The sequence below is a fragment of the Podarcis melisellensis genome (genome assembly GCF_964234715.1).
Source record: "Podarcis melisellensis genome assembly, chromosome: 5".
Taxonomy (NCBI): Eukaryota; Metazoa; Chordata; class Lepidosauria; order Squamata; family Lacertidae; genus Podarcis; species Podarcis melisellensis.
In genome coordinates this window covers 98,389,845-98,509,008 of record NC_138537.1, presented here as the reverse complement: position 1 = coordinate 98,509,008, position 119,164 = coordinate 98,389,845, and the positions used below count along the sequence as shown (strand labels likewise).

Sequence of the window (119,164 nt, the reverse complement as noted above, 5' to 3'; positions counted from 1 at the left end):
TCCTCAGTGCCAGGTTCCTGAGGCTCAAGGAGCAGAGCTTGAAAACTCAAGGGCAGTGCCAGACAAAACGAATGGAGCCAGTCATCTCTTGACGACTTGCTGTCTTCAGAACAGGATTCTTGCCCTCCGTCTCACAAGTTTTCAAAATATATTTATTAGACCTTATTGGCATCTGTCTCAATTTCCTCTAAGAGAAAAGGCAAGTGAGACTGGAACAATATGACGAGAAAAGGGAAGGAGGCTAACTTTTAGGATAGTCTGCAAATGAGACTTCTGAAAATAGTCCTCTGCGCATCCTGAAATTTAATGCCTTGCCCTGGAAATCCTGAGAAGCAAGCCAAACCTCTGACAAGCAAGCAAGCCAAGCCTCCAGTCCAAGTCTTGGGAGTTCGTTTGTCTGGTGCCACACTTCACAACTAAAAATAGTACAAAAGTGAGTATTTGGGGGTTTTTTAAACTAAGGAGCAAAACAAATATGCTCCTTTCCATCTCAACCCAAATCTTCACAGAGCATCTGTACTCCAGGCGGCTGCTGGCTTTATCTGAAGCCAAACTATTTGGAGGTAAAATTGAACTGTCGCAGAGCAAAACTAAAACAAACCTGCAGTCAGGATGGTGACATAATGGAAATTCGTTCCCTGTTGCCTTTACTCTGTTTGCTTCCAATACTAGCACCTTTGCTTCATGTGCAACTTAGAGTATGTGCTATATATTGCAATGTTTGCATGAAAGCTCTCTTCATAAGGAGCTTCTAATAACTTTTTGCATGTGTTGTGAAAGAAAATGTTTTGAAATGATTTTATTGATTACTACTGCATGTAGCACACAGTTTTAGAGCTTAGGCCTTCTTTTGCAGGTCTCAAAAATGAAGTGTAAAACCTTGGGGCGATGTGCCAGAATGCAAAGTCAGACAGTTCTGCTTGGTTTGGTTCTTCTGCTAAGCCACCAAGCATAGCCAGGCTCTGACCTCTGATCTGCAGGTGGCATCCTGGGCCTCTTCCAGCTTTCCCTAGGCTCCAACCCACAGCCCACCATCTGCCGGCAACCACCTCCTGTTACCCAGATGCCTTCACTTTGAGCACCAGGGTCTGAAGCTATTGAGATTTGACAACCATAAAGGGAGACTACACTTTTTCAAGCGTATGATTAAAACCATTTTTCCTTCCATCCACATTTGATTGGCTGATTTATCTCATAACTGGCAGCTTATACACTAAAGGAAATATGGAGTGCAATTGTTTGAGGTGGGAGTCAGGCGTCATTTCCAGTGAGTATCTGTGTAAGGAATTTGCAGTGAATAATTTCCCAGATAAACCTACCACCGGGGAGCTGGTAGCCTCATACTTCTGGTCACTGATCACTTTTGTTTATATTTAGTCTTATTCCATTCTGGTTCCAGGCACCTGAGTGCTAACAATAAAAATAAGATTGCTCTGGATAGAACTAAAAAATATAATAAAATCCAGTGCAGGACTTATCTACAGGGGACTGGCCTGAGACAGTACAGTGGTACCTCGGGTTACAAACGCTTCGTAACCCGAGGTACCACTGTAATCCGCAAATGATTGCAACTTCTACCCTTCTTATTTTTCAGCAAACACACTGGTTTCCCGTTTGTACAGGTCCAGTTCAGCTAATACAGGGACATACAGGCAGCCAACGGGACGCAGGTGGTGCTGTGGTCTAAACCACCGAGCCTCTCGGACTTGCAGAGTATAAGGTTGCCAGTTCAAATGTGTGTAACGTGGTGAGCTCCTGTTGCTCTGTCCCAGGTCCTGCCAACCTAGCAATTCGAAAGCACAAAGTGCAAGTAGATAAATAGGTAACACTGTGGTGGGAAGGTAGATGGCGTTTCCGTGTGCTCTGGCTTCCTTCACAGTGTCCCACTGCACCAGAAGCGGTTTAGTCCTGCTGGCCACGTGACCCAGAAAGCTGTCTGCAGACAAACCCCTGGCCTGAAAGCGAGATAAGCGCCGCACCCCATAGTCAAGTTTGACTGGACTTAACCATCCAGGGGTCCCTTACCTTTTACTTACGTATATAGGCAGCCAGGAAATAGTCTTATTAGGTTGATAAATTAGGTTGATAAATCTACTATAGTGATTAATATTTTTATAATCAATTTTTATTAAAAGTTTTAGAATACAATAAAAGTAAAACAGGTGGGGGGAAAAGGAAAAGCATAAAAAGAAAAGAAAATGAGGAATAAGATGAAGAAGAGAGAGAAAGGAAGGAAGGAAGGAAGGAAGGAAGGAATAAAAGGAGGAAATACAAAGCCCTCTCTCTATCTTTACTCTTAGTCCACACAAAGGGAAGTAAGCCATCCCAGCTCTCACCTGGGGGCTTCTCCCTCTTCCCCCAGCCTCCCACCCTGGGAGATCCTCTCTACCCTGCCTCTCATGGAGGGCCTTTCATCTTCCATCCGTCACAGAACATAAATGTAGAAAGAGCTAACGAAAAAGAACAAAGTTTGAAAACCATAGAGAAGAAAAGATATAAAGAAAATTTGATTTAAAAATTGATCAACAGAAAAGGAGCTGCTGATTAATTACTGAGTATTTATATTTTTAAAAATAAAAAATATAAATAATTTTTAGTTCAAAACAAAACATCTTGAAAGATGCATTGTCTCTCATCACACAACAGAGAATGCCTCTTCTAAGATGGTGCCTACTGTGATGTGTGCATGCATCATCCAAAATAAGTATGTATTTAAATCAGAACTAAGGCTTAATTTGTATGCACTCCAAAGAGGTAGAACTACCAAATCCAAGGCCGTGCCAAGCTGGGTAGAAGGCTGGGAAGAGCAGTAGCTCAGCCTCAGCCTCCTGTTTCTGGGTGCAAGGAAAACTGAGTGTTCATTCTGAGAGTGTGCCAGGGCAATGGGGTAGCTGCCCAATCTCCCTCTATTTAAAGGACATATGATCCTTGAAATAAGAATATTAATGTCATTTTGTATACACCCACAACTTAATAATTTGCTTTGAAAAACAGCATTTTTATAAATAGACTTGAGTTCAATCACCCTATAAATAGGCTTTTAAAATACTTCACATTGAGAAAAGATCTGCTTTTCAGCTGTTACACTATGAATTATTGACACCAGCTTAAAACCTAATATAGCAGTTGGATTTCTTCTGTTAATACATTTCCCATAAGTTTTTTGGAGGAAAAAAGACTTAATAAATGCTGCTGTAAATATATGAAAAGCAGAACAGTCTATAATTGGGAACATGTGAGGAGAGAGACTTAAAAAGAAGAAGTTTAATGTTAAAATATGTAATTTAGGATATGATAACCTACCATTTAGGGAGGCCTGGCTAGAAGGCCCCGCAGGAGCACGTTCCATCTTTGGGGAAGGGTCTGGGCCCAGAGCCCTTACTGGGACCCCCACCACTGGGCTGAAGGGAATCCTTCCAGGGTCTCCCCCCCCCCCTTGTAGCAAATAAATGCTTGGGCCTTCTTTTTCATTCTTCCCCAGCATCAGTGATGCACTGCTATGTTGGGGGCACAGTGGGGCATTAAAAAGACTTGGTGTTCCTCTCAGGGGCAGAAGGCACAGATTTAAAAAAGAATTCTTAATGGAAGTTACAAGTCCTAGTTTGCGCAGCCTGTCTATACTGAGCCAAGTGAAGCTAGTTTGGAAATCAGATTTCCTCTTTTGAAATTGTTAAATTATTTGCCAGAGCAGTTTTCTTGTAGCAAGGAGTTCTGCAGCTTTCTCCAAGTTAAATACATATATTCATTCTGGAAGCCCTGTGACTCAGCTCTCCATTTTAAGAGGAATTTGCTGCTCCGGAGCCTCAAAAGAACACAGCTTTTCATTTTATATCTCTCCCTTCCCCCACGTCTCTCCTCTTCTGCCATTTCTTCTCTCTGTCTTCTTTCACACTTAACTTCCATCCTCAAACTTTATTTCATCCCTCCTTTTAAACCCATTCCCCCTGCAAAACAACCACTAGTTTCCCTCTCTTATCCTGTTCCTTGCTCTTCCCACTTTATTATTTTAAGAGATGTGAACCATTCATCTCTCTTTCCAATTCCCTTCAGCGCTCCCTCCTTTCTGGCTCTCCTACAGGGCAGTTTCAGTTCAACCAAGAAGCAGCGCATGAACATGAGGATGCTGAGCAGGTGGTGGCGCTGAGGCGCTCAGCCAAAGGGGACTGAGGTGCTCTTTGGCCCTCCATTTCAGCCAGTCAAGTTGGCTGTGTTCGGGGAAATTGTATCACAACTTTGGCAGGAAGTCTCCTGAGAAATTGTCCTTGTGTTGTAGATCCACACATGCATCTTTCCTCCTCCTCCTCCTCCTCCTCCTCCTCCTCCTCCTTCTTCTTCTTCTTTGCTTCCCCTTAAGTCCCTCAGCTCTTCTTCCTGAAACCTGGAATTTCTGGCCCACCCATGACATCTCCCTCTGCACACACGGCACTTTCCCTCAAGCTGGAAACCATTTCCTTTCCACATAAGCATCACATCAACAAGGAAATTCTTAATAATCTCATTAAACATGTTGCATGTAAGCCTGTATCAGTCTGAAAGCTGAGGTCCAAATGTAGTAAGAAATCATCACACAAATTAGCACAGTCTCTCGGACAGGCCTTTCAGCCGTGAACATGGCTGACGCAGCCCCCTTCCCCTCAGACCAAGACACAGGGAACCAGTAATCATTCAAATCATTGTTTGGGGTTCCCTCTCCAGCACTGTCTGCAGAGATTAAAGAGGCAAGCACATGCAAGGGTTGCTACATTTTGAAACAATTTAAATTATGCCCTGTACATTTGCTTTTCAAAGGTGTGGATGGAGAACCAGGCCTCCTGATCAGGATTGTCATTTCCAGTCACTTCCACAGACAACATTTGGTTCTTATTATCAAAAGATAACCGCATAAGCGGGGGGAGGGGGGCGTGCAGAAACAAAAAAGACTATCCAAAGTGCCATAAGAATTCCTCAGACATGCACCATTCTGAAAGCATTTGTTACTGAGGCTTTCGGAGACATCTGTTATTTTTTATTTTGCATGTCCAAGTAAATTTTATGTCTTGTTTCCTTTGTATTATCAGGACTGACAAAACATTAACGTTTGATTTAGCTGAAAAGAATATATATAAAGAACACCCTGTGTATTTTAATACTTTGGATTGAGAAGTGAATTAAATACATACAAATGACATTAAGGGTTACCTAACCAAGGAAAAATATCAAAGAATACCAAATTTCTGTGCACTTTTTCTGTACTCTCTCAGAATCACAGCACACATCCAACCCTGGAAATAAGACTAGGCCAGTCTGCATGTTAGCTTGCAAGCCATTTTGGAGTACTGGACATAAGTGAGTGAATAAATAAATACCAGTATATGTAAATTAATTTTTGCCTTTTAAATTAATGCATTTACAGTGGTGCCTCGGGTTAAGATCTTAATTCGTTCTGGTGGTCCGTTCTTAACCTGAAACTGTTCTTAACCTGAGGTACCATTTTAGCTAACAGGGCCTCCCACTGCCGCCGCGTGATTTCTGTTCTCATCCTGAAGCAAAGTTCTTAACCCAAGGTACTATTTCTGGGTTAGCGGAGTCTGTAACCTGAAGCATATGTAACCTGAAGTGTCTGTAACCCGAGGTACCACTGTATAGGACTGGAGGGTATGGAAGCACTTTTACAGTCAATATCGCATTAATTCACACAACACAACTTTACCATAGATACATAAATATCAAATAGAAGGCTGCATTCTGTCAGAGGTACTTGCTTGTTACACATATACAATGATGGTTAGGTAATTTTAGACCCCGAACTTAATGGTCTTATGGTATTATACATTATCCAAGTTCAAAATGTGTGAATCCAGTGTTACTGTGCTATGGGACCTTCCTGCTCATTCTGTCTTGTCCTCCTGCTCCTTGGGCTCAGGCAGGAGAACCCCAATGGATTTATGTAATCATGACTAATGCAAATATAGGATAGAGAGACATGGGGATGACTGGGGGGTGGGGGACGGGCGACGGGGACGGCTTAACACAGTAGGTTGTCTTTATTGCAATACATATACCCACCTATAAATGAAAGACTTCTAATCCCGCTCCCTTCAGCCTTAGGACTGCATTTCCTCTCTGCATTTGGGAATGGGAACTAAGGAAGTCAGACCCTTCTTAAACTCCATGGCCTGAACAAGGAAATATGCCCAAGAGTTTTAGGAGTATTCACATGTCCCCCAGGTGCAAGGCTTATAAGTGACCAGAAGTAGACGAAGGTAGAGTACCCAGCACAATGGATCCAGGAAGGAAAGTTGCTAAATGTGCAACCATCTCTGAAAAAGATGCAAATAATGCAATCTGCTGAGAGTTTCTTTATGTCTATTAAAAACAATAAGGAGTCTTGCAACACCTTAAAAACTATTTTATTACGGCATAAGTGGACGAACTCCACTTCATCAGAGGCATGAATAATATACATTAGTTGGCAGGTCTGTTGTAAAAGAGCCAGATTTCAGGCAGCGTGGAAGTGTGGAAAACCATATGGTATCCTTCACAAAGGCTTTTGAAACACTGCTGCAAAAATGACTCCAGGCAAGGAGGGAGCAAGTTGCAATTACAGCATCCTCACCATATGTTTTGTTAGTCAGGATATGGGTTGAAAAGCATGGCAACAAGAAGCTACGATAATATGCTGGGGAGATGCATGCTGCTTTGGAGCACTAGTTTAAGATTATTCAGGGAGAACTTAAATTCCTCTTCCCTTTAAATAATATGCCAATATGATATAAATCCAGATACACATGTTATATACTAACATGTGAGATTATAGGTGAGATTATAGAAAAACAACCCTGACCTGCTTCAAGGAGGCTGGCTGCTTCTTACTGAGGAAGGCAACTCAGACGTCTGGTGGGAGCCCACAAGACTGAAGGCTTCTTTCTATAAACTGTTCTCCCCATGCAGAGAACACGATATCAGGGGAAAGGTGCTTGTCTGCTGACAGACTACTTTTCTATGTGCAGGGATTTATTTATTTTTATTTTGAAGGAACATTCAGTCATGAGAGGCCCTAGTTGGTGTCTGAAGTGGTACAGCTCAGTCACAGGTTTGCCGCCTAAACAAGGACTTGGCACAAGAAGCTGAGTTATTGGGTGACGTCCTTCCTCTCTGCCATGTGCACAGCCCTGTATGGAAAAGAAAAATGGGGGGGGGGACGCCTGCATCTGGTTCAGCCTCCACACAACCCTTCTTTTTATTTTCCAGGCAGAGCCTTAATAAGCATGTGTAATAAATCCCTGTGACTGCCATTCATTTTAACTGTTTTTAATACAGAATTTTAAATGACTGTCACCTGCCCTGGGGCCTTGGGATGAAAGGTGGATAAAAATTTAAATAAATAAATATTACCTCTTGCTGAAAGAGAAAGAACTAAGTTGTGGGGATGTAAAATTCTATATGTGCTGCATCCCTATCCCAGGTGATCATCTTCATTTTTAAACAGTGTTTTACATCTCTTAATCCATTTCTTAATCCCCTTCTACTAGAGATGCTATTCCCTTAATAAGCATTGGTTCTTGCATCTACGCTATGTTGGGTTTTTACCCCTCATTAAGTTCTAGGAAAGGGACGCAGGTGGCACTGTGGGTTAAAGCCTCAGCGCCTAGGACTTGCCGATCAAAAGGTCGGCGGTTCGAATCCCTGCGGCGGGGTGCGCTCCCGTTGCTCGGTCCCAGCAGCTGCCAACCTAGGAGTTCGAAAGCACCCTCGGGTGCAAGTAGATAAATAGGGACCGCTTACCAGCGGGAAGGTAAACGGCTTTTCCGTGTGCGGCTCTGGCTCGCCAGAGCAGCGAAGTCACGCTGGCCACGTGACCTGGAAGTGTCTCCGGACAGCGCTGGCCCCTGGCCTCTTAAGTGAGATGGGCGCACAACCCCAGAGTCTGTCAAGACTGGCCCGTACGGGCAGGGTTTTTTGTTTTTTTTTTTTTTTAAAGTTCTAGGAAGCTTAAGCATACAATAGGATAGCTTAACCATACAATAGGATAGCATTATTTTCAACACAAGGCAGCACAAGGTACAGTTCTAGAAACATAAAAACGTACTGATGGCAAATACCTCCAAACGGAGCTGGTTGCAAAGATCTCCGAAGAAAACCTTGGACATTTTGAGAAGGGTAATGGCATACTCTGCACTGGTTCCTCAGTTCCATATTTCTTAAACCTACCCCTGGTAGACCACTATCCCTGTTTTGTCTTTCAGGTGGGTTTTGACAAAATTGGTTTTTTAAAAACATGTTACTGTAAATTGCTACAGTTTTAATTCCTTCTCTTCCCCTGGTTCCCTAGAAGTTACCGTATTTTTCGCTCTATAACACGCACCCGACCATAACACGCACATAGCTTTTAGAGGAGGAAAATCCGTAGACATGCCACCCGTAGGCATTCCCTCCGTAACACGCACAGACATTTCCTCTTACTTTTTAGGAGGAAAAAAGTGAGTGTTATGGTGCAAAAAATACGGTAAATCTCGGAAAGTAGGAGAGAGGTGCATATGTAAGCTGACAGGGCAGTACATCAGAAAGCTGTCTGGAAATATTTGCCCCTGGTTATAATTTGTAGTCAATAGAATTTGACCAGTTGCATCCTAAAAGTGCAGCCATGGAATTTTCAAGGTTATGTTAATATGAGAAGAACTCAGCTGGCCAGAACATTCTTAAAGGACTGAACCGAAATGCCTTAGAGGCCCTCCCTGTGCTGAGGCTGGAAGGATTCCTATCTACATCATCAAGCAAAATATTGGCTTGTCTGCTCTTCCTAGCTTCCAGCTACTATGAACTGCATTGCAAACAGTGGTCTGAAGCAGGTTTTGGGGAACTGACTGCTTTTAATGAAAGGGCAGGTGCCGTGCTGTTTTTATTGTAATTATTTGTATGTTTTAAACTTACAGTGGTACCTCAGGTTACATACGCTTCAGGTTACATACACTTTAGGTTACAGACTCCGCTAACCCAGAAATAGTGCTTCAGGTTAAGAACTTTGCTTCAGGTTTATAACAGAAATCGTGCTTCGGCAGCGCGGCGGCAGCAAGAAGCCCCATTAGCTAAAGTGGTGCTTCAGGTTAAGAACAGTTTCAGGTTAAGAACAGACCTCTGGAACGAATTAAGTACTTAACCCGAGGTACCACTGTATTTTATATATGTATATACAGTAGTTTTAATTCTTTCAGTGTTTAATTGTTTTTTAATTGTTGTTTTTGCAATGTTTTTTATTGTCTATAAGCCACCTTGAGTCCAACCAGGGGAAAAGGTGGGGTAGAAATAAATACATTAACAACAAACAGCTGCAGCTTCGCATATATCAACATTAAAAGCACTGTTAGAAAGGGGGCAGAAATTCTCCAGTATATTTTTCTGCTGTTTTTCTCTTCACCCTCCAACTCTTCCTTACAATTTTAAACTCATATCTGAGATAAAGCGATGCTATTTACATACATCAAAATTGTATGTTGAATGGAACGAGAATTGAGAATAGCACAGTTATTTCCATTGTGTATGTTGTGTGCATTTGAACTCTGTGAGCCCGAAGTACCCACCTATGATGGAGGCTTCCTGCTACATCTCTGCATGACTCCCTGCTCCAACCTTTCTCTCCTCCACCTCAGTTAATCCCTGCTGGGAGGTAATTCTGCCCCTTTTCTGCATTGGTTGCAGAAATGTAGTAGAATTACTTGCTCTCTCCTAGGAGCCTGCTCTGGGCTCCCCCCCCCCCCCGGTATTAAGAGTATGCTTCAATTTTAATCTAGGGGGAAAATCTCTCTGTTATCAGAAGTTTGGAATGAGGAGAATAGTTGGACTGCAACATAGGTTTGGAAAATATGTGAAACTGTTGGAGTGGAAACATTTAGCTCAGCAAAACCACAGACACCCTCTTTATATACATTAACAGTTAGTTTTAGCATCAACTGCAGAAATAAAAAATGGCTGAAGTGATATATTCTGGTCCCAATCCAGCAAATTAGATCCATCCACTTAACTGATGTCATGCACTGCAATTACGGTATATCTGGTTCTCACTGAATTCTGAGGCCATTAATTGCCGCATGCAGCAAAGTTTAACTAGAATGGAGCCACTGCATTAGTTCCTTGGACTTCTCATACAAAAAAATAGCAGCATGGTTCTCCCATCAGTGGGGATAATCAGGATTTAATCTGATGGGATACCTGACAGCAGAGCATATTCAAATCATTAGAGTGGCTCCATTTCAGGGATAAATAGCACCTCCTAGACACAACATCATAATCCTGTTTTTCTAAGCCCCAATTCTTCTGAATCCAAGCAGTTTATGGAAACCAAACAGTATTTCATTAAACTTGCCAAGAATGAGAGCACCGTTTGGGATTGCAAACTATGTTACGTCAGTGCTAATGCATTAAATGATTTTACCATTTACTTAAAAAATGTGAATGCTATATGATGACTAGGTTTCACTGACTGGAAGCTGGGGGCAGACAATACAGTTGTCTACTTTTTTTTAAATTATATTTTATTAAGTTTTACAAAAGGTTAACAATCAACAGAAGTCACAAAAACAAACAAACAACAAACATCAAAAATACAGACAAAACAGAAAAAAGAAAAACAGAAAAAAGGAAAATTTAGCATGAAAAAAGAAAAACTCTTTTTAAATTTAATAACCTTCAAAACCTTATTTTCCTTACTTCCACCCGCCTTCCTTTCTTGTATTCCGCTTTAAAAATTAGTTCAGCAAGCTCATTCATTATTCATTTTCATCCTTTATCCCTCCCTTTATACTCTTATTTATCTTAATCACTAGAACCCCTTCATTTCATTTTCAATGCCTTCAGCATTCATAAATTTTACAATGTTTTTGTAGATAGGCTTTAAACTTCTTCCAGTCCTCTTCCACCTGCTCTTCTCCTTGATCTCGGATTCTGCCGGTCATTTCTGCCAGTTCCATATAGTCTATTACTTGCATCTGCCATTCTTCCAAGGTGGGTAAGTCTTGCGTCTTCCAGTACATTGCAATGAGTATTCTTGCTGCTGCTGTGGCATACATAAAAAATGTTCTGTCCTTCTTTGACACCAATTGGCCGACCATACCAAGGAGAAAGGCCTCTGGTTTCTTCAAGAAGGTATACCTAAATACCTTTTTCAGTTCATTATATAACATTTCCCAGTACGCCTTAATCCTTGGGCACGACCACCAAAGGTGAAAGAATGTTCCTTCAGTTTCTTTACATTTCCAACATTTATTATCGGGCAAGTGGTAAATTTTTGCAAGCTTGACTGGGGTCATGTACCACCTGTAAATCATTTTCATAATATTTTCTCTTAAGGCATTACATGCCGTAAATTTCATACCGGTGGTCCACAACCGTTCCCAGTCAGCAAACATAATGTTGTTTTTTTTTAAATAATATTTTATTGAGTTTCTTTTCTTACAGTCAGAGATATATAGATTAAGGAAAAAAGAAAAAGAACAAAGAGAGAAAGAAATATATTAAAAAATCCAACTTTCCATAATGTTTTTTAACAATCCAACTAGACTTCCCCACATCCTCCAAACCCTGCGTTCTTTGTAATAAAAACGTCAGCAATTTGTTACCTTGTTTCATAACTTACTGTAACTTTCAATTTATCATGTTTCTAAGTTTACATTTTGTATCCCAATTCTTGTATATTTAAAATAAACATAATAAAATTATTTCATGATTCCGCCTCTTCTTTCTTATACCTTAATTTTCAATTCACATCATCAAGTTACTGAAGCTAAAGTTTCCTAATCATGCATTTTTCTTAACATTCATACAGCTTATAATGTTTTTGCAAATAGTCCTTGAATTTTTTCCAGTCCTCTTCCATTGTTTCCTCTCCCAAGTCTCGGATTCTGCCAGTCATTTCGGCCAGTTCCATATAGTCCATCAACTGCGTCTGCCATTCCTCCAGCGTGGGTAAATCTTGTGACTTCCAGTACTTTGCAATGAGAATTCTTGCTGCTGTAGTAAGTAAAGGTAAAGGTACCCCTGCCCGTACGGGCCAGTCTTGACAGACTCTGGGGTTGTGCGCCCATCTCACTTAAGAGGCCAGGGGCCAGCGCTGTCCGGAGACACTTCCGGGTCACATGGCCAGTGTGACATCGCTGCTCTGGTGAGCCAGAGCTGCACACAGAAACGCCGTTTACCTTCCCACTAGAAAGCGGTCCCTATTTATCTACTTGCATCCGGAGGTGCTTTCGAACTGCTAGGTTGGCAGGCGCTGGGACCGAGCAGCGGGAGCGCACCCCGCAGCAGGGATTCGAACCGCCGACCTTTCGATCAGCAAGTCCTAGGCGCTGAGGCTTTAACCCACAGCGCCACCTGTGTCCCTGCTGCTGTAGTAGCATACATAAAAAGGGTTCTGTCCTTTTTTAACACTTTCTGGTCCACCATGCCCAGAAGGAGGGCCTCTGGTTTCTTGGGAAAGGTATACTTAAATACCCTTTTTAACTCATTGTAAATCACTTCCCAGAAGGCCTTCACTTTTGGGCAGGTCCACCAGAGGTGAAAAAATGTCCCTTCAGCCTCCTTACATATCCAACATTTATTGTCAGACAGGTGATATATCTTAGCAAGCTTGACTGGGGTCATGTACCACCGGTATATCATTTTCATAATGTTTTCCTTCATAATGTTATGACCAATATCTTGTGCCCATTTTATCATAGCAGATTTGACAGTTTCATCCTCAGTATTCCATTTCAACAGCAGATTATACATTCTTGACAATATCTTAGCACTGGGATCTAGCAATTCTGTTTCCAACTTTGATTTTTCCACCTGGAAGCCATTTTTCTTATCCGAATTATAGGCCTCTCTTACTTGAAAATAATGTAACCAATCCTGCACCTTATATTTAAGTTTCTCATAACTCTGCAGTTTCAATTTGTCCCCCTCCTGCTCCTAAATTTCCCAATATTTTGGCCAATTCGATCCCATATTAGATTTTTTCAAGGCCTTTGCTTCCATAGGTGAGAGCCACCTTGGGGTTTTGTTCTCCAAAAAGTCTTTATATCTGACCCAGATATTAAACAGTGCTTTCCTGACAATATGGTTCTTAAACGCCTTATGTGCTTTGTCCTTACCATACCACAAATATGCATGCCATCCGAAAACATTATCATACCCTTCCAAATCAAGAATATCTGTATTCTCAAGAAGTAGCCATTCCTTCAGCCAGCAAAAAGCTGCTGCTTCATAATATAACTTAAAGTCCGGCAGGGCAAACCCCCCTCTATCCTTTGCATCAGTAAGAATTTTGTATTTTATTCTGGGCTTTTTGCCCTGCCAGACAAATCTAGAAATTTCTTTTTGCCACTTCTTGAAACAGTCCATCTTGTCAATAATTTGTAACGTCTGAAACAAAAACAGCATTCTTGGCAATACATTCATTTTAAAAACCGCAATTCTACCCAGTAAGGAAAGCTTCAAATTTGTCCAAATTTCAAGATCTTTTTTCACTTCTGACCAGCACTTCTCATAATTATCTTTAAATAAATTAACATTCTTAGAGGTCATATTCACCCCTAGGTATTTAACTTTTTCATACAGTTGTCTACTTCTAGGCAGGCAATGAATAAAGTTTTAGTTTGCCTCTCTTTATATTATATTGTCTCTATTAATTTGCTTTTAGCCTGCTGCTGCTTTGTATTCTTTACCTAATTTGTGTCATCTGTACTGAAAGCCATTGTGAGTATTTTTGGTAAAGAAAAGAAGAAGTAGAAATTGGACTGCAGAAATAAATTAGCAAAGGACTGATGGTAGCATGTGGATTTCTTTTCCTATATTCCACCTCCATTTCTGGTCACAGAGTTGACAGGTGTTATAGTGCTATGGAAACTCTGCAGGAGCAAGACTATGATGCTCATTTTTAGCTCCTCTGGGAGCACTTTCTCCTATAAGGTGATCCTAAAATGTTACAGAGAAATGAACTCCTGATCTGCTCTCCCACAGTGAGTTAGAATTAGGCAGAAGTGACCCTCTCTCAGCTCTGCTGGTGGTGATGGAGGGGCTTCGGCACCCTGGGCTTCCCCACTGCCTCCATTGCCACTGGCAATGCTAGCCAATGATCCAATGATAAAGATAGATCACTCATGTGAGGTAATCAATCAATTACTTAATTGGCTAGATCCCTAGATCTAAAACATGGGGCTAAAGATACTCTCTAGCAAGAGAGAGACCATATCAGTTAAAAATCACAGAATCATGGGACTGTTAGACTGTTTAAATATCATTCTCTAGCCACTTACAGTGCTTCCCGTCTCTTCCCCTCTTGCAATGAACAGACCACACCATTTAGAAAGTTAAAATGCCTTACTTACAAACTCAAAAGGCCAGATTCATATGTTATTCCATGTAGAAGCAAGAAGAACACAGGTAGATATTTGGGGATTCAAAAGATAGTGAAAAGGCTACATGACAAATTATTACATTTCTGCCACATAAAGAGGTTAGCCGCACCCCCCAAAAATGAACCCAGAATGTGAAGCAGCACATGTATGTGTCCGTATGTCACTATGCTTTCTGTTATTTCAACTCCTGTGCTAGAACTCATTGGATTAGGCTTTAAATTGTATTTATGGAGAGACAGTCATCCTATATGGTCAAACTCTCAATGTATGGAAAGTACAACCAGTATTGCTTAACCTGTACTTACTTACCAGCATTCCTTTTAGTGCCCTGGGAAGGAAATCACAGAAAGGGATCTTCTTTGGGCCAGATTTAACAATGATACAGTCCCATCCCCATGCTTCCCAAGATAACTGGGAATGTGATGGTGGTGGGGAAGGTAGGGAGGCAGAAGTGCTTAGTCTCCCTTGCTTCTCTGGAAATGATGTTTTGGCTGCTTTGGGGGGGGTGAGTGCGGGAAAGGCTACAATTCACCCCCCAACCCATCTTTTCCCTGAGTCTCCACTGCAAATCTCCCTGGCTTCTGTCCCATATTAGTATTACAAGGAAAACATGATGTTGGGAAACCTATTTCCCTCAAAACTTCTCTTTTGGCCCTGTGTTCATGCATAGAGCAAGGGTGGGGAATCTCTAGCCCCCAGGCCAAATGTGGCCCTCCAGGCCTTTTTGGCCCTCAGCACCCTTCCCATGCCACACTACCTGCTCCGCAGGTCACATCCTTCACCAGACCAGACTCCAGGCTCTTCTCAAGTACCTCTTTCTGGCTGGAATGTGTTCCTGAACTCAGATAATAATGCCTCTTTCTTGCCTGGATGACTGAAAAAGGTGTGTGGAAACTTCTGGCTTTTATGTTTCTGGAATGTGGCCTACGATGGAAAAGTAAGCCACATCTGTTGCGCCTCCTGCTTTTGGCTGTAACCCTGTTCTCTCAAAGTTCCCTATTAGGAAATGTGGCCAAGCTGAAAAAGGTGTCCCCCCCCAGCTGATTAAAACATGTTTAATCCTCTTTTGCATTTCTGTATCCCAGAAGAATGGGGTAATCAAATTAGACCTTGCTTTGTTACTAAAACAGAGCTGCTTGTAAGCATTCTTTTCCTGTCCAAACACAGATAAAGCTAGGAAAAAAGGGTAGTGAATCAGCCCAGAATCTTGTGATATGCCATTTTTTAAAGGGTTACAAACTGACAATGTAAGACTGCTTATTTTCTTGTGGTTTTTTATATGGAAGGATTTTTGCGGTGCCTTTTGTGAAAAGGCTGGATTACTAATAAGGCTCAGGAAATAGATTTCTCAAGCCTATTACTCACTTGCATTATTTCACGCTACACTGTGTAGTGTTGTCTAGATCACAATGTGCAGATTCCTAGACTTAAGAGTGGTTGACTTTTCTTTTTTCTTTAACAGAGCTTTCAAGCCATGATGTTTCAAACCTCTAGATTTTGTGTGGTTACTTATTACATATATATATATGTGCCTCTGGGGTCTATGGGGTATTAAGGGAGGGGTAGTAGTCTCCCTGGAGTAGTCCTCCCTGGAAAAGACCCTGATGCTGGGAAAGATGGAGGGCACAAGGAGAAGGAGACAACAGAGGACAAGATGGACAGTGTTCTCGAAGCTACCAGCATGAGTTTGACTAAACTGCGGGAGGCAGTGGAAGACAGAAGTGCCTGGCGTGTTCTGGTACACAGGGTCACGAAGACACGACTAAATGACTAAACAACAACAACAGTAGTCCTGGTGCCAAACGTCTTGCTCTGCTTTCTTTTGGACCACTTCAGTGAGGCCATGAGGTCTTGTCGTCTGGGAAGCCCAGGACCTCCTTACACACTGCCCAGACTTGCGCACTGAAGGCACTTCAGTGATGCTAACACAACAGCTTGACTTCACCCCCACTGTCTCTCAAGACTGACAGATGCCAACAATTTGTGCCACTCCGTTAGGAAAGAATGGATTTCAGCTTCTGACATTTTTTAGTGCTCCCAAAGTTGGGGTAGACAACCTGTGGCTCTCCTGTTGTTATTGTTGTTGAATGTCCACCTCCCAGAAGTCCCAGCCAGCCCAATGGTCAGGGATGATGGGAGTTGTAGCCCAATGACAATCTGGAGAGGCGAAGGTTTCACACCCCTGTTCCAAACAACTGTATCTCCCTCTCAATGCATGGAGGAGACATCAATGACCGAAAGAAGAATGGACTTCTGTAAAAATTAACGGCAAGTAGTTCATCTTGCCTCCTTTTCAAAGTGTTAATACAAAAGGAGGATTCTGAACTGAGTCACTAATCTTATTTTCTCTTGGTAAATGAGGCTCCTAAGCATGAAAGGGATGTGAAATAGTGAGGCTTATACATCTGTCACTGATTCCAGCTTCATCTCTTTAGTTATAGAAGAAAAAGAGATGGTAGTATCTACCAGCTGCTGGCTTCAGATCTGAAATAAAATCATAGGTGATTACAGAAATTTTCCAGTGAACAGCATAAGGTAAGTCACAATGCTGAGGCATTGATAAAAAAAATCTTTTTTTTTTAAATGGCCAATTGGGCTCAGTACTGTAACACATACCTCACATGCAAAATATACCAGGTTTGATTCCAAGCATCTCCAGTTCAAAGGATTATTTTGGGTAGCAGAGCTAGGAAAGACCTTGGGAGAACTGCAGCCAAATGGCATCACCCAGTATAAGGCAGAGTCAGAAGTTCTATATTTCAGGTGATTCCACTTTTTAATTTACCACTTGTAGTTCAGGAGTAGAGAGTATTTTCTATTACTCCTGTGAAAATATACTCAAATAGGTGCTCTAGCTTTTGAAAGAAGCCAAATATGCATACAATTGTGCCACAAATTATAGAATAAGTGTATGTTTCAATTCTGGAACCAGTTTTTTTAATTGAAAGGAAACCTACGGTACTAACATACATGAAGAAATACCAACTATTTACTAAAAAGTAGAGAGTGAAACTCTTAATCTCAGGGTTGTGGGTTTGAGCCCCACATTGGGCAAGCTTCCTGCAATGCAGGGGGTTGGACTAGATGACCCTCAGGGTCCCATCCTGCTCTGCCATTCTGATTCTATGTATAACAGGAAAACTATCGTTTGTTAGGGGAGGAGAAAAAAGATGAAAATGTTTTTGCTTTTGAATAAATGAATTTGGTAGGCTTAATACCATATATTTAAATGAAAAACTTTTGTGATGTGAAGTTATTGTACATTTGTTCTGACTTCTGTTGCGAGTGAGAAGCTCAGGATCACCACACTTGCCTGTGCTTGATTTTGTTGAGAAAATCACTTATGGTATTTTGTAATCTGAATTTATTTACAAATATACAAGCTGAGTTTTGATAGAGGCACTCAGTTCAAAAACTCCCTACAGAAAGCTCTACTACCTCATATTTGATCCCCAGAGAGAGGCGGACACCCCCACAAAATTGCTGCTACCTTAGACTCCAAAACTCAACTTTCTATTTTTGTCCTCCCAATTCAAGCTTCTCTTTGTTCCTTTTCCACAACAGATTAATAAATGCATTATTATGTTTTGTTTTTGTTTTGTAGAGTGAAGACACCAGTAACATTATCTAAGTATCGTACCCTACAAAGTGTATGATGCCGCCACGGGACATTGTCATTGTAAATTGCTTATATATTCTGTTGATAACATACCTGCTCCTTTTTGCTATCTTTGTTTGCCTGTTTGTTCTTATCTATACATCCAACCTTCTCTTTGGCAGCAAGAACACTGACTGAAGACCCGCAAAATACAAATGCAAGCCAAAATTTAATGAGTCATATTTGCTGACTTTCTTCCCACAGCATTGAAATGTATCTCTGAATCTTGTACAACATCATCATATAGCTTTGAGAGACTGTGACCTGGTGTACACATAGAGCAAAATGGGGTAATAAAGATGACAATACTATTGCATACTAAAGGTAGGAAATGTCATTTTTGAATGTTTCCCCACATTAAAAGCTCCCTGCAAACAAAACTTTTCACTTTTCAAGAGACAAGTTCTAAGCAAGCCACCCCCTGCCATGTCAGTTTCCTGGTTTCAGAGAGATGTTTGGGTTCTTTGGTGGTTTTTTGTGTAGAGGAGCAGCATTCAAAACTGTGATTCCCACTCCACCTGCCGTCTGAAGTGGTGCAGGACACTCCAAGAAAAATGCCCCTCCGTTCCTCTGTATTTGTAGGCCAGGCATGTCCACTTACTGCTCTGCTGGTGCAGATGAGGGAGGCGCTCTTTACTAGCTACCCTGTCTCATTCCCCCAAATGGTATTCAAGCTGGGGGTAAGCTTATCAAGCAATTTTTGGATTTAGTAGAGGAACTGTTTATAGGAAAAAATAAAATAATAACTCTGACATGGAAGTATGTCTTTTGGATGTGTGGCCATGGGTAAATTCTTCCCAAATTTATGGGACAGAGACATGTATAAAAGATGCAAGACTAGTGAAGACTGAATTGGGATTTCTGAGTAACTGCCAAAGTTCTCCCACTGATGGTTAAAATCACAATTCTCCGTGCTCCTCAGAATTCATTCATTTATTTTTAAATTCTACAAAATAACTCAAAAGTAAAAATGGTTCAAGAAGACACAAAAAGACCTTCAACCCAACTAAGCAAGGGGGCCCAGTACTTCCCCAAGACATATATAAAATAGTATCTAAGTCAAACTCAGAGTAGATCCATTGATATCAGCGGATCTACTCTGAGCATGACAGAGTTCGATAACTTTCTAGAAAGCTTATGGATGTTTTCTCCTGGGAGAAAATTCCATGTGAAAGCCTGAAAAGAGACCATGAAGACAAATTTTGGACAAACTTTTCCTAGTTGAGATGAATATTCTGGATAACATCCAATGTCAAGTGAGCTGACGACTTCTTCTTCTTCTTCTTCTTCTTCTTCTTCTTCTTCTTCTTCTTCCTTATCTTCTTCTTCCTCTTCCTTTCCAACCCTGATGGACCCCTCTGTCCACATCTGCTCCAGAAGATCACCAAATCTCTAAAGCAGATTTTTGGGTTATTGGGGATGGGGGCAGTAGGGAGAGGGGAAATCTGTTGCACCAACTATGTGTGTCCTACTAGTGGAGTTTTCTGGTCATTCAATGAATCTTTATGCACAGGGTTGGATGTCACAAATGAGATGGGAGTGCCTTTGTTCAAGTTTTCCTCCATAACATATAATATTGCTTATCTACTCCTGCCAGTGGCAACCAATGATTTGGAATGGAGGTGGAGAAATGCACAGGGGATGGTGTTATTATATGGGGTAAGTGATACCATATGATACAGTGGAGAACGCAACATAGGAATGCTGTTTTCCATACTATCCGTCTCCTGCAACATATATTTCTGTCAGTAGTTTCATTGTAAAAACAGTCTGTTATCTAGAAACATTCTTATATGGATGTGTTTGTGCACTGAACAATTGTTAAGCAATCCATTTAATTTACTGTTTCCCAAAATTTTGCTCAATTTGTATTTGCTTTTATGAATTGGGCAGCAGTAGATTATTCTACTGAAACTGACACTGGAATCATTTGATGAATGGTGGGGCTACAAAATTCTCCTATAAATTCTTCTAGAAGCATTATAGCAGTATCAACAACTTTTACTAAGAACTGCAAATGTTCTATTATATTGTCTTCACTGTACATCTTGTATTTCTGGATTAATATTTCCTTTTGGAATCCCCCATCCTCTTGCTCATTATAAAGGCTTAGTTTCATAATATCCATATGTCAGGTAAAAAACATATTAATGTGGTTTTCTTTATTACAGTTTTGAAGTTGAAGCAAATACTTCTGCAAACCTTTTGGATATATCCAACTCGATAATATTGATCCAAACATCACCGGCTAGTGGTGTTAAATTGTGTGTAATACTGGCCAGAAGGAAAATTTGAATACACCTCTTCATCAATATATGCTTGCCTGGAAATAAATATATTCAATTAATAAAAGTTCTCATAAAAATGTAAAGTTCATTCTTCATGTGTGCTGCTTACGCTTCAGATAACTGCTATGCAAAGTAAAGTAGTCACCAAAAGCATCAATAGTATCATAGAACAACAACAGGTAATTGTTATTAAGTCTGACATTTTGTAAAAACTTAGCATGCTTATTTTTAAAGATTATGACAGATCACTGAATGTAGAAAATAGCAAGTTCTCTGTGGAATTTCAGTAGGATGAGCATTTTGGACCAAGTGCAACCAGTTTGATCAAAACAGAATAACTCTGCCAAACTCTTTAAGATGTCTTGCACAGAGTCAGATCATGGGTCCATCAATCTCAGTGGTGTCTAAAACGACTGGCAGTCCCTCTCCAGGAGACCTACCCAACCCTACCTGGAGATGTTTGGGACTGAACCTAGGACCGTCTACAGGCAGACCTTTCCCCAGAAGGGGGAGTCTCCAGATCAGGGTTTTAAACTCGAAAGACTAGAAACCTGAGCCTAAAGAACAACGAGCAGAAGACACTACTCTATTGATCAGCTAAAAGCAAAAACCAGGCTACTAGCCTTTATACCAGGCCTGACCAATGCCTACTATTTTCTGGTGAGACTGAAGATGGTCATATGTGTAGATGATAGCTTACCAGATGAGGCACATGAGGTATGTGGTATAGACACTTCTTACCTTGTCTTCTGTTCCTGGGAGAGCTGTGCATTAAGATTATCTAATGTTCTCCGAAGCTCTCGATTCTGACGCTGTTGATGCCGTTCGAAAAGCACTTCTGCCCTAGCTTCCTGAATGCGCTTTCTGTCCCACTCTGCATTTCTTTGACGTTCTTCTTCTTCCAACCTCTATGTCAAAAAGGAAATGCTTGTTATTTCTTCATAAAAGGTAAAAGTAAAGGGACCATTAGGTCCAGTCGTGGCCGACTCTGGGGTTGCGGCGCTCATCTCGCTTTCTTGGCCGAGGGAGCGTACAGCTTCCAGGTCATGTGGCCAGCATTACTAAGCCGCTTCTGGTGAACCAGAGCAGAGCACGTAAACGCCGTTTACCTTCCCACCGGAGCGGTACCTATTTATCTACTTGCACTTTTGACGTGCTTTCAAACTGCTAGGTGGGCAGGAGCAGGGACTGAGCAATGGGAGCTCACCTCGTTGCGGGGATTCGAACCGCCAACCTTCTGATTGGCAAGTCCTAGGCTCTGTGGTTTAACCCACAGCGCCACCCGCGTCCCTATTTCTTCATAGTCAGCAACAATAGCTATTTCTTTATAGCCAGCAACAATTCACAAACACCCCAATCCTAACTAGGGCAATCCTCATACAATCAATATGATGTACGTGTGCATGTATGTACGTGTGCAAATGGTGCTGTGCATGCCTTCTGTGTTTAAACAGACCAGGTGGCAGGGTTGGGATAACTAAGACAGTGGCAGAGTGGATTTCAAGCCCACAGCTCAGAACTCTGATCAAACTGCTTCCTCAGTCCTCATTGTAGGCAGGAAGTCTACTCACCCACCTAATAATGTGCTGGTCCCACAGTCTTAGTTATGCTGCATCTGATGCAGATCAGGGCCACTGCTGGTGAGTTTCCATGACTGAAATCTACATATAGTATATGCTGAGAGTTGCAAGTTGCCTGCCTCTGGCATAAAGGCACAATTATACAGAGCCCAGAATGTGGAAATACATTTAGAGAAATCCATGCAACTGACATTACCAGCTTTACATAAAATATTTGCCAAGTAGCATATGTCTCCACATAAACATATGAACCCCAATATACTTAATTATTTCTTCTGTAATTATCAAGGAGTAGACATACTGCATGTTTGGTGGGAATGTGCAATGAAATAGGAGTTTTAGTTACAGTTAAGGACAAATGTTAAAAAGTCAACTCTATTAGTTCCTGTAATTATTATCTTAGGATATTTGGAAGAGGTAGGATCAGTACAGTAACAGGAAAGAGAACTGTTATTTATAAATAGCTGTACATATTTTAATTGCACAATATAGGGGGGAAAGACACAATTATGAAACATGAAATTAAGAGTTGGTCAAATTAAATGCATTAGCTTTCTGTCCATCTGGGCACAGTTTGGGCCTCCCCTGCTGGTGGTGTTCATCTTTGGAGACCGAGGCTAAGAAGAGAATGCACTCTAATACACCAAACCTATGGAGGTACAGGGAATCTGCTTTCTGTGCCTTGCTAGATCAATGCAGCTGAGATGACAGGTGTGGGCAGCCTTTTCCCTTTTCTTCCTTGTACCAATGTACAATTTCAAGGTTCCCACCCACTGACATTAATCATCTTCTCAAGTTTCAGGGCTTACAGAGTTCTTGGTGCTTTGGGGAAACATGTCAGAGGAATAAGGGGATTCAACTCCAAGGCTGTTCGTGGCACACCCAGTCTTCACATGCAAAGACACACAGACACACAGGTGTATCAGGGGCTCGCACAGGGATGTATGGACCACTTTGCTGACAAATTACACAGGCCTTTCAGCCAGACTGGCCAGCTACAGGACTGCAGCCTGAATTGGGCTGAGCGGATGAAGCATAATTTCATTTTTAAGGTTGTTAAGAAAATAATGAAGTCATTGGCAGGGCCGTCTTAAGTATATCTGGCGCATGGTGCAAAGCTCTCTCTGGCGCCCCCCCCCTTTCCCAGAGTTTTTTAGGGAGGACGAACGCTGGCAGCGGGGCTGGAGGAGGCAGGCAGCGCCAGGGGGGCAGCTCCTCTGGCGGGAATGAGGCAGAGGCTGGATGTGGTGCCTCCCAACTCAGCTGGACACTTTGTGCTGCGGTGGCCACAGCAGACGGAGGCTCTGGGCGCGGCGCTGCTTTGGCAGAGGCGGGCAAGCTGATGCCGGGAGGCGCCACATCCAGCCTCTGCCTCTTCCCTGCTGCCCTGCACCACTAGCCTCTATGGTGTTGGTTAATGTGGATAGATTATGTAATTGTTTTGTAGTTTTAATCATTACAGAGTAGCGTTAGTAGATTTTATGAAGGAATAGTAATGATGATCAAAGTTACGGAATTATATTTTTCTTGAATTGTTACACTGCTTTTAAAAAATAAGTGTCCCTGTGCAATCCCAAAATAATTGTGTGGTCAGGGTGGCAATGATGTTAAGTGTGAATTACCAGTAGTTCTTACAATGAATTCTGGAAAACTGGTGAAAAGCAACTAAGTATTTGTGTTTTTTAAACATTCTATTTCAAAAGAGGATTCATAAGTTTTTACTGTAGCACAGTGGCAATATGAAAGTGAATACCAGCTTCTCCAGAACTTGTTGCAGCTGAACGTCACGTATTTCTTTCAGCTGATCTTGGTTCATTCCTTTCCATCGGTTAGGAATCACTCGACCGTTACCAAAGGAACTGGCAGCTTGCTGTGGATTTTCAGAGAGCAGGTCTCCTCTAAGCAGGTTTGAAATCTCAGCTATGTTATCTTCGTCGTCTTGCTGCTTTTCAAGTCGTCTTCTTGATGCAATGTCAGCAGCCTTTAAAAAGACATTGTTGTAGGAAAAACTCAGAAAAACAGCAAACCCTATTAATTATTCCAAAAGATTTACCTTGTTAAACCATGCACAGTTCTTAATGAGTACAGCATGATATTGTTATGTTATCTAATACACTTTACTACAATCCCTTCTCTTCAGCTCACAGGAGAATCAAGATAGAAAGATAAACAAGGAAGACCTAAGAATGGAAACATTAGCAACTGAATTGGACTAAATGAACTAAGGAAAAGGAAGCCAACACAGAACAGAGAAACACAAGAGGATGAGAATCAGAGGTAAGCATCCTGCTGCTGACTGTTTTTACTCAACTGGAAAAAATTAATCTTGCTGTTTTATTGATTTTAGTTATTGTATTTCTGAAGTGCACTGTCAACTGCTTTCTAAAGTTGTGAAAGTAAAGGTAAAGGGACCCCTGACCATTCGGTCCAGTCCTGACCGACTCTGGGGTTGCAGCGCTCATCTCGCTTTATTGGCTGAGGGAGCCGGCGTACAGCTTCCGGGTCGTGTGGCCAGCATGACTAAGCTGCTTCTGGTGAACCAGAGCAGCGCACGGAAACATTGTTTACCTTCCCGCCGGAGTGGTAATTTTAATCTACTTGCACTTTTATGTGCTTTCGAACTGCTAGGTTGGCAGGAGCAGGGACCGAGCAATGGGATCTCACCCCGTTGCAGGGATTCGAACCGCCAACCTTCTGATTGGCAAGTCCTAGGCTCTGTGGTTTAACCCACAGTGCCACCCGCGTCCCTAAAGTTGTGAAAAGTGGTATGCAAATACTATAAAGAAATAAAACAACAGAAGAAAGAGGAACAAGATGGGAAAGCAGCAAATCAATAAGTCGAAATAAAGGAAGAGAAATGACAAGGTAAAACTCTCAAAGATTAGAATGAGCCAAAACAGACAAGATTCACTAACTGACAAGAGTTAGTAGTACTCTTACAAGTGGAAAAACAGAAAGAGAAGAATCAAAACTCACCCACAGCTTAAAAACAAGATAGGAAAGAACCAGATGAAATAAATAAATAAACAAAATGCAGAAGGGCCAACTAAAAGTTTAACAGACTAAAATTTTAAAAAATTAAAACCTGCTCATAATTCATTAAACCCCACTTTATTTTGGAGGGAACTTCCTAAGCTGAGCCAGAATAAACCAATGATTTAAACATCAAAAGGTCAAGCAAACCAAATGTCAGATATCACTGTTGTTGGTTCTTTCTCTTACTGGAATCATTCATCATAAAATACGAGCCAATTCTTAAGTCATGCAGGATCCACTTGGAATGGGAGTTTTCCCACAGGCCTGCGGAGGACTTGTCCCCCTACCCCTTAGAAGTCCTGAGTTTTATTCCAGGAACAAAAGGTTGACCACTTCCAAGGGGGAAAAGAGGGGGGAAAGACAGTGATTTGTACATTTGAAGGAAGTCTTTTTGCAGAAACTGAATGGGGATTGTTTGGTTCCGAAAGGGCCCGGAAAACATTCCATAAGAATAGCCTGTTCCATTGAAAATGTTGGATGGCCATTTGTCTTGGGATGCTTTAGTTGAGATTCCTGCATTGCACGGGGTTGGACGATGACCTTTGGGTCCCTTCCAACTATACAATTCTATGATTCTATGAAACTGTTTTAATGTATGTTTTATTGTTAAATTGCTTTGAGATGTTTTATGGGAACAGATTCATAAATAAAATAAAGTATGTCTCTAGAGGATGTCTAAATATTCTGAAATGTTTTTTCAGTGTCTTATTTGTTACACTATACTACACTGAACTTGGAAAATAATCGTTCATCTTCTTTTCCCTTTTAATACTGATTTACCAGAGCTTTATTAAATTCTGTAGTAGTGATGCAAATGGCTCGTCTTGTTTCTTCATCTATTCTTTGAAGGTTCACAGCCTTTTGATCAAGTTCCATTCTGTGTTGGTCATGGAGATCATCTAAATTAGTGAAACAGAATGAGACACGTGTACACATGTAAATCAGTATAACTGGGGGTGGGGGTGGGGCGGACACCTATTGTCTCATTCTGTTGCTTCTGCCTGTTCCTTGGACTCAAGATTCCATGTTCACCTTACACAACCCAATTCATTTGCCCTGCTCTCCTGACAAACCAGTAACTTCTCTAAGCCCTAGATCCAGCTTTCTCCCTCCAATGAATACGCATCACATGCATATGATTCTGCAATCCAATGAATGTCTACTCTTAGGTAAATCCCACTCATTTCAATGGGACTTATTCCCAGTAAATAGGTACTGAACTGCTCCACTGGTCCAGACTGTGGATTAGGGCTGACAAAACTGAAATGTATTCCAGCCAAAAAACCCACAAAAAGGCAACAAAACTAGTATGTCAGGGAGAAGTGTTCTAAATAAAAATATGTAGGAATGCTTTTGTCTGGCATGATGATTGTTTGGCCAGCTACCTGAGATATAACTTTCAAAACAAATTCAAAAATCTAGGTTAATTTATTACCAGCATATTTTTTATCTGCCAGTGCGTTCTCCCAATCTTTTTGTTGTTGCAAAAGCCATTCCCTTGTTTGCTCCTTCTGGAATTTCCACCTATTCTCACTGTTCAAATCTTCTCCCATAAACTTCTGCAAGCCAGATATGGTACATCGAGGGTCACTGTCTGCGAGACGAGCTGGAGTATCTTTCTTTAGGGCTTGTGGGTCAGACAAATCAAATTCACGCCGTGTTTCTGGCTGCTGATAAGTTTGGCGAAATTCATTGACAGCTTTGTTTAGAATTTGAGAGTCTCTTTTCTGTCGTTCATCTAAGATGCAGAGGATTTTGTCATTTTGTTTCATCTCAGCAGCTGGATTAAAAAAAGGAAAAAAAGTCTCATTCATAACCGAGATGAAACATATACTCTTTTTAACTATTTATCAATAAAAGAATTACAAACTTGTTGACCAGCATCCAAAGACTTGTGTGTGCACATTTCTGATGTTTCCATGTAGGGTTATGCCAGCTGTTAGGAGGGTGAGGCAGCCTGCTCCAGACAGTCAATTTCAGACTGCAAATGCTCTAACATTTTTACCACCATGCAGATAAGTCAGAGATTCCTTTTGGCACCAAATGTCTTTGAGCTGTCTCCAAACTTTTTCTTTATTAAATGTATATCTCACCCTCCTCCCAAAGCAGCCAGAGTGCCCGTTGTATGCATGCAGCATGGCTTCCAGCTACCATTCTTCACACCTCTGTACCACAGGCTGCTGCTCTGAAGCACACACCACCCCCGGTTGTGGGGGGGGGGACTTCTTTTTCAGTGGCACTGCATGCACTGCACTGCAGTAGCAAAATCCTCAGTATTTTTGAGTTCCCCATGTGGTCAACTGGATCACTCCTTATTTTAAAAAATGCTAAAGAACCATTCTTTTTATTGAATCAACTTGTTTTGGTGTAGAAATATGCAAATATTTGAGCAACAGAGAAAAGTGGGAGCATGAAAAGAATAAGGATGCGATTCTAATCATGTCTACTCAGGTAAATGGAGTTATCAGGTAATCTGCCATCTTTCTACTCCAAAATGCCTTGCTGTCTGGCTGATTTTCAGCCTGTGAGGTTCAAAATGCACACACGGATATGTAAATACCTGGTCCACAAGAGGGGTGGGGGTGGGGCCAGCTAGGACTGAGGAAACAGCAGGCAGGAGAAAGGCTAAGTTTCCCTTCTGAAGCTCCTCTTCTTTCCTTTTTCTAACGGTCACTAGAATTCTATTGCACATACCGGTATTTGTAGTATTTTGAGTTGGGGGAATCTTCTAATCCCTGGATCCAGCAAATGTTAAAATATAACACTTTATAGGCACTATAACAGAAGTATAGTGTCCAGATCATGGAAAGTCATAGTACAGCTCTATTCTGCCTTGGTCAGCCCCCACCTGGAAGATTGTGTCCTATTCTGGGCAATACAATTTAAGAAGGATGTTGACAAGCTGGAACGTGTGCAGAGGAGGGCGAACAAGATGATTAAGGGTCTGGAAACCAAGTCTTATGAAGAATAGTTGAATGTATGTTTAGCCTGGAAAAGAGGAGACTGGGGGGGGAGATATGATAGCCATCCTCAAATATCTCAAGGGCTTTCGCACGGAAGAGGGAGCAACTTGTTTTCTCCTGCTCCAGACGGTAGGACTCAAACCAATGGCTTCAAGTTACAAGAAAGGAGATTGCGACTAAACATCAGAAGGTTGGTTGAAGCAGAGGTTGGATGGCCATCTGTCATAGATACTTTAGTTGAGATTTCTGCATTGCAGGGGGTTGGACTGGATGACCCTAGGGTAACTTTCAACTTTACAATTCTATTATTCTATGATAAGCAATGATTCAAATTCCTGGTGAAGTGATAGTCTAGGCAATGGGCCATTAAGTGAACAAACCAAGTGGATCTGTGCCAGATAACAAACGGGTGGGCCACCATCCCTCAACTGGCTGTTAGTTAGAAAGACTAAAGGCCAGATGGAAGTGATCTGCGCTAGAAGCTAGAAGTGGGAAGCAACAGGCTCGGAAACCAGAGAGTCAGAGTGATGTTTCTGTTTGAACCCAATGCTGCAGCTATGAGGTGTCAATGCTGTGACGCCCTCTGTCCTAGGCTCAGGTTGTATAGATGTGTAAATAAGCCATACATCATAAAGGCACCTCAGCCTCTGCTGTACCTTAGTCCAAAGGAAACACTGCCCCTGTAATCTTGCACCACTCGGATATTGCAGTGGCATGCAACAGTAAGCAGGATCTAATTTGCATTGGTGCTACATTGGGTATAGCTCTACTACAAATTTATAACGGATTTACGCCAGTGAAATTTTGATGCCTTCCCAAAGAATCATGGAATGGGAGTTTGGTGAGTATTCTCAATAAGAACTCACCCAACTACAGTTTCCATAATTCCCTGGGGAAAGAAATAACAATTAGACTTGTTTAAGTTTGTGGTGAACATATGTCTTTCTGTTGCAACTCCTACTGGCTGGAAACACACACAGAAAGACATATGTACCTCTTCCATGTACTTGGGGTTAAGTCCCACTTAATGGCACTTGCTTCCAAGTAGACATAGAACCGTAGAATTGTAGAGTTGGAAGGGACACCAAGGGTCATCTAGTCCAACCCCCTCCAATGCACGAATCCTGCCCACAGCTAGCCCTGGGTGGAGGGGTGGAGGATTGGGCTGTTACTCTCTTATATAATGCTGGCAATTCATGACTTCCATCTTCACAGCAGAAGATTCATAGAAAATGTAAGGTGTTATTTAAGAAGAAAATAGTAAGAGAACAAATTTGGATAGCTGTTTGATAAATTACTGATTTAAAACTATTAACAAATATACCAATGGTGTCGTCATATGCCCTCTGAGTTGCTTCTTGGATCTTTCTGTCTTTGATTTGAGCATCCAAAGCTTCCGTGTCAACCTGTAGTTAAAAAAAAAACCCCACCACAAAACTGGTTCAAATGTATAAATTATAAAGAAATTATTGTATTACCAAAACTATGCATGGTTAACTTCAATACAGAAACTGCTATTCAAGATAAAGCATTTAGAAATGAACTAGTGCTCCAAGATTAATCCTTTCCTAGTATAGGATGTCATTATAAGTTCTCTATATGGGAGTAAAAAGGGTATTAATATATTTTGCAAACTCAAGACACTAGCTTGAAAATAAAGACTTGTGTTCATCTGATTATGTATCCAACATATTTACTTTAAGCACACATTCTGGAAAACAAGGAAAACATGTACATTTCCAGTGAGAACCAGTGTGTTACAGAATGCTGGAATGGGATAAGGGAGACCTGTACTCAAATCCCCTACTGAGTGGCTTGGGTTCATACTGAGAGTACAACTGTGTTCACTGTGAGCACCCTACATAACAAACGAACAATATACAGTGGTACCTTGGATTAAGTACTTAATTTGTTCTGGAGCTCTGTTCTTAACCTGAAACTGTTCTTAACCTGAAGCACTACTTTAGCTAATGGGGCCTTCCGCTGCCGCCGGAGCACGATTTCTGTCCTCATCCTGAAGCAAAGTTCTTAACCCGAGGTAATATTTCTGAATTAGCGGAGTCTGTAACTTGAAGCGTATGTAACCTGAAGTGTATGTAACCCGAGGTACCACTGTATTAGTAAGAGACTTCTGTCCTTAAACACATTATTTACTTGCCTTTAGGAGCGTCTATCCAAGCATTGCTCTCAAATGTCTAAACGTGACTGACTCTACATAGATTTTTAAGAGCATGCCACAAACACTTGACATACTTGCTTTGGGAACTACAGTATTACTCTGTTATCAGAGTAATTACAGCTAGTGATAAAGCATGGCATTTTCTTTAATCATGAAGTTCACTGAGAGGACTTTTGTCTAATCGCCATTGCTCAGGTAGTGACCAAATTTTGTAAATTCAATGTCTTCATTGAATTTGTAGATATGATAAATGAGCAATAATTAACAAAAGATTACAAATGAAAATAAAGGTAAATATAAATAAAATCGGGAGAGATAAATAGCAGTCTTAGTAGCTGGTGATACGAGTTATACAATATCAGAAAGAAAATATCTAATAATTCAAGGAATGTCTGTTTTTAAATTATTTTCCACAGTGTTTTCCAAATATTTCTGTGGATTATTCATAACATTTGCAATAGGGAGTTTGCAAGAAGAGTTGCAAGTCATCCAAAAAAGTTTTATGCTGCTCATTGGGACATTGCAGTACCATTTATTTCATGATTGTATTGATCAGGCTACAAGAACCAACATTCTCAGTAAAATCAATATTGACATTCCAATTTCAGAAATTTACAGACAGGATACTTAAATCAACACTTTGGTCTAGATGTCCTAAAAGGAAGCATTGCCCCTTCCCAGGAGTCACTCTCCCCATTGCTAGAGGCACTCTGCCTACAGTACCAGAATTATTATTGTTGCTATTATTTATTCCCCCACATCCCTCTCCCGCATGCTTACCCCGATGGTCCTGACCCTGGCGTCGAACACCCGGCTTTGCCTCTGCAGCTCCCGGTAGCGCCTCCGCTGGAGCGCAGCGTCCTCGGCCAGGTCTTGGCGGTAGTCCAGTTTCTGCATGGCGACGGGAGGAAGGGAGCGCGTCTAAAAACCTGCAAATGGCAAAGCAACAATTGCCCCTTATATGTCTGCGCGCGTGATTGGGTGTGTAATATATATATATATATTTGTGTTATATATATATATATATATAAAACACCCTTCTTTCCCCCTGACAGATATAATAGCAAAAGCTAAAAACATAGGGGGTGGGAAACACTCGTTAAAAAAGCATTAAACATTAATCGAATTAAAGCTATATGCATTAATGCATAATTAATAGCATTATGCATTTTATATATATATATATATATATATATATATATGAGAGATTTGCTGGAGTTACATCCAAAGCAGCTCCCACCCCCTCTCACCTCGGCTTCTCTCCTCCTGGGGATGCTAAGGAGGATGTCAACAACGCGCGGTTGCCAAGGGAAACAGGCCGCGCCCCCCAGCCAGGTTCTCTTCCGCCCTGCCCCATAAGCCACGCCTCCCTCTTGGCTCCGCCCACCCCGTCTCACCATCGCGCTTCCTCTCGCGCCTTCACTCTGTGAAGAACACGCCGCCCTCTTCCTTACTGGTACTTCCGGTGAATCCCCCTCGGGCCAAAACACGAGGCGGGGCTTCACCATAGAGGCGCGCAGGCTAGAGCGACGCTGTGCTCCTCCCGATGTCGGAGTCGAGCGTGCTTCGAGTTTCTTACGTGACTTTTTAAGGCTTTGCAGGGTCAGTTACACGTGTCTCGGATGCAAGCAGCGCGCTCCTCCTCCTGCCCACGGGGGGGGGGGGCCTCGCCTTCTCCCCCATGGAGGGGTCAGAGGCTGGACTCGCTTCGGCCAAAGTCAACATAAACATAAAGTACTGAAATACTGTTTCAACGCATTAGATGAAGTGTTTGTTTTCTAAAACCTGCATCTCCGTACTTCATACCACAGTAGACAATGTATTTTTAAAGTAAAATTAAAGGTTCCTCTTCTAGTACAACCTAATTTTTAGTCAGGGATAGAATTCCAGGGTTCATTTAATACATTTAGTACGTGTATTACAGTGCAAAACTGATTTATGTTTATAGTGTATATTGATTTACCGCTTGTAATAACGAGAAGATTGTAGCTCGTAACTGATTTATGTGCTTTATTATTTGCGCCGCTGAATTGCATAGAGCAATTTAATCAATAAACGCTAAATTTCTTCGTGGCTGCTGCGGGGAAGTGATTCTCCCCCCCCCCCCCCGCCGAGGGGCGTCTGGTCAGCCGCTCTCCGGAGTCCAGCCCCGGGCGCAGCTTGGCGGCTCTCGCGACGGCCCTTGGGCGGCGCAACTTCAGCGCCCGCGCTACTCGGAAGCGGAAACACCGCCCCCGGCGTCTCCTGTTCGTCGGCTCTGCGCGCGCAGCCTTCAAAAAACCGGGAGCCGTTAAACTCGGGGCGGGGCTTCCGATCCGATTTCGGCGAAGCCCGTCGAACTGCCCCGCCCCTCTCTTGGGACTCTCGCGAGATTTTGTTCCCTTATGAAGCGCAGGGCGAGAGCGGGCGGGTGTGAGAAGAGACGCTCTAGGAAGAGACGATAGAGAGGGTTCTGTGAGGCGGCATCCGGGCGAGAAGGTGGTCTTCTCCCCGCCTCTCCCCTTCCAAATCCTTGGGCGAGGAGACCCTCGGGGCTCCCCTCAGCTCTGTGCTTGTTTGCTTTCTATGATTTTATCGTGATTTTTCTTTAAAAAATGAGACTTATTTTCTTTTTGAACTCCCCGCTTGAATATGTTTAGCGCCACCTGGATGTTAGATTATATTATTACACATATATTTTGAACATGAGAGTGTGGAGAAAGCGGGTTACGTTATATCCACCTGTATTAAAAATTACACACGCATCACTGTAAATATATACAATATATATATATATATATATGTGTGTGTGTGTGTGTGCGCGCGCGCGCATATCTATATTTCTATCTATATATATACACGCGCACACACACAGTCTTGAGATAACCTGCTTTGCAGTGGTTGGACTAAATGACCCTCGAGGTCCCGTCCAACTCTACAATTTTACTTAATTTTACTTATATATAGTAATGTATGGCACCTATATATAGTAATATATGGCACCTATTTTATTAACTATGCTGGTAATTTAAATATTGGGTGCTGAATACTGTATTGTCACTGACTTGTTAAAAATATTACTTAGGCTCACCTGGGTTCAAAGGATTTAACTTCTGGCTAGGCATGGTTAGGATGCTGCTGCAAGAAACGTTTTAAAGCGGGAAATAGACAAATTCATGGAGGATACATATCTATCAATGGCAACTAATGGCAGTGGAATTTGTGGAGCTCTGTGTTGAGCGCCAGTTTAGTAGGGTCAGATTGGTTGGAGAGGGCAGTTGCCTTCATTATTATTTATTAAATTCGTGCCTTTAATATGTGCTTATATTAAGGGGAATATGGAAACATGGAGAATATATATCAGTGGCAGTTTATATTATTATTATTATTATTATTATTATTATTATTATTATTATTATTATTATTATTAGTTACAGATAGGTAGCCGTGTTGGTCTGCCATAATCAAAACAAAAAAAATTCCTTCCTGTAGCACCTTAAAGACCAACTAAGTTAGTTCTTGGTATGAGCTTTCGTGTGCATGCACACTTCTTCGTATGCATTGTGGGATTTTGAAGGGATGTTCCATGAGAACCTTTGTGGGTGGTTGAGGAGGCACTGGCAGGGAGGCGCACAGACCCCAGCAGGTGTCATGTTGATGATCAGTGTATCTGAAGAAGTGTGCATGCACACGAAAGCTCATACCAAGAACTAACTTAGTTGGTCTTTAAGGTGCTAAGGGAAGGAATTTTTTTTGTTATTATTATTATTATTATCATCACCGTATTAAATTAATTCATAGCTACTGGCCTGCCTGTTGCAGCAATGTTTATATGTTACGACTATTATGTGTAATACAGTGGAAGGTCTCCATTTAATGGGATTTATGATTTGTGGTATAATTCTGACTATGTCTCTTCAGAAATATATCCTATTGAATTCAGTGGCACGTACTCCCAAGTGAGCATTTCTACTGAGCAACTCTCATATTCAAAGGGTTGCAGTGTTTGATTGTTACTTAAAGTGTTTATTAACTATTGAGGGGAAATTGTCTATATATTTTTCTTTCAAAATTAATTTTCTCTCCTCCCTGTAATCCATAGATGGGATACTTGCAGCTTTTGATGGTGGAAAATTTCAAATCATGGCAAGGGAAACAATGCATAGGACCATTCAAGAAATTCACATGTGTCATTGGTCCCAATGGTTCAGGTAACACGTGAACAATTCAGACAGGCTTCTGTCCTGTTATCTCTACATTGTTGCTAGAGTTTTTCTTTATCCCGTGTATTATTTGTTGTCTGTGATGTACCAAGCAAGATTTATTGTATGCTACTTTGAATGCTAAAAGGTGGCTCACAAATGGTTTTAATGAAATACATTTTTAAAAATTGATTGGGTGGAATGTAGTTCTACCTACCCAAATTGATTAATCTGTATTAATATAACCCATTGTAAACTAAACTTAATAAACTAGCCCTCTAAGGAAAGTTTGCAGAAGGTTTCTCAGTTTGTGAGACAATGGCTGTTACTCAAATATCAAGCTTTGAAAAGCCTTTAGCCCCCACCAATAATGCCTTTGAGGAGCTTTCCATTCTTACCCCAATATAGAATTCTTCATATACAGTATGATATACCTGCTAAGTCTGTAGGTGGCATATGCATTGCTGAGGTTGCAATGTTTAATCTTCTGAGTTCTTCCGAGGTACCCTGTGTGCTTTTTCCCCTTTTTTCACTGGAACTACTCTGTGACCCTTACTTTCCTCCCCATGTGCTATGCTTAAATTCTGTTTTAAGCATAAACAAGCTGTCTTATATACTTAAATTCATATTAAAACCAGAAAGTAAAATACAAGCTTATTCAACCGTAATTACTGAGGTAATAATTCATTTTATGTTGCAGAGGGGAAAAGTGGGGCTCAAAAAGAGGAGTTAACTTACAACTGAGTAAGCTTATAGGTGGCTTTCATTTCAAAATGTTTTAGAAGAGATAGTTCCTGTCTCTTCTAAGATGGTACCTGCTATGGCAGGTTTGTATATGTTACAGAAAAATAACGAATTATTATTAAAATTAATTTATCATTAATTTTTATAATAGTTCTGAAGGAAAAAACCTCATATATTATATAAAACTCTTATATAATATAATTACCCTATAAATTACCAAACCAAGACTTGGGGGTATGTGGTAATGATTTCAGTGTTTTCTACAGTGAAGTCTTTGCTGTTTGTGCTTACGGTTAGGGGAAAGAAAAGAGTATAATGTAATATTAAAATTTGGCAGCACCTCTTAAGTGAAGCGAGGAATCTATCAGTGTCATATCAATGAAGCAGTTTTATGGGGTTTCAGGGCTTTCCAACTTTTTTTGGTCAGTAGGCACATTTTGGAATTTTGAGGGCTCCGGTCACAAAATGGCTGCTTTGGGGTATGCAGTGTGGCATAACATAAAATGGATGCCACATCTAAAAGAGCAGAAAGAGTACAGCAAAATGGTACAAGCGTGCCCCTGCTCCCTCTGTCAGTGGGGAAAAGGTACCTCTAGCAGCCACAGCTGTGCTTGCTCACAAAAAGTCACTTTTTGCCTATCTCATCCATTCAGAACAGGAGGAAAGTGTCTCCAGCTCTGAAAATTAATGAAATGTGAGTGTGATTAAGAGAGCAAGCTCAGCACAGGAGAGGTTAGAGATGTTGAAGGAAAACAAATAGGAAAATGGACAGGGGGGCTCCATTTTTTTCTGAAAAAATGGGGGACACCACATTTTCCACTTTTTTAATGGACCTTCACATCTTTACAGTACAGGAACTGGGCAGGAAGAGTGAGCAGACTCGTATGCATTGTGGGATTTTGAAGGGATGTTCCATGAGAACCTTTGTGGGTGGTTGAGGAGGCACTGGCAGGGAGGCGCACAGACCCCAGCAGGTGTCATCTTGGTGATCTCTTGCTTGCACCAGTATGGTGCCCCACACTCTGTGGGAATTGCTGTGTGAGGCACTATTTCAGAAATCGCCTCCTTGTGTATCTAGAGGTATAAAAATGTATTATAAAGTAGAAACCTGAGTTATATAGTCTCCTGTTACCTGTGCTAGTGGTTTTTAGTCATAAAAGTACAGTGCAAAACTGTTTCAATCTGTATCTATGGCTGATAGCAAATCTTATTAAAGTTCAATATGGCTTAGTAAAATGTGCGTAGAAGTGTGTGCTAAATTGTGGAATTATACTAGCTCTGTTTATAATCTAACATAAAAATAATGTCTGTGAGTTCATTCTCACAACTAGGAGATAAAACATAGCTGTGATGATACACGACTCATGATTCTTTGCCTGGTATGAATCAAATATTAGTCAGAAGTTTTATCACACCACACAATATTTTAAGCTTTTTTTGTTGTTATGGTTCATTTAGTATTGTTAATGGTTTTGACATGCCCTCAAGGTTTCATATCATCATGTATACAGCAAGCCTTCATTGTTATTCTTGAGCTTTGGCTAGGCAAATGAAATAGAAGTCATCAAATCTGCCTTTCAGCTCTTAAAAAAGTTGGGTTACCCACTATGGAGTGTGTGATGAAAATTAACTTTCAAGCTTGGCTAACCTCATTAAATTATGCCCTTAAAAAAAGAGGATAGAAAGGAATCGGAGAATAACTTCATTTCCCCCTAAATTCGGAGGGTTGGGTAGATGATACCAAACCCATAGAACCAAGAAAATCTGTTGGACATGTTTAGATGTACATACTGTCAAGGCCGTGCCAATGGATAAAAATATCTTAGTTTAAAGGGAAGTTTTTGAAGTAAGAGTCTCTTACATCTGATCTGAAATGAAAATAAAGATGCTTGTGATTATCTAAACTATATTTGAAAAGGGTAATATTTTGATCTTTTATACAACTGAAGGGAAATCAAATGTAATGGATGCACTTAGTTTTGTAATGGGTGAGAAGACATCTAATTTGAGAGTGAGGCACATCCAAGAACTGATACATGGAGCACATATCGGGAAGCCGGTTTCATCTACTGGAAGTGTTAAAATGGTGTACATGGAGGAAAATGGAGAAGAGAAAACATTTTCAAGAATTATTAGAGGTGAGTGGAGTGAAACATTTTCAAGAATTATTCGAGGTGAGTGGGTAGGCAAACTAAGGCCCGGGGGCCAGATCCGGCCCAATCGCCTTCTCAATCCAGCCCGCGGACAGTACGGGAATCAGCGTGTTTTTACATGAGTAGAATGTGTGCTTTTATTTAAAATGCATCTCTGGGTTATTTGTGGAGTGTAGGAATTCGTTCATTCCCCTCCCCCCCCCCAAATACAGTCCGGTCCACCATAAGGTCTGAGCGACAGAGGACTGGCCCCCTGCTGAAAAAGTTTGCTGACCCTTGTTCTAAATAGTGGGCATGAGGTTTATATGGAAAATATATATAGAAACTTTTCATTATATATGTTTTTATTTTAAGAAGTAATTATAGAAAAAATAAAATACCTTAGCATAATCAGCAACATACATAGAAGCTTTTAAGCTAATTTGTATGGTTAAATATATAATTACTTTAAATTTTAAAATAGCTTGCTTTTTAACTGTTGTTGATTTTGCTTGTTCTTATTTTTAGGTTGCTTTTTGTCTTGTTTTTAGGGTGTACATTTATCTTATTTTGTACTGTGTCAGTTGTGTGTAAACCACCTTATGTACTTCTGTAGAAAGGTGGATTATAAAGGTGGATTATATCATATTAATACTATATTTCTGTCTGGTGTGCCTAACTGTGAATATCTCAGTGATTAGCTGTTAACGACTTCTGGGGCCAAAGGAATTTGACAGTAGAAAGCAGACCTATCACAGTGATTAACACCTTGCAAATTTTGATGGCTCAACTGTCTAATTCTCATTTCAACATAAGGCAGTCAGTGTTAAATCTTACCCCCTCCATTTCCCCCTACAGTATTGTGACACACAAGCGCCCCCCCCCACTCCATCCCACCAATCTCCCTTTTTATCAAAGGGAGGACAAGCAGGCAAAAAGCTTTCTCTCTCTTTCTTTCTTTCTTTCTTTCTTTCTTTCTTTCTTTCTTTCTTTCGCTTAATTTATATGAGGGAAGCTATTTAGGGCCAACAAACATCTTACTTTTACACAGGGGAAAAGGGGCTCTGTCCCAGCCTCAGATGGGCATTAAAGACACCAGGAAGGGGAGAGAAATGACACAAGGACACACGTAGAAGGGGAGAAAAGAGAAGGAGTCTAAAATAACAGGGCAACTTTCCCCCCTCTTACTCTGAAGAAAACAACCAGTTTCTTTTTTCATGGTGGGTAAGGAAGGGGCAAAGGGGAAAGGGGCTCCCAGCAAGAAGCCCCAAGCCAGCTCAGAGCAGCATCTCTAAATAGCACCTACCAGCCTGGCCCGCCAGCCCTACTTTAAGCAAGCAGAACCTCAGGTGTCTGCTAAGTTTCTGCTGCTGGCTGCTGCTTTCTAATTGTCATCTGCTCTTGTGATTAGTTGCCTCTGCAGCAGGTATTGGAGCTGAGCTGCTGCTCGCTGCAGAATGGGGGGTGGGGAGCCTCTCGTGAAGGCTGCTACACCTACTCTTGTGAGTCACTCACTGCCCCTGCAGGAGGCAGCGGAAGCACTAAGAATCACTAGCTGGCTACATGGTTTCCCCAATATTGGGATGTTTGCCAGGTGACATTTTATGAAACCATTATGATATGGATTTCAAAACCAGTTTTGGATTGATATATTGGTCCCCATCACTTGGTTAAGCCATTAATGTCATTCTTGTCTGGTCATGCACTGCAAAGCTGCAGGTTATGAGCACCTTCTCCTTACATACGGTACTTTCACTTAGTGTAGTGTCTAGCAATGTCTCCCCACTTACCTCCACCTTCTGAATTCCCTTGCCTCTAAGCCACATTTGTTGTTTCACTTTTGAGACTTTCTTGGGAAGGCACCAGACAGTATCCATCTTGGAAGGAAATATTTGTATGTTTTCAATTGCAGTAAAAGGTTTGGGAGAACTCAGTACGGTTAAAAGAAGACCCATGAGACAAGGCATTCTTGTTGGTTTTTCTGGAGTGCTAGTAGATGACCTGGATCTCACAGGAATGGTGAGACAACAGGCTTTGCCTCCCATTGCTTAGGAAGACGCCTGGTTCCTCCTGAGATCCATAACAAGCAACTTGTTTGGCTTTGATGCTGCCTACTTATTTTCAAAGGCATGCTTCTAAGCTTTTTGCCATCTCTGTGTAACATGAGCATACATGTGAACGCATGCACTAGTGCAATCGCAGATTTGGTAACAGTTCAGAACTAAAGACCACGTCAGAAAATAATGAACCATCTTCTTGGCTTGAGTAGTCATTATCTCTTTCAAAATGGATGGATTGTACAATCTGCTCTTTCTTCCAAAATTAGGCAGTGGATCTGAATTCCTTGTAAATGACAAGATTGTCAGCAGATCTGTTTATACAAAGGAACTTGAAGAAATTGGTATAATTGCTAGAGCAAGGAATTGCCTGGTTTTTCAGGTAAATATTTGTGTTGTAATCTAATGTATCAGGAAACTAGAGCATAACTGGCACAGGTCTCTGCAGCTTCAGAGGCATGGAAGAATCTGGGGAGTAGAATGTGTGACATCCTGTGTCCTGCAGCCTCACACCCATTGATAGATTGAAGCAGGTACTGTATTAGCCTTGTATTTTAGCACCAGCTTAGCAGCCGTGCAATGAATTGTGTGCAGAGGAAGGATAGAGTGCTCTGCCTTTGCAGAAACCAAGCAGGGCTACCAGAGGGCGAAAGCCTCCTCCTCCTTGTTCAGCATAGAAATGTGGCAAGCTGTTTCCAGCTCCCAGCAGACTAGTAAACATTTTTTGCAGGCTAGTAATTTAGGCTTACTTACAGAATAAGTTCAGAAGCTTTTGTTTCCTCTTAACAGTTTCTGCTTAACTACGCTAGAATTGTGGTTAACATTAACTCTGGTTAGTTGCATGGCAAGCCATAGTTTGAACCTATAATAAAATAACACATAAAATGACAATGTGAAGAAGCTCAGTGTTGGAAAAGCAGAAACAAAAGCTTCTGAATTCACCCTGGTCATAGAGGAGGAGGAAATGGGGGATGCACAAGACCAAAGCTAGTTGTGGTTTGTTTTTGCCTGTGCATGTCATGCTAAACCATAGTTTAATGTAGGAGTGAGAAACTTCCAGCTTGCTGGCCTCACCAAGTCCACCAGGCTTCACAGATTGGACAGGCTGTTTCGGACAAACTAGCCACCTTTCCTGTGCCTGATGTTAAAAACTGCAGTTCCCAAGATTCTTTGTGTGGTCAGGGAAAGTGCTTTGAATGTACTTTACATGTACGGTGTGTATGTGGCCGAAGTTTGTTCCCAATTCTTTAAATCAGATGATGGTTTCATATGACATGCAAACATGGTCTTTGTTTTTAATCCCTTTCTCATTTTTTTTTGCTGGTGACAAGGTTTTGCTTCAGTTTTAATGCTTTGTAATTCTGTAGTTTGATCCTACTTCACTGTAGGGTGAAGTTGAAACTATTGCTATGAAGAAACCCAAGGAAAGAACTCTACTTTTTGAACAAATTAGTCATTCAGGAGAACTTGCTGCTGAATACGCAGAAAAGAAGAAGAATATGCAACAGTCAGAGGAAGAGGCACAGTTTAGTTATAACAAGAAGAAAAACGTTGCAGCTGAGCGCAAACGTGCCAAGTTGGAGAAGGAGGAGGTAATTCAAAGAATAGCACAAAACATTTGGCTCTTAAAGTTTGTGTGCGAAGTTTAGCAATATTGTTTTTGGTTCTTAGGTGGTGTTTTTATTGTTTTCGGTAGAAATTCATGATTTAAATCAGTGTTTTCTAAATAATTTCCCATTATAGAGATTTAGCTCATAAGCATAAGCACCAGCATTATTGTGCCAAAATATGCTTCCTCTGAATTCACTTTAACTATTTGTGCAGAAATCTTATAAATCAGGTTTCATTTGACATTTTTCTTTGCTTCTCCTGGTTCAGAGCTGAGAATCATGTGTCTGGTTCTTCTTGTTCAACAGTAGAAATAATAATCAACTAAAATAATCAACGGCTCTGCAATATCAGCAGTGGTGTAGTTTCTAAGGCAAAAGGAAAAGAAAATGAAAGAAAAATAAACTGCTCTTTCTGTTGCCCCAGTTTCTCCTCAGCCCTCTTGCTGCCCCCCTCCCCCTTCCCCCATGGATCCAGCTTCCCCTTTTTCAGTGCTTCCCTGGGAGCTGGTTTTCCTACTTCCCAGGCCCACCTTTTCTTTGTCAGCCACCATACTTAGTCTGTCTCCACTTCTCCTTCTGTCCCTACCAACCAACCACCTGGTAATGGAATCTGTCCAGTCAGAAGGGAAGTCAGTGCAAACAGTGAAAGCTAAGTAAAGAAGAGCTGGACCTTGAGCGTGCAGCAGGACATGAGTGTGCACGGCAGGGTGTGGATTGGCCATACCCACAGCAGGCATACAGTTTCCAGAGGTTTGACCATAAGAAAACCTGGCCCTTGGACCAAAGAAGGTTAGCCATACGTGTTTTAAGAAACAGAAGAGACTTTCTGGCCCGCTTTGGTGCAGATTGAAACTGTGGCCCTTATGGCACGCATGCCAGGCTTAAAGTGTGTATCCTGCTATGGATCTGGTCCTATTCCTCCGACACCTGTAACCTGTTGTGACAAACTAAAGAATAATATAATTAAACAATTATCAAATAATATTGCTTTGGAGAAGGCAAAACCTATGAATGGAGTATGTTTCCTATCCAGCTCTGTTAACCAGTGGCTAACATTTTGTCCGTATCAAGGTGGTGAGTGTTGTAAGACAAGATAGGCTGGGAGAGAGAGTTGACAACAATGCCTAGGCCATGCCCCTGATAGATAGTCGAGGCAGAGATCAGGGTAGGAGACCTTCCTTCTCTGATTCACACAGAGGCCCAGCCTGCAGGAAACCAGCACTCAGGGCTTGGGCTGCAGCATGGCCAGATGGTGGTACCATCTGCCCTTCACCCCTCCCTCCACAAAAAACACTGAAACCCTTAGTATAGTGATGTCTATTAAGAAATTTCTAATATTTACAAATACTGTTTTAAAGATTTAAATATATAGGCTGCATCTATAAATCACAAATTATTACTAATACATATTGTATGTATATTTAATATAACTGAAATAAATGCAAGTTTTTTGTTTGGTGCTTTGCTTGCAACTTTTAACTACCAATATCCATTGCTGTTGAATATCAGTTTGCTGTTAATAATTTGGTTGTTTACAGGCAGAGCATTACCAGATGATGTTTGACAAGTTAAGGGAATGCAGAGAGAAGCTGCAAATGTTCAAGCTGTATCACAATGAACAAAAAATTAACTTTCTGAACAGCAAATTGGCTGCAAAAAACAAGGATATTGATTCTAACAAAACTGCTGTTTCCCGTGCTGAAGATGCAGTGGGAGCCAAGAAAAAAGCGCTTGGAGCATTAAATAGAAAACAGCAGCAGATCGAAAAAGAAATAAAGTAAGTGCATAAATTAACATTGTTGGGAAATGTTTGTTTCTACCCATCTCTCAGAATGCTGTGCTACGCCTAGCGGGTGAGGATTTTGTTTCCCCATTTTCAGGAGGCAGTATAATGTTGTGAAATGCTTTGAGTGGGAATGCTTCTATTTATTCTCTTTCAGCTCTCCAGAGCCAGCCTGCTGAATCTGGAGATTATGCAAAGCCTCAGTTTCTATTTACTGACCGATATTGCTAAGAAGCAAAAATCCCAGACGAGTTCAATATATATTTTTAAAATCTGGTTTCACCCCTTCCCTTGCCAATCCCAGATTCTTAGCATAACAGAAGAATGAACAGAGCCTTGAAACCCAACCTTATGCCATCACAAAACAGGACTGTCCAGGGCCACTTTCCTGACATTTCAGAATATGAATTCCCAGATTCCCCTTACTCCAGTTAAGGGCAAGGGTTCTTCTAAACCTATCAGCTCTCTATCTAGGGACCTGGGTAGAAGTGAGGCATTTCTTCCTGAGACTCAAGAGCCTCCCTCAGGAGACACCTCATGACTTAGATAAGGAGAGAGAGGCCAGGGGAATGATTTGCCCAATGAGGAGGTTAAGGGAGCCAGATTATTTAACGCCTTGGCTTACCATCAAGGCCATTTCCCATCTGGTTATGTGCTCTGCTTAACCAGTTCCAGCAAAGGCACCATCCAGGGCAGCTTCAGTCTCTGCATCTGTCAAAGTATCTCAGAAGGCAGCCTCTTTCCCTGCAGTATTAAAGGATGTAGCAGAATCAGAGCGAGCCTCCCCCTTGAGTACTTAGAAATCAGATGTGTCCCAGTATAGTAGATTAACCAGCCGTGGGCTTTTTTATATGGGCATTGGGCAGAATTTCCAGGTAGATCTCTGGGTGATTTGAATAAAGTAACCCACTAAATGGATGTCTCCTTATTAAGTCATATTCAAAGTAAGTGGACCACTGTTTATTTGGAAAAAAGGTTGATGACTTTAATGGAGCCTTTCAAAATTCTTTCTTGAATTCCTTTGAAAAGTACTTTGTTCAAAGATCAAAATATATCCCTTTTTTAGGTCTCTGGAAGTTTTGCTGAATCAGAAAAGACCTCAGTATATTAAAGCAAAAGAAAGAACCTCTTACCAAATAAAAAAAGTAGATACAGCTAAGAAAGATTTAAGAGATCATATGAAAGAACAGGCTAAGATGGAAGAAAACAAAAAAGAACTAGAGACAGAACTGATGGATATTGATAAAGCTTGGAAAGCATATGAAAAAAAGGTTGAAGAGGAAGCACTGCACCGAGGGAGAGAGGTTTTGCTGGAAGAAAGTCAGGTAAATTTTAAAACAAGCAGAAAAATTCTCAAGCAATGCTCAACTCTAGGTAGTTTTAGACATATACTTAACACATCAGGAGTTCGTTGTTTTCACCATTTCATTTTAAATTCTTTTTAATTCATTTTTGGAGTGATTATTATGTCTTAGCCACATAAATCAGGAAGTTGTTGTAGGAGATATTCATTATCTTTTGTATGTAGAATATTAAATGATGATGGGTTTTTTTGTTTCTAGTGTCCCATATAGTCCTACATGTTATTTTTAAAAGTTAATTAAAACAAGAAATAAAATAACTTTAAATACCTTAAATGGACAATGATTTGGAAAATTCAAGCTATAAAATTACTACATGGTGGATTTTCTTAAAAAAGAATAATATTTTACTGATTGCTCTTGAGCACTTTATAAACTTGGTAAATAGCTTTTATGGTAATGTATGTCCGATCTTGTGTCCAGATACGTAAATATAAGGAGCTGAAAGAACTAGTTAGGAAAAAAGTAGCTGTATTGACTCAGCAACTGAAAAAACTGCACTTGGAGCAAAAGGCAGATGAGGACAAGATGGCATTTGAGCAGCGGAAACAGAGAGAAGTTGAGGTACTTGTAAATAATAACAAACAAAAAATTATTTTGGGGCAAGAGTTGTATTCAACCTGTTGGCCCTCTTGGTTTTCATATTTCTATGTTAATACCTCACTTGCTGTGCAGTTCAAGAAACGGTGTATTTTCATGCATTCGGTTTTGCTAACAAACAGCACCAAGGCAGTTTTTTCTCTGCCCTCCCTATTGCATCTAGTTAGTCCCGTAAAGAATAGTGATCGATGAAGATCCCAGCACATAATAGTCCTCCAATGATCTTTGCATGGCAGAGTTGAGGAAATTGAGGATGGAAACCTCAATTGTTCTGGAAACAAAAGGGTGTAGTAGAAAGGCAACTGGATAGAGATGCAACCTTCAGGGGGAAAGAGCTGGAGACTGAACAACCGCAGGTGTTCCTTCATGAGACTGATTATCTAGATCCACTACAGTCTGGGTTCAGGCCCAGTTTCAGAACTGAATCAGCCTTAGTTGCCCTGATGGATGACCTTTATTGCAAGAGGGACATGGGAAGTGAGACCCTGCTACTTTTGCTTGATCTCTCAGTGGTTTTTGATGCTGTCAACCTTGATATTCTCCTGGACTGACTTAGTGGGATGGACATCAGGAAGTGTATGACAGTGGTTCTGCTTGTATCTTGTCCAGTAGTGTGTTAATAATTTTTTAATAAATAAGTGGGAGAACAGGGAGAGAAAAAAGAAGGCTTACAAGTCTTTAGACACAGCTCTGGAATGGGAAAGTTGGCAGGGAAAGGAGATTGCTTTGTGAGCTTCACAGGGGGAGAAACTTGCCTGTTGTGAAAGATGCTAACCTGAAGAGCCTTAAGGTACCAGGGACCCACCAGGCAGACTCTCGGGTAAATGAATGCTTTGGGGCTCTGAGAGCTTCCTCTAGCAAACTCACAATGTTTCCTCTAATAGACTTTTCAAAGTGAGATCCTTCATTCTAAAGCCACTAGCATTTTAGAGGTAGAAGAGGGACAGTTTGTTACTGTTCGTGGCAATGATTCTCTCAAGCCCAGAAGACCTGAGGATGTGTTTCCAGTACAAATGGGCAGTGTTACGTAGATTGTCTTCTGAATCATTGGCTCTGTTTGGGGGAAGGGTTAATATGGTCATCTGTCATGGATGCTTTAGCTGAGATTCCTGCATTGCAGGGGGTTGGAGTAGATTACCCTCGGGTCTCTTCCAACTCTAAAATTCCATGTTAATGGTTGATTGGATGCCAAATTATGCGCAAAATGGTTTATTCAGCAGCATTACATCCTGAAGTTCTTTCAGTTGGTGGGAGGGTTAAGTACAGAGTGCTTTGCTTTGCTCTGTCTCTGAAGTAAGTCATAGGAGCAATCCATCCCCTGGATAACTTCCATCCACTAGGGAGAGAATAAGGGTAAGCCTCACATTCCTTTTTGATAAAGTAGTATCTTTTGACATTCTGTTTTTGTTTAGGCAAGTATGAAGCAAGTTATGGAACAGATAGAAGATCATGAAAAGCGGATAGAGAAGTTGACAGAGTATAGCAGCACATGTGTGTATGTATTTATAAAATCTGATTAAATTTAAATTCATCACTTTTTGCACAAACATGAGCTATTAGATTAAAATATTTTCATAGTTTTTTGTTTGGTTTTCCCCATAAACCTACTGTCAAAATAGTATATTAAAGGGAGAGCATTGCATGCAAATCTACAGGTGTATGCTATATAGTTTTGAGATGTAAATTGGCTTTCTGCATATACCCAGGTAAACTCACAGAGCTCTGGAGTGGGCTGAGTTTCATAAGTTGACTGGGGATATTATTTTTAATACATATAAAATGTATATCCTACATTTTCTCCCAAATGAACCCAGGGTGACTGTCAGGACATTGTCAGAGGCTCCTGGCTGGTTGCCCTCTTTCAGCGGGTCTGGGAAGGCTCCCTCACAGAGGGAAACATCACCCCATGGAGCCCATCGCCCAGCCCTTCCCGGCTCGCTTTTATGAGCCAGAATGGGCAAGGATCAAGGAGACAGGTGGTCGGTTTCACTCATCCAAGCAGCCTGCCCACACCTATACTGTCTTCCATCTTCCTCCTCCCTTAATGTCAGGATGGGGAGGTAGTCTCCACCATTCCTACTCTGCTCAGTTCCTGACAGTGACAGACAATACAGTAGTAAGAACAATATTCTCTCCCAATAAATCAGTATGAGCAAGGTTGTTTTGGTGCTAACACCACTTGAGGTGAAAAGGATAATGAAGGAGCATCTCCACCCCCATCGTTCAGCCCAGATACTGAGGTCAAGCTCCGAGGGCATTCTGGCAGTTCCCTCACTGCAAGAAGTGGGGTTACAGGGAACCAGGCAGAGGGCCTTCTCGGTAGTGGCACCTGCCCTGTGGAACGCCCTCCCATCAGATGTCAAGGAAATAAAGAACTATCTGACTTGTAGAAGACATCTGAAGGCAGCCCTGTTTAGGGAAGTTTTTAATGTCTGATGTTTTATCGTGTTTTTAATATTCTGTTGGGAGCCACCCAGAGTGGCTGGGGCAGGGTATAAATTAATAATAATTATTGTTATTATTACTGGTCTTACATATGTACATTTTTCTAATGGATAGAAAGTGCCCTACCCAGCCAGGAAGGTTACTGTGCAAGGTGTGGGGGTGGGATGGGGAGATGCTTGTCTTAAGAATTTAGTTTAGTAAGTTTTACATTTGGGGGTTCTTTCTCTCACTCGAATGTATCTTTGGTTCATACTGTTTTTCACTGTGGACACTTTGGATGATCAGGAATTTTCTCTTATGGTAGCTTTTTCCAGAGAGTTGTACTTCTATTTGCAGATCAAGATCCTGTAACTGAGTCTCCCCACCTACGATCATTTACCTAGGGGTCAGGTAAAAACACTGTTGCGTAAGAACAACCAAGAGCCTTAAAGTGCAATCCTGATTGTTCCTTGGCAAGCAGGGTTTCTATTTGGCACTAAATGCAGCCCTGCCAGGACTGGCTTTTCTCGGCAGCTCCCCAATGGAGCCCATCCCTGCTGAAAGTGATGGCAATCTGTTGATTGGCAGGTACTTCAAGCCCTGCTTGATTTGACTGGGATCCTCCCTTGAAAGATGACCTTCAGGATTCATGGCAGTGTTGCTTAGTTGACATTAAACTAATTGGGCTGTGTTTTTTACCATTTTGCTTTGGTTTGAAGTGAATCTTTAGCAGAGAAAAAACAGGAAGAAGTAACACTCACAAATGAAATTGAAAGGTCAAAGACACGAATGACTGAGTTAAATGAAGAACTGAATAAAATTGTCAGTGACCTGCATAATGCAAAAATCGATGTCCATGAGGGGAAACGCCAGAAGACAAGGGCTGAAAACTTGGAGAGCCTCAAAAGACTTTATCCTGGTCACGTGGTAACTAGATGGACTCATTGTTACATTTTAAAGTGTTCAGTAGACTTCAGAATTTCGCCTTGTGAATAGCCAGTTGTCTTTATCATGTTTCCTACTTGATAAATGCTGAGAGGTGTTGAACATAAGTGCAACTGAGAACTAGCAAACCATTTTTGAGTATCAGTATTTTTCTAACTGGGTATATAAAGTAGCACTATGGTGGCTACATAACTTTTATGCTCACTAAAAGTGAGAAACTAGTAGCTAGCTAGCTATTTCATAAAATACATACCCCACCTGATTAAAAATAAATAAATCTCAACTTGGTTTTCAAAAAGAAACTATGGAACCACAAGAATATGTTTCTCCAACTGGCAGTGCGGGACAAGAGGAGCAGGAGGTTGGAAGCTCCCTGCTGAACCGCTCTGAGATGGGTGGACAACGCTAGGAGCCAATCCTAGTTTTTCCATTGTATCTGACTGTCCATACCGTTGGGAGGAGTATTGTGCTTTTCCTGCATCTATGTTGCATCAGCTCAGGTGAACATGATGTTGAGGCTGTGGAGAAGGTGCAGTTCACCTGAGCAATAGTTTAATTCTTGGCACTCATTCACTTTAATCTTTGCAGATTAAAAAATACGTTTTTATTTTTAACAAATGATCACTAAAACATTCCATACACCCCTCTTTTAAATAAATAAATAAATAAATAGTGTTTTAATTATTAGAATATCACTGACACACCCATTGCATACACTGTCTTTTTAGCAATGTGTTCAATGGCTGCGCTCAAAATGAATTTTCTAGACAATAAAACAATCCTTTTTATTATTATCGTTATGGCAGTGATGCCCTCCAGATGATGATGGACTACAGCTCCCATCATCCTTGACCATCGCCCTTGCTGGCTAATAGCTTGAGTCCCACAGCGTCTGGAAGCCTCACATTGGCTAGTCATATAGTATGATATTAGGACTCTCATTCAAGTGGTTTTCCACTGAGCTAAAGCTGGGAAAGTGTTTTAGCTGCAATCACAAGTTTATTTAAAAATGGTGTGATAAAACATTGCCATAGTAATACACCAACATACCCAGAGGCTTCTAAGATGCTCCACATAGTAGGTTCTCATATGTGCTCAAATAAGGTTCATTTAGGTAGAATGCATTGAATGTCTTTCCATAATGGATTTACTGCTCTTAAAAACATTCCTGTATTTGCTTCTAGAATGAGGATTGTAAGGTTTGGTTTTTCTGATGCCTCTTGAAAATGGATGCTTCCATCAAGAAAAAAAAATGCAATTTTAATTGAAAAAAATGGGAAATTAGCTAAAATGAAATGTGTGCTGTACAAACTCAAAAGACCAGTTTGCTTATTATTGCTGTTCTGTTTTTAGTTTGGAAGACTGCTTGACTTGTGTCACCCTATCCATAAAAAATATCAGCTTGCTGTCACCAAAGTTTTTGGCATGTATATGGTTGCGATTGTTGTGGCTTCAGAAAAAGTAGCTAGAGAATGTATTCGTTTCCTCAAGGAACAAAGAGCTGAGGCTGAAACTTTCCTTCCTTTAGATTACCTTAAGGTACACTTTTATTAAAAGTATATTATTAGTTTTTTATTCACAAAGCTGATTGGGGATTACTTTGACATCTAAGAAATTTTGTTAGTTTAAATTTGCTTTAAAAATATTTTGTAAGATGTGACTGTAGTCTTAGAAGATTTTGTACAACAATTAAAGTGTTTAGGTTTGTATACTTGGTCTCTGTGGCTCCTTTTGGGCCCAATTAATATTGCTTTATTAATTTATGAGTGTCTGAAAGCATGTTTCGTATGTTAGAAACAAAATCTGATAGGATACTTGTAATCTTTGTTACAGGCTCTTTCATTGTATTTAAGTAACCTTTTCTAAACATTTTTATTTAGGTAGAACCAATCAATGAGCAATTGAGAGAGATAAAAGGAACTAAAATGATGATTGATGTTATACAGACATCGTTTCCTGCACTGAAGAAAGTAATTCAGTTTGTTTGTGGGAACGGTTTAGTATGTGAAACAGTACAGGAAGCAAGACAAATAGCATTTGAAGGACCATACCGACTTAAAGTAAGCACAAAGAACCTCACTTTTAAAATAAGATTTCCTGTTGGCTTTTAAACACGCAAGGTACATGTTCAGAAGAATCATGGAGCTCATCTTTCCAGAACTATATAACTTGAAATGCTAGCCAGTGCCAGAAACATTTTATACAGCTAAAATAGGCTAGACTAAAACACTTCCCCCTGACATGATAACACTGGTGGTCCTCTGAACATTTGCTTTTGAAAATTTGTTAGTTTTATCTATTTTGATTATTTTGTTATAGCTACTGTTTTTATTGCTGTTTTAAATTAAAATAAAGTGTTATATAAAATATAATGCTAGGTTGGCAGGAGCTGGAACAGAGTTTATAATCTAATGACACATTAGCTACTGAAGTTAAACATTGTCCCACTGAATGGGTAAAATAGGAACCTTCAGAGCTTAAAAGTCACCATACACACCAGGCTCATAAGACAATTCACATCCAGGGCAGGTCTTTTAAAATTGCTGTTATATGAGACCAGCCAGAGGTTCTGGTTAGGTTTAAGCTAGCCAGAGGTTATCACATATACTACCTTTCATCCAAGATACAGGATAGTCAGATACACACTGTATTATATAATTGCCTTAATCCTGAACTATTTCACTGGTTTTATGCCCCGTTTCTTTGTGTTTTATTGGAAGGCAAAATTGATTTGAATATAGCTAGTTTGGAATATCCACCCCCCCCCCATATACTTGCCCTCACCCTCAGTCCAGGAATTGTTAGTATACTTATGCCTAATTGCCCTCTAGTAATATTGATCAATTCAGGAAAAAAGTGTTTAATTTTCAGACAGTGGCTCTGGATGGAACTTTATTTTTGAAATCTGGTGTAATCTCTGGCGGCTCAAGTGATTTGAAAAAGAAAGCTAGATACTGGGATGAAAAAGAGGTGAATGAACTTAAGGAGCAGAGAGAGAAGCTGATGAATGAACTAAAGGTAAAGCTATGGAAATTATGTCCAACAGTATCAGTGTTTGAAACTCCCATTGTTCTAGGTGCATTTTGCAACAAACTACAGAATGGAAGGAAAGGAGGACCTTTTTCTGCCTCCCCACTTCCAGCCACTCTCTGAAGACTGGAGAAGAGACCCTCTTCAGAATATTAGGGAGGGCATGGCTTTGTTTTTTGCAGATGAGGACTAGATCATTTGAAATGAACATAATATTTTAGCTGTAGTTCATTCTTTTTCAGCTTTGTATTTTTGTTTTTAAAAAGCGTGCCTAGACATTCCGTTGTTGGGCCCATAACCTAAATTTAAGGTGCCAAAGTATCCTAATATCATTACTGTAATGCTGTAAAAGGAACAATTCAACTTTTGATGAATTGATTCAATTTCCCCCCTAATGAACACGTTTTTGAAATGCAATTTCCCATAATATTAAGATTTTTTTTTTGTTATTTTCACTAATGCATGCATTTTAATGCACAGCTTCCCTTAATAAATACATTCTTGTACATATTACCCGGTTGGAGAACTGCACCGCAAATTTGTTACAGAAAGTGCGATTCAGGTAGGTTTCCCTCTAAATGCAAACTAAATCAGATTTCTCTCCTATACTTAGGACTTGATGAAAATCAAGCGCAAAGAGGCTGATTTAAAGCAGTTGCAAGCTCAATGCCAAGGAATTCAAACACGACATAAATATTCGCAAAATGAACTAGAAGTTATTAAAAAAAAACATATTGCTAATTTCTATAAGGTAATATTAAACTCTCAGGTGGCTGTTTTCCTTGTCTGGGCAAAATGACTTGCTTTTTGGTTTTAACTAGGACATCTTAAATGGTAACATAATTGAGGTTTTTCCTTTACCCGTTGAAGAAATAGAAGTAATATTTTTTTAAAAACCCATAATTTAGGAGGGAATGTTTCTATTGGGAGTCTTTCATTTTTATACTTTTATACTCTAAACATGAAGTTTGCATTTAGATGAACAGGAAACTAAACATTGGCCTTTTTGTGTTTGGGTGTTGGAGTGGGGGTGGCTTCTTCTGATCTCCAGACTAGTTTACTTTTTTATTGTGCCAAGGACTGCATTGCCCTTGATCAATCATCCAGGGGCCACAGTTTAAAAGTGAGTGCAACCATATTTTTGTCAATTTTGTTTACAAAGGACAAATCTTGGGAGGGTGGGGAGGACACAAAAAACTTCTGTCATCGCGGTAGCATAGTGAAGTTTACCTTTGGAAGGAGTCAATAAAACAATTTCTTTAAATTAAACTTTAAATTATTTTGTAAATTGAGAAATTTAGGTTGGATTTGTCTGGCCTCAAACATGTTGCTGTCACCAGCTACAGCAGGAACCAGTTACAGCAGTAGCAAATTATTTCTAAGAATTAACATCATTAAAATAATTAAATGTTTAAAAAAGAAAAAATGGAAGGCCCCACGAAAAGCCTTTTTTGGCATCATGGTCTCATAGTGGGCAACCCATAGAGCAGTTTTAGGGGAGGCCTCACCAAAAATGGTTTGGGGTGCAAAATGCAGCCAGTGGACTACAGGTTAGCTACCTATGTTCTGATAGTTACATTTGCAGTACAATTGTGTGGTTCCTTACAACATAAATAATTAAAACAGTGAGACTAGTTCTCTATTGTTTTTAAAGACTGTTCATATTTATTTGTACTTAGGAAAAATCTATGCTGGAAAGTGTACTATTAAATAGCCAGTCAGAACATGTGATGTTGAATGAAGGAGTTTTACAAAGAGCTGTTAAAATGGATGAACTCCAAAAGAAAATTAATGAGGTATAAGTTTTTCATTCATGGCAGCATATAGAATTATAGAATGGCTGTCTTATGGCAATTGGTTGTAGATGTGTGTTCCTTGTGTGGCTGCTTCTGAAACCCACTGATCTAAGGGGAAAGCTCCAGACCTGCTTTTACACTTGTAATAAACTTAGTGCATATAGCCAAAGGTCTTTGCAGACTTAATGTTCACTCAGACCACAGATTAATAATTTACAAAATAAAATGTATCCAGGGAGGGAGGGTTCAAAAGCTCAACAAAACACTTTCATATCCAAAAGCTATATAGCACATAAAGCTCAGTTAAAATAAATTTTAACATTGTTAATAACAAAAACATAGAAAAGTGTTCAAATACAGTATTTTTCGCCCTATAGGACACACTTTTTCCCCTCCAAAAACGAAGGGGAAATGTGTGTGCATCCCATGGGGCGAATGCAGGCTTTCACTGAAGCCTGGAGAGCAAGAGGGGTCGGTGCGCACCAACCCCTCTCGCTCTTCAGGCTTCAGGAAGCTATCTGCAAGCCGTGGGAGAGCTGCGCAACTTCGCGCAGCTCTCCCATGGCTTTTGGAGAGCTGCCTGCACCCCGAAGCCTGGGGGCGCGCTGAGCTCAGCGTCCCCCAGGCTTCGCGCAGCTCTCCCACAGCTTGTGAAGAGCTGCCTGTTCTGGGGTTGGGGGAAGCTCGGGCTTCCCCCGCCCCAGCCCTGCGCCTGGGGGGGAAATAATTTTTTCTCTATTCCCCCCCCAAAAAACTAGGTGCGCCCTATGGGCCGAAAAATACAGTAATTTTCTGACATCTGGAAAAAAGGGCACAATGATGGTCTAATGTCAAAGATCCATCTTTCAGAGGTTAAGATACAACTTGCCAATTTATTTGGACAATTCTTTGACAACTTACAACCCTTTATGGGAACCCTGCACAGTTTAGTAAGACCCATATCTTAGGTTTCATTTAAATTGAACCAGTATTGTAAGTAAGGCAGGTCAGCTGCCATAGATAGTGATCAAGGTTCAGCTCTCTAAGAAGAACTGATGGCGTCCCTGAAGAAGTCCTTGACTTGTTCTTGGAAATATGTTCTACTGAATTTCTAGTGCTGCCTTTACTTCTCTCTGGCATTTACCCCTGTATAATAATTATGTTAATTATTTAACAGAAAGGAAATCTTCAAAATGCACACTAGCACTTCATTTCTATTATAAAATAAAATTTGAAACAGTTTTAGCCAAACACCAATTTATGTAACAGTTCAGGCCAAACTAGATGTGATGCTGTTCATGCAATTAGCAAGTGTGTGTGTGTGTGTGTGTGTGTGTGTGTGTGTGTGTGAATAAAACCAAGTAAATAGGAGCTATGCTGAAGGGTAGACAATTTAACCTTCCACCTTTGTCGTGATCCAGATCTCTCCTCCCAACCCCCATATTTGCATTGGGAGAAGAGCTCCCACTTGCGCCAAAGGGAATTGCCAAAGGGAATTTTCTTCCCAGTGCAGATAAGAACCATGGGATGGGGACAGTTATTTAGGTTGGGAGCATAGAGGGGCTAAAGAGTTGAAGACTCCCCCCCCCCCAGCTGCCTTACAGTCCCAGTCCAAATCACACACATGCCATATGGCTACTATTTGTGTTTGTACAATTGCTACTTTCCTTAATAATGTAATGTCTAGCTTGGCCTGATCTCTACCAACCAAATATTCCTAAAAAGGTGTATCGGCAGTAAAAAAAATAGTAGTGAAATTCTTCTGGCCCTATCAAGCTTTTCAGTGTTCCTGTGTTCCAATTAACAGGTGAATAATATAATGCATTATTGAAGAAGAAAAGGTACAAGTGAGGTTTCTTTCCAGTGACTCTGTGAAAGAGGTCATTAAGAAAATTCTTGTCTTGACAATGTTCCTAAATGGCACATTCACACATTACACACAGACACAAGCATTTGTCTATACAAATTATTGTTATTGTTGATTTGCATAGCTTGACTACTTGTATACTTGTTGACAGTAATATGTGAACATCCCTACAATAACAATTGATACTTCTTACATTTCTAAAACCTTCATATACTGTGTGAAAGAACTTATTTTAAGGAATTATATTTAATTGCCTTTTTGGTGGGGGGCTGTTGCAACAGGTGGAAGACAATGCTTTCAGTGACTTCTGTGCAGAGATTGGAGTAGACAATATTCGTGTATATGAAAAAGAACATTTGCAAGAGCAGGAAGAAATTGACAAGAAGAGGTAACTATGCAGAAGTGAATAGTAGTGATGTTTCGTAACATCATTCTGTAATCAAAATTCCTCCGTTTTCTGTATACATAATACTTACTGTCTCTGTCCTAAGATATTGTTCAGCTATCATCATATGATGATTATTTTATTGTTAAATTGAGGTCAGAACTATGATTGCATAGACGCCCTCGCCAGTATGCATTTGCTACTCCTTGGGGACGCAAGTACATTGGGGGAGAGATTGTCATTAGCTTTATTCTTTTCCAAAGCTGTTTTTCCTATCCTATCCCTACCAGTAGGGATGTTTGTGTGTAATGTTTTTATATGTTGCTTCCTTATTTACCCTGATTCCAATACCTTTTGCTTCCTTGGTTGTTTCCCTTGGATTGAAGATTAGATTGTAAGTTTTGACGGATCTACACTGCAAATAATAACTTGTTTTTTACCTTGCATTTAGAGAAGGGCGGGCAGCATGGATGCCCACCCCTCTGCAACTGATCAGTTCAGCCCTTTAGCAAGTGTGACCTGTCCTTCCCCTGGCAGTCTGCTGGGTAGAGAGGAAGAGGGGGCAAGAGAAAAATAGGTGTGCCAGAAATAGAGAGAGAAAGCGGGTGCCCCCAACACTTCTGACTCTGTCCCTTCCCACTGTTGACTTTGGCCCTCCCACAGTCGACACAGATCCCTTTACATTATTTCTGAGTGATGTAATGGCCCCTGACAGGAAACCATTGCTGTCTCCATTTTAACATATTACTGTATTCTGTCTGTTCAGGTTCCAGTTTGAAAACCAGAAAACACGACTGAGTGCTCAGGTTGAGTATATTTGCAGCCTGGTAGACAAGGCGGTGAAGAAGAATAACATGTTAAAGGAGAATATTTGCAAAGATGAAGCTTATATTATTAGCCTGAAAAAGGTAACCAATGGTTTGTTACAATAATTTATATTCAGCTTTTCAAGTTTTCACTACAATCAAGCAGTGTATAAAATTTCTTATTTCTTTTTTAAATAACTTTTAATAAATTTTCCATTTTAACAATCCAATCAAATCACATTAAGTATTCCAAATTATACAAATACATATCTGCCAAATTATAAATTTTTGTTGGGGCTTCCCATGCTTCAAGTTCAGTGGGGTTCCAATCATCTTATGTTTCTACTGCCTTGAGTTTCCAATAGTTCCTTCTTTAAATCTTCCTGTTGTTATCCTTCCTTCTTTCATGCCCTCTGAGCTGTCTCCACAGGCGAGTTGAAATAAACAATAATGTGCTTTGTGTGAAATTTGTATGACTCTCCCTTTTTTTTTGCAGCTGGTAAGTCTGTTGTTTGCAGAATGTCCTCACACGCTGGTGTTTATGCCGAATCAATCCAAAAGTCCTTCTCTGGTGGCAGATGCCATCTTCACTCAGTTCCGATGAAATAAAATCTGGGCGCTTGCTCATTAATTTTCTCAGACAGGTTGCATCAAACATTAGTCTTTCTAGGGGAGATTTGCCAAATCGGACTTGAAGGACAGATATAATAACAAATTAAGAGCTCACCTTCCCAAAGACTATTTATCTCTGCAACACATCCTTCTCCCATAATGGCGGATCCCAGTTAAAAAATGCGTCTCATCACCCTTCTCAGAATCCATTCAAAGTTTTTTGGTGTCTCTCCAGCGGCTAACGAGGTCCTGCTTCTTTCTAATATCAATATTTGGAGAGTCTTTTATCTTCTTCCAAACGTTTCAAAAAACAAAAGCTTTAGTTATATAGTATTATTATTTCCACACAGTTTATATTTTCCCATCTCACTTCCTATAAATAATGTAAACGGTTCTTCTGGGCGGGGGGGTTGTTAGAGATTATCGTAGTAGAAAAAGAAGAAGTTTTATTCCCCCCCTCCTTTCCATTCCGTTCCAACATACCGGCTTAGATGTTATTCTTAGATGTTATCTTTCTTCCTCTCCGTCACTCTCGGCACCTCAGTGGCTGGCTTAATTGGCAGATTAATTACCCCTTCTTCGCTTGAAGTATGTCCAAGAACTTAAATCCAATTTTTTATCTTAAGTAATGGAACTTGGTGCGCTCGCGGAGACAGCGTCCAGGAGATCCGAACTCCCTTGGGGGCTTTCCATCCAGTGCCCCCCTCCTTCTTTATGAACTCGGGGGTGGTTTGTTGGGCACCGCGGATGAGACTGCATCTTCCCTTCCACTAGGAAGAATTTGGGAGGCTGATTACTCCCATCTCAGCCTCTAAATTACCTCATGGGAGCTGGAAATCTTCCGCGGCACCCCTAGCGGAAGCCCCGTGTATAAAATTTCTTAAAGTAATAAAATAATCAGATTTGGTTACAGTCATTTACTTCACAAAGAAATTGGTTTACCGGTACTTATTTTAGAGGACCTCCTTTTCTAGGCATTTTGCACTATGCGCACATTGCATGTTGTGATGGGACGATGAGCTGCTTGTGCGTAAAATGCAAGTCCCTCAGAGTTTGATCAGGTTTTCAAACCTCTGCCTGTGACGGAGCCCCTCCAGCATGGCTGCGTCAATCACTAGTAGAATCCGAAAGTGGCTGCTTTCGGAATCGTTTCCAACATAAAAGCTCTTTAACGGAAACACGTCGTCTGGCCTCTCGGCGTGACAGTTTCCGGCGAGGTGTGGGTGTCCCTATAGGAGGTCCTGAGACCTCCCCACTGTTTTCGCTGGAAGCGTCTCTGAGCCATCCCTCCGACTCACTTTCCCTTGGAGTTCTTGCTCGCCCTCTACTGGTTCCCTCTTCCGCTGCTACTCCTCTCTCAACCTCAGTGAGCCTTTGCGCCCCCGGCGCTTTAGATGGCAGTTCCCTGACATCCACCTCCCCTCCAGGGCCCCCTTCACCCCCTCCCGTCTCCTCCCCTACTGGCGGTGAGGAGGTAAAACCCCTGAAAGAACCTCCTTCGTCTTCCGACGTCGCGAACACTTCCCTCCACTTGTTGCTGTTCCTACTCTCTCGGTAATCTTCGTCATCGGAGTCCACTCCCTCTTCCAACTCCGACTCCGCGAACCCTTCCATTTCCTCTTCCTCATCGGTGGTGCCGAAATACTCCCTCCTAAACCTTGCTATCGGCTGAGGTTTCCTCGGGAACCTTTGGTGGAACGTTTCTGTTAAAACCTCGTCATTGACTTCCTCTGCATTCACCCAGGTGTTTTCTGACTCCGGTTCCCCTTCCCACGCCACCAAATACTCCACCTGATTTCCCTTCCACCTGGAATCGAGGATTTCCGCTACATGGTTGCGGCGTTCCCTCTCTTCCAAGGCTGGTCCCCTGACGTACTCCCCTTCACGTCCCCCCCTGTATGGTGACAGTAACGACCTGTGGAACACTGGGTGCAATTTCATGTGGTTGGGTAATCGGAGTTTGAAAGCTACCGGGTTGACCTGCTGAATGACCTCAAAGGGTCCCAATCTTCTGGGCCTCAATTTCTTACAACCCCCTTTGAACGGCAACCCTTGGGTTGACAACCACACTTGATCCCCCACCCTTATGGTTTCACCTTCCCTTCTGTTCTTGTCTGCCTGCTTCTTATATTGTGCCTTAGCCCTTTCTAAGTTGAGCTGGAGCTGATGATGGATCGCTTCCATCTCTTCTACAAAATGTTCAGCCGCTGGGACGCTCCATCTCTCCCCTCCTTCCCCTGGAAATGCCCTGGGGTGACACCCGTAATTTGCCAAAAAGGGACTCATCCCTGTGGACACATTCTCCGCATTATTGTAGGCAAATTCTGCCAACGCCAACTTTTCGACCCAATCGTTCTCTCTGTCATTGACATAACACCTCAGATATTGTTGAAGAATGCCATTTGCTCTTTCCGCCTGCCCGTTGGTTTCAGGGTGCCGGGCAGTTGAAAAATTGACTTCCACGTGCAGCAAGCTCATGAGCTTCCTCCAGAACCTGGAAGTAAATTGTTTGCCGCGATCTGATATCACCCTCAAGGGAGCCCCGTGCAACCTAAAGATGTGTTCTACAAACAACTTCGCTGTTTCTTCCGCTGTGACTGCATGTGAGCATGCTACAAAGTGGCACATCTTAGTTAACAGGTCTACTACTACCATGATGGCTGTTTTCCCCTTGGACTTTGGCAGATCCGTCATAAAATCTATTGATATCGCTTCCCAAGGCCGTTCTGGTGTGGGTAATGGTTCTAATAACCCTGCCGGCGCCCTTCTTTCCCCTTTGGCTCGCTGACATTGGTCACACCCTCTTACATACTCCCTTACATCTTCCCTCACCTTGGGCCACCAAAATTCCCTGGTAACCAACCACATGGTCTTGTGTTGTCCAAAATGTCCCGCCGTGGGGCTATCATGCAACTGCTTGAGTACTCTCCCCCTCAATTCACCTTCGGGTATATACAGTGCCCCTTTGTAATACAATGCCCCATTTCTTTCCTCAAAACCTCCGGGGCTCTCGCCCTCCCCCCTGAGACCTCTGAGCTTATCCTGGGCATATTCATCATTTTCCGTTTCCTCCACCAGTTCTCGTTGCCCCACCAGCGCCGCCCCACACACCCAGCTGTCCTCAGGGATGACATGTCTCTCTTCGATCACCCCCTCCCCTTCCCAATACTCTGGTTTGCGTGAGAGCGCGTCCGCCCTGACGTTTTCTGGGCCTGGCACATAACAAATTTCAAAGTTGAATTTGGAGAATTCCTGTGCCCATCTCACTTGTCGTTGGTTGAGCACTCGAGCTGTTCTCCAATACTCTAAATTCTTGTGGTCGGTGCACACTTGCACCTTGTGTTGTGCCCCAGTTAATAAATGTCTCCACCTCCGGAATGCTTCGTGAATGGCAAGTAGTTCCCTGTCATACACCGTGTAATTCCTCTCGGATTTATTCAGCTTCCGCGAGAAGAAGGCACACGGTCTCCACTCCGACGCACTCCTCCCCGGTTGAAGAAGGACCGCCCCTACCGCCCGGTCGGATGCATCGGTTTCCACTCTCATGGGTTTTCGTAAATCCACATGCAGAAGTTGTTCTTCCGAGGCGAAAGCCCTTTTCAGTTCTTCAAAGGCTCGATCCGCCTCTACCGTCCAAACAAATTTCTTCTTGCTGCTGAGGCAGTCGGTGATGGGCGCCGTCAAGTGGGCAAAGTTCTTGATGAACTTCCGATAAAAGTTCCCAAACCCCAAGAATCTTTGCACGTCCTTCTTGGTCTTCGGTGTCTTCCATTCCAGTACCGCTTGGACCTTGCCTGGATCCATGGCCAATCCCTTGTCTGACAAGCGGTACCCCAGGAATTCCACCTCCTTGGTATGAAACTGGCACTTCTCCAGTTTCACCCACAGCTGGTTGGCTTGCAGCCTGCCCAACACTTCTCGAACGTCCCTCACATGCTGTTCCTCATCTTCCGAATACACCAACACGTCGTCTAAAAAGGCCACACAATTCTTGTAGAGCAAAGGTCCCAGAACGTGGTTTATAAAAGCTTGAAAACACGCGGAGCCCCCTTGTAGACCGAAGGGCATAACGAGGTATTCAAAGGCTCCCAAAGGGGTAAACATGGTGGTCTTCCATTCATCTCCCTTCCTTATGCGTATCAGATTGTACGCCCCCCGCAGGTCCAGCTTTGTAAAAATCTTTCCCTTCCTTACTCTGGTCAAAATGTCATCAATTCGGGGCATAGGGAAAGCCAGGGGCTCCGACACTGCATTGAGGGCCCTAAAGTCACAAAGTCACACACCAGTCTCGGTTTGTCTGTGTTCTTTTTGTCCACAAAAAACACTGGGCTGCCCCCCACCGCTCGGGACTCTCTGATGAAACCTCGCTTCAGGTTTTTGTCAATGAACTCCCTCAGCTCCTGCATCTCCCTGTCTGACATGGCGTACAGCTTGCCTACTGGGAGTTGGGCCCCAGGGAGTAGGTTGATTTGACAGTCAAAGGGTCTATGCGGTGGCAGTTTGTCTGCTTCCCTTTCGCTGAATACGTTGCTCAGATCTGCGTATTGCGGGGGCACCTTCCCTTTGTCCATTACTTCCATCCCGGCTAGGGTGACTCTGTCTCCTCCCGAAACCTTCCCCTCCTTGCAGTGTTCTAGGCAATGCGCTGACCCAAAGGAGACCACCCTCTGATGCCAGCCCACTAGCGGATCGTGTAGCGCCAGCCAGCTCATCCCCAAAATGATGGGCGCTCCTCCCAGGATGGCCACATTAAACGCTATCTGTTCGGTGTGCCTTGCCACCCTCATTATCATCGGGACAGTCTGTTGGCTAACTTCTCCCCCCAACAGCTCTCTGCCGTCAATCGTAGTCACCTGCAAGGGGTTACTTAAAGGGATGGTCTGTATCTGGTGCTCAGCTGCAAACTCCTTACTCATGAAATTACAGGAGCTGCCTGAATCCAAAAGCGCCTTGATCTTTAGTGGGTGTCCGTTTGGTAGTTCTAGTAACACCTCTATCACTAAAGCGGGTCTGGGAGGTTCCGGCATGGGCACTTTCACTGCTCTTTGGCCTGGCTGCTGTGCCCCGACGGTGGCAGCCAGGCGTTGGCTTTTACTTGCTCCTTGCCTTCCTCTTCCTTTCCCCCAACAGCTCCTGCCATCCCTTGCCATTCCTTTCTTTGTGGGCAGACTCTGGCAAAGTGCCCTGGCTGTTGGCAGAGATAACATCTCTTGGCGCTCCTTCCCTCCTTCTTCCGCCCTTCACTGGGATTTGAAACTGCGCGCGCCCGCGCTGTTCCAACTTCCATCGGCTCTGCCGGCGGGAAAGGTGGCTCTGGAATGTCTGGAATGCGGAACTCCCTCCAACGGTCTCCTTTCCCTTCCCGCTTTTCCAAAGCCCTCGCCTCCTGGCGCGCTCCTATGCACAGCGCAGATTTGGTTAACTGATCCATAGACTCCGCCCTGGGCCCCCGGGAAAGCTCATCTTTGACGGTTGAAGAAAGCCCCTCTTCGAAAAGCATTTGGATGGGCTCCGCCGATAGGTCCCACCCCAATTTATGAATCAGCATAGTAAACTCAGTCCAGTACTCACGGACAGATCTGCTTCCTTGCTGGCAAGCCATTAACTGCCTTCGCACCACCCCCTGCTCAATATCGCTGGAAAACATCAGGTCCATGGCACGAAAAAACTTCCTCGTGTCCTTTAGGATCTCATTATTCGCTGCCATCAGGGGTCTAACCCAATCTTTCGCCCCGGATTCGAGATGGCCAATCACAAAAGCCACTCGCGATTCCTCGTCGGGGAAGTCATCAAACTGCAAGTTTAGAACGTATTGCATCTCTGTTCTAAAGGCATGATAGTTCCTGGGATCCCCCCCGAATTTCTGCACCAATCCTGGCACCTTTCTGGCGAGCGGGGTGGTTTTCTCCTTTCCCTTTTCTGCATCCTGAGCCCTCCTCTCCTCAAGCCTCGCCGTTTGCAGCGCCAACTGGATCTCCAACGCCCTGTACCTTTCTTCCAGGCTTGGACCCCCTCCAGCTGCTCCTGCTCCTCCGGTTCCGGCTGGGTTGCTCATGATGCTTCTCCCTGCACAAGCTGGCTTTCGGTGACTTTCGGATTGCTGTGATGGGACGATGAGCTGCTTGTGCGTAAAATGCAAGTCCCTCAGAGTTTGATCAGGTTTTCAAACCTCTGCCTGTGACGGAGCCCCTCCAGCATGGCTGCGTCAATCACTAGTAGAATCCGAAAGTGGCTGCTTTCGGAATCGTTTCCAACATAAAAGCTCTTTAACGGAAACACGTCGTCTGGCCTCTCGGCGTGACAGTTTCCGGCGAGGTGTGGGTGTCCCTATAGGAGGTCCTGAGACCTCCCCACTGTTTTCGCTGGAAGCGTCTCTGAGCCATCCCTCCGACTCACTTTCCCTTGGAGTTCTTGCTCGCCCTCTACTGGTTCCCTCTTCCGCTGCTACTCCTCTCTCAACCTCAGTGAGCCTTTGCGCCCCCGGCGCTTTAGATGGCAGTTCCCTGACACATGTCTATAATATATGAACATATAAATGTAACTAAGATTAAGGAGTGAGATGGGAATTAGGAGGGGGAAATTCATGTAGATCAACCCCAACACAGAGAGACTATTAGAGTGTTCCATCTCTACCAATAGGTATCTGACTATCTTGTCTGGATAAGATTACCATGAGGCTATTATACTTTATAAATACTTTTCGTACATAGGATGAGGAAAACTTTTTACAAATGGTCGAGGAAGTTACAGTGGAACTGCAACAGCTGAAGGAAAGATGGAATGTTAATAAGGCTGATGTTGCAGAAGCACAGAATCAAGTTGAGGAATCAAGGAAGGCATTGCTAACTCTAATAAGGTAAGGTGTTTAGAATAGGTAAGTGATTTGTGGGGGAGGAACTCCAGATAACTGAAACTTCTCACACAGATTTGTGTGAACAGGAACATTTAAGTTGAGCATTGTATATTTGCTAAGATAGTACAATACTGTACAACTGCTATGACCTAGATCTGAAGGTTTGTGATGGAGAGGTTCTTTGTGTACAACAGGGTGTTTCCAATACTATCTTCATTGCAGCCTGACAGGCCACTCATGAATTGGTGGAAACTTAGATGCAATCTCTGGTGCAGAGCAGGTTAAGAGATCCAGAAGCCGATGTGCACATGTTCAGCTACGGTGCTTGTTGGAGCACCACCGCAGGGTGCCTTTGGATGGTAAAAAAAGTGGCAAGGGCAAATGTATAAATGACTTGGATACAAAACTGTTTCTGTCTTTGAAAGAGGGCATGCAAATCTTTCCCAGTTACCTGTGTCTGCTTACACATGTCACTGAAATCAAGCAAGCAAGCTGAATTTGATGGGGAAGTAATTGATTTCTAGAATGGATTGAGATACTTTGTATTTGGGTTAGAAACTTAAGCTTGAAGTGTGGTTCAAAAGTACTATCTCATGTGTTTCTCAACCCGGGTATTAAGTCTAAATTAATAATATAATATACAAACTATTCTTCTATAAATTTTAAACCTTCAGTAGCTGAAATATCAGTGTTTTCTTTGTTCTTGCTTTTTGGTGGCAGAGAGTTGGCAAAGTTGCAAAAGGAAGGTATTGCAATCGAGACCTCTCTGGAGCAGAAGAAGTTAGAAAGGCATAATACCTTTCTTGATTGCAAACTCCAGGACTTAAAGATAGGACTTCTGTTGGGATCTTTGGATGACATTAGTGAAATAGAGGTAGGTTTTGTGGCATATTAAATAATTTAATACAGTTGTGGAGTTCGTACATAAATAAGGTCTGCCAGACCTTGGATCTAACTAGAGTAGTGTTTTCCAAACTTGGGTCTCCAGCCTTTTTTGACCACAGCTCCCATCATCCCTAGCTAGCAGGACCAGTGGTCAGAGATGATGGGAACTGTAGTCCAAAAACATCTGGAGGGCCGAGTTTGAGAAACACTGAACTCGAGTTTTATCTGGTGGCAAGTACCAAATTTTTAGAAGAGCTAACGCTGAGAGGGCGCAGAGAGAACCAGAACTGCAAAGATGTTCTCCCGATGGGTGTTTTCCCCCCGAATCCAATGCTATTTTATTCAGATGCTAGGATGTATATTTAACAATTGATGCTCCTGCCCCTCAGAAAGGGAAAACGTGTAGAAAGATATGAATAGGAGGCTGGATAAAATTGAGACATCACTGGTTTTCATGAACAAGTAATCCGTACCTTAACCATAAGTAGAAGGATGGGAGAGGAGAGAGAAGCAAATGTTGCTGCTGCTATTTTGGGTTTTTCAGTTTTAAGTATTCTGTATCTCCATTAATTTTGCTGGCTGTTTGTTACAGCTGGGATCTGATACTGAAACTACAGAAATGACGGCTGATATCTATGAAAGAGAAGAGGCAATTCATGTAGACTATAGCAATCTTGCAAAAGAGCTAATGGTAAGAGAAGATCTCCATTTTAATATTGTGTATGAAAGCATGTTTTCATGAGCTTGGTTCCACAGTTTATTTTCCTTTTGCCTGGCTAATGTGGTTAAAAGGAACATCAGGCTACCATGATTCCTTAGATATTCTCTGCCGCATGCAACTTGCTCAGTAAGCAGGACTGCAATCAATCACCCCAGAGACTATCCATTCTGTGGTGTGCAGGAACATTGAACCGGTTCCTGCTGCTATTAACCATGGAGGGAATCTTTCATGGACGGACAGAAGCAGCTTCAGGGAGAAGGGTGGTTTTCATCAGCATGTGGGGGACATTCTCTCACAGCTTGTGCAGTCTGCACTTCACAGCACAGCTAGCTGTTGAGATGAGTGCTTCTGCATTTCATAAGTTTGTGGTGAGGAAAAAATGGGGAGAATTATGTATGCCACCTTGAGCTCCTTTGAGGATATTAATAAGAAAGAAAAGAAAAGGAATTAGTTCTGCATTCATTCTGCATTACTGACACTGCACACTGTGTTGAGACTATTGTTGTTTGTAGGTATTCACAGCTATATCAGGTTTGTTGCCTGAACCAAATTCTCCCTGAATTCTTTAGTCCCTCAGATGGGTAGATACTGCCATCTGCCATCCACTGTCAGGAATTGCAGAGTTGGGGAAGTAGACTTCCTCCTAGAGACCCTGGTCAGTTTCCTGCGTCCTGTCCAGATGGTTTTGCCTTTCATTGCTCATGACTAGCCTCACATCTTCGACTATTGGGTGCTTTATCTTCCCCTTCCTTCCCTGCTTGCTTGCTTGCTTGTTCATTATGTTGAGTTTTGAGCGGTTTGGGTTATTGTTTTTTCCTGACAGTATTTTAATGTTTTCTTCACACGTCTCCTCACATCCGCTTGGCTTCTTGGCCCAGTGGTTTGGTGTTTTGCTTGTTTCCTGGCCCCTCAGCTTCCCCATCTGAAGTGAATCAAGTTTAATTTTATTCAATGGTAGTTGTGGTATGTGAGCAAATGTCTTCAGTCTCTTCCCCACACCTGCTCTCCTAAGCCACAGCAGTTCCTTTTCTTCTCTTAGTAGCTTTTGCACCCAGACCTTTCCTGAAAGCCTTTTTAAAACATGTTTTTCGTTCTAGTGTGTTTCCCTTATTGTGTCAGTACCAGTACCTTAAAAATCATACTTCCTAAACTCTGCTGTTCCTGCTTGTGGGTGATAGATGGCAGTATCCATCTGATGGACTGTGTATGCTCTAAGAAGGTCAATAGCACTATCTGAGTCCACAAGGCCAGGAGGAATAAGCATGGCACTTGCAGCCCCACAGGGACAGTCAAAATGTTGCAACTGCAGCTAGTTCCCCTCGTGTGGACATTACCTCCCACCTCCTTGTCTTTTCTTTTAAGACTTTGAGGCAATTTTTAATAACCCAATACCATTATTCATTGTTTTTATACTTCTTTATTTCATTTTACATCTAGGACTTGCGCTCCGACAAAGATATTGAAACTCACCTAACAAAACTTCAGCAGGAAATAGCATCTAGAGAAAATGTTCTATCAAAAACAGCAGCACCGAATATGAGAGCTCTTGAGAGATTACATGTTGTTACAGGCAGATTTCAAGAATCGGTTGATGGTAATATTGAACCTTTTTAATTAGTAAAATTTTAATTAATAAAATTAATAATAAAATTAACCTTTTTAATTAGTAAAATTAATAATAAAACGATTCTGTGATTCTGATAGTAGTAGTGAGAAAGGTGTTTTTGTAAACACAGATGGCTTGGGTGCCCTTGTGGCTGTTTGATCACCCCACAATGCACTTACATCCCAATTTATTACCTTATTGCAAGTTTTTCAAAATGTCCTAGCAGTTGACAGGAAAGAGGCGCACACATGTCTTAGATTAAAAATCAGCCACAACTTTTATTTATTGTTTGCCTTCATTAAGTAATTGAGATAAAATATTTGAAAGGTGGGCAGGAGGCCTCCCCTTCCTTCTCTCCCCCCCCCCCCCCCGCAAGAGAAGTGGCTTGGCTGTTTGTCCTGCTGGACTATCTGTTGGGGCCTTTTTCCTCTGGTGAAGCCCTATACTTGAGCATATGGTTAGGTTCTGAGCAGGCCCCTTCAGCAGTTTGCTCCCAAACCTGCTGGGCAGTCCCCATCCCATCCCCTATGGACCTTACTGTTCTGCCTGGCAAGTTGTTGCCATTATTTGCATCAAGCAAGGAGTCCACTTTCTTTACATTGGTAAAGAAACAATTTGAATGCACTATAAACATGCAACACTAGATGGCGCCAGAGAGCAGGAAATCTTTATATGCGTTTTTCTAAAGGGTTTTTTTATTTTATTTTGTTATAACGATCTAATTTCTGCCTTATTTATAGCATTTTTTTCAGTGTGTAGATCCACCACAAGATCCCTTAGGCAATATTCCAAGAAAGTAATTGTTGTTGGCCTCCCCCCCCCCTTCCTGAGATACCGCTTTAGGGACCTGAAAACAGCTCTTGGTTACAACATTAAACAACTTCCAAATAGTTTAAAAAAACACCTTATAATCACAAAAGCATGGTGGCTCCTAAAAATATACACCTCAGGTGTCAGAAGTCCGAGTAATATAGGCCTTGCCTGAAATGTTTCTCAACCCTCACAAAATCCCTTTCCTTGTAAGATACTCTTCTTTGTCCCTCCCGTGATGACTCAAAGCTTCCATCCATCCCAAGAGTTACCTGTCAGGCCCGCAAGGCTTGACAAACATCCTGGGCACTGCACATCCTGCTTGCCCCACAGGGCTTGTGGGGCTGGGAGGACCGTGCTGCCTTCTCAGGCCCCACACCTCTCTCCCTCACTGGAACTTGCAGGGGAAGGGGCCCTATGTCAGCACCTATGCTTTAATGGCATATTTTGCAAGGATGTTCATTTTTATTTGTCCCTTTAGGACAATAGATGCAGAGGTACTGAAGAATCCTGGTAAATCCAGTGTTCCATCAAAAGAATAGACATTTGCAAGGATTTTTCTTTCTTTCCATGAAAGTGTGAAGCAATTCAATTTTCCACCATTCACAGATAGATAAACGGGCCACATAAGCTACAATAAAGTTTGAATTTAAATAGCGCTGCAAACATGTAATGTTCACTGAGAACACTTTTTAAATTGCAAGAACCTGGCCTTGTACAGCACAAACTTGTATGCTGAGAAAAGTGGCTTTCTGTTGCAAAAGAATATCTGTATAAATACTGTTTTCTTGTGTTTGTTTACTGAAGTTGGTAGGAAATTGTGGGTAGAATCCAGTGGTGACCTTAGCTCTCATGGAGGGACTTTTGATTCAGCGGAAAAGGGAGAAGGGTTGATTTTTGCTAATTCATTCTTCCACCTGCAGCTCTCCACACCACCTTCAACCCTCTGCTGGAGGGTGACAACTATCTGAAACGAATTTGAGTATGGCGTAAATCACCTGTCTATGTTCTTATATTAGCAGAGGCATCCACCAGAAAAAGCTCTTCCTTGAATGCAAGGACATTAATTGGATTCTACCCTATAAAATTAACTCCCAATATTTTAGTGATATGTTCTGTTCAATTATCCTTTTACAGTGTTTGAGACTTGTAGGACAGAAGCCAGATTATGTAGGCAAGAATTTGAGAAGGTGAAGAAAAAGAGATATGAGCTGTTCAGTCAGTGTTTTGAACATGTGTCAGTAGCTATAGATCAGATCTACAAGAAACTCTGCAGAAACAGTAGCGCTCAGGTTTGTAATTTTTCAGATATTTCATTTAATACTCTTTAACAACAACAGTGAGTGTACTGGTTGTAAATTAAGGCTAGATTACTGGTCCATCAGAAAACGAATCATTCAAGGATTTCTTCTTCTTAGTTTTTAAAACAGAAATATGGGCAACCAGATTCAGGATTCAAAATAAAGTGATCCAAGGCAAACAGCAAAGGGACCAATCCCTCTGCCTCCATGACTTGGAAATACATACTTAGCTGGACATGGGGAAACGACAGAGCTGGTGAAAGATGACTCACCTGTGAAGCTGCATCAAGGCTCCACGGTAGAAGAGTTTATTTTGGGGGTGGAAAGTTTGTTCTGTGCAAAGTTGGCATGCAGTTATCATGAAGGTTAGGTTAACTTGCCATGTGCAGAACTAGTGTGTTCTCAAGCTTTGTGCTCATGGACACAGAAAGGAGCTCTGGCTTGTTTCCAAAGCAGCTTGTTTTCTGTTGCTCTTTTCCATCCAGTACAAATACTGCTTTGGACTTTCACATCTAGATGCTCTCTGTTCTCCAAATTCATTTTGAAGAATGTTGTATTGTTTGCATCCGTAACTTGAATAGGATTGCATTTTTGTCCAAAATAATGATTTAAATTGCATTTCTGGAAACCAGTATTTTTTTAGCATTCACGAAATCTGGAATAGCCAGTATGGTGTCCTCCTGATGTTGCAGACAAGAACTCCTGTCTTCCCTGTTTGTTGGCTCTTCTCGCTGTGGCTGATAGTTGTTCACAGCAACTGGAGGTCACCATGTTGACAAGCCCTGCATTAAATTTTTTACAGATAAAGCTAATGCCCATGTTTTGTTATTAACTGAACAAGGAAGCTGGTATCTTTCAGGCGTTTCTTAGTCCCGAAAATCCTGAGGAGCCTTACTTGGAAGGTATTGGCTATAACTGTGTAGCTCCTGGAAAAAGATTTATGCCAATGGACAACCTGTCAGGTGGTGAAAAATCTGTTGCAGCTTTGGCTCTTGTGTTTGCAATACACAGGTAAGAAATGCATTGCACTTCAAAAAAGAATATGACACACATATCACAGTTTATACAACCATGGTATCGTTTTGGAGTCACTCCATTCTTCATATAATGTTGAGATTCTACCTCTGGGCATATATGGTGGACAAGATGAGAAAGGAGAGCAACATATATTAGCTTTCAGTTTGTTCTGGAAGTGTGGAAAGGCAAGAGAGGATTTGGTCTGTTGTTGGTCCTGTGCTTATGCTTTGAAGTTCTGGAAGTAAATGTGGAAAGCTGTTGATCAGGTTTTGTGGCCCTGTGTCAACACCCGGTTTCTAGTGGATGTTCTTCCTATATTCAGTTCTGGCTCAAACTCCAACCCAGAAAACCTGGTTCTCCAATTTATTTCGCTAGATCAACAAGAGATAGGCAACATGGGGAGCAATACACAAATAGATTTTTGTCTAGAATGTGCCACTTTCTCCCAAGGTCCACCTATTCCAAAGGAAGTCTGTCAGGGATGCAGCAAGTGAGGGGCCTTCTTCCAGGTGCAGAATTTGAGAGTGGTGCAGTATTAATACTCCTAAGGAACTGCAGCTTTTGCTACAAAGATAACCATCTAAGTTAGCCATTAAGCACTTCCATGCAAATCAGTATCCAAATAAATAAAAATTATACAAAGTAGCTCCTTCCTTGGGGCAAAATTACTCTATTTAGAATTCAACATGGGTTAGTGGTCAGATGAGCACCATTATTTAAGGGATATATAAAATATCAGTGAGAAAATTTACATAAATCATTTACTGGTTCTTATGGTAGTTGCCTTTTTTTCTTGCTGATTGAAATAAATGATTTAAAGTGCCTTTATTGATAAGCCAAAATCAGGTAGTAGGAAATGTATTTAAATTATTGTGTTTGTCTTTTATGTTGTTTCTTAGTTTGTTTCATTATGTAATCTTTTAATTTTTGTAATTTCTAAGTATTGTGGTCTTGTATAGTAATTAAAATAAAAAGGTTTGAGAACAATGAAGTGCACTCCAGCTATGTTCACAGAGAGTTCATTACTTCTGTTCTGTTGCTCGCTAATTCTATAGCTGATAGTCAATAGATACCTCTTACTTCTGTAATGATCATATTCATTTTAAGAACGCAATGCTGCCTTGCCCCACAACAGGAGGATCATGTTGAATGAAGTTTGTCTCCTACTTATCTTCTAGGGCTGCTACCATGCTAGTTGTTTAGAATGGAATTGCCATCCTTCTTACTCATTCTTCATGGTGAAAACAGACAGTATGATTGCCCACCCAGTTTTTTTCTTTTTGTTTTTCATATAAAATGCAATTGCACCATCAGTTTTTCCAGGGTAGACTGCAGTTCTCAGGGAGGATACTGTTTCTTTAATTAGAAGCTTCTTCTGCCTCTACTTCTTGTTCGGTGTAGAGTGGCATTGGTAATTAATTGTTCCTTAATTAGGAGATTTCTGATAGGTTTCAGGATACCATTCAGGCAGTTATTTTCTGGCTTGACCTTATATTTTCCTTTTTCTAAAATCACAAAATACCACTGTACTGGAAAGGGTCTAGTTAAAGTTCCAGGCTACCTCTGCTTAATTCCCTTTTAGGTCTTGGCTATGGAGGTAGAAATTGCTAGATAATACAGCACTGTATTAAGTGCTATAATAATATTAATTTATTAAAGTGCTACTTTTAATTCCATGCTAGCTTGATACAGAAAAGTGATACTGCCTTCTTTAGATGGCAATTTGGTAAAGAGAAGTAGAAATATATTTCTATATTTCTGTACCACTGGCATATTATAAGGTGGGGGAGGCTGTATACTATATGGCACACTTGTTTTAAATTCTGTATTTGTGGGGGGTTTTGGCTATATATTAAGAAAAAGTAAAAAGAAGTCTTGAAATTCAGAATATGCAGTCATTAAAGTAGAACACAGGTGGTGGCAGGTGCAGACTCCATTGGTGAAATTGTTTCTGTTACTCTTATAGGTACAATTGGACTAATTTACATCCCATTCATAATTGTGCTTGCTTTGTTGTTTCAGCTTTAGGCCTGCCCCCTTTTTTGTTTTGGATGAAGTAGATGCAGCGCTAGATAACACAAACATTGGCAAGGTAAGCTATCAGTCTCTCTTTCTTACTAAAAGAAAAACAGCATTCCATCTCAGAAATGTGCTTTTTCTTTTTATATATGAAAACAATATTTTTAAGCAAGGGCAAAGAGTAAATAGCAAGCAAACCCTTTATGAAAGAGATTACACTGGATATGCTGTATATATCAGACACTATTTGAAATGGAAGGAAGCGAATTGCATCTCATGCTAATTCCCTGTTAAGGCAGTTTGATTGTTCACTTAAGAATCGTTCCATGCTTACCCAATGCATCTTAAGATTTACTAGTACTTTCCAGCCACAAGAACTGTTAGTTCTTGAAAGCCACTGTTCATTGGGATCTCAGGACTCCAGAAATTGTCAGTGAGTAGACAGGCATTTGCCTAGGGACCAAGGCAGTGTGAAGAACCTCCAGTCCACAGACCTAACCCAGCCCACTAGGCCATTTTGACAAACCCTGCCCCCATGTAAAGTGAGGTAAAGGCAGGGCTTGGCGAAGGGGCTTTGTAGCACTTCTTGTTCAGCTGGTTGTCGGGCGCTTGGGATGTACTGTGCATGGGCTTTGCAGGCTCCTTTGGAAAGGAACTTGCAACCTTCCACAATTTTTGACAGTATTAATCAAACCTTTGCTGTAGCCCTATTAGCACGTGAGGGTTTTAATTAAGATCCCCAAATAGATAATAAATTATTATAATGAAGACCCTCCCATGATTTGTTCTGCACTTATTTGTTAAGCAACTTCTTACAATTCCTCCAAGCCATAATGGTGTGGGTTTTTAAAAATAAAATACTGTCTTAGTGAGTAGAGATATATTGCATGAGGAATTTTTATTCCAAACAGATCCTCTAATGTATTTTATAGCATAGTCTTGTATTTGAGATGTCTTGCCAACAGTATGCTTACCCATTCTATAAAGCAAGTTTCTTTTCTAATCATTGTATTTCTGCATGTACAGTATCTTAACAACCCCTTTTTTCTTCTCAAAAAGATATCAAGCTTCATTAAAGAGCAGGCCCAAGAAAAGTTTCAGATTATCGTTATTTCTCTAAAGGAAGAGTTTTATTCTGAAGCAGATGCTTTAGTTGGAGTCTGGCCTGAGGTATATATACGCACACAAAACACACTATTGAGTGATAGTTTCCGCACCCTAAGTGTTTCATAGAGAAAACAGAAACAGAATATGGCTACACTTCTATAGAATCAAATCCCTGGTGATTTTAAAGGGTTGGGTGGCAGAGATGCAAAGAACCCAAACACCTACAGCTGCATCATTATGGCCTGGTCTGCTATGATAACTCTTGATCATTTCTCTCCTTAGCAAGACGATACTATCTACAGTCAAGTCCTGAGCCTGGATCTTACTCTGTATCGAGAGTCTGATGATGATGAAAATGAAAGGCAACCGAAAGGCAGAAAGAGCTCTACATTGAAATATGATACAAAGTGAATTTGTGGCTGTGGGCTTTTGTTTAACCACGGTGTGACAGGTTTGAATGTTACTGATTAGAATTCAGTATAAAACTAAATTCACATATATTTAATGTGAGAATTGGTTGTTTAGCATTATATTAATATGCTTATTCTCTGTGGAAGTTTAACTGCTAAAATTTGTAATAGTTAGACATTAGATAGTTTCCTGATGTCTTCTCTATCAAAAAGAAAAGCTGCTGGAGGGGCAGATGGGATTGAATGTGGAAATAGTATTAATTATTTCCCCACCATTCTGTCCTGCTCCCACCCACCCACACTTTAACTTCGCCACTACCTTGAGAGGTTTCAGATAGGTATTTGCAAGAACAAACATGTGAAAAGTCATGGGGGTGCAATCTGGAATGGAAGAATGAGTAGGTAAACACACCCTATTAGCCATTCCTCAAAGTGTGGCTCCAGCAGTGTGTTCCTGTTTAAAACAGGGTCATGACACACAACTACATGTAACATCTGCATTGGCCTGAGTTATAGTTAAAGTTTCACACTTTTTTGGTGTTTTTGATCTGGTTGTTATCCTTGGTCAAACAAAGACTGGGGACCAGCGACATTAACTAATAAAAAGCATATATAGACAACTAGAACCACTGACACTGGTCACTGAAGATTATTATGCAACAGTTTCTTACACAAAATATTTCTTAGTGTTTCCATTAAATTTGTTTTGCTTGCATTTATATTTGAAAGTTGCTAAATAAACTATTCAATGTTTAGTTTCTAATTAAAACCAAGTTGTAGTCACTTCTAAGCATAGCTGCTAATATAAGTGGTAAACAGAGCTTTTTTTCATCTGGAACTCGTCAGAACTCAGTTCCAGCTCCTCTCAGGTGGGTGCCATTGCCATTCTAAGAGAATAATTGTTCATGGTGAGTTCTGGCACTTCTTTTTCTAGAAAAATAGTGGTGGTGATTACATTTTACACTGCAATTCACTATTGGTATTCTCAGAGATGCATATGTTATACACCTGCTGGCGGGGGGGGGGGGGGGGGAGAAGCAAAGTTCTCAACCTGGAGCACTATTTCTGGGATAGCGGAGTCAGTAACCTGAAGCGTATGTAACCCGAGGTACCACTGTAGTGCTACTTTCAAGTACTTCTGAACCACAGGTCCCCCAATTCCCATGGCATGGAGCCAGTCCAGGATGATACACTGTATCAAAAGCTGCAGCAGTCAAGAAGCAAGTGCAAAGTCAGAACTGCAGGGTTGTACGGGACCCCTACTAGGGTCATGTCCAGCTCTGCAATGCAGGAATCTCAGTTAAAAGCTTCCATGGCAGATGGCTGCATTCTTCCTGTCATGCTCTCTGTAAAGGTCATCATATCAGGACAACTCAGCCCTAGCCCTGAATCCAGATTAGAACAGCTCTCTTCCCCAAGAAGTGGGTAATTGCTGGTCACTAGCTATTGTAATAAAACCATGCTTTACACCGTTCTAACAAAGCTCCTCTACTAGTCTCATAGCTTTTACCTTCTATTTATGTCCTTTATTTTCTGAAATTTTGCTAGGTTTAAAAAATATATACAGAAAACAACAAATATTTGCTCCTGGGTTTCAAATCTTTTTATTAAAATGTACATAAATTAAAAGCCCTTACTGTTCCCCACTGCAACCAAGTTTTTTTAAAACTTAGAAAATGTGCAAAACCTGTTTATATTTGCAAGGGGTAGGAGTAAGCAAAATAAAAATTACCATTACTGCTGTTCCACAAATGTTTGCACAAGAGTTCACTCTGATGGGTAGGTTCTATAGCAGTTCTCATGCACTTTTCTTCTCACAACTGCCCTTGTGAGAAGAAGATTTCTAATACTCACCTTTGGATTCAGACAAACGGAAACAAAATTAGTCCAATTCAAATAAGGTAAAACGCTGTTTCACAGATTTATGTCAGAAGCTATCCTTTTGCAGTATTTCTTTGCTGAGGTAGTTGTGAATTGGTTAATGGATACCCTTAAAATGTACATATCCTGAATCGGTGTACAAGTCTGTAATAGAAAATCCATTCCTAAACAATTCTTACTAAAGAATGCATATAAATTTAAAGGGTCCTCTTGGCCGCTGTTGGAATCCTTATCCGTGATATAATCAGATGTCACACTCATCGTAGACCACTGTTGTTCAAGTTACATTCTTGTATTCAGAGAGGGGCAACATCTTCGACACTACCTGTTTTTGAAAAAAAGTGTTTTCAAATTGAAAAAAATACTATTTTCTTTTATCTAGACAAATTATAGAAGCAATGGGTATGCACAGGTGCCAGGAAATTCTGCCTCTAGTTCTAAAAGCAGCTGTTTTAAAACTTTGGCAGAAAGGAAACTGCCTTGTAGCATTTCAGGTAGATGCTGATGCTCTTCTAAGGAGCAGTTTATCATCTCGTTGTGGGTGACAAAAGCCCACACTTATGCTGAGATACAAACCTAATTCATAATTTATTTATCCCTTTATATGCAGAGAAATCTGTTTCCATCAAGATAGCTCACATCATCAACAGCAGTTGGAACCGACTAAGATCTCTCTAAACATCTCCAGATTAGGAAATGACTACAGAGTTTGGAGATGCACGAGTTCTCCAATTGGTTCTAGATTGCTGGCACGCCACTCCCCTGTTTATATGGCAAAAATAAGATTCCCCACCTCTACCACAGAAATAAACATAGCAAGCTGTTGATCCAGGCAGGATAGTGTTTATGAAATCTGCACAAGGATTCTCCCCGCCCCCCCGTAACTATTTTGGCATTTCAAGCCACACTTTTATTCTCAAAATGACCATTTTGGGGTCTTACAGTAATAAACAAATATTTATTTAACCCAAATTAGGACTTGGTGATAACTAAGATGCAGTGCAACTTTCCCCATGGTGTGGCATGACTCTAGGCACATGTTCTTGAAAATATCAGCTGCATGCCCCATGACACACCATGCATTTATTTAATTCTGTTTACAGACTCATAAATATGTGCTATGCACTGTTTGTACGCTTGGAAACAATGTCCCCTTGAAAATAAAAATAAATTTCAAATAACTGCTTAGAATTACCATTATCTGCAAGCCTTGGTCTCTTAAGTTGGTCATTACTGCTCTCCCCTAGCCGTCTCTTGGCACAATCCACGCAAGATGTTCCTGTGAGAACAAACAGTATTACAAAATCGTACACATGTAGGGAACATAAGGATTTTCATGAAAAGACTGGCTCCAACTAAGCACGTATTGAACTCTATAGAATTCACATCATAATCCTGTGCCGTGTGCCAGATGTAGGTAACCATTGTGGATGGAGGTCTGCATTCACCATTGGATAACCCTTCGGGGGTCGCACCAGCAGAGGTAGAATGTGCACCTGCATCCATTCGGCTGCACATCAACTTTTTTTTCTTTGCTGCTGCTGCCCAAACTGGTGGGGTTGGGGGGATTTTTCAGGTCCCTGAACCTGGGGGGTTAACCAGTTACAAAAGGTATGCCAGAGTGGAGATTTCCCTGCTGAAATGAATTCATCCACATCCTGGGCCCCAGAGGCCTGATCTGGCCTCCTAAGACCCCCAGATAAAGTAGGCAGGAAACAGGAGTGGGCAGAGAAGGTTAATGTCCAGATTGCCCCCTCCTAACTTGATCTGCACAGGTTAGCTGAGGGGCTGGCCATACACACCGCTGACAGGCATCCCCCAGAGGATTTTCCCCTTTGAATAGAAAAATGAGATGCTTGTTTCAAGTAGTTTGTTTGACCAGGTAACAGTTTTATACAGTTGTAACTGTTTGAAGTGGTACCTCAAAATCCGAAGGAAAATGTGTTAAAATTGTGGCTGTGCACAAAAGAAACACACAAATCACCCTTCAGTGGTATTACTATAGGGTTCTCCTGACAGGCACAACTTTGAGGTAGCCTTCCAGTGCTCCTGCCTTAAGCACTACGATGCCGAAACAAAATCTCTGAGAAACACCTATACATTTACTGCTTGCAAAATTAAGGGCTTACTGCACAAAACAAATAAGCCATAAACCATAATAAAAGTTTACAAAACAAACCCTATTATGCCAAGGCGCTGGGACCGAGCGACGGGAGCGCAACCCGCCGCGGGGATTCGAACCGCCGACCTTTCGATCGGCAAGTCCTAGGCGCTGAGGCTTTTACCCACAGCGCCACCCACGTCCCGAGCTGCTATAAGAAGGTGCTATATCAACTCTTTATCATGCAAATGTTTGTTAAATTTGTCAATTATAAATAAAACCACTAACTGAGAAGTTGGGGAAATGTGACAGTTTAAGATCTTATCCACTTCTCTGAATACTATTGCCAGAGAGTGTGTTTATTATTATTATTTTACTGTTGTTGTAAAACAGAATATAATTGCCCGAACATTCAAACTAGCACATAATTTTACATGGGTGCGAAATCATACTATCCCAGTTCTTCCCAAGACCCACCCCAACTGAATATTACAAGGCTTACTTTCAAATTAAAAAATGTACTTAACCCAAAAGTGTTGTACTGTCCACCCGATCTGTATCTGGAGAAAGAATGAAAACTATGTCATGAACAAGTTAGGATAGAATTTAGCTACATTCACTTTTCAGAGTTGCTAATAAACAAGGTTGCATCAAAGGCTAAATGCACAGAGACATCTCATCTAGGACATTATTCACATGCGACTCTTTGCACACACAATATTATATAATGTAATATTCCTATATTATATAAAGTGGTAAGTTTCTCCATGGAGGCAAACCACAAATAATGATTTACATTTAACTTGTGCTTTTACAGGTCCAAGAGTCTACATCCTCAGTTCTGCAGTACTGTATCATGATAGTATTTCCATGATAGAGTAGTCTAGATACTCTTGGGATAAGAGAAAACAGCTCTTCTTCCTAGAACTACTGGGCCAAAGATGGGATAGGGCAGCATGTGGGCCACCTTCTTGAAAATGGGATATTTGCCCAGTGGCAACACTTATTAACACGTATATTTTGCTGTATGCCAGGCCTTCCAAAATAAAAGAGCAAAACATTGTAGTACATGTGAAAAGCATCTTGGGGTCTTAGTAGACCACAGGCTTAACAAGAGTCAACAGTGTGATACAGCAGTAGCAGCAAAAAAAACCAAAACAAAACTCATGCTATTCTAAGCTGCAACAACAGAAGTCTAGTGTCCAGATCAAGGGAAGTCACAGTCCCACTTTATTCTCCCTTGGTCAGACCACACCTGGAGTTCCATGTCCAGTTCTGGGCCCCACAATTTAAGAAGGATATTGAAAAGCTGGAAGGTGAGCAGAGGAGGGTGACCAAGATGATCAAGAGTCTGGAAACCAATGAACAATGGTTGAGGGAACTGGGTATGTTTAGCCTGAATAAAAGGAATAATAGATCTATAATTCTATGATTTGGCTATCATTTCCATGATTGCTATAGGTAGTACAGAAACAAGGGATGGCGGTTGCCACAGACTATTTTACAAATGAATGTGGCATCAGAAGCATGAAGTTTCACACACATATTTAAAGCAATACCCTTTATTCCAGAAATATATGAAACTAAAAACCACTGGTATATGGAGAAGAGAAAAAATGTTTTGACACAACATTTGACACGCGCACACACACACACACACACACACACACACAGTACCTGGACTCCTCTGTTTGCAGATCTGAGTGGAAAGATCTTGAACATACTCTGGGAAACTTTCAAAGCAATTTCCATAGGATACAACTTTTATTCCATGTAGGAGCATATCTGCCTGGAGTTTAAAAAACTGGTCTTCATTTTCTTTAAGCACCAACATATAATGTTCTAGATCCACCTTATTTTTGACAGTGTACAGAAAGAGGGCCTGAAATATCTGATCACGCAGGGTTTCTCCGCAGCCCACAAACAAAAATGATTTTGTCCGGTACAGGTTCTGCAGAGCCTCCTGTAAAGAACAAGTAGTTCCTAAGTCAACATTAAGTCACATATAAGATAAATGTTTAATTGTAAGGCAGCCTGGGCTCATAAATGGCTCCTTTCCTGATTGATAGTGGGCCAAAATTGCTTCCAGGTAAGGAAGTTTCCAAACACTTAGGACTATAGGTTTTCCTTCAGGCTGTCACTGCCACAAATGACTAATAACTGTACATTTGGGCTAGTAATTTTTTTGCAAGTTAGTAATTTGATGGGTTTATTACAAGGCTCTAGATAACATAACTATTTGCACTTTTATGCCCAAGGAATTTGGTAGTATAACCAGTTGTTACTTTTCAAAATATACACATATATTAGAAATATTTTTGTTAAGATGTCATGATCAAGAGGTTGCTGAGCCACTGTCTGCATCCACTTAATTAGCATTTCATTAGAATATTGTATAGTGGAAAGAATGGGTTCAAATCCTTCCTCAGAAAGAGAGTAGCCTATAGCACGACCAAACTCACATAGCTCTTGTAAAAACTACATATATAACAAATGTGGGTGCGGAATGCAGGCCTGAGTTCCACCCTCTCACACTGTGCACATCTGCACTTCATCAAGGAGTGACGCATACACTGGAATAAGTATCAGAAAAAGTTATTTTAACAGTTCAAAATACAGTAGGCCTGCAGCTTACATGGGGGTAATGCTCTGGGGATCATGCCTAAAGTCAAAATCACACATGGTCAAAACCCATCGGGTTCAATGGCGGATGGAATTACTAAAGTCATTCCCCCCCAAACCCTGCAACTTTTTAAATTTGTTGCTGCACGTGTGAAGCTGAATGTGCACAAGTTCAATGTGGGCAAGTTGTGGGCTTATTGCACAAAATTCCTCCTCACACACAAAAATATGTATCATATTAAATGATACAACATGGGCAACAGGGATTAATGCAAGGAGATGGAGGCCACGGAAGGCAAGCTCCTGTCCCCAACAAGAGAAATATGCTTTTGAAGCACTTCCTGATTTATAGGCGACATAACGTGAAAGAGAAGAATTCCCTGGTTTCAAGGTGCACATACCATCACCTCAGGGTCTTGAGTAACATCCTTATATCCTGAGGGATCCAACACCATTCCGCAGGGATCAGCATAGAGGCCGTGAATGTGAAGCACTCCGTATTTGACGTGTCCTTTTGCCCATTGGAGAACCTGGAGAGAGCCAAACAATTTATTAATACCGCCAGGCATGAGGCAGAAAGGGGCCGTGCCTCAAAAGGGACATGTGATTTATTCATTTTGGTGACAGTACTATCACTTCCCTCATTTACTTAAAAAAAACACAACCAAATCTGGAAAAGGAACCCACCCAAACTGCAGGCTGCAGCATTCACACATATTTCATTTGCTACCTGTTGAAGGCTTGCCATTCTTGAGAGAATTGTCTAGGCTGTAACATGGCATTTGAGAGCGAAGTTTCAAATTATTAAATGCAGAACAATATTCTGCAATAATGCAAATTCTACAATGGTATCATTTCAAACAAAATGGGGGAGGGGATAATCTGCAAATCAAAATATACGTGTTTATTTTCCTTTTCTATTTTTTAAATGGAAAAATACAGCAATGTTCTAGAAAACAATAGGGTGAAAATGTATCCATCAATCCAGCTACCTTCTACAGAAAAATGTCAGTACAAGTAATCCAGTTATAGCCATTCAGATGGGCAACAGAATATTGTCAACCATGCCACTTTCTTAACCAGCTGTTTCAGTTTACCTGGGGCTTTCAAAACACCCTGTGATTTCACAGCTGACCTTTATTTCTACTGCAAAACATGCTGGATCCCTTACGCTGCTATTCTTATTCTTATATTTATTTACGGCTATTAGCCCATAAAATATGTACAAACATAAAAGCACAGAAGCATAAAAACCAATACATCAAACGACAGAAGAGGAACACCACGATGCAAGAGTGGGACATTGAGCAGTGACAAATAACAGCTTGGGGCCCGGAAAGATCCGAGGGACGGTTCACAGAGAAAGGAGAACTGGAGACGAGATCCGTCATGCACTCTCATCATAACTGTCCGATTAGTTTTTGTTGTTGTTGTTTTTTGGTGGTTTTTGTGTGTGAGATAACCGCATTCAGGAATCTCGCCACCTGCAGAGTTACAGAAGGATCTGTGTCCTGCAAGAGCAGTGCAGCATGTGACTCAACAGGCCTGCCAACCAAGCGCAGTAAAGAAGGACCCAGGAATTTAGTCCTGGCTATGCTATGTAAGGGACAGTTGAACATTATGTGTGGAAGAGATTCAACTGTTTTCCCGTCACACTCGCATAGCGGAGACACCAAACCCTTGGAAAATCTGTGGTTCAGCAGGTTCGATGGAAAAACATTGAACCTTGCACGAATAAATGCAAGTCGGTGTGGTACTGATGAAAGAGATGACATGTATGATGGAAGGCCAAGTGGTGGGGTTATTCCGTGATACCTGGGAGAGCAGACACCCCCACCCCTGGAGAGGTTGTGTTGATTGTCAATGTCTGCTAATCTTTGCTCGATGAGGCTTTTGGACGCTGCTATTCGTTTAGTTGTTATGATGTTATAGCAAGCCTTGGGTCTCATACCTGACTGCTTTGGGGTAATATAACACCACTGGATCCCACATTCACAAGTCCATGGGCTCCTACTGGCTTGCTTAAAGATTACGGAAATGCACTAATATAATAAGCTTTCATAATTTGCTGCCAAACATTGAATTCTCTTCGAGCCTTGTTATTGCAAAGGGCCATACTTCTTTAGCTACTTATGAAATAGGTTTTCTAAAAAAAAAAAAAAACAACCTGACAGTGGTTATGCTACACATAGCTGAAAACAGAACACTCCAGTACAACTAGACTAAACATTTTTGTTTTTAGAGAAACACTGTATGTTTAGTTAACATTTTAAAGATGAAGAATTTTCCACCCACAGTTAAAAAAATGCATTATTCAAAATAAAAGAACAATGACGAAGAACAACCTTGGGCTACTTCCTGCCCCTGCAAATGCAAGCTCCACTGAAAGAAATTTCTCAGGCTGCTCTCATTCATTTCAATTAAACTTGTGGGAATTGCAAAAGTGTTTGCAATTGCATTCTGTAAACACAGAGTGGAGGTGGGCAGCTGGTCTTATCTAGCATTGGAGTGAAACAGTGACAGGACCAAATATCATGGAATTAGCTTAGTTCCAGGAAAAGCCATTTTGCCAATTCAACACATTTACTTGGAAGTGAGTAATTTACATGCTGAACTCAATAGGGCTTACAGTGGTACCTTGGGTTACATACGCTTCAGGTTACAGACTCCGCTAACCCAGAAATAGTGCTTCAGGTTAAGAACTTTGCTTCAGGATGAGAACAGAAATCGTGCTCTGGCGGTGCGGCAGCAGCAGGAGGCCCCATTAGCTAAAGTGGTGCTTCAGGTTAAGAACAGTTTCAGGTTAAGTACGGATCTCCGGAACGAATTAAGTACTTAACCTGAGGTACCACTGTACTTCTGATTCAACATGCATCTCTCTCCCATCCCTGGCACACGCACGCACACACAAACACAGCATGGGACACTTTTTGTACCTTTGGATTTCTGCAGGGCATTCAATGTTTGTATTTTAAAAATCCAGAGCATTTCGGCTTGCTCAGACCTTCTTCTTGCTCTCAGATCGCCTTCCAGATCACCTCCCCTCGCTATCAGACCACCTCCCCTTGCTTAGCCAATCTTCCGTTTGCTCTCAGATCACCTCTGCCCACTCTCAGACCAGCTTCCCTTTGCCCTCTGTGCTCTTGATAGGCCTTCTCTCACCCTCCGACTCTGACACCGCCGAAACACTCTCCCAGAGTGAGTGCAATGGCTGATTGACATGCTTCTACAGTGTATTTGATTTTTCCCAATTTTTCCAACATATTCATTTATATAAGATCACATTTATGGTTGAAGTCATGTAAGTAAAGTGAGCTAAGTTGTGGGCTTACTGTATATTCAGCTGCTTTCAATAGCAAAAGAGACAGACAGTTATTATGTCAACAGTAATTCCTAGTTCGCCAATATCCAAGAACCAATTAGAGCAGGACTTTCAGGTGAAAAAAATTGCAGCTGCTCTGATTCTGTACCCCCAAATAAAGCCATTTTACCTCTGAAATACAGCTCAAACTGAAACAGTTGACTTTGAGGTGGATGAACCACCCTGAAATATATGAAGGGTGGTATATGAATTTAATAACCACCACCTGATAAGTTGCCCTTGTTAATTTGTTACAGCGGTAGTCTTAGCATACCTTGTCCTTATCCTTTAAGTCAAGAGATTCCATTGGTTTACTCTGCTGCTGACCAAAGATTTCAAGTAAGTTGTCATAGTTTGTGGTCAGCACCATAGTGCCTCTCTCCATTAGCCGAAGAATTGACTGCAGAACAACAGGATTCTGAATGTGTTGCTCCAAGTTATCAAAAACTTCCATTAGGCAGTCCTGAAAGAAGTTTGGCTTGGCATCTCCGGTGCGCTGCAGGAGGAAAGAGACGCACAGAAGGAAGACATCTGTGTAGAGGCCTTTGACAGCAAAATAAAAACTGTGAAAGCATCAAAATTCATGGGGGATAAAGCTATCAACACATAGTGGCCCTGATGGCTCTATTTTACCTTCTCGGTCAGAGGCGCAGAGCCTCTGAGTATCGGTTGCTGGAAATCACAAGTGGGGAGAGTGCTGTGTTCAGGTTCTGCTGGTGAGCTTGTCATGGACATCTGGTTGGTTGCTGTGAGAAGAGGATGCTGGATGAGACAATCCTTTAGTCTCATGCAGCAGGCTCTTCTTATTTTCTAATAGTGCTCATTTACATTACCACAAAGCCTGCACCATCTGCAGACTACCGGCCATGTCTTCTGGTCTGCCAAGGTCTCAACCACTCTGCTGAAGTTGAGGTTGTGAGTGCACAACTTGCTCTAGTTGAGGATGAGGGGATATCAGAAAGCTGTGCATTATGCTACGCTACAAAAAGTGTTTTTTCCCTCCTGGGGACAGTAAATAGTAACCGCATGCCAGGATAACTTTTGCATCCTGGTGGAACTGTAACCACTCTCGTCCACAGACAAAACAAGAAGGAAATAGAGAGCTACCACATTAATATACCTAAGGTAAGTAGATAACCTTGTCCTCCTGAACCATTTCAAATAGTCCCTGCTTCGCAACTGCCTTCCCCCAATTTGCCCTGTGCGAACAGGACGGTGTTAGCCTAAAAATGCAAAAATGGAGAAACTGCCAAATAGCTTGAAGCAGGCCATGGAAAAGACCCACTTAAGCCCAAGTAGTGACTTAAAGAGGCTAGTGCCAGTGATTCAGTACTGAAGTCCAAATCTAAGATTTCTTGGTTGCCTTGAACCTGAGCAGGAACCAAACCCCTAATTACAAAAACTGGTTCAAAAGTAATAGTTCAATAAACAGGTGGGACCTTAGAAGGGCCCCTCTCTTTCTCCGTCTTCCAACAGAAAGGCAGGCAAAGCCGGCCTAAGTGTACAAGGTCACCTACCTTATATCCAGTGCTATTTTTCTAGAAAAGGAGGTGCTGGAACTCACCATGAACGCCTCCCTTGTTCTCTTACAATGGCAATGGTGCTCACCTGAGAGTTGCCTGAACTAAGTTCTGGTGTTTCCTCAAACTTGGGTCTCCAGCTGTTGGACTACAACTCCCATCATCCCTAGCTAGCAGGACCAGTGGTCAGGGATGATGGGAGTTGTACTTCAACAACAGCTGGTGACCCAAGTTTGAGGAAACGCTATTGTATGGTAATAATGCGCGTCCAATATTGTTTGTCGCAAAGCTATGTGCTTACCGGCGACATCTTTCTGATGAGGTCATGTGCAACCACAAGCAAGTCTCGCTCTTTGACCACTTTTTTGCGGAATTCAGCCACATCCCCCGGGTGTAGCACCTCCAGCTGATCTGCGGCTTCAATGACGGCTTCAATGCAGCTTCGCCAGGAGCACAAGGCTGGAATTCCTGGTGCTACAGCAGCACTCACTCCCGTTCCAATCACTAGCAGGAGGTCTTGGGGCTGCTTCCGCACAAGGCTTTTTAAAAATTTCCTGGGGAGTAGAAGTCAAGCAGAAATTCTATTTATGGCCGCAGCTGACATAGCCATATTTTGTTAATCAACGGCATAGAACATTACCGTATTTTTCGCCCTATAGGACACACATTTTCCCCTCCAAAAATGAAGGGGAAATGTGTGTGTGTCCTATGGGGCGAATGCAGGGGGGAGGCAGGCAGGAAAAGCTCCCAAAAGGGCTTTTCCTCAGGAGGGACAAGGGACTGACGCTGCCAGTCAGTCCCTTCTCCCTCCTCGTAGAAAAGCCCACAGGAGCCGCATGCTCCTTAAAGGGTGCGCGGTTCTTGTGGGCTTTTGCGGGAGGTGGGGGTATTGCCATAGCCCCACGACCCTCTCCCAGCTGGAGAGGTGATGCGCGGCTAGGGCAGCTGCCTCTTCTGTTCCTCCTCCAGCTTCCCAGCGAGGTGCCTGTCCTGCGAAGCTGGAGGAGGTGTGGAACTTTGTGCTGGGCTCCCACGGCTTGCGGAGAGCTGCCTGTTCTGGGGGCTGGGGTCGGTGAAAGCTCGGGCTTCCCCCGACCCAGCCCCGCACCTGGGGGGGGGGAAAACAAATTTCCCCCCCTTTATTTCCCCCCAAAAAAACTAGGTGCGCCCTATGGGCCAGTGCGCCCTATGGGGCGAAAAATACGGTAATTAATCAACCTTTTCTTTTGGAACTCAGCAGAAGTTCTCAAGATGGTGTCCATGGTTCTCCCCCCCCCCCATACAATACTCACAACAACCTTGTGAGGTAGGTTAGGCTAAGAGATAGTGACTGGCCCAAGGTCACCCAGTGAGCTTCATGGCTGAGTGGGGATTCGAACCCTGGTCTCCCAGGTCCTAGTCCAGCACTCTAACCATTACGTTAGAGTGGAAAAAAGAAGGGAGATTCCAATTAAACACATGGAAAAACTTTCTGGTAGCAGGAGCTGTTCAACAGTGGAACAGTCTCCCTTGGGAGGTTGTGGACTCTCCTTCCTTGGGAGGCTTTTAAGCAGAGCTGGGGTGGCCCTCTGTCATGGATGCTTTAGCAAAGATTCCTGCATTGCAGGGGGTTGGACTAGATGACCCTTGGGGTCCCTTCCAACTCTATGATTCGATGATCACAGATGCCACGCATCAACTGGGTTCCTTTAATATCAGGAACCCTTTAATTAACTGTGGAAGGGAACTTAGCTGAACAGGACTGAAAGGGTGGAAGCAGCTTTAGTGTGGAAGAAATCGCAGTTCCTCATCCAGCCAGTGTGGTGTAGTGGTTAAGAGCGGTAGTCTCGTAATCTGGAGAACCGGGTTCGCTTCCCCGCTCCTCTACAGGCAGCTGCTGGGTGACCCTGGGCCAGTCACACTTCTCTGAAGTCTCTCAGCCCCACTCACCTCAGAGTGTTTGTTGTGGGAAAGGAAGGGAAAGGAGAATGTCAGCCGCTTTGAGACTCCTGAAGGGGAGTGATAAAGCGGGATATCAAATCCAAATTCTTCTTCTTCTTCTTCTTCTCCTCTCCAATCAGCACAATCTCCCAGAGTGTGCACTGCCTCAAGCTCACAGGAGAAGAGGCACAACAGATGTATAATAAATAATAATAACAAATAAGAATAAGACTAAGATATTGGTAGTCGTATGTATGCTTTCATATTTCTAGGAAAATACTTTTTATGGGGAAGATTTAGATTTGGTTCACATTTAAAGCCCTGTTTATCAAATCCACATTCTCTGAAACAGTTTGACAAGCAAACAAAGCCAACCTTCAAAGAACACACACACACACACACACACCATGATTCATGACATATTGCCAGGTCAAAAATTATGAAACCGCTATCACGATCTGGACTTCAAACTGGTTTTGGATGATATATCGATATATTTCCCAGCCCTAAAAATAACATGCAAAAATGCATCACATTTGGGGGAAATGCTTGCAAAATGTATACATTAGTCAAAACTGCACACAAAAATGTGTTTATCAGAAGAAATGTGCACAAAAAATCTGACCAATTTTCATGAGCATTTAAAAAAATGCAAACTGCTACAGAAATATGGACAACAGAATTTAAGATTCATAAAATGAGAAACTGAGGGAACCGACTCTGAGAGATCTTTCCATCCCTACTTTTGGCACTTATAAAATGTAAAAGAGAGTTCTCCACACAGAATTGTTGTGGATATAAAATGGAGAGGCTGTTCCAAACATTAAAAGTATCAGCAATAATCCTCATGTACCTAAAAGTTTTCTTTAAAAAGGGTTTAAAGAGTTGTTTTCACCTTGATTTTTGTTCACTTCTATTTGTAGCTCTTTCAGCTGAATCCATTTCCCCAGCTCCTGTGAAAAAACAATGCAAGGATTCAATAGACTAATTACAGCTGACACATTAATCAACTTTATCAATATATTAACACATTTTGGACCAATAAAAAAGTTGGATCCAATTAATCGGGTCAACTTCCCACCCACTATACTTGCAGCAACCAAGCCAGCCTCTGTTAGGTCACAGCTCTCTCTCCAGTAGGTATCACAACACTCAGCCAGAATGATGGGGTGGACATGAAAGGAACCCTGGCATATTTTGCGGAGACCGCAGCAGCAAGAAAACTAGGTTCCACTTGCAACCCTTCATTGTTCAGTATCCTCAAACTGCCACAGCCTACTCTTGAGGAGCCATGGCAACCTAGTTTGTCTTCCAGAGAATCCCTTTCTGCTGCCGTGGCTTTTGGAACATCGGGGCGCCCCCTTGGTTTACAGGGTTCTTCCTAGACTTACTGGGGTCTGCCAGCGCACCAGGCATACTGAATGTGCACCCAGGAGCATTCCCCACGCTCTCCTGCAGGCTGCACCTTGCAAGGAGCAGATCAGCAAAAGGGGAGGGAGAAACAAGCCGTGTTCACTTTCAGAGACATTTGCCTGCCCCTGCTGAACTTATTACTAGCCGGTCCCTGGGAAGCTTCTGAGAGGGACCCCATGCAAGGTCACCCATGAGGCAGGGTGAGGTGACTGCCTTCGGTGGCAGGATCCCTCAGGGCAGCACATCCGGCCTCCAAGGACTGCATCACCTGCTGTTGCCACCTTGGCAGCAATGGCTGCGGCCCGTCTCCTCGGAGCGGGGCCCCCTGCCACCACTAATGCTGCCCCTACAGTGGTCTCCTTGCCACTCACCACCTGGCCATAGCTGTCAACCTTCCCTTTTTTGCGGGAAATTCCCTTATTCCAGCGCCGTTTCCCGCTGCTTCCTGCTGCCAACCCGGATTCTTAGATATCCCTTAGACTGTCCCCGGGACAGGGGAGACTGCTGATCCCTTATTTTCAAATCTGAAAGTGGACAGCTATGCACCTGGCCCAGGGCAGGGCCTGACAGGCCCATAAGAACTGCGGCTGCTACCACCCAGGAGGACTCCCCTGCTGAGCGCCCAGTCCTGCCACTCACCCCCTGGCCCAGGGAGGGGCCTGATGGGCTCTATAAAGGACTGCTGCCGCTGGTGTTGCTGGGCAGGGGGGGCTCCGTTGGTTGGTTGGTTGTTTGCTTGCTTAAACTGCTGTTATTTTTTGCCTATGTCATTTTAAACTGTGATATTAATGCTGTATTCTTCGTTTTAGATTTTATGTGGAAATTGTTTCCCATTTGGTTGTGTCTTTTTTTTGATGTGTTTTATTTATTGTTTATGACTTTTGTAATTATGTAAATCTTGTTATGCTGTAAGCTGCCTTGAGCATTGTTTTTTTAACTGTGGAAAGGCGGCCTACAAATAAAATGATGATGATGATGATGATGATGAGTAGGAGGTGCTGCTGGTCTCCTCAACCCCCAGGAAAAAAATGGCAGGGGCTGCCCTCTGGAGACTTTACAGTCCCCATGTCCCCAATGTTGGTCTTTACACCCTCTCCCTTCAGGGGGGCACCATTTGGGGGTTTGCCTCAGGTGCCAGAATGTCCTGGGCTGGCCCTGACCCCACGGCCCCACAGCCCCACAAAATGTGTTTGGAAGCCCCTGTTTTTCTCAGAGGGAGCCTGATCCGGACCCACCAGTGATCCTCAGGGCCACATCCTGCTTCTTTGCCTCTCCTCCCCAAGGATGCCCGGCCTTCTGGTTGGAGTAAATGCGGCCAGGAGATAATAATACAAGGGGGAAAGAAGGAGGGACGGACTTCTTCCTTTGAGGGGAAAGGGCCAGATGAGCTACGGAAGGGAACTAGCAAGTGAAAGAAAAGGTTAATGTTTAATCAAGGAAACAAACAGAAAATGGAGTAAGAGAGGAAAGATCATTTAAAGAGAATTAAGTGAAGATAAAAGGACCAGGAAGGAAGGATTAAAGAAGCTGGTGGGATGGGGCGGAGATAACATGAGTGGAGTAAGGAGAAGTTACAGGGGGTGGGTAAAAAACTTCGGGTGTGGGGATAGGGGAATATTACAAAGAAAAGAACCCTTATCCACTTAGACTGAGCACCCAGGTCAACAAATGCTGCCTAAAATGGTGTGTGGGTGTGTGGCCACAGAACAAAAATGCCTGTTCTTAGTTTAAGGAAAGCTGAATTACAGAACTCCTTGCCACAAGGAAGACGCTGTGCCAAAGAATTCAGAAATTTCCATATATGGATTACTAGAAGATGAAGTCAGAAATTGCCAGCTGGTAGTGCCAATGTCTGTCTCCATCTGACACCATTTTGTGACTGGCTCTGCCTAGGCAGCACAGGGGTGTGTGTGTCTGGTGCCCCTCAGTAATTTCCGGCCATCTTAAGTGAACTCTGGGAGTAGAAAGTCTGAGAACCTCTGCACTACCATATAGAAACATATTGACCTGGAAAATGGAAACTAACCTAAAGGGCATGTAACTGTTTTGTGCAGAGGAATTTATAGCCACTCCCAACATCCACACGTCACTGCGTATCATGTGGGGTCCCTATTTGTACTTCAGCAGTGTCCTTGTGCCTTTAATAGCTCCATGCCAGATGAAAACCAGCCTCCAAAACTTTTCCCATCACTGGTCTGTATGCTAGGAAAAGCTTCACTTGCTAAATTTGTGTTTTGTTACACTGGTGTTCAATTGACACAAGGGCCTTCCGGGGGGGAAAGTTGACAACCATAATATGGAATATTTACCTGTGGCTAAACCACTTTGGGATTTATGGGGGGGGGGAGTTTACAATCAAGAGGTGTATAAATTTTATGAAATAAAGTAAACCAATTCCTCACTGATCTCTCAAGAAAAACTTCACTCCTCAATAAATGCTTAGACCAAAGTCCTAACTACACACACTTGAAGGGAATTAAATGAACAGAAGTTAATTTACTGACATTTATAATCCCCAATGAATGGTAATCACTTCTGAATAAACATTATTGAAAATAAAGGAGCAAATACATTTAGGATTGAGATGCCAGTCATGATGTCCTGTTGTTGAGGCCTCCACTTTATGTTTTTTTCTCATAACACACACTTCATAAATTGATCACAATGACCTAAGTACATGCCCATTATTACCTCATTGATTCTTACTGTTCCAATACCTAACAAGTGCAAACCAGTGTTTCATTCTATCCAAAACAACCCCAAAGAAAATCTCTACATTAAACTTTCATTTCAATTAAATTAGTTAACAGGTTTCTAACAATACTAGAAGCCAGACTGACCGTTGTATTCACACACAAAACCACCCCACAGACATTCCTTCATCCTGTTCCCTATCTGGCACAGAAAGAATGTTTTGCCTGGCGAGTAAAAATAGCAGACATTAGAGGTGCTATTTTGACCAATGACCGCCTGTTAGTTGACCTCAAGCAAGGCTCTCTGGTGTCTCATCGCTAAGCTCTGGTGTCACAGCTACCAGGACAAAGATGTCAAGGCAAAGTAAAAAATATCCGGAATTGCACCTTAAGGAAGCAGAAACAAATAAGCAGCAGCTGGATTGAAATGTGTGTCCTCCTTCGCCTCAAGGGATGAAGACGCAAGGAGGTGCAAAAGAGAAAGGCAGCTGACACCCTGCGCTCACTAGGGAAGCGAAGGCAAAGAGGACACCCAAAGAGAAGAAGGAGAAGAAGAAGAACAGGCGGGTGGCGTTTCAGATGGAGAAGACCTAAGGGGAAAGTGCCAGTAGCTAAACTCAGTGGGTGCAGTGAAAGTGGATTAAAGGATTCTGTCTCTTTAGCGCAACAAATCCACTTTATTGTTTTTTTAAAAAAGGGAATCTGGACTTTTTGCAGTTTGGAAAGTGGCAGGGGAATGCATTGACAAGTGTGGGACGAACAAATGGCTAATGAGAAGCCATCGAACAGCTCAGCAATGGCCGGATATAATCTAAAATCCACGTAAGCTTTGTGTAAGCAAATCAGAAGGAATGCTCAATGAAGAGGGGACAAATGACAGTGAGAGTTTGAGGCTGAAAAGCAGGGTTCAAATTGAAGAAGAGAGAATTACAGCAAGAATAACAGAGTGGAGCCGGGGCAAAAAGGGAGAAAGAGAACCCCCCCCCCAGCACTCCCCCCCCCAATACGCATAAAACAACAGACACCAGCTTCTCTTCCTTACGTATTTCAAGTACACGTCAAAACCTCTTCCCATCTCACTCCGTTATATAAGCAGAGTCCTTTCCTGTTCCGTATGGCTGAGCGCATCGCAGCAAGCAGAAATCCGGCAGGTTCTGTTGCTGGAGGAGAGGCTTCACCTGTTGAACGCCTGCCTGACCATTCTTGTCGGGGGGGGGGCGAGCGGGGAAGACCAGTCAAGCTACAAATGTCACCGAGACAGAAAGACTTGGATTGTTCCCTGTGCGGAGAGAGAAGAGGAGCCTCGGCGGCCGAGGGGGCTTTGGGGGGGGGCGCGGAGGGGCCCGGCTTGGAAGCGAGCGATGCTGCCCAAGGCGCGGAGCGTCAAGGCACAGAAATCCGCCCCCGCGCCGGGCTGGTCGCCGAGGAAGAGGCTCCTTCCAAGGCAAGGCGTGCGCATTATGGGATGGAGAAATCCTCGCCATTTCCTCTCCCACCGGCGCGCGCGCCCGGCTTGCCCAGGGAGGCGCCACCCCGAGACCCCAGCGCTCCGGGGCCCCCGCCCGCCCGCAACTGCTTCCCCGGCCCCCCGACCCAAAGCCCCTGACCTGGCGCTGCCGCTGCCGCCGCTTCCTCGGTCTCCCGTCGGGCGCAAGGCGAGGCCGAGCCCCTGCTCCCGCCGGCGGCGCCGAAGAAGGAGCGAAAGGGGCTGGGCTCCTCCTCCGGCTCCTCCTTCCTTCCTGCCATCCTTCCTTGGCTCCTCCGGGCTGCAGAAACGGCGCCGCTTGGCGCCTGCGGTCCTCAAACTTTCCTCTGCGGTCCTCCCTTTCCGAAGGGAAACTTGCTCGCGCCACGCCGATTCTTTTATTGGCAAGAAGAACTGCAATGGGGAACAAAAAGAAGCAACTTCGAGCAGTGCTTGATTTATAACATAGAACACACAGCTACCTTATAATATTGTAATAACAAATTTAAGCTCCGATAGATATAGATTAGATTAGATTAGATAAGATATAGATATAGATATGTGGACCACATTTCTGGAGCAGCACAGGAAGACCGCCCTGAAACCATTTTGACTCCCAAAGTGACCAAATGTTTTCTCTGCAAGGAGGAAGCGGGCGAGGGAACTTTCCCATTGTCTCAGGAATTGAGAAATCACCACCGCAAAGGAATGGCCAGACTACCAGGAAAGGGAATCAGATAAGGCATTCTCAGATAACCTGGCAGCCAGGAAAAACAACATTCAAATTTCTGTGATGGTAGGTATGATGTTTGTGGGGGGTGGTCTTGGGTTACACCCCTTCTGTGATGTATGTTAGATGTATGGAGGGGTGGTCTTGAGCTCCAGGGAAGGCAATTTAAAATGTCTATATAAGGTCCTTTGCTCTGGGTCCTCCTCCTTCCTCCTGCGTGTGAGGGGAGCACCCTGTTGCAACAGTTCAATAAAGATCAGGCTTGCAAGCTGCTTTGTTTCTCAATAATCTCTGGTTGTCCTCTGTTATCTTCTCCTACCGATGGAGAACCTACAAAGGACTCTATAAGGGCTCTTGTGTCCCCCATAAGGGAATAAGGGCAGATTTTGTTTACAACAATATATATGTGCATGGGACAAAGGAAGTCTCTCCTCCGAGAAATCCAGCGGCCTGAGACTCCTGGCTAGGAAACAGGTGAGAGTAAGGGAGACCCAGCCCAGCACGCCACCCTTTGAGAACAATGCTTCTCATATAGGAGAGTACAAAACCTTGTAAACATGGGATAGTAGTTTATGACTTGAGGGTGGGGCTCAGGTAACCCAGAACTAATAAGTCCCTCTGAGTTCAATGGGGCCAACTCTCAGGTATAGTCCTAATTAATCCCCTGGAATTTGTAATTGCACAGTGGCACCTCAGAGCCAGCTTTTTCTTGGGAGGTGGTTACTACTACTACTACTACTACTACTACCAATAATAATATTGTTGTTAATGTTGTTATTAAATTTGTAAACGTAAAAAAAAAATAATCGCAAATTTGTAATTCGTAAATTAAATCTTTATTAAAGCCTATGCAAAACGACCTGGCCAAGCTAGGGCCATTGAGAAACAATACAGGGCCACTGAGAGAAACTTCCTCCTTCCTTGCCTGAGGGGTGAACAGAGACTGGAGATTTGGAAGGTTGCCAGGATCCCTGGGTGTGAGGTGACAGGAGGAGAGGCTTAGAATCATAGAATTGTGGCGTTGGAAGGGACCCAAGGGTCATCTAGTCCAACCCCCTGCAATGCAGAAATCTCAAAGCATCCTTGACAGATGGCCATCCAACCTCTGCTCAAAAACCTCCGAGGAAGGAGAGTTAACAACCTCCCGAGGGAGACAGTTCCACTGTCAAACAGCTCTTACTGTCAGAAAGATTTTCTTGTTTAGTCAGAATCTCCTTTGATTCCGTATGTTTAGTCGGAAGGCATTGGTCCAAGTCCTACCCTCTAGAGCAGGATAAAACAAGCATGTTCCCCATAGGCGCCGACTCCATGGGGCTTGAGGGGGCCCGAGCCCCCTCAAAAATTCGTTTGGGGGGGCTCCGCCCCCCCAATAATCTCCGGCGCCCCTCCAGCAGAGCGCCATCGCCGCCCCTCCCCCAGCCCAAAATGCACAGGGAGGGGCGGGCTGCATGCCTCCTGCCCTCCCTCCCGAGCAAAAGCTCCACCCAATTTCCTTTGGAGCTGATTAATAGGCGCAGCACGCTCTCCCCTATTCGCTCACGAGGAGGCGGCGCCACTTTATTTGCATATTCATGAGCTTATTTATTATTCATGAGCTTTCCCGGGCCCCCCCCAATATTTTTTATAAGTCCGCGTCCCTGATGTTCCCCCTTCCACGTGACAGCCCTTAAGATGTTTGAAGATGGTTATTATATTTCTTAAAGCTACGACATTGTCCTGAACACACCGTTAAAATGTTTTGTAATGAGGAATGTTCAATAAAAGGACAACTGGAGGGGCCTTTACTTTGTTATATATTCTACTTACATTCATGCCAGACTGAAGCCCAGACCTACTGAGAAAGCCACTCCCCTTCCCCGGGGTGGTGGAGTTGTGGGCGGGCAGCCGGGACCTCCCTGTGACCTGGCAGGGGGCAGAGGGATGCCAGCCACGTCATTAGGGCTCCCAGCCACGTCACGCCCCCTGGCTGACCAATCGGGTTAGCTGGGGGCATGGCCAATGCTGTTTAAACCGCAGTGCAGCTGTGTGGGGAGGGGCAACCTCTATTCGCCTTCTTGTTGGATCTCCCAGCCCGCCCACCCTCTTTTTTATGCATTCCTTGATTGTGGCCTTACTATGACTAATGCCGGCCGCCTGGTTGTGGGGGCCAGGGAGGAATTTTTCCACTTGGCAAATTGGCACCAGCCATTTGGTTTTCTCCTGCCTTGTAGCAATCGTCACAACTTGGTAAGGCTAGGCATTGGGTAAGCCTTGTCATGGGAGGGGTGGTTCTTGCCTCTGGCCTGCCCCTCCATGTTAAGGGTATCCCATTAAAGGGATCCAGGGGTGTGGAGCCTGTCCGAAGCCTGGGCTAGGGCCCTGCCACGGCCCCATTGGTGACCCTGGGGGTGCTCTTAATTGATGTATATCATAAGACTCCCCCTCTCGGTGGTTGACCCTTCAGAGACTTTCTGCAGACGGTCAGGAGTCAGGATATAGTCTGGCTTCACCCAAATGCCTAAGCCAAACCGCTCACATCTGTAACCAATAAAGTTGTAGCCTACTTTATCCCAATTAACCCAATATATTTGTGTCTGTGTGTTTATTTCAGAGGGAACTGGGGGGCCGGGGGCCTCACTACACAACCAAACAACAAAGAAAGGGAAAGAAGAAAACAAAGAAAAGGTGAGTCGGTAGGAAGAGAAAGAAAGAAAAGAGAGAAAGTGGAGGGGGAAATGGAAGTCTTGTGTTTCAGGAGTCTCTCTTCAATATATAAACCCTTTTCCTCACACAGTGAGCTCTGCTGTGACTTTACTTGAACAAAATGTCACAACTTATTTTTGCCACATTATTTGTCCATATTTTGTGCTTACTCTAGGTGGCGCCATCTGCCAGTACCCCCTTTGCTTATAATGGAATGGCACCACAATCAAAAAGGGAAACAGTTTTTTTAAAAACTTTAAACAAACAAAATGTTCACTGATGCTATTACTGTATTTATATCTCCCATATTTCAAGTATAGTGGTACCTTGATTCTCAAACTTAATCTGTTCTGGAAGTCTGTTCAACTTCCAAAGCGTTCTAAAACCAAGGCACGCTTTCCCATAGAAAGTAATGCAAAATGGATTAATCTGTTCCAGACTTTTAAAAAGTACAAGTAGTGTCAGGAGGAGATCAGATCTCCCTATTCTTTTTTTTAAAAAACCCCTCAATAGCAGTCAAGGGGAGAGGGGCAAATGAAATGGGACAGTGCTACTGGGGGAGAAGTTTAATCCTTTCCTAGTGCCATGTTCCCAATTAAAATCACACCATCAGGTTGTTTCCCTATAGGGGAAAACACACATGCACAAATAAATGATTCTATGAAATAGCAGCTTTAGGGGTGCTTTGTTTAAAAATGTAGCAGATCCCCAATGTCACACTGAGTTTGGCTCTTAGCTATAGAATCTCCTCCTTATTCTAGCTGCCTGTCTAGCTGCAGTGAGCTGTACTTGGAGATGAGATAATACTAAGGCTGATACCTTATGTCTTGAGAGGAACAATGGAAATATCATCACCCGATTTTGCTCAACATGGTCCTCCTTTTGGGAGGGCAGCAGCATTTTGTATACAATGTGAGTAAACAATAAAGAAGTAAGGTGCACCCTCCTGTATTGCTACTTCGCAATAAGTTGTTCACATGTTAAAGGGATTAGAAAAAGAGGGGTTCAAACACCTGGGAGCGGATCAGAAGGGTCTAAATGGGGCTGTCACACTAATCGCCCAAACTACACTTAGCCAGTAGGATGACTAAAACTGCAATCTTGGAATGAGCCTGACTGAACTCCATGGGGCTTACTTCTAAATGGATATGCATAGATTTTACAATATAAACCCTGCAGTTTTTTTCTCACAGTGTTACAGGTTTAAGTCATTATTTTATCATCATCATCATCATCATCATCATTATTATTATTATTTATTTTAAACCAGCATGCATTGTAGCATACAATCAGAAACTAAAAGACAAAGAAGACACAAAGATTAACAATTTATCATTTCTTCAATTTGGACACAATGATTACAAAAGCGTTTTTGTGAGTGTCGTTTTGTATTACATGACATTGGAGCATTTAGGACTGTACAACGTTTGATCATTTTTATTTTATAGTAACAGAGCACAGAAAGTAGATCAAGCCTGTCCAAAAGTGCACTTGTATAAATGTGAAAATAGCAAGCTGCCTTATTGGACCAAAGTCCACCAACCTTTGGGTTTTGCAGATGTATTCTTTTTAAGCAGGCAGGAATAATGAAGAATAAAGCATTAAAATTTGCATATGCACCTTTGTAGAAGTTGGTCTAGTTAAAGGTGTCACTTTAAGAGTTTCCCCTCCTCTTAATTCTCTGGAACTTCCATTCCCCACGCTAAAGACATTGAAATTGTTATTATGATTCAGTCTCATCTAAGCAGCATTTCATACATTATGTGGCAACAACAAAGGTTTGTCACCAATGAACATACAGGGAACCACAATCTCATTTTCAGATATATAGACTTTAAAAACATACTGTGGGAAGAGGCCACATAAACAGCATAAATTCTGCAGTCATTGTAGGTTAAATTCTACCAAAAAAGCAACAACAACCCAAAACATTTTTAAGATACTCTCGTTCTTCAGAATGCTTGTTCTTTGACTGAAAACATGTTACTAAAGTACATTCTTTGATTCTCTGGAAAAATCCTGCAGTTGATTCATATCTGTTGTTGCAGCTGTTCCAGAAGAAAGGAAGTACTGAGTTGCCTGCTTGCTATTTCTTATTTGAAAGAGCTACTGCTACAATTAAGGCCACCACTAGGACAGCCCCACCAACTGAGACCAGAATGGTGATTACTATCATTCCTCCGGCTCGCTCAAACATCACATCAGCAGTTTCATAGTTTGTCACTGGAATGCAAAAGGAAAACGGGTTCAAGAATTAAACACAGGGGTCAGCAAATTTTTTCAGCAGGGGGCTGGTCCACTGTCCCTCAGATCTTGTGGGGGGCCAGACTATATTTTGGGGGGGGGAGGGAATGAACGAATTCCTATGCCCCACAAATAACCCAGAGATGCATTTTAAATAAAAGGACACATTCTACTCATGTAAAAACAAGCTGATTCCCGGACCATCCACGGGCCGGATTGAGAAGGCGATTGGGCCGAATCCGGCCCCCGGGCCTTAGTTTGCCTACCCATGAATTAAAGCAATCAAGACAGATTCGGTCAAAGTCCATTTATAAATGCTCAAAGTCCATTTTATATCCCTACTAAGGAAGTACTTTATACTTATGTATAACAACTAAAAATATTGCACTGAGGTATTCAGGCAGGACTTGTATAACACGAATCTACACACAACATATTCCTATTGAATCAACAGAGTGTCAGAGTGGTCCCACGTGACTGAACACTCATTCCTACAGAAAGAACATTCCTTCCACATAGAGAACTAGAGGTCAGGAGGACAAGTACCAACTTCTCCATATCAGAAAAAACTAACCCCAGCAAAGTTGTTCCAAAGTTGTGTTAGTTTTTTGGGTGGTGGGGGAAGCAAAGTGTATTGTGGCATAGTCTAAGAATTTTTAGTCTGGCCTACATGTGCACCTGTGAAGTGGACTCTAGTGTATGGAATCTATTGCCATAATAAAAGTGGTTAGACTTTAAGGTTCCACTTGTTCACAACTCACAAGTGTATCTATTTTTATTTTCACACAGTGGGTGGCATCCATACATCAATGGTCACTTAGGTTACGAGCAGTGGAAAACCCAGATTCAAAATCTTTCACATACCAAGTAGGTGAATATTTTCTGCTACCATATCTGTCCTTAACAGCACAGATATTTTTTAACTGGGCAATGTGTTACATTCTAGGATATATCTATTCATTTCTGAAACTCACCATTTTTGGTCTGTATTGCTGTTGACCAATCTGTATGAGCTCTTATTGTAGACTTGCCATCCAAGAAAAAGAAGTTGACCCTAGAAAACAGAGATTAAAAGGCCAGGGAAAATTCATATGCACTTTAAAATATCAAATATGAAAATAGAACTGGAGCCAATCTCATTGTAGTCTTTGCCCCACGTTTTAACATGTTAAATAGGAATGCTGGACACACCATCCTGAATCCATAGTCTTAGCTTCTATTATTAAAATTTGGTATTGCCCTGGGGGGGGGGAATGTTGCCTTTTTAGAATACTGGTACTATGTACTTTTGCTTTTATATTGGAAAATAAATGCAGGTGGTGTGCAAAAAATGGCCATAATTAAAAGTGTGCACACATAATAAAGTTATTGATAACAACCAAAATCACTTACCTGGTTCAACCTGTCTCTTCTACTATTTTATACTGTAGGGTACTAGTTAAACCCAAAAGATCTATCGTTAATAGGTAAGCAAAGGATGGGGAGTTTCTCCTACCCCACAAGCATTCTAATGGAACAAGAAAGCTTTTTACACCATTCCTGGAAACCCTGGTAGAATGCAGCCCAATTTTATTTAAGTGGTAAACCTATGTTGGACTATGCCACTCCAGATTGTACTAAAACTCTTCTCCCTATAAAAAGATTTCTTCCATGTAAAAAAAAAACTAGATACCAGGGGAGCCTAGCTTTTGCCCCATCATCATGCTAATTCTCCATGTGTATATACGGAGGAGAATTCAGACATAACCAGTAACCATCTGAAAAGTAAAAATGTTTAGCCTCTAAAATTAGTGCATGGTCTGTAAATAAAATATACATTATTTTTAAAAAGTCAGAGGTGCATATATTTCAGTGTTCATAGTTACCTATAAAATGTGGATGGCTTGAGGGCTTGATTGCAGAAGGGACCTTTAGTTTGACGGCAAAATTCTGATCCCACCTGGTAGCCTACGACTGTCATGAGCTCATATTGGCTGTTATCTAAATCCAGTACCACAATGTCCCTAGCTACTTCACAGGAGACACTCTTGAATTCCCCAGCAAAATAAAGAGTGGCTTGAGGTGTCTTGCGGAGATTTTCAATCTGATCAGTATCTGTCACACCTTCAAAAGATGAAGAACAGCCCATAATATGATAATCACAAATATAGTTCATCAGTACAGCACAAAGAGTCATTTCAGCATTTAGAAACAGAAAATGTTACAGCTCTTCTCGGATGGCACCTGTTCAGATGGCAGGTGAGGGATTGCATCTTTGAGATGCAACCAAGATGCATGCATAAAATGCTAGCCCAGCCGCCTTCTTGACATGCTGGATTTCTCTATTTGAGGGGCCTCTCTCTTTCCTTTTTCAAAAATGGATCACTGAAAAATGAAACCCCTTCTTCTTGCAAGCCTGCGCTGGTAGAAATGAGAAAAAACACTACATGCTATTTCCATACCCTCCAAATTTTTGTTCCCAAAATTGGGACATCAGGAGGGACGCACCTTCTTCTGTTCCGGCACTCTGGCACTCGTTAGCAGGATCACACCAGAGGTGGCACAGCCCTGCTGACTTGCACCAGAGTGAGCATCTTTTGGTCCAGCACTCTGGACTCACACCAGATGAAAAAACAGGACCTTCCGGGCAGTGGCAGAGCTTCATGCTCCGGTACCAGGGGGCGGAGAGCAGGCGGGGGCATGGCATGTGTCCTCGGGGCATGGCATACCACCTACTGGGGCGTGGCACCTAGCGGGGGGTCAGCCACGATGGCACCCCAGCAGGATGGAGCTGCCAGGGGGGTGCGCTCCCCCCGCCCTCCTCTTCCTCCGCCAGTGCTTCCAGGATCCAAACAGAAGCTGGGATTGGCTTCTGTGATCTGGTATGTCCCGCTTAAAATGGGACACTTGAGGGACAGGCACTAGCTATCATGAGCTCCAAATTCTTGTCATCCAAAGTAGTGCCAGGTAAAGACATTTCAAGGATTATATAAAGCCAAGAAAGTAGAGAGAAGACTAGACTCATCATTCTGCTAAATTCTTCAGCTTAATGGAGGGGGAATGATTGTGTGCACCTCTCTCTGTGTCCCTCTATATCTGTAAATCCAAGCAAACAGAACAACATGGCCCAAGAGCTTAGGGGGACTAAAACGTGACTCAGAACCTATTCATTTTCCTGGATATATGACCATCTTTCTTTGTATTACAGGCCAACCGTCAAACCCAGTTGTATTTATTGTACTCCCCACCCTCCCACTCTGTACTGTTATGCTGGTTACCGCTTTGGGTGCCTTTGGGTCAAAATACTGTACATAAATACGCCACAGCATAGCATAACATCCTTGGGGAGCCCTTTCCAGTAGCAAAGAGCCCATCATTTCCCCAGGTTCCATTGCTCAAGTATACAGCTTGGCTAAATGACAGAAAAACGTTCTCATTTACAGTTTTAATATTGTGAGATGGACAGATAAGGAAGCATAAAATATTTTGTATTTTTCTTTCCTCAAGCACTCTTATTGCGTGTCCAGATAAGGAAAAGAGAAAAAGATTACAGTACTCAGTCGCTAATTCTCTACGTTATGAAGGAGTCCCTGAAAAATTGTCCGAGTATTCTGTTGGCCATTTCAAAGCAAGAGGGATTGGGACTGGAAAGTCCAGCTGAGACGTACATTAATGGAAAAGGAATGAAGTAAAACGTGGAACAGAAATGCTGTAGTTTTTATCTTCAGTTCTTGATCAGCAAGTTTTGCTTGTCTGTGTGGTGCCACCAGACTGATGTATGAAGGATAAGGAAAACATCTGCCCCCCCTCAGGTCACATCTGCTGGTGACTCTTGTTATTTTAACCTTTCTCAGGCTGGACTGCAGTTTTAAAACCTGGTTTTGAAAATCGTATACTGAGCACTTGGGATATAAATGGATATGAATGTTAATGTTTTTCCCTATGTTTCAGGCACTCGGCATTTAAATGCCCTTGAGGTGGGTTGCATGGGAGCTATGTGGAAATAAGTTTTTAAAATTCACACAGCCGCAGGTTCATCACTTCTGGAAGACAGCCGCAACAGACCATCCCCTCAGCTACTGACTTCTGCTCAAAGTAGATGCTGAGGTTTGTCCTCTGGAGAAACATGAGAGACTTTTAATAGAAGGGAAACAATTATTAGACCAAGGGGGGCTACCCTTTGGCCTTCCAAATGTTGTTGAACTATAATGCCCATCATTCCTGTCTACTGGGGCTGATAGGAAGTGGAGCCCAACAAGATCTAGAGGGTCACAGTTCTCCATATCTGGATTAGAGTAACAAAATCTCTCAGACAGGATCCCGCTCATTCCTGCACGGCTGCATCAAATGTTACATGCACACACACACACACACACACACAAATCCCATACCTGGCAAAGTGGATGAGTCAGGAAGCTGAGCTACAGCTATTCTCACTGTGGCTGGAGTAAACTTTGCGGTGGTAACACACTTTGGGATATTGACAAGAAAGTAGGTGCTCATGTAGGTTGTTAAAAGCATGCTGTTGTTAGGGAAAAAATCCAGTGCTGAAAAACAAAATGAAAAGTAACATCATGGTCTTGTTCCATGGGATAGCTAATTTATCACAAACCCTGCCAATTGAATAAAGTGCACTTTTCAAAGTGCCTTTGCTTGAATCACAGCCCCAAACTTGCAGATAGCCATCACTAAGGGCAAAGACATAAACAGACATTTATTGCTATGTTCAGAGCAGGCTCCTACTTTTAAACCAGCTCCATCTCCTCCCAGTCAGAAGGGGGCAAGAATTATTGTGAAACTTTCAGTGGTACTGCTTCTGAAAGTTCGAAAGTCCACAGCACTGACATAGGCTGCTCCTGTGCCAAAAGCTTGATGGCAGCTGCTGCAGAATGCCATACCATGTGCCAAATTTTCTCCACACACACTCAACAATATTCAATAGCTGAATGTGTTGTGCTGTTTCAAATTACAGGCCCAGTGAGATGCTGAAATGGGCTGGCACAGGCATGCAGGTCCATCACTTCATGAGCACAGCCCTGAATCGTGACAGCTGTGTCTGAATGAACCATCAGCCAGGTTTCAGCTTATTTCAAAGGCAGGGCTTTTGGGTAGAACCAGCTCAGTTTAGCTGCCATTCTCAAGTGATGAGAAACTGCACACACATGGTTCTAAGTAATAAAAGAAGACTAATTCCTTCAGTTGAGCTGCCTTCTCTAAGTGGTTTGAATTTTTTCTCTATGAGAGAAAAAAAAATTTCTCTATGAAAGAATTATGCTACTGAAGACTAAACTGCTCTCTAGTGAAAAAGAACTCGTTTAAGACTCAAAGATAGCTAGAAGGATTATGCCCTCCAAAAAAGATAGATAGATGATAGATAGATAGATAGACAGACAGACAGACAGACAGACAGACAGACAGACAGACAGAAGCACAAATGGGGGTGGAGTTTCAAAGAACTGGAGGTCTTCAGTGTATATAGGTCAGGAGTAGGGAATGTTTTCCCGCCAGAGGCCACATTCTCTTCCAGAGAGGCTTCTGGAGGCCACATTCATGGTAGGCAGGGCCAGGGGCAAAAGTGACCCCTGAATGTGAATGTTGCCATACTCCGAGGAGACCTTACAGGCAGGCAAAAACACTGAAGTAGAGTTTGAAGCAGAGTCCTTGAGGGATGAGGCCTTTTGAGAGGGGGGGGGTGGCTGAGGAGGGACACAAGCCAGGGAGAGTCCCAAGGGCCAGAGAGACAGATCTGAGGTGCTGGCGTAAGGCAAGGAAACATCAAACTTTAGTCTGCACAGGTGGAGGGCCAGTCAAAAAGGCAGTAACCCTACTTTGGACACAGAGAAGAAGGAAGCTTTTCACCCTATCAGTTTATCATAATAATCCATCTCTATTCAAATGTGTTTTTTAATCTCAGCAAACAACCTAAAAACAATAACCTGAAAAACTCATTAGCTGCCCATCAGCATGTTTGCCCTTTAGCCATCCAGGCCCATCCGCTGCTTCCTTTCTGAAGAGAGCATTACAGCAGCAGCGTAACATGTTTTGCATACAGCATTGCAAGAATAATTGAAATATGATGTTGTTAACATTGTAGCTTCTCTGATGTAGTTCTACAAACAGTGACAGGGAACATAAAGCTTATTTGGTTTCTTCCCTAACAGCTTCATATGAAATGTATCTTACGTTGCTCTATTTATATCTCTGAAAATATATCACAAACAAAATAATTTATCCATTATTGCTTTAACATACAGATGTCCTTTCTAGCTTTCTACTCATGTCATGAGGCTTTCTAGTCATTTGTCATTTCTCGGCAATAATCAGTTATAGCCTTGAAGGTTTCAGTTCTTTCTCAGACATATACAATGCAACTCCACTGAATTATTAGTTGTGATTCTTTGTTTTCTGAAGTGCTGCTTGGAACTGTACATAAAAGTAAATTTCTTTATGACAAGGATTGATTTATTGTAAGGTTGCCAAGAAAAAAATATTGAAGCAAAGTTATTATGCTTTTAACATCTGCGTCAGAAGCAGAAATTCAACTCTTTGGGGGCATCCAGTTGTAATAATGGGGAAAGCTTAAGTATCTGATTTTTTACTTGTCACACAGCTTTTAAAGGCACAAGACTCTCCCAAGGGAAGAAAACAACAATAACAGTGGAAGAGAAAGTCTGAAAGTATCAGCAGAATCAGGTCATGATGAGAAAAAGATTATGGATTAAATATTTTGCAAGCAAATCATATGTGTAGTGTAGAACATAAACTGTTATTTAATATGAACAGTTATTTGCCGTAAAACATCACCCAAACATATGGAACTTCATCAATATAAATTTATGTACTGAGATGACAGTGGGCTTTATGTTCCTGTCCATCCAGACCAAGCTCTACACTTCAACGCTTTGGCAACCTATTCCTGCTCAAGCTAGAAGGTAATACTTACTGATTTTTTCCAGGTCTTCCACTAGAACAGCCCATCCAGATCCCAAACTGCCAAGCAAACACAAGAGCAAACTCAGCTTCATGTTGTACAGCCAAGACTTAACTAAGTGGCCAACTGAAAGGACAGTTGATCGAACTGCAAGTTTTCTGCTTTGGCCGGGTGGGGGGCGGGTGGTGTGGATGGGCAGCCCATTCTTTTGTAAGCATGAAATGGGCCAGAAAAACAAGGAAAACAAGATAATCAGGTGCTGCACAAGCAAGACAGGGGAGCAAGGTGTGCTGGGCACTTATGCAAGAACACAGTCCTTAACGTATTGGGAACTGCATACTTACCTATAAAAGCACAGGAATGTTAAAAAAAAATATGAGAACTGGGCTGAAACAAGATAGTTTTCTTTTTATATTCCTAATGGAGTCCATTCTTTCAGAAGAATATCAGGAGCATACCCATGGTAATATTTAACAATTACATACAGCTTCAGAGATTTAAAAAAACCAACTTGTTAGTGTGTGAGAGGTTCCAAAGTCATCTGTCTGTGCCTGGAGTTAATGTTAATGTGGGGTAGACTGCAGAAAATAAATAACATACACATTGTGTGATCAAGGTAACTTGAGAGACCACCTTCCTCCTTCCATCTCTGGTAGCTCAGGGCATTCAGCAGGAGAGTCCTTAATGCCAAGCAGCCTGCGCTACAGCAACTTAGAAGAGGGCTGTGGCTGCCCCTGTTTTTTGGGCTTCATAATTTTAAGATACAACTGAAGACATTTTTGTTTCAACAAGCTTTTCCAGCTGGATGGAAAACTCACCTACGTACTCATCTCTGCCTTCGATGTTCATTTTCTATTGTTTTAAAACTGATCTTTCGTTTTTTCTGTATTTCCTTTGAACCTATTTTAGTTATTTTTATTGTAAATCACTTTGAGACTTATGTAAAAAGCAATTAATAAACTAATAAAATTATTATCATTTCCATTTTTTTAAAAAGTTAACTTTCTACTGTAAATGTACCCTTCCATGCAAAAACAGCATATGTAGTCTTTGGGAATTGGATAGATCTGCAGGTTTGTATTTTTTCTGTTGTATTTGGGCTCATCCTCACTTCCGCTTGTCCTGTGCCTAGAAAGCATGGGGCTGAGCAGTTTTCTCCTTGCCCCACTCCCAGGGGTGAAGTGTGGGGGAGCCAGGGGGGCCGTGACCCCGGGCACACAATATGGGAGGTGCAAACCAGCCCCCCCACCCCAAGAGATCCCCATAGCGCCCTGCTGGGCTGTGGCAGAGAGGGTTGGGTGAGCGCAGAGGAGGTTCTTCACCCTCCATGTCCCACCTTGCCCAGCTCACAAGTGCCTGCCTGTCAGCGGTGAGGGCTGGATGAGTGCGGAGGCTGAAGAGCACCCTCTGCGCCCCACCCCTGACCTGGAAAACCAACTATTCTCAGGGGAAACCCACTGTTCAGCTCTAAATCGGAAGAAACTGCAACCCACAGAAAACCCAACAAGCCATTTGCTCCAAATGAGTGCTAAAGAGCAATTTTCCCCAGGGGAAAGAGGAAGTGTGGCTAAGCCCTTGACTCAAGAATAGTGCTAATGGGGTCTTCCAAAAAGTAGCAACTCCTCCCAAGAACAAAGCATGGATCTCATAGAAGCATTACTCTTTGTTGCAGAGGGTTGGACCTTGTCCCTGTTTTGCCACAGCAGTAACTTGTCCACCTCTACTAGGCACCTAAGAATGCCATGTGTCCTAGTATGACCTAGTTATTTATACCCCTCTCAGCTTCACAGCCTTCTGCAACCTAGAAATTGTTTGGGGAACCTGGGATTCTGAGTCGGAAGCCATCGGTTTTAAATGTGCGTGAAATATATGGTGTGTCTGCAGCTTGAGATTCTTTTGCTCTGGTTTCTGGCAGCAGAAAGGTCAGTCTTGTCCAGTCCTATCCCTTCACCACTGTCCCTGCCTTTCATTCTGTTTCAAAGTTCATGACCTCTGCAAACAGGTTCAGCTACATGCTTTGATGACCTATAATCTTCAACTACATCATATTTGAGTACAAATATTTGAGTTCTTGCCCATGTTCCAGAGCATTCTCAACTCAATGGCACGAGGAGCATGCAAACTGGCTAGAGAAAGCTAGTGGTAATCAAATCAAGAGAAACTTGATTTACCACAGGGGTGGGGTTCTGTTTTGGCTCAGTGGGCCAGATCCTTATCTGTTCCCACATTGTGGGCCAAGGTTGACAGGTGGGGGGACAACCCACCTGCTAGTCAACTGACATGATTATGACATTATAACACCCTCCCCCCATGTAAAATAAGGCCACAGTTGTCTAGCAGGAGAAATCCAGGAGTTCAAGCCTAGCCCTTCCCTGCGCCTGCTGTGTTAGTTTTCAGTTTTCAGCATGCATTTGTAATGCAGTCCTCAACTGCCATCTGAATAGCAAGGTCCTTTCCACAGCCCCCTGGGCAGAGCCCATGATAATATCAAATTGACCACGAGGGAGTAAAGCTCTGTGAATGGCAAACACAGCTGAGAGGAGAGGAGAGATCCACTGAAACATGCAGAGCTTTTGACTTCTTCAAGGCAAGTTGTGGGCAGGAAACACAATGCGTTCCTCTGGATTGTTTATTCTCAAAAAATTACACACATTTCTGTTCATTTAACTTGGAAGTGCAACATACCATAAAGAACCAAGTTACATTTCTTCTCATAATGGACAACATAGGATCGAATACTTAAGAGCTATAGGCCTGCACACCTGAAAGGAGGAAATGTAAAGCTTCTGCTTCCCATTTTAAAGCGTTCCCAGTTGCCCAAGACATCTGACGGCTGTGGGTTGCTTCAACTATGGTTAATGTGAACAAGCCCAAAGATCCCAGCAAGTTTATTAAGCCAGTTTCCTGCAATGGCGAACCATGTGAGTCTAAGTCTCACTTATAATGGGAAAGACAGTTTCTCAATACTGTACATATGAACCAGGCTATTGGGCAAATATAAGCGCAAATAGCTTCATCTGCAGTCTGAAACAAGACACAAGGAAGAAAAGTGACTGGGGACTGGGCAAGTTACAACTAAGGAGCACCGTTAAACTCTGTTCAAGCAGCGTTTCACCCATTCTTCAGCTCCCGGCTTCACAGCTTGGATACTCATGCTCCTGAACTTCAAAGTACCTTTCAGTTTTTACAACACTTTTGAATCATGCAATCAGCCAACAGCATTTTATTTTTTTAAAAAAAGCTTAAGCTTAAAGTATCTGGATTGAGATTTTTAGTTACATTATCACTTTACAAATCAAGTGATCAACTCTACACCAGCTGTTGCTAAACTACAACTCCCACCATCCATTGTCTACACTGCCTGGGACTGATGGGAGCTGGAATCCAAGTCGAGTTGGAGGCCACAAACTCCCCATCCCTCAGCCAAGTCAACAAAAAACTTTTTTGGGATGCCCTTCATTAGGTCTGATGTAGATTAGACTGACAACAGGGCCAGCAAAAATCATAAACAGCAACTCTTGCTGCGTGAAAACACCGCAGATTGTGTTATTAGAGGAGCATCGCGTCAGAACAAGGTCTCCAATGCTCTATTGTTTGAAGCACAGGAAGATTTTCAGTAATCTCATGATGTACATTAAACAAATGAGCATTCTGGAATGTGGTTTCCCATGCAATTCTATGTATAAATGTTGCTCAGTTTCACCCAAAGACAAAGCTTAAGCAGCCACAACAATTTTCAGATTTGTAACCAGTTTCCTCTGCCATTCCCCTCCCCACTCGGCCACGTTGATTCCAATTACTCAGTATTCTATTCTTTTAAATTGGAACTTAAATACAGCATCAATTATGATACCTTTAGAAGTTTAAATTTGTACTCTACTACAATCAATTTTCACAAATCAAATGATTGCTTTATAAAAACCACACATGCTAAATGACCCAGGCTATATCACTTAAATCAGGGTAGCCAGTTTGGTGTCTTCCAGATGTTTAGAACTACAACTCCCATAATCCCTGGCCACTGGCTGTGTTGGATGGGGCTGATGGGAGTTGTAGTCAGAAATATTGAAAAACATCATATGGGCTACCCCCAACTTCAGTAACAGGACTTAGAGCCCATTGCTCAAAGTTAAGAAGTCATTCAAGAAATTAATGTTAGAATTAATTAATTAAATTACCGTAATGTTAGAATTAATGTTAGAATATTATTTTGGACTACCCACCCAGAAAAGGTCCCCTTTTAAACTTAAAAAAGCCATATATTTAAGTTCATCGCTGCTTGAGAATTGGAGATAAGTTCATGAATATTCCTGTCCTATGCCCTATTTACGCCAACTGATTAGGACAAGTTCATGATAGCTCAAGCGACACTTAAGCAACACTTAAGTCACACGGGGTCACAGCTTTTTAAAGATGTGCAGTTTTGTAACCAGACTTCGTATTCAAGCATCTGGGAGCATTGAAAGGACATCCACAGCTGGTTTGCCACCTTTTCTGACTTGAAGACTATATTTAGTGGGTGGAAGAAACTTCTAGTTCTGCCTCAGAAGTTTCCAGCACTCTTGGAGAAGTCTGTTGGGTTGTTTGGGATTCATATCTCGTCTCAGTGGGAGTCTCTTCTGATGCCCTGGGAAAGAAAGAGAGAAGGAAGGAAGGAAGGAAGGAAGGAAGGAAGGAAGGAAGGAAGGAAGGAAGGAAGGAAGGAAGGAAGGAAGGATCAGTAGCTCGCTTACATTTTAAACCAACTTCACGGAAAAGCACAATGTGAAGCAAGATGAATTTAAGGCATATGCAAGCCAGCCCTATTTACGCCAACTGATTAGGACAAGTTCATGATAGCTCAAGCGACACTTAGGCAACTGAAACAGAAAGCCACCTCAATCACCTTCCAGAGCTGCTCTCTTAATGGTGCTATAAGGCTACATCGAGGGCAGTATTTTTCTGCAGCAAAACCCTTTGGGTTTCCTTCCCATGTGCATGAAGCTCTGAAGGGGTTCTATTGGGAGATGTTGATTAGATCTGAACCTTAATAATGGGTAGAGACAAAGCAGAGCACAAAAGAAACTCACGTTACAGTCAGAAGAGTAGCAGCAAGAAATCCAGCCACGAGGGTGAACATCAGCACACTCAGGATGGAAGTTATGACTATCATCCCACCACTTCTGCGACCTGGCCAGGTATCAATGGTGGAGGACCATTTCACTAGGAGAGGAAGTGGAGTGATGTCAGCCTTCTGCACAACCTATTTAGATGGGACAATGAAGTAGGGTTGCCATATTTCAAACAGTGAGAATTCGGACAGAAGTTGTTGATTTTCCCGGACATTTAACCGATTTCTGCCTGGATGCTGCTTCTGACTGCAGTATTCCAGGTATGTCCACAAAATTCCAGACTTGTGGCAACCCTACAATGAAAGAGCACTTGGCAAGTGGTAGTTTGCTGCTTTTAAGAGGAGGATTTGGTATAACAACACTGGATGGCCAAACAAGAAATGCCACTCCCATGAAACATACTGTTGCATGCCACCCCAGTCTCTGAGCAGTGCCAGATTCCAGGGGTTGCAGGTGCTCACCCAGGGTTCATGTTTCCGTTTGGAATGAGGGTCAGAAGAGACTGTGGAATATTTATGATGTGTGGTTTATTTACACATATGTACAACCTGAACCTACCATTTGCCATCTCCCACAGAGCCCCTTCCTTTGTCCCCCTGAATGGCTCATCACCCAGGTTATCACCTCAGCAGGAAGCTGGCCTGCCTATTCCAAGAATTAGAAGCCTTGGTTAAATTTTAATACTTGCTGGATCCAGGGATTAGAGGGGTCTCAGCATACAGTTTACTCCCCCCCAAAAAAACCCCCTCATAATAATACTTACACTTTCTGGTTTTGATTGGTTGAGACCAGGGAGTTTGGTCTTTCATGACACCTGCTGTACTGTCTACAAGGACGTATTTAAACCTGGTAGCAAGAATGCGGAAAAGGCTTTACTGTTCCGATAACAGAAGACAACATCTTAACGCACCAAAGCCCTGGCCTCTTACCTGCAGAATCCTCAGCGGAGGCTACAGTTCAGGCATAAGCAATAACCTATTAAGGTACTTGGCGAGCTGCTAGACTTATTATTAAGGCCTGGCTTGAGAATCTGGATCTCTGCTTGAAAGAGATCTCAAGATGGTTCCTCCCAGGCTTTCTTGCCTCCCCCCCCGCCCCCCTCCTTGCCCCAGCCACCTTCGCCCAGAAAACACATCCGAGTCCCAGCTGAGCAAAGGGAGCTTGCAGGGATAAAGCGGCAAGTGGAGAAGCCTGCATAGGCATCCTTCCTCCTGTCTTCTGCTTTAGATCAATGCCCTTCCATGACGGCTTTGCAGCTGTTTGTGGCGGAGACCCAAATTCCGACACTTTGGTCTCTACTGAATATTTAATCTAGGATTAGTATACTAAGCATGTGGACAGTGGAAGAGGGAACTCTCCTGATCCTGCTTCCTGAATGCAACTCAATTTTTTAAAAAAGGCCTCTAAAAGCAGAGCGTTTCTGCTGGGTGCTGTAGCCCTCCCTACATTTTGCAAGGAGTATTCTGAATGAAGCCAACCTATTAAATCTGCTTTGGAGTCTTGGCGCATACTGTACGCATGTTTTGCTGATCTACCTCAGGCTATGGCAAGAGACTCAGAGTGCTGCCAAGGGACTGCAGTGAGGCTCCAGAGTCCTTGGGAAGAGACTTGCTGCAGGCACAGCTAAGTGCAGGTCAGCTGGCTTATTTTAAATTTGTACGCTGTTTTGAGTATTTAAAAGCAGCTTGTACAAACATAAAGCAGCAGCAGGAACAATACTGCTGACTTGGGAGCAAAAGAGGTTTGCAGAGGAGAGGGGGCCTTTTCTATGGTGGCGCCCCAGCTTTGGAATTCCCTCCCCAGGGAGGCACTGATGTTTCTCAGTCTTTTCAGCATTGGCCAAGACATTGGTTTTATGACCTCTGTTTTGCTTAATAGTCTTGTAGTTCATTACCTTATTTCTACTGCTGCACTTAAGAGATTATATTGAATTTTTACTGCCCTGGAATCTCTGTAGAATACTTTAAACCAACCAAATTAAAAGAAGCAAAAGCAAGACAATAAGAATAAAAGCCACCAAAAGCCTCAGCAAATGTTTTCTAACTGGCTTCCTGAAAAAGCTCAATTTCCAAGCTGGGCACTACACTGAGGAGTCTCAACCTCCCCCTCCAACCATCAACCACCCAATTTCACTTTATGGGAACACCTGGAGAAGGATTTGCATGCTGATCTTAATTCCAGGAAGACTTATAACTATGCCACCATTCAATTGGGTAGCGGGTGTTCTGTCCCTTTCAGATTACCCTGAGCACTTACGTTTTAAAAACTTTCTTGGGAGAAATGCATACCTGTAGGCTGTGTCTTGGGAGAGAGGCGGATTACAAGCATCTAGAAAATTTGGGTCATACAAACAAGTGGCATCATCACCAACTCTGACCAGATACTGAGACAGGATGGCAGGTGATTTGGTGGCGTCCGCAGCATCAGACAGCTTGGGAAGCGACGCACAGTTTGGAACATTAAAGACCGCAGCTTTGTAAGGCCCACTTTGTCCTCCGCTGGTTTGTTGGAAAGTAGCATCGAGAGGTTTACTACTATTGTCCATAACAAAGGAACCTGACGTACTTGCTGCAGCAGAAATGGACACATGGAAAAAGTTTACATGACAGTTTGTACATGGCATTCACCAGAACTATCAGCTTATTTATTTAAGTAACTGTTAGCAGTGTTTTTTTCTTGTGTCTTTGCAGGAGAATAGCCAGTGGCCATTTGCCCAAATGCCTGTCTACCCATTCCCCGCTCCCCATTCCAAACTTGGCCATCCAAGTGGAAACTGCTATCTGTAATTGGTTCTGTCTAGGAGCCTGTGACAGGGACAGGTTTACTCCAGTTCCAAACAATATAATATCAGCTTTTGGGGACCCCCCTTGATCAAGGAAAGACACAATAAGCACCCACTTACCAGAGTCCTTCATGACATACAGGTATACTTCATAGGCTGCTCCTTTCAACATCGAGCCATCAAACACACAGAAGGGCTTCTCTAAAGCAACTGTTGTGAGGGTGGGATTGTTTGTGGCAAATTTGGGGTTTGCAATTTGTGGTCCCAGAGTCTGGCCTTCTAGAATAAGAAGAAAAATTACTTGCTATTAACTTTGGAACAGTTAATCACTCAGCCTCCCAGGCTCAAACAAGAAGCTGTTGTACTCTTTGAACTTAGGGAGAGGGGTATATATAGTCTCGTAATGTTGGCATGTGTCTGTCTTGAACCTTTCTGTTCTTTTTTTTAGCCCAAGCATGCACCCCACTTCTACTTTAAAACCATATATTTTTAGGGTGGCAGTGCTGCTATGGCAACCCACATCAGAGCAGACGGTGACTCGGCAGTGGGTCCTGACCCACCAGTTGAAGACCCATGCCTGATGCTTTCAAGACTAAGGGAATGACACCCGTGAGGATGCATTTTGCCACAGCCTAAGTGGCTGAGTTAGAAGCAAGGAGATTCTCCAGTCAGTTTCTTACCTCTATAGGAACTTCTCCGTTTCTACCTGCTGCCTAACAAAGGAGGGGGCCTTGCTGGTGCCCCATGAGTGGAATGCTCTCCCACGAGACGCACACCTGCACACTCACTGTGGTCTTTTGAGGAACCAGGTGAAGACCTTTATTTTTTCACAGGCTGTTCAAATTACAATGGATGTGGTCATTTGCTTTCTTTCTTAGACTCTTAGACTCTTTCTTAGACTCTTGCATCAAATAATTCACTAGCTGGTTTTATGCCATTTAAAAATTATGTTTTGCTGGTTTACTCTGCTTTGCTAGTTTTGTTTTTACTTTATAATTTGATTTATTGTTTTAATTATTTTAAACTGACCAGATTCAGGGATTTGTTTGGGACTTAAATGTGCTTGCAAACCAGTGTGTGAGTGGTATAGACTTTAACAAACACTGTATAGTCTATATATAGTCTATATATTTAACAAAATATAGCACAGCCTTAAATTAGTCTGTCACTGTCCCATCTGCAGTATTTGGATGACAATACTAATCTGCTTTACAGGAGTTATGTAAGGATTACAAAACATATGTGAAGTGATTTGAATATTCACAAGCACTATCACCTGCGCTAAGCTTCTTTCTGCCTTTAACACAGAAAAGAGAGTGGTTCTCCTTTCCATTTCCACAAACAGCAAGCTAACTACATCCTAAGTTACAGAGGTCAGGGACATTACAACTGCAGCACACTGTGCCCATAGGTGATATGTTCCTGTTCCTTTAACAGTTATTACATTGATCTTTGGTCATCTTTAGCACTTCCAAACCAGCAGCTGCCACCAGTAAATACCCAATCCTATGCAAATTTACAGGCCCCCCCCAGCAACCAATTCATGAACCAGATAAGAAGATGGCTGCTATATGTTAGTAGTGCAGAACATCGACAGGGTCTGCTTATTCTAAAGATTTTGCCTATAAAAATCACAGGCAAACAAGCCCTTTCTATGTTTTTATTGCAGAGGTGGCCAGGCTTTTAGATTTGTAGGATCTACTTTGATTTTATTAGAATCCCAAGGTCCACCAACTAGGTGAGCATAACAAACAGATTGAGCCTAGGGATTTGCAATTGGTCCCATGACCAGCCAACAAGCCATTTCACACAAAAATCTGTGCCTCATTTTCCAGTCCCCTTCAGATATTTCCCCCCAGCAACCTATTTGGGAGGGAGCAGGGGAGAAAGCTCTTTAGTTGTTGCTATCCACAGATGTTTGAGAGTTAGGTCTCCAGGTGATTTTCAGGATATTGGCAAAAGTTTCTCCCTTAACAGAGAAAATGATACCCTCCTCTGCTTTGCACTCTTGATGCTGAACTGAAGAGCATAACCACTAGGAGACGTTGCTGCAACAGCTTATGCTGCTAATAATTGTTGTGGTACTTAGTTGTACAAACATTCAAGGCCAGAATTAACGCAATTGGTGTTACGTTGTTCAAAGCCACGGGCAAATATGATTAGTGATGCAAGACTTGAATTGTCAACAACACACAGCTATGAAAAATGACTCTTAACATCTATGTGTTAATTAATAAACCATGTGGAAGGAAGAGTAATGAAATTTAAACAGATATTGGCTTACCCAAGTATATTGTATCTATTTTAGTATCTTTTGAGTTTACGAAGACTATTATAAAATATTGGATATGTAATAATAATTCCACTCAATACAGCAGCACATACAGTGCGGCAGAGAGATTAACACTGACCAAGTTGCTCTATTATGGTCCCCCTTTAAGGCGCTTGATGCTCTGGGACCTTGTAGTGAGGAGCAATCAAGGCACTCGGGTTACTTTTTGAAACAAAGGGGAAATTGTCAGTACCAGACATGCACACTTGAAAGCAAGTTCCATTGAACTTAATGGGCTTGCTTCCAATGCAATCTTATATGCTTAAGATTACATTAGAGTGCCATGTCTGAAAAGTATTTCCTAAAAATAAAGAAGGAAGAGTCTTCTACTTTGAATCCCAGAAAAAGAAATTTTCTCCTGCAGGGAGGAGTTTCCATGAAGAACCTTTCAGCCCAGTTGTGTAGCATAAACAGTATTAGGGAACAGGTTAAAGCAAGCACAACTCCTGATTCCAGTGACTTACCTATGCACAGCTGCCACAAACAGCAAAAAATCAGCTGCAGCCAGAAAGCCCACATAATCAGAGAGTAGAGGAAGCCCCTGCTACCGGCAGCCCCAGCTCACAAATGCCAGCTCCACAGCTTGCACTAACTATATCAATGGTTCTACACCTTCCACTAATTGCTCTGTTCCACCAATCAGCGGCTCACATTCTGCTCCCTTTCAAGCTTGCTTGCAGGTGCCCTTTCTCATCCCTGCCCCAAACACACGTTATCATCTGCATCTAATCTGTTGGGGGGGGGGGAGCTGTGCCTGCCTCACCCAGGAGAAGCAGACTGCAGTCCTTCTGTCACAGTTTTAGCAAGGTCTCATTCTTAAAGTTTGCTGTGATGCCCGTTGTTACTGGAACTTACGCATAGTTTTCTCAAGGAAGCAGCAGCTTATTCTGAAGTTAAAAGTAAAACCTCTTCCACAGGATGTTTTGCAATAAGAAAGGAAAGTATGTATGTATTTAATATATTACATACCTGAATGGCACCTGTAATGACAATAGCACATTGTTAGAGTTATTAGAGTGGCCAAGAGACTGGCCTTCCCCAACCTGGTGCCCTCCAGCCCACGGCAACCGTGACCCCCAGCCGTGTTGGCAGGGGCTGATGATGGGACTTGCAGTCCAAAACATCCTGGAGCTCACCAGATGGATTAAGGCTGAATTAGAAAGGCACAAGTTATCTTTGGTCAAATCTCTGGCCCTCATCCTCCCACCATAATGTGAGGTTGGAAATCCTGACTTACCTTAGAGGCTTGTTGAAGGGGTGGCCGCAATATGTTCAGCACTTCAAGCATTCTGAAGCACAATATAAACACTAAATGTTTTTATGACCACTGCTGCTAGTACTGGAGAAATGCTTTCACGGATGCCTGGCAGGCATAAATTTAGTAGGTTAGGCTTGCTTCTCTCATTCCAGTATCTCCGTGCTGGGAATTTCTTGTTCTGTTCCTAGTTGGTCATGGATTTTATTTGCTTGTTTGTTTTATTCCATTGATTACAATGTTGATAGTGCAGCAGTTGGATTTTTGAAATGTTTGCTGTACAGGGACTAGATGCTTGAATCAGTGGGAGCCTTGCCTGAAGTACTGCCGTCATAGAAAAGTGCACTTCCTGGCTGCAAGAAGCACCTGCAGACCAGAATCTAGATACACTGAGGGCTCAGATACACTGGCAAAGAAAAAGTGCTTTATATGCGTTGTTTATGCATTCTAACACTGTGACACCAGATGGCGCTGCAGAGCTCTATTTTTGCCAACCCGGTTTCTCATACAAAGTTTAAAAGGTGTTTAACCGAAACACTTCTTTGTTGTGTCTAGATCCAGCCTGAGCAAGAGTTGTGTCTCCCCCCGCCTTCCTTATTTACACTTGAGCAGCAAGATGTGAAATGAGAAAAGATTAAGTAGGCTACGGGAGCTGAAATATTTAATTTTATTTTGAGCACATCAGTTGAGATCAAATAAGAAACCAAAATACTTCTATGTAATTCAAGGCATGCGCCCCAAGGCAAGGTTATTCCTTATTTTATAATTTACCATATACTGACAGCAAATATTCTTAGAAGAAAATAATGACTCCAGATTAGTGTTGCCAAGTAAGTAAGAGACATGGATTTGAAAGATTCTGATTCAAATTTCTCCTTTGCTATTCAGCTTAGCAGAAGTGGATGGTTGCTCTATTGCAGCCCCTCTGCAATAATTGGGATAATAACACTAGGACCTGCCATGCAGGGTTGTTGTAAGAAAACAAATATTGCAGAGATTAGATAACCTTTTTTGTTTTTAAATGTAGGAAATACAGTCCTGATTCTTAGATGGTATAACATGGCACATCTTACAAATTTGTATGAATAAAATTATTAATTTAGGAATCCCTTGTTGTCGCTAACCTGATATGACAAGAACCCTGGTTGCGGGGAGACTCTAAGCATGCTCAACCTAGGATGTTTAGTCCTTCACACTGAAAGTCCAGGGACATTTGGGGCAGCCTTTCCTGTGAGCTCCCTCCCCACTGAGTATCTCATGTAGTCTCACATATCTGTCAACTCACATATTGAGTTGTGAGCAGTTCAATGCTGAGTAATCAAGTGATGTGTGTGCAGATGTCAATGTCCCCTTAGGAAACGAGTGTTGCTGCTCTAGAATGTCATCCATGCTGAGCACACTGCTTTTGTGAGGAGAGGAGCATGAAGTGGGATCTGGCCCATTAAAAAGTGTCACAATAAACTGACACACTTCTTCCTTCATACTGTGTTGTTCTATTAATTTGTGGCATCATTTTCTCTATTAACCTTGTGGGCATCAGCAAAGAAAGGCATATTGAGTCAGGGCGCTAAGGGATAAACTGACTGGGAAGCTACATAAGTGAAGAACAGAGAGACATGTGGGCTTGACTTTATTACATTCGCTATTGACCACCAGTGACTCATGGCAAATTATGGACAGATACTTTTATTTAACATCTCTTAGTAGAGATGTCACATCTCTTAGTAAAAGGTTAAAGGACCCCTGACAGTTAAGTCCAGTCACGAACGATTCTGGGGTTGCAGCGCTCATCTCGCTTTATTGGCCAAGGGGGCCGGTGTTTGTCCGCAGACAGTTTTCCCGGGTCATGTGGCCAGCATGACTAAGCCGCTTCTGGCGAACCAGAGCAGCCAGTGAAAATGCCGTTTATCTTCCCGCCAAAGCGGTACCTCTACAGTCATACCTTGGGTTGAAGTAGCTTCGGGATAAGTATTTCTGGGTTGCGCGCTGCAGCGACCTGGAAGTAACGGAGCGCATTGCTTTCTGGTTTCGCCGCTCGCGCATGCGCAGATGGTCAAAATGATGTCACGCACATGCGCAGAAGCGGCAAATTGCAACCCGCGCACCTGTGTTGCGTTTGCTTCTGGATGCAAATGGGGCTCCAGAATGGATCCCATTCGCATCCAGAGGTACCACTGTACCTATTTATCTACTTGCACTTTGATGTGCTTTCGAACTGCTAGGTTGGCAGGAGCAGGGACCAAGCAATGGGAGCTCATCCTGTTGCGAGGATTCAAACCGCCGACCTTCTGATCGGCAAGTCCTAGGCTCTGTGGTTTAGACCACAGTGTCACCCACATCCCACATCTTTTAGTAGAGATGTTAAATAAAACATCTCTTGGTTTGACTTTAAAACTATAGTTTTTCCTATAATTCTTGTATGAATTTGTTCTTCCTTAGGTGTGTGGGTATGGCAGGAGAGTTTGTTGAAGGTTATTTTTCTGTATAATATCTGTAAAAGATAAATGAACTGTATGCCGAATAAATACCCCTATTATTAGAATTTGTGGTTAGTGTTTAATCAGAAAACCAGTCCTGGGCATACATGCAACTGGAATGCCACTAATCATGTTCTGAACTATTTGGCAATCTTCATTAATAGTTTGAGAACAGCGCAGTTCAGATTCAGTTTTTGATACCAACCTGTCTTCTTGGTTGGCATCAGTTTACAGCAGTTTCTCAGAAATGTGCTGTGCTATGGGAAGCAAGGCTTTGCATCCTCTAGCGATAAACCTGGAAGATAAGCAGGGGGGGGGGCGGATCTGGTGACTTTCAAGTACATTATCTACCACAAATCACATTTACTTTGCAGTCTGACACAATACAGCTGTCATTGTTCATGTCCCACAGGACTTGCTCCTTTGGCAGGTTCTCTGCCTTTATTGGATGCATATATCATACACTCTCATGAAAGGAACAGCTTCTCTTAATGTGAGAGAACACACAGTATTTATACAGACATTCCAGGAGGCTGAGTCCTTCACAT

The 119,164-nt window shown here is 42.3% G+C and overlaps 5 protein-coding genes across 15 annotated transcripts; 1 reads left to right on the top strand and 4 right to left on the bottom strand.

The window, feature by feature from the left end:
- Window positions 1–17,957: 17,957 nt before the first annotated feature.
- RIBC2 (RIB43A domain with coiled-coils 2) lies at window positions 17,958–31,461 on the bottom strand. 5 transcript variants are annotated; one of them, XM_081912377.1, is made up of 8 exons: window positions 31,327–31,461; window positions 30,857–31,005; window positions 26,370–26,714; window positions 25,715–25,833; window positions 23,652–23,879; window positions 21,060–21,226; window positions 20,233–20,353; window positions 17,958–18,748 (listed from the first exon to the last, which is right to left on the bottom strand). In XM_081912377.1, the coding sequence occupies exons 1-7, from the start codon at window positions 31,431–31,433 to the stop codon at window positions 20,272–20,274; spliced, it is 1,197 nt and encodes a 398-aa protein (XP_081768503.1). In that variant the 5' UTR covers window positions 31,434–31,461; the 3' UTR covers window positions 17,958–18,748; window positions 20,233–20,271. The 5 variants fall into 5 exon arrangements, with proteins under 5 accessions (XP_081768503.1, XP_081768502.1, XP_081768504.1 ...); XM_081912376.1 differs by lacking the exon at window positions 17,958–18,748 and adding an exon at window positions 18,948–19,620; XM_081912378.1 differs by lacking the exon at window positions 17,958–18,748 and adding an exon at window positions 18,948–19,422.
- Window positions 31,462–32,388: 927 nt separating this feature from the next.
- SMC1B (structural maintenance of chromosomes 1B) lies at window positions 32,389–73,886 on the top strand. Of its 5 annotated transcripts, none has more exons than XM_081913292.1 (26): window positions 32,391–32,554; window positions 34,158–34,266; window positions 36,951–37,139; window positions 39,460–39,572; window positions 40,579–40,782; window positions 42,339–42,577; window positions 43,650–43,908; window positions 44,368–44,508; window positions 45,957–46,039; window positions 47,688–47,895; window positions 49,267–49,452; window positions 49,794–49,973; window positions 50,785–50,931; window positions 51,557–51,694; window positions 52,623–52,739; window positions 54,867–54,973; window positions 55,737–55,878; window positions 63,099–63,244; window positions 63,962–64,115; window positions 64,719–64,817; window positions 66,285–66,441; window positions 68,401–68,555; window positions 69,424–69,575; window positions 71,604–71,673; window positions 72,660–72,770; window positions 72,990–73,886. In XM_081913292.1, the coding sequence occupies exons 2-26, from the start codon at window positions 34,158–34,160 to the stop codon at window positions 73,116–73,118; spliced, it is 3,735 nt and encodes a 1,244-aa protein (XP_081769418.1). In that variant the 5' UTR covers window positions 32,391–32,554; the 3' UTR covers window positions 73,119–73,886. The 5 variants fall into 5 exon arrangements, with proteins under 5 accessions (XP_081769422.1, XP_081769418.1, XP_081769420.1 ...); XM_081913293.1 differs by lacking the exon at window positions 32,391–32,554 and adding an exon at window positions 32,619–32,639; XM_081913294.1 differs by lacking the exon at window positions 51,557–51,694.
- Window positions 73,887–74,705: 819 nt separating this feature from the next.
- FAM118A (family with sequence similarity 118 member A) lies at window positions 74,706–92,308 on the bottom strand. 3 transcript variants are annotated; one of them, XM_081913367.1, is made up of 9 exons: window positions 92,236–92,308; window positions 87,418–87,472; window positions 84,904–85,156; window positions 83,357–83,578; window positions 80,123–80,251; window positions 78,777–79,062; window positions 77,627–77,659; window positions 76,194–76,277; window positions 74,706–75,323 (listed from the first exon to the last, which is right to left on the bottom strand). In XM_081913367.1, the coding sequence occupies exons 2-9, from the start codon at window positions 87,462–87,464 to the stop codon at window positions 75,295–75,297; spliced, it is 1,083 nt and encodes a 360-aa protein (XP_081769493.1). In that variant the 5' UTR covers window positions 87,465–87,472; window positions 92,236–92,308; the 3' UTR covers window positions 74,706–75,294. The 3 variants fall into 3 exon arrangements, with proteins under 3 accessions (XP_081769493.1, XP_081769492.1, XP_081769494.1); XM_081913366.1 differs by having other exon boundaries at window positions 87,418–87,475; window positions 92,236–92,299; XM_081913368.1 differs by lacking the exon at window positions 92,236–92,308 and adding an exon at window positions 90,507–90,588 and having other exon boundaries at window positions 87,418–87,475.
- A 4,550-nt stretch (window positions 92,309–96,858) lies between these two features.
- On the bottom strand, window positions 96,859–104,935 carry UPK2 (uroplakin 2). The gene is made up of 5 exons (XM_081911476.1): window positions 104,672–104,935; window positions 102,120–102,275; window positions 99,615–99,852; window positions 98,724–98,803; window positions 96,859–97,728 (listed from the first exon to the last, which is right to left on the bottom strand). The coding sequence occupies exons 1-5, from the start codon at window positions 104,751–104,753 to the stop codon at window positions 97,592–97,594; spliced, it is 693 nt and encodes a 230-aa protein (XP_081767602.1). The 5' UTR covers window positions 104,754–104,935; the 3' UTR covers window positions 96,859–97,591.
- A 3,948-nt stretch (window positions 104,936–108,883) lies between these two features.
- Window positions 108,884–115,430, bottom strand: UPK3A (uroplakin 3A). Its single transcript, XM_081912926.1, has 7 exons — window positions 115,349–115,430; window positions 112,673–112,831; window positions 112,059–112,338; window positions 110,534–110,616; window positions 109,729–109,861; window positions 109,031–109,286; window positions 108,884–108,974 (listed from the first exon to the last, which is right to left on the bottom strand). Exons 1-6 carry the CDS (start codon window positions 115,401–115,403, stop codon window positions 109,172–109,174), a joined length of 825 nt encoding a protein of 274 aa, XP_081769052.1. The 5' UTR covers window positions 115,404–115,430; the 3' UTR covers window positions 108,884–108,974; window positions 109,031–109,171.
- Between the last annotated feature and the right edge of the window lie 3,734 nt (window positions 115,431–119,164).

Bases quoted from the DNA above. Each gene is read 5' to 3' on its own strand.
- RIBC2 (XM_081912377.1), bottom strand. From the start codon at position 31,433: ATGGGGCAGGGCGGAAGAGAACCTGGCTGGGGGGCGCGGCCTGTTTCC. The intron at 31,006-31,326 runs GTGAGAGGGGGT...TGCCATTTGCAG, and splicing joins CCAGGAGGAGAGAAGCCGAG to GTTTTTAGACGCGCTCCCTT. The intron at 20,354-21,059 runs GTAAGAAGTGTC...ATTTATTTCCAG, and splicing joins TCCCAGGAACAGAAGACAAG to GCAAGCATATATTGATGAAG.
- SMC1B (XM_081913292.1), top strand. From the start codon at position 34,158: ATGGGATACTTGCAGCTTTTGATGGTGGAAAATTTCAAATCATGGCAA. The intron at 64,116-64,718 runs GTAGGTTTTGTG...TGTTTGTTACAG, and splicing joins ATGACATTAGTGAAATAGAG to CTGGGATCTGATACTGAAAC. The intron at 66,442-68,400 runs GTAATATTGAAC...ATCCTTTTACAG, and splicing joins ATTTCAAGAATCGGTTGATG to TGTTTGAGACTTGTAGGACA.
- FAM118A (XM_081913367.1), bottom strand. From the start codon at position 87,464: ATGGATTCAGCTGAAAGAGCTACAAATAGAAGTGAACAAAAATCAAG. The intron at 80,252-83,356 runs GTATGCTAAGAC...GGCTCTCTCCAG, and splicing joins ACTTAAAGGATAAGGACAAG to GTTCTCCAATGGGCAAAAGG. The intron at 76,278-77,626 runs GTTAAGTACATT...TTGTTCTCACAG, and splicing joins GGACAGTACAACACTTTTGG to GAACATCTTGCGTGGATTGT.
- UPK2 (XM_081911476.1), bottom strand. From the start codon at position 104,753: ATGAAGCTGAGTTTGCTCTTGTGTTTGCTTGGCAGTTTGGGATCTGGA. The intron at 98,804-99,614 runs GTAACTATGAAC...TCTGTTTTCTAG, and splicing joins AAGCCATCCACATTTTATAG to GGTCAACTTCTTTTTCTTGG. The intron at 97,729-98,723 runs GTGAGTTTCAGA...TTTGCATTCCAG, and splicing joins AGCAATACAGACCAAAAATG to TGACAAACTATGAAACTGCT.
- UPK3A (XM_081912926.1), bottom strand. From the start codon at position 115,403: ATGTGGGCTTTCTGGCTGCAGCTGATTTTTTGCTGTTTGTGGCAGCTG. The intron at 110,617-112,058 runs GTATGCATTTCT...TCTTGCTACCAG, and splicing joins TCCCAAGACACAGCCTACAG to GTTTAAATACGTCCTTGTAG. The intron at 109,862-110,533 runs GTAAGTATTATT...TTCCTCTCCTAG, and splicing joins ACCAATCAAAACCAGAAAGT to TGAAATGGTCCTCCACCATT.